At 39.8% G+C, this 138396-nt stretch overlaps 1 protein-coding gene across 2 annotated transcripts; it reads left to right on the top strand.

Moving 5' to 3' along the window:
- Positions 1–66090: 66090 nt before the first annotated feature.
- arhgap20 (Rho GTPase activating protein 20) lies at positions 66091–137906 on the top strand. Of its 2 annotated transcripts, none has more exons than XM_084724912.1 (15): positions 66091–66319; positions 103871–103956; positions 114803–114979; positions 116127–116276; positions 116977–117018; positions 117303–117387; positions 117549–117626; positions 118335–118401; positions 118912–119121; positions 124385–124575; positions 125838–126002; positions 127051–127160; positions 127687–127876; positions 133948–134062; positions 135556–137906. In XM_084724912.1, exons 1-15 carry the CDS (start codon positions 66203–66205, stop codon positions 137232–137234), a joined length of 3462 nt encoding a protein of 1153 aa, XP_084581038.1. In that variant the 5' UTR covers positions 66091–66202; the 3' UTR covers positions 137235–137906. The 2 variants fall into 2 exon arrangements, with proteins under 2 accessions (XP_084581038.1, XP_084581039.1); XM_084724913.1 differs by lacking the exon at positions 66091–66319 and adding an exon at positions 98890–99203.
- The last annotated feature ends 490 nt before the right edge of the window (positions 137907–138396 follow it).

Here is a 138396-nt window from a genome sequence, read left to right as displayed (position 1 = left end):
GGTATTCCTACATACATTGTTAAATGATTGATTAATAAAATGAGGCACTGTGTTTAAATGTGTTTGTTGTAAAACTCTGACCACCTGTAGAATAAATATAAAATATGAATAAATAAAATGTAACTTGCCAGACCCTCATTTTGCCCAACTATGATAAATTGACTTAATTATATTGAGGTTTGTACAAAGTTCAGTGTTCAATTATATATAAATTGCTTACTTCGCCTAATGATATGCACCTGTTGAAAAGAAAAATCTGCCCATTCATTCAGTGTAAATTATAGACGTCTTCGCCATCAGCTATTTCATATTTAGGCATCAAACACAAATAAAAGCACCCATCATATTATACATTATTTATTCATTTCACCAGCACCTGCTCTGAAGTTTAGTGTCACTAAGTAAAAAAATAGCTAATCATTTAATTCGAGTGTCCTGTAGTATTCTCTGTGGACACTTGGGGGCGCCAAACACTAAGGCAGACACACAAGTGATCCGTGAGATGATGGGTTTCCAAAGGCAAGGTGGAAAAGATATAACCTAGAGCTTTGTGCACATATAGTTACTTTTTATGTTCTTTTTGATAGATACTGTGTGAGACAATCTGAAAGGGGTAAATATGCATCTCTGGCATCACGTTTCGCCCCATTGAGCATCTCCACGTGTTGGAATAATCCAGTTTACCTTTCCTTTGTCTTTGGATCTTTGAGATAAGTATTAGAAGTGGTGGTGCATAAAGGACAGCTTATTCAGTTCTAGTGTGTTCGGCGTGTTTGAATGTATAAACCTATTGGCTGCAACAATATGAGATTGCATCACTGTAATCATGTTTTTAACCTGTTGTGTTTTTACTTTTTGTATGTTCTTTATTGTTTTACTCTGTTATTATCTTTAATCTCTCAAATTTATCACAATGCACATTCCGTTTGTATGTTAAATTTTGTGATACATTCTTTTGTTTCCTTTTGAACCAATGGCAAGGCTCCACAGCAGACCTAACGGCAGCATGTCGGTCCTGTCTTCCATCCGAGCGCAGCTGCCAGCAGCACCGCTGCCTGAGGACAATAGCCAGCCACCCAGCGAAGCAGTAGTAACCGGGAGTGACAGCCAATGGAGAGCAGAGAGGCGCACACATCAAATGGTAAAGGTAAATCATCAGCATGCAACACGGCCAAAACTTTAACCTTCAGTGAGCGTTCATCCAGATCCCTGGAGGGGGGGGAGAAAGTGCAGGGCATCAAGGGGGTCTTTCCATTTAGAGTTGGCAGGATGCAGCCCCAAAGAACAACTTGAAATACATGTGTTTTAACAATGCAACTCCCACCTCTGCATAAGTGTCCAAATGAATACAGCCCCCTGGTGCTGATCTGAAGTGAAAGTAGACCACCTTGGCGTCAAAACGCCTGCAGATGTAAAGTACACCTGTCTGCTAATAGGAGGCAAGAAAACACACAAGATCAGTTAACTCGTTTGCCCAAGGATGTTCAACACCTCTATCTGACGCACACTCTTTTTTGTAATTTAAGGAAATAAATACACTGTTACATACAACACAGACAGTGACTAATAACCCTCATATATAGATGTATTGTAGCTAAATTAGAATTTCTTTTTCGCCTTGTGTCACTTTTGTGTCTGTGATGTTGCCTCCCTTACCTCACATAAACAATAAACCAATGAACACCAAAAAAGAAAACGTGTGACATAGTGTGTTTTGTGGATGGTATTTGCAATAATTTAGGATTTTCTACGCAAACCTCTGAGATTATTTGACGAGACAGGCCAAAAAAAAAACATGAAATAATTTTTTAAACCAATTCTTTTCATGGTACAAACATCATGTGTAAAATAATCTAAACAATGAAAAAAATCTGTCAAATTTGTTTTAGATGAATTAATTTCCTCTAGAGACATGTTCTGTCCTCATCTGTGAACATGTTTTGTAAGAAAAGAATATTTTTCTCCATTCTGCACTCTGAATTCCAGCAGATGGAGAGAATGTGGAGGTATGTATGACTCTGGTTGAAGGAATCTGCCCATTGGTCTTCACCAGGGCAAAGATGGTCATAGACAGACTGGAAGGGGGGCAGGGTATGTATGTGTGTATGTGTGTACCAGGGTGGGGGGTAGTGGACGTGTTTACTATGGGTAATGAACCAATCAGCGGGCCGCCCAGAGGGGGATATGGGGGTGCCTATTAGGGGAATGGGGGTCGCCCCCCATCTTTCCTCTTCCCAAATGTGGGTCACTTCCCATCCTCGGGTGATTTCCCTTGTGTTTTCGTTGGAACAATAACCATCCAGCACCCCCCAAAACCCTTATCAAATCACTTAATTGTTAATGATGCTCTTAATTAAGCAGTGTTGTCTCGTTAGCTCGCTCCTGATGTCTCACACAGGCCTTGCATAACCATCCGACCGCTTCACTGTTATTATCCATCTATTTCTGGAATCCTTTATTGTGGGTCATCTCTTGTGACAGCAGATGATGTCTATAGGAAGACGTCTAGTTGTGTGTCCCTCAAAAGTCTTGTTAAAAACCCCCACCTCTCTCCTATTCCTTTGATACAAAGTGAGAGTGTGGAAGGACTGTGGTTCTTTTCAGAACTATTTGAAGAATCCTTTTTTGTTTTTGAAGAAAAGATTAGTCAGGGTTCCTTTGTACCATATTATAAACTGGTTCTCAACAGAGATTGGTTGGTTCTAGATAAAACCATTGGAATATTGAAGGGATTTTGATAGAGCCCAGTGAGTTGGTTCTTCTTAGCGCCCTTAGAGGGTGGAAAGGTTCTAGTTAGAGCCATCATGACAAAGAAGGGTTTTCTGTAGAACCTCTCAAAGGAAGTTCTGGATGAAACCTGTCACAGATGGTTATAGGTGTAACACTATGTTAGGTCCTAGGTATAAATCTCTGAAAGGTTTCCAACTAGAACCTTTTTAAAAGGTTTTACCAGGAATCAAAAAGGGTTGCAAAGAGCCCTTAATGGTTCTAGTTTGTACCTTTACTTCTAAGAGTGTATGGAGTCAAATGTCTTCTGGGAACCCTCAGAATACAATCAGATGAACTGTAAGGTACGTTAACAATACAATTTAAAAGGAATTTGTTAATCTTGATGTTACTTCAGCAAGTATCTAATATTGATTTCACAATAGAACAGAAACTGCCCTGCTTAAGGTAATGAATAACTATTTTTATATCAAATCTTTCATAGAGTCATGCTTCTTCCAGCTCAGAAAAATCTCTAAAACTAAACTATTTCTGTCCACCAAAAACCTTGAAACAGTCATTCATGCTTTTATTTAATCACAGCTACATTATTGCAACTTTCTTTTCTCAGTTTTTAATTTTTCGCAGTAAAAAAATCTCTCTCCTGGCTACAACTCATCCGAAATGCAGCCACCAGGATTTAACAGGTACCAGGAAACTGGAGCACATTACCCCCATCTTGTCATCTTTGTACTGGCTGCCTGTAAGTTTTAGAGTTGTCATTTCTGACCTTTTAGTCCCCCATGTGTTATCACAGGCCCTAAGGTTATCAAATGCTTCTCCCCTGGTGATTCCTAAATCTACTCTAAGAAACAAAGGTGATAGACTCTGAACCAGCCTTACAGAGGGGATTAAGCTAGCTAAGTCTATCTCCTAATTTAAGTCTTAATTTAACTTTTGCATTTTTATAGACTCGCCTTCCTGTGATTCTCTGCCTTACCTGTTCTACACCATTTCTTTTTATTGTTTTATCCCTTTTTTAATGTCATGTTTTATTACTGTATTTTATGTTTTATTGCTTATTCATTTATATATATTGTATTATATCATTTATTGATGGTGCCATTGTTTTCAAGGTTTTATGATTAATCCATCCAGGATTGCTGTTGTTGTTTTTATCCGGTAAAGCACCTTCTAAACCTTGTTTTGAAAGACAGTGCATACATATTTATTATTGATTTTTCTTCCCCCCAAGGAAGTGTCATAGATTTTTTTTCACTGGGGAACCCTTTATCTTCCTTCTTGAATTTAAAAAGAAACCCCACTGACCTATTAGCTTTGTGAACATGGTGTCATGACAACCTCTTCTGTCTTTTCAGGTTGGGTCCTGACTGTCTGAAGAAAAAAAATCACACAAGGAAAGGTCAGCAGACAAGTAAGGAGATGCAAGAAGACTATGGTTTGGCTTTTAGTGGTTGCCCCCTGCAGGCAAACTTGGTCACAGCTTGAAGAGAGCAGGGACGATGGCTAATGACATTCACTTTATACCTTTTCTCATCTCTTTGTTTGGTCAAAGAAAGACATACCATCACACAAAGAAGATTCATACCCCTCAAGTGAGAGACTGCTTTCAGCCCAATGAAATACAGTGTGGCAGCTGGCTGTAATGCAACTCAGTCTAATTCATTTAATTTCATACAGATTGTTTTACACATTTGAATTATATTTTGTTTCTGCTTTACATCCCTGAAGTCAACTTTTGTGTTTGATGGGCGGATATCTGCCTGAGAGTAGCTGCTATAATTAGATCCAGGTCAGCTAACACAAACACACACAGGACTGCTCTTTTTTTTACGTGGAGTGACCACATCAATACACATGATGCACAATGATGTTCATATTGGGGGTGGGGATGTTTCATATTTGTTCACAATGCTCTCAAAATGGACCCATTATATCCATGGGTTACACATTTCCAATTGACATCCTTGGATGATTTTAGCGCTGCAGGCCTTATCAACAGCAGCTTTTTAAGGTCCAACTGTAGCAAGGTTAACTCCTGTCCCAACACTTTGATTTTCTGAAGCAAAATCACAGTCATACTTGGTGATTATTGCCAAGCAGACTTTCCAGTTGGAATTCACAAGAAATTTGCTGTGGTATGTTGACGCATAATAAACACAGTATTAGAAAAATATACATTTAAGATTAAAGCAAATAACTAACTAATAAGCATGAATAGAAAATGGAGAATAGGCTATACCAATATATGTGTGTGTGTGTGTGTTTGTGTGTGTGTGTGTGTGTGTGTTAGCATTTGTTAAGTGGGTAATGTGGCTACCAATGCTGTAATATTTAGGGACAATCAAAACAAGTTTTGTGAATGTTAAGCTTCACTTGAAGCCAACTAAATAACAAGAATAGTTGGTCAGTTTTATCATGCTTTTTGTGAAAGTTTGTGAAACATTAGACTTAGAGTTACTGCACGAAATGACTTCTTTTCTCATAAATGAGGTATGGATTTACAGTAAATTAAGTAATTAACAAAAACAAACTAAAAATGGCAGTAATACTGCATACTACGCTGCAGAGCCAGGCTAAATAACTGCAAGGGAAAATCTGTCACCGCGACAGCCCTAGTGTGCAGGAGTTTCTGTTTTTCTGGTCGTGCAGTGTACAGCAAAGTGTGTGGTGTTAATCCTACAACAAACTACTATATATCCCATCTGAAAATAGGGCACCAGGCCACAGGAGCCCCAACAAGCCCTCATTAAAACAACCCAATGTCAGGGATTCTGCCTGTGAACCCTTTGTATCCTCAGTCACCCTCTTTCCCTACTACCTCACATCTTAACCTACTCATACACACCATGCTTAATCACTTGCACTCATTCACACATGCACTTGGTCATGCTTCCTTGCACCCTCAATCCTTCATCCCTTAGGTTCAAAGGCATAGTTAGAAGGTGGAGGTGGCAGTGGTGGTGCAGGACGAGGTACCAGTCATTGGGAGTAACTTGAAAAGCCTGCGTGTTTGTATGACCAACCTTGCCGCCTCCGCGACCTAATACCCGTCGAACATCACACAAGTCCACATCAAGGGGAAGAGGGTGGGAGAGAGCAGGGGATCAGACCAATCAGGCGGCTCGTTAGCCCCGCTCACTAAGCACTCTGTCGCTGAGCATTTCATGACCTGTCCATCCTAAACTCGATCAGCCCACTACCACTGCCACTCGGCCTTTTACACCAGAGGCCTGCCTTTGGTAAAGCAGGTTGTTATGAATGTTGAGTTGAGAGGAGTCGGGTCTAAAAGGGGGCGGAGACTGGGTAATTTTGGGGGTTGGCGGGGGTGAGGGTATTTTAATAGTAAGCCCAGAGCAGTCTATGTTGCAATTATCTCACTTTGCTGCACTTACAGAATGCTTGACCTGCTTCTCAGCATTGATATGGCACATTTCTCAGGGCGAGGTGGGGGTCGGCACAGAGGGTTCAGATCTACGTGGGAGTGTGTGTGTGAAAGAGAGATACTCTTGACCGTGTGGGTGAGAAAGAACATGTAGCCTACAAGTGTGATTGTGTGCGTGTGTGTGTGTTTTTTTTACCTGTCATCTGCCCTGTGGTGGCACTAAGGCCGTGAGAGCCTTGGACTTCCTGGGTGGGCGATAGGAGGGGTGAAAAGGTTGGAAAGAAGGCAAAGTTAGTGTTGGCTGATTTACCTCATCACGAGACCCAAATACAAAAAAGCCAACCTCATTCTTTTAGAAACCAGAACAAACCACACTCACACTGTAAGAATAACTACAGTATCTAAGATGCTGTATTATGTTGTTACATGAAAATACTTTATTGGAATATATATTATTATATATTTCCTCAGTCATCAGTTTGTCTTGCAGAAACAGTTGCTGGGATATAAGGTTTTGACAGCCACTTCATGACAAAAATGAAAAGGTACGCTTTCTATAATTGTTGTTATAGTACAAGAAAAACAGAAATCACGAAGAGATGAATAAAAGAACAAGTTTCAGAATTTGGGTGAACTGAACCTTTAATTATCAGGGGCTGTATAAAGTTGCATATCCTACCGTAACTGTTTGGTAACCATGGTAATTAGGGCTTGGATCTGATTTAGGAAAAATGCCCTTACAGTTACTAAATGTTCCTATTGTAACTTAAGATAGGAAATATGTGTTATATAAGCACTGTAACTTCCCAAAATCGTAGATAAACTCTCCCAACTTTAGTGTAACTGTTAAGTTGTTCTATTCCTCACTTTTCCACCTGTAGTATTGAACTCAGTAGCTCGCTAATGGTAGCTAACAGTAGTGTTCACTAACATTAACAATACATTTCCTAAAAAGAAACAAAAAATCTTTGGATTTCTCTATAGATGTCACCAAAACCTCTAACTCATCTGTCTTAAAGTTAGGTGTCCCTCGTTGTTTTTTGTGTGTGTTTCAATGTTTACATATGTTTCATTGATTTAAAAACCAACTTTGTTTCAGCCATTGTTTATCTCAATGAGACGTGAAAAGTAGTGTCGGTTGCTACGTAACACAGTAAAAATTGAATGATGTTGGATTGAGTATTTAGACCTGAGATAAGACATGATTAAAAAGATGAGATAGAATTCCTATACACTTATTTGATTTGCCTCTGTAATACCAAATTTGGAAAAATCCTATCTTAGAATCTTCTGATCTCAACTTAGGTCTTAAGATAAGAATAAGAAATTTCTGTAACATGGCTCCAGAGCAATTTAAATAAAATATGGGTCTTATAAAGATCCTCTGGTCAGCTGTACAGAGGGAATTTAGCATCAAAGTACACTGGGATATTTTTTGTCATTATGAAAATATATTTGCTGGGGCTGCTGGTCATGGCGCTGTTGGCCATTACTGAAAACTTTCCTCATTTAACCCCCTTTGAGTTTTCTAATTTTCCACATTCAATGCTGAAAAATAGATAATCTATTCCTGCAAGTGAAGTAAAACTGAGGTGGTAACTACAGCAATTAAATCTATACTCAACAAGGAAATGTCAATTTTGTCAAGTAAGTTAACAATCATATGTTAGTTGGAGATGTGGAAATATTGTTCCATGTATTCATTTTAAGTAGCTGAAACATTGATTTATTTCAAGTGACAAGAATGCCACATATCAAGAAGCACTGAGCAAGAGCTGTTGGCCTTTGCTTACTGGAATTCATAAATGGGGAGAAAACCAATGCTTTCACCATAGTTACAGAAAATGCTGGCAACAAAAAATGAGTTATGAACACTCTCACACATTATAACCTTGAATCAACCACAAATTCACCTGCCTTTCTTGGGAACTGGGGCAGAAGACGCACACCTGGGCTTGTTGGCAGGAATCAGCAGTTAATATTTCATTCCCAGTAAAGTGTTGATCTGCTACAAAGCGCTGCTTGGAAATATCAAAAGCTTGACAGGTGCACCAGAGGAGGCTGTTAAAACCACTATTTGTCTCTTTAGATCTGCTTTGCTGTGACAGAGACCCTGTTAATCATAAAACTGTTGTTTTAAATAGCCTGGGATTTACAGTAAATACTCACACGTACTGCATAATAACACACACACACACATACACACACCTGGTCCAAAGGACAGTTTTAGCCAAGACTGAGGAGACAAATGAAAGGAAAGTTGGCAACATATGTGAGCAGCAAGTCCAAAGGCTCAAGAGGGATATTGTTAGAGCTGCGCTTTGTTGGCCTCTATGTAGGCAACATGAAAAACAGTGTGGTGGAATTGTGAAGGAGCCTTCTTGGTACTGATCCTTCATTTTAATAGATTACTAACTTGACTTTCCCCAGTGACAGTAGAGGGTTTTTGATCTTTACTTTACTATAACAGATAAATATAAATATTGTTTACTGGAGACTTCCAAAACATCTCACAGTATTAATAGGAGATTTAAAGTGGAAACAGACAACTTTTCAGCCAACCCGCCAACTGTTTCCAACAGATATTATTGTTTCTGTCAAGGTTGCAAAGACAAGTGAAGACATTATCAACACCACTTAAATAAGAAAAGAAAGAAGCAAGTTTACTGAAGAGATACATTGCAGTTGTCACCATTTTATGTTCAGTTTGGGAACAGGCAAAGGCTATTGTAATGATGTGCATGGCATAAAAGTAACAGAGTTTGAATGACGTTATTGGTTTGCAAAACAAATGCAACAGGCAGAGCTGGACTGGTAATCTTGCATATGGGACATTTTCCTCAGGGAAGGACACACCTTAGGGGCCAGTTGGTAGTTATATATATCTATATCTATATATAAGTATATATTTAATTTTTTATTGCTTACTGGACTGGCCCAGTTGCTGGAAGTGCACTGTTTCAAGTGCACTGCAAAATGCCTCGTACATAATCTGCTCTTACCAGTTTCCCCCGGTGTGAATCTAGACGGTGGGATGTAAGCACATGAAAGTGTTTTGGTGAAGCAGAACAAGGTCTGAGGGAGCAAACATTTTGGACAAAATGCTAACATACCACACTGTTCCTAGAAAGTTAACTAATGAGTGCTCTGCACCGCTGAAAGTTGATTGAAGATTGACTGATGGGTGGATGTCATGATATGATATATGATTGCATCTAGTTTATGTAAACACTCATCATATTTTGTTTTACAGAAAGAAAAAATGAACAAATTTTCCATGATTTCAATATTAAAATACAAAGGAATAGATGGTTTTTTGTATGTTTTGGCATATAGTGTTAAATATGTGCACAATATGGTTGGGGTTACAATCTTATAGGGTTTAAAAAACATTTTTCATTTTAGTTTGTCTTTAAATAAAATTTCCATGTTATTAGATATGGTGTTTCTGCAAAACAAGAAAAAAAATGCCACTGCTTCTTTATACTGTCTTGGCTGGATTTCACTGTTGGTTTCAGTGACACTGAATAAAGATCAGGGGAGATCAGTTATCATGGTGCAGGTTTTCTGGGATGGGGAGTTTATTTCCAAAGAAATTATAACACACACACACACACACACACACACACACACACACACACACACACACACACACACACACACACACACACACACACACATCTGCACTTATACATGACTGGAATTCTGTTGTTGTCCGCTGTCATCTCAAACATCCTTTTGTTTGCCCGTTCTTCTCTTCTTCTCCCCTCTTCATTTTGGCAGACAGTGAGTCTCTATTATCACCCCTCCTCTTGTCTCTCTCACTACGTGTGTCACTGCAGACAGACAATGACAGCAATGCCATCAGCTGCCAAACCCACAGTCATAATTATACCCCTAACAGAACGCCAGGCCGCCCTCTTGTCAATCAGAGCCACAATAAACCATGACAGTGACCATGAAGAAACACCTGGGTGAATGTCTCGGAGGTGACGAAAGGGTAATGTGGTGGTGAAATGTGGCGCTGTGCCACGAGCACACTCACGGCCCTGTAATCTGTGGAAGCTGGAGGAAATGGCTGACAGAATGACTTCCTGAAATGCAGTTAGACATTGTAAATAATGCTGTCGTCTCTCCCAAGGCCAAACTGTGTCAGACAGCAGTCACAGTCTGGACAGTGGAAAAGTATTCAGAGAAGATAGTTTTGGATGTTAATGTTTTATAAAACAGTGATAATTATTTTAAAAGGCTTTGAATAATATAGTGGACCTATACTATGGTAGAAAAAAAGAAGCACAGTGACTATGCATAAAGTTTCTTAGTCCAAAGTTTTCCATTTTGGAACAGCAACATGGTAAATGTTCCATCCATGTTTTTCGACAGCACACCTCTTTCCTCCAAATCTCCATCTGATTATAAACCAACTATGGTTGACAACATGTTGGGACTCATGCACAAATGTTTTCTTTTTTGTTTTTTCACTTATATTTGTTCTTGCACAAAGCAATAAGAGGGAAATAGGGAAATACTATGTGGTATTCATGAAACGTACGCTGACAGACAAATCTGTTCTTACTGACCTGTGAGTGTCGATGAATTGTATTTTATCTTAAAGTGGATGGCATGCCAGGAAATTTGCAGCTAGAATATAGACACTTGCAGCTAGACAAGGCCCTTGCCAGGCAACAGATGGTGAAGCACCTACTGCAATTTTCTGTGCAAAATGGAAGTTCTCACAATACATGTGTGATTCCAGTCTTCACTTACAAACTAATTTTACAGAGGTGTACAGAGGACCAATTGAAAGCTGAACATTATGATGTCAGTGAAGCTGGCCTAAGACCTTTTGCATTTAAAACGTCATTGCTTCATTTTATCCCAATTTTGTCATAATTAGTGTGTGAATTCTTGGGTTATGACCAAAAAAGTGTTGAGGTCACTGTGACCGTGACCTTTGACCTTTGGCCACAAAAATTGAACCAGTTCATCCTTGAGTCCAAGTGGTTATTTATTTATTTATTTATTTATTTTTTTTTTTTTTTTTTACCAAGTTTGAAGAAGTTTCCTCAAAGCGTTCTTGAGATATTGCATTCACAGTTATGGAACCTGAAAATATAAAGCTCTTGGCCATGGCTGTCACCGACATGGAGCCATTAAAACACAGGAAACGCAGGTTTTTCAAGTTTTTTTTTTTAAGGATTGTGGTCCTTCAGCATACAGTCATAAATGTGCACAAAACAAACAAACAAACAAAAACAACAACAATACAAAAATAGGCTTATTGGTCCAGACGTGTCTGTTGTTTTACATTTATTGCTCCAGCTGTTAGTTCTGTCGGTCATTATAACATACACACCAAAGTAATTGGTGGAAATATGGTGACATTGTTCAAAGTTGGTCAAGAAACCTGAGCATTGAGCGGATCAGACGGGTTTTAAGCAATCCGACCTTTTAATCGGATTATCTAAAACATATTATAAGGAAAGTATGTTGCACGCATAACCAACAATGTTGCTAATAATCCTGAAATTCACAGGAAAACAGTGAGTGTACACAACTATTGCAAGTACAGTTGGTCAAAGTTAAAGATGGTCTGTACCCGATATTGTTTGCAACTGAGAATCTGGGTGATAATTTTACCATTTGTCTTTCTCTTCCACTTAAGTTTGACTAACCTGGAGGTTTAAAAGCTGCCTGACTGACTGACTTCTTTTGTTTACTCTTCTATTTTTAGCAATGATGTCATATTTCCAGATTTCAGCAATTACTTTGGTCTGCATAATGTAATTAGAACTGATGGAACTAATGGCTAGAGCAACAAAAATAATACCCAAACTATATTAAACCATATTTTTCTGCAAGTCTCACTGAGATAAAGATCTCTCTAGAGAAACCTGAGGACATGGCACAAGATCAGTCAACTAAAACAATCAAAACACAGACACACTTATTAAAATAATCACAAATATTAGACTTAATTTCAGTAGTAAGATGCTTATCCAATGTGGCTTAAAACTTGGATATATAAAGTTTCAGAAATTAAAAAACCTTTTCTATGTAACTTGCAGAGGTTAAGGGGTGTTGGCAGCAGCTGAGCATACAGGGTATGACCATTGTTATTAAGTTTTTTATTTATTCTTTAAGTCCACCTCCACTCATGTTTTAAACAATATAAAATGCTCTGCAAGAAGTAACAAATTATGTCTGATATGTTTTTTTGCAAACTTAGTTCAAATGCCTTGCTAAAATGGCTTACATATAACTCTACACCTTGTTTTCATTTAGTATTCTAGGTTTCATGAATATGCAAATTGTTCCCAACCCTCCTCTTCCTCTTCATCCACATTTCCTCCTCCTGCATTCCGGCTAACACTACTGTGGCTGTAGGAAACAGAATCAGAAAGTGTTTGATAACCCGAGTGCAAAATAATGCATGGGGGATACAGCCAGCATCAGTTCTCTGACAGAAGTACACAGACTTTTTTCTCCTTGGGTCTGGTCAGTCTCAAGGTCACAGGATATCACATCTTGTTCATTTTGTACGTTATAGATCATAATTGTTGAATCCTTGTTTTTCTTGATTCTAATAAACACACAGACACAAACATTACAGTGGCTGACTAATCCTGTCCTGTGTGCACTTTGCAGGTCTATTGAGATTTATTAGGCCTCATAATTATAATAATAATTCTTTATTCATCATTAATCAGAATGATTTTAGGCACACTTGCGCATGCTGTTCAGCAAATTAAAACCAGGAGTTGCTGGAGCACCACTTCCATGATCTGTTAGTTTTAACTAATGATTGAGGCAGTGGTAGACCAGCTATATAATATTTGGCTTATATGACGGTTAGATGACTCATTGATTTTTTTCAGGTGGGCCTTTTTTAGGTGGCTAAAATATGTTTTGCTGCTGACCCTGTCCACAGTAGTACATTGCTTTGCTTCTGTGCCTGTAGTCCTGTCTTGTCTGCTTCTCCAAACAAAGGGTGTGTCAGCTGCTATCTACTATGGAGAAGTACCTCATACAACCCTGCTATCCACTATCCCCTTAAGAGCACTTCCTTTTATTCTCCACATCCTTTTTTTGTTTGTTTCTGTCAGCCTCAGCTTCCTCTATCTTCCCTCCGTCTGCTGCACCAGACCTCCCATTAACACTCAGGTTTCTCTCTAAAGACCATCATCGCCTCTCTTTTTCTTTTCATTTCCATCTTTTTTCTTTGTCTCTGATGTCTCTTGGCTCCCAGCTGGCCCTTCTGCCCCCTCTGTCTGTCTCTCCACTCCCAGAGTGGCTCTCTGCCAGTCACATTTCATATGTTGCCATAAATGGGCCTTCATCACCCACCGGCACTGCGTAATCGCTAACATGGCTAACATTACTCCACTAGGCTCCACTAGATTCCACTAGACGTCCCCTCATGTTAATTTCAGAGTGCAGTTCTTGGGTTGCCAGCTTCAGGCTTTACACTTGCTTTCTACTTTGACACAGGCGAGGAGGCACATTGCTTTGCTGCGTGACAATAATGCAAGCTCTGACGCGCACGTGCACACATAGTCGAGCATGTGTGTACTTGTATATTTTACTCATAGGGATGGATGTCAGTATAATGAAAAGATCAACACCAGGACAGTTGACGGGGTAAACAGACACAGCTGTCTGTTTGATAAAATGCCTGTCAGGTCACTCATTCACTACAGCAGGTGGATCTAGAAAACATGGGACCTGTAAAATTAACATTTAAAGGAACACTCCACTGAATTAAATAGTTATTTAATTATTTAAACACATGCTTAATGTGCATAGAAACCTCTTAAACCCCTCCTGTTGCATTATCAGTCTCTTCACTGCCTCAACCAGAATTATACCCTATGGTTGTATGTGTCTGCCAACCAAAAATGTGTATGTTTTATGCCTTTTTTTGGATAGGACAGCTGAAGTGAGGGCAGGAAAGGGGGAAAAAAGAGTGGGGATACACGCAGCAAAGGGTGATATTTGTGTGAAAGTTTAAAAGTTAGCACATAAATTCTTGAATTATAGCCAAAAACATGTTTTGTGAATATTGACCTTGACCTTTGACCACCAAAATCATTCTTAAGGATTAACTGAAATTTGTGCTGAGTTCTTGAGATATCAGAAAAATGGGACGGACATATGTTTGTTTGTACGGATGGACAGATTGACAACCCTTGACTGTCACATGATGTCTCTTTTTCTTGTGATACATTCTTGTTCTTGTAAATGAAAGCTATTGGCATCATTCAGAGGGTGATAAAAGCCATTTCCATTCCTTGTGATAATCTGACACTAATGGTACGGCTTAATGATAAGCCAATCCATCACTTACTGTGAAAACCTCCACTGCTGCAGAATGCTTCCTGTCATGCTACATATGAACCATTGAAAGAACGTTTATAAACCTTTCCTTTCTGTGAGTCATTGTGCACAATGATGTGTCATAAAGTTCATCTTAACACCATTTGCTTAACACTTCTTGATGAAAACTGTTGAATTTGCACACAATAGGGAGCCTTGATATCAGCGTTCTGTTATTTTTGGATTAATGGAATCCAGCGTGCAGAATCAGCTGGAATTTTTGCATTGGTTAATCCATTATGAATTTTCCTTTATGTTCTTCCAGACCCTTCACTGTCTATTAGACTGAGAATAAGCATGAGCCAGTCAGATTAGGCCCACACCCTCCCTGTTTACACTGACACTAATGACTTGTCCCTCACTGCGGCCTCGCCACAGCCATCCACACATGGAACTAATTCTATCTGCGCACAATACCGAGACCGCCTGCCGGATAACTCCAACAGCATCATCCTGTAAAACAATCTGTAACTAAGGCAACAGGTGGCGTGTGAGACAATGGTAATTTAACCAGGAGCAGGAGTCGATTATAAGTGGACAATCACTGAAAAGAGTTGTGTATGGGCAAAGGAGACCTTTGGAGAAACGCAGTCACGATGACATCAGTGTCCACACGTGCACATGATCTTGAAATAGAGTCACCGTGTTTGTCCTTGCCAGCTTATCTGTAACTGCTATTATTGGGCTTTTGTTAAAAGCCTGTGTCAAAACGTGAGATGTTGCAGATATCATCTTGCACGTGCCAGGAAAAATGTTTAGAGAAAGACTGAATGAGTCTAAAGTATTAATACGTATTAAGGCTCTCTAGCAGCTGTGCCAAACATACAGCCTGCCGGCTACAACCCACCTGCCCAAGGGTCCGATCCGGCCCACTGGATAACTATGCAGTTTAAAAAATTGGAGAGCAGTCGTTAATTCCAGACCGGAACACAGTTCTAAAAATTAATAATAAAACAGTTAGTAATTGAAAGATTTTGAACATTGTACAAGCATAACTACACAGGAATGGAAATGTATAGAAAATTAAAAGAAATTCTAGATTAGATTCTATTTTGCTGATTATTTTTTCACATATTTACTCCTAATACACTTTATATTTTATATTTGACTTTATATTTAATACTCTGCTACTTTTATGCTTATGTTACTGTAATTTTGGAGTAATTTATGGCGCAAGAATCACTTTTGGAATTATTTAAGTTCTGTCTTATCTTATCTTAGATTTTGATAAGTTGTTCAAATCATAATGGAATAAAATACTATGTTGTTATTCCATCCTGTCCTCACTAGAACTACATGTGTGGTTGTTGAATGTGCAAGCAGCTTATTTCAACTAATATGTAAGTTTATTGTTAGGTAGTGACCTCTAGTGGACATAGTAAGTGCGACAGGAGAAGTTCAAGGAGTGATAATGTCTGCATATGGAGGAGGTCGATTTGAGGGGTGGTTCAAACAAACACAGGTCTTTCACCCAGGGGACTGTGGTTTGAGACCTGTATGAAGCGAAAAGTAAACATACAGTTGAGTTCTTTAAAGTTAAATGTTAATGAGTAACTTAAATGTTGTTTTGGATGTGACCTCTGTTGCATTGGTTTCATTGCGTATTATATGTAAGGTAGTTATTTTACTGCAATCACATTCTTTTCTGAAACCTTACCAAGTAGTTTTTGTGTGTAAACCAAACCAAACTGCAACCGTTTTCATCATCATACATCATGTGATTCATGTAACATAGTTAAGGTATAATAATAATACATGGCATTTTGTTAACTGACCTATTCTGCTGTGTAGGTATGAGGATATGTTGTGTTCATTTGCAAAGTGCATAAATGTTTTGTGCACATGCAGATCCACTGTGATCTCTATATTATAATGCACATGTAATGATGGTAGACTGACTGAACTGTTTTTCATAATGTACTGCTTTACACTAAAAAAGAAAGGGAAACACTGAAAGATGTTATTATTTGTAGGTTATTATGCAAAGGTTCTACTGCTCTGGTCCACTTGAGATCAAATTGGGCTTTATATAGGCCATGAATGAAAATGAGTTTGACACCCCTGCTCTATAGGCTCATTCTCCCAAATTAACGGTACAACATCATTGGCATGGCTTAGTACATTTACCCAGCAAATACAACACACACACAAAAAAGGTCTGAAAAAACACTCTTCTCGCTATCATAAAATCTCCCCAACACTCTGTTAAGGCTGTCGCTGCTTGAATCATACTGTAAATATTTGAGCAAAGAGTGTTTTTTTCCTGGTGTGTCTTTACTTTGCTTTAGTGTGTGGATGGAATGAGGAACCACATGAAAATCCTGCTTGTGTAATGTAACGCCAGATTTTTGTACTGTCTCACTAAATCTAGGTCAGCAAAGCTGCCGAATGAACAGAAAAGAGTGTAATATAAACACTTTGCCCCAATCAGTGCCTTGCGCGACCACATTCCTCGATGCCAGAACCCTCACGTTCCTTTAATCCCCTACTTCAACCTCAAGACGACAATAAAACCCCAAACTGTAATTCACCCATGCATGCCCGACATGTTTTACATGCCTCTTGAATTAAAAACAAAATGATACGTGACTTCTTCTTCCACCCTGCATTGTTCAGAAGATTTTTGTTTTGTGTGCACAGTAATGATGCAATCATGACTGGTGCATGCTGCACATACAAGAATTTTACATACAAAAGCAGCTGAGTTTGGCTTTAAGCTCTATTGATAACAAATGTCAAGCACCAGGTCTGACTGTTGATAGCGCTGGATTACAACACACTTGATCAACAGGAACACAATAGGCATTCCTGAGCTGACCCTCTTCAGCGTTTAATGCTTAACCCTGCTGTAAATAGAAAGATATAGATCAGTTTGAAAGTGGATTCCGCTAAGTCATGACACCGTGTCGAAGAAACAGTAGAGCCTTGTGATGCTAAGGCGAGTCGACGGTGTAGCAAACGCCACAGGATGTAGACCTCGAGATGAGGTGGGAAGAGATTTCTGACATGGACGACTCATCCTGGAGGGCTGGTTGGTACGGCTGCCCAGACTTTGGGGGGAGAAGATGGGGAGTTGTGGGTGGACAGATCAGTGGACCGGCACAGATTGCTTCCGGGCCTTTCTGAGTGCCAGCATCCAGACGGATGATGATTAACTGGGGATGACTGGTGCTGGCTGGAAATGAACTGAGATCAAATCAGGCCTTGTCCAAAATAGAACCTGACTACCTTTTCCCTTTCAAGTTTCTCCTTTTTCTCCCCTCCCTACCTGCCTGGGTCTTGCCCTCCTTCCAACCTTGCCACTACTCTTTTCCTGCTCCCTCCTCCTTTAAAGATCCAGTGTGTGAGATTTGGGTATGATCTATTGGCAGAAAATGGCAAAATTTTCATGTTTTCATTTGTGTATGCTGTAGTCACCTGAAAGTAATCATTGTGTTTTTGCTATATTTCAAAGAGGAGGGCAGGCATGGCTAGTTGGGCTGTTTCAGGGGAGGCTTAGTTATTTAAAGTGAAAGAATATTACATTAGTCATCAAAATAATAACCCATATAATAACCTAAACCTGTGTGTGATTTGGTTAAAGGTTAAAGGTTTTTCCTCTAGAGATCACAGGCCACCAGTATCTCAAACCAAGACAAATGCATGCCACATTTACTCAATACAGTTGGGGAAAAAAGTGTCATCTTAACATTGCTGACAAAACTTGGATCAAATTGTCAAACTAGGCAGTGTTGATCAAATGTGGATCATGCGTATATCATACATTGCCTGTTTCTCGACTAAAATGTTTACAGAAACATATTTTAGTTAAACAATTATCTGTAATACAAGCAATATTGTAACCACGTGGCTGCCATTATGGCTCCCAAAAGTCATATTAACCTCTTAAACAAGGCAGTGTTGATCAAAAATGGCTCAAGATTCTGTGACTGTTTTCCCTATTTCTCACCCTTATTGATCTGCTGTTTTTCTTACTTCTTCTTCTTCTTTCTTCTTTCTTCTACTTGCTTGAATTGCTTGCTAGATTACCTTCTTCTTCTCTCCTGCTCTTTCCTGCCCTGCTGTCTTTTGCATTTTTTGTACCACCCACATGCTCTTCTTTTTGTGTTCCTATCCACAAGCCGCTCTTTCTATCTTTCCTTGAAAGAAACAGACCCCCGTCTTCCATAAAAGCCAAACACCAAGTCACTGCTGTTGGGCATGACTTCCACTTAAAATCAAAGCTGACAATTCCCAGTGTGTCCTGTCCCACTGCCCTCACGTGGTCTGTTCTGGCTGCTGGCATCGTCCTATTCAAAAAGCCTCTGAGTGTGTGAGCCCAGCATGCGACAAAGCAAAGCAAGACAAGTTTATTTGTTTAGGACATTTCATGCAGAGGGATTGCTTTAAATAAGACAGTAAGACACTCACAGCAGAGCCAACAAATGACCTGAAACCAGTAAAACTTAATAGCATTTTAGAGTTTGTCATTTCCCAAAAAAGCGACATGTGTCTTGGGACTGGGCCTCGCTTTGTTGGAAAGGGGGTAACTGATTACTTTACAAAAAGACAACTATATAACTCACCGATTAGGGTGAAATTGGATCATCGTTTATAGGGGAAATATTTTCTAGTTTAACTTCTAATGTCCTCTGGCTGCTCAGCTTCAGTTCTCGGTGACTTAGAGTTTTCTGATGTAGAGCGTGCTGGCCTGGCCTGACTCGGTTTGACTCAGCCCATCAGCCCAGCATGGCATGGCAGTGGTTTGCATTCGAGGAGGCTGGAGGAGTCGAGTGGCTGCATAGCACTGGATAAACTGTTCATATAGGTCTCTGGAATAAACATGCTGTTTCCTTAAATTCTTCACAATAAAAGTCCCTTGTTATTTTGTTATTTAAACACTTTTATTATGATGTAGCACAAATAGGAAATGTTTTCATGGGTTAGGGGGGTGCAAATATGAAATGGTAAAATTATGCAGATACCTGAAAGTACAAACAGTGACACAGGAGAGAAATTACATTTCAAAACATAAAGATTATTTTAGAAGCTACAAAACTACTGAGAGCATAAGAAGAATCTAAGAAACTTCTTTCTCTCTGCTCTCCTGCACACAGACGAGCTCAGTGTCACGTTACTCGCTTATTTGAGGGGGAGAAAGGGGGGCCGTTATGGGTTGGCCACTGCCAGCAGGACATTACCACAGCCCACTTGGACCAGGGTTGGGCTTGCTTTGGCTCCACCACAGAGGAGGTCCATCTTGGGCACAGCGTGGTACAGCTTGGCACGCCAAACGTGCCGGTGGAAAAGGCCCACAGGAGGTTGTGTTTGGTCCTGTTCTAGTCATGTTCACTAGGAGTGACTGTTAATCCAGTCCAGGAAAGATTAGCTACAAATTGCATAGTGACAAGGAGTAATGCACATTCAGTGTTATTGGTTATAGTAAATGCCAGTCAATATTCATAACAAGTTCCTCTGAAGCTACCTATTTTTAGAGGAAACACATAAGAAGCAAATAGCACTTCAAGGAAACTTTAAGATAATATTGTTAGAATAGCCATTGTGACCATATCAGCCTGCCAACATTTGCATTTAGCTCAAAGCACCACTGAGCCTACATACAGCCTCACAGAGCCAATTACTGTTTATTTGTTATTGGTCTGGTTTTGAGGTCTGTGCAGCATAGCAGCTAAAAGCAACTTCCTCATATCAGTTCTTTAATGCAGCAATGTCGTGCGGAAAGAGGAAAGAAAAGAAAGCAAACTTCTGATTATCAAAATTGTGGTATAGAGTGAATGACAGCATGTGCCTGCCAGCAACTTCTGGTGACTGATGATGCATACCTGTCTCTGTCATGCTCCTGAGGGGGAAAACAAGGCTCGTGTTGATGCACGGGCACAGGACCAAACCTGAGACTGTTGTTGGTTACAGGGAAAAATAGATGTAGGTGCTGTGGGTAGATTTAAAGGGACAGTTCATCCAAAAATCTGAAACAGATATTTTCTTACTTGCATTGCTATTTATCACTGCTTTGGTGTGAGTTGTCAAGCTTTGGAGATATTGACTGCAGAAATGAAAAACTAGACTGCAATGTGTCTTTCTGAAAATCATGACCAGCTACTCAAGATGATCCACAGATCTTGTTGTAAGCAGTTTCATGTAATAACTACTTTTTTCTACTGTATCATCGCACAGAAGGAAGCAAACATCTACTCATAGACAAGAGGCTTGTTCTCGTGACAGCTCGGGATGTAAAAATTAATGACTGAGCTGAGCTATAAGTTGACTTATAACTGTTCAAATTTGAACTGATATCTGATTGGTAGTGATACTAGTATGGGGAATTTGGCACTGGTAGTCAGTGGTACCTTTTTTTTTGGTGCTTTATTCTTTATGGCCAGGACAATAACACATAGAAAAGGTGATTTCTTGGTGTATCCATTAGTGCACATCACTGATATAACAAGTGAAGGAAACTCATTCTGCTAGCTTTGCATAGAAACAACCTGTAGAAATGTCCTTCAGACGGGTACAAAGCATGTACTTTTTTACCTTTACTTGAGTAAAAAATTTGAAAACTTGAATCAGAGTCTTTTTTACATTAGTATATGTACTCATAAAAAGACTGTGTGTACTTTTGCCACCACTGCACAGTTTGTCTTTAATACAAGGCTGAATTTTTCTTTACTGTGAGAACATGGACCTTACATTATGATTTTGCTACCATGGCAACGTGAGCAGGGAGCATGGAAGTCATTGAGATACTGCATTAGAAAGTGAAGTATGTATGCCATATGTAATGTGACTGTTGTATCACTGTCAGTTCATACCAGTGTTGAACACAGTTTATGTTGACAGGCCACAGGTCTATTCTGTGTGATTGTGTGTGACTCAGTAATTTGGGTTTATACATTAAGGCTTTGGCAATGTTGTTTACCTTGACATTTTCAGCCTGCACCATTTTAATCTTTACTATAATGCTCCCTTTTGCCAGTACCTGGATCTTGCCAAATAGTTAGGCCACATTAATGTAACTTGTTTATAACTGTTTATTAAGAATTTAATTTTAATTTGTGCTTACCTTCTAGGAAAGTTTTGTAAAAGCACCTGCAGTTAAGTAACAAGTAGAACCCCCAAAGAAGAAGGTGGCGTAATAGATTATCTTCTCATCCTATGCACTTCCAGGCTCACTGAGACAGAATCTTATTACAAATGGGTGATGTAATAACACTGCAGTTTTGCTAAGGTAATGAGTAATTGAAGAAATTAACTTTTTGACAGTTCACTGAGGATAAATGTTGGCATCATGGGTGGACTGAGAACAAAATTCTGCCTTGGCAATTTTTATCTGGCCTGCCTCATTTTATGGATGGACATATCCACTTGAAAGGGTGTGGGGAGTTGACAACGGTTGGTACCACATCATGCACCTGTCTTGCACTATAGGTGGCCTATTGACAGTTTTGGGACACTGTAACCCTGAGTCAGATGGACTTTTTCAACACGAAGTGGGCCAAGGCCGGTAGGTTAGTTAGGTTAGGTAGTTTTTTCCTCACATTGCTGGTGCTGGCCTTGTGGCGTACGTGGGCTGGCCCATCTGGCATTTGCCAGAACTGCCAGATCTGCCAGATTGCCAGTTCGAGCCTGGATGGCATCATGGAAGGGTTGTCTTATATCTGAAGTCCATCTGGCAGTGTGAGCAGAGCAAAACAAGAATTCCAATGCAGGTGATGAATAAGACATCACATTCAAGTCTATTATAGTGTGACAGGATGTAATTTCTCTCCATGGCTAATTATGCTGTGTTTGGCTGCTTCTAATGATTTCTTATACACAACCAGAATCCCTGCTCACCACCGGACATCAGCATGGCCAAGAAACCCACACAGGTGCTGAATGTCCAGGCCCTGCTGCCATATTCTACCCCCTCCCTCCTTTTAGTAGATGCTCCAAACCTGTTATCCAAAAACAAGCATTCTCTCTATCCTCCTCCTCTTAGACTCTCTCCCTCTGTCCTCGCAGCCCTGTGACTGAATGAGTTTTGTCTGTGTTTGGATGAGCTCATTGGAAAGGGATGTGCCACAGTTCTACATTGTCTTTCATCTTCCCACCTAGACAGAGACTTGGACAACACACCCTGATGCTTTTGAACAAAACAGGTCAGATGTACGTCCATGCAGCAGAGTTCTGGTGCAGCGTTTGAAGATTTGTTGTCAGTCCACACTTAGTTTTTGATAAAGTTGAAAAATACTAGAAATACTTCATTAAGTTGACAATGTATAAAGAAAGTACAGTACAAAGCATCTTTACTACAACTGCTGCATATACTGTACAATGGCCTCCGCTTACCTTAATGTTGAAATCTTTCTTCATCCTCCACCTACTCCTTCAAACAGTCACCATAATTAAAGAAATACTGCATGGAAAGAGTATTTTGAGCATTGAATACTCATGTTTCATAACCTTGAAAAGTACCTTGGTAAAGTGGCAAAGCTAGACTGACTGATTGTCCCTAGTTGACGAAAGTCAGTTGGGTTTAGTAACTTGATTTATTCCAGTGTGTTTGGGAAGTCGCACAACTAAAGCACAATATCAGAGGCATTATGTTTTCAGGTTGTCTGTTTGTCTGTCCTATTCTTGTGAACACGATATCTCAAGAATGCTCTGAGGAAATTTCTTCATATTTGGCACAAATGTCCAGTTGGACTCAAGGATGAACTGATTAGATTTTGCTGGGCAGAGGTCAAAGCTCAAAGTCCCTGGGACCTCATCACCATTCCATTCTCATGGACAAGATATCTAACCTGTGCTAGGTTTGTTAATGTTGAAGAAATAAATTTTGAAGGGGGACCTATGAAAATGACATATAATCACATCTTTAGTTAGCTAATGTTAGAAAAATGTTAGCTAACAAGCTAGCTAGTCTATGTTGTACACCAATTTTTAGTGAGTTAGATACACTGATAGATAATTTTAGCAAAATCCTGGCTAACTAGCTATCTAAAAAAAACATTAATTAGCTAGCTAGTTAGCTAACATTTCACTAACATTACTTAACATATCTACATAACACAAGAGGATATAGTGGATCCACTGGGTACCAAGTTTGCCCAAGTGTTATTGGACCACAGAGCAAAATAGGCTGTGACTTAGAAAGGGCCAGTTCTTCTTGGAAATCTAGCAAAAGCATTTTTCAAAGGATTTAGTCTCTTGTCTGATTGTTGTAAAACCACAGGGAAGTCCCTGAGACAGTAGACGTGGAGAGATATTTACAAAGCTGCCTTGCTGTGACTTTAATGTTTTGGTCGGGCCAGTGCAGAGTTATTCCTGGTTGCCAGCACATGACAGGAGTGTATTGAGGACAACAGCCAAAAAGCTCTCCTGGCTGAGCAGTCATCACACTAAAGTCCATCTGTTACTAGAGCTGAGCCACTGCACTGCCAACTGCCTGCATTTATACACCTTAATGGTAATGTGGAGCCTAAAGCAAAGAGATTCCCAAATGATTCTTTATCAAAATGTTGGTCAGGTGGATCTTCAAAAACAATCATCCGAAAACATTAAGGTAATGTATAGAATAGTGTTAGTCCCGTTTGTAGGTAGAGTTGCACCAGTTCTGGAAATGAGACCTCTTAATCAGCCACTGTTTAACAGTTTCTCGTATTAATTAGCAGTTAAATTGAATGCTCCTCCATGAAGAGCCCTCTGCGCCCCATGGGAGTCCCAGTTTGGAAACAGTAGTCCAAGAGGTTACACAGAACGGCCCTGTGAGCACTCCAAATCCCCAGACTGGCTGGGAAAATCTATACAGAGACAGGAAGTTGGGAACAGTACTGTGGTAGCTCATGTAAATGAATTTGGAACCTGTCTGTGTGAGGTAGAAACGTAACTTCACAAAAATTTCTGCTGCTCTACTCAGAATCTGAGGCACGAGGTACTGTCAAACTATTTGGATCATAATAGTTTTTCCCCTTCCTTTTCTCACCTGCCAAGCCTTTGAAAATTTCAATTCAGCTACTTCTTGCCTCCAGGACCTTACAGTAAAACAGTTGTGGCATTTTCTCTCTCGTGTAGTTGAAATATGTAAGCCCAGGAGGCCATTTGAGGACCGCTGAGTGGATGTTCTGCTTGTCAAGGCAAATTATGAAATGTATCCTTGTAATTAACTGCAGTATTTAGGTTAAACTGTTCAATGTACACCTATAATTACCTGCAAAATTTGGGTTAAAAACATGAAATATAGCCTCACGGTTTACCATAGAAATTAGGTCAAACTAGGAAATATATCCCTGTAATTAACTTCAAATGTGACAGTTGGATGAAGGGGCATAAAAATGCTTTATTTCCCGTCCACCAGCCTCTCAGTCAAATTTGATTAAATAAACTGTTTTGCATGTGAGTGCTACAGTTAAAAGAGGCATATAAAGCTGAAAGAATGACAGACGTGTGTGTGTGTGTTTGTTATCAGCACACATTTGACATATGTAAACACACACGTTACAAGGTTAGCGAGTGTAAATGCTGTCCACATGCATTTCATCACGCAGACACACAATCACACCCTTGGGAAGACACTGCATTGACTTACACTGATTTCATGAAGACCTGCCCTCATTAGAAAATGAACATATTTCACTAAATTTTAATTTAAAATTACTTTTAACTCAATTCAAATAATAAAAGTCTAACTACCACTAAAAGAGCTACAAAATAAATATAATATAAATAAAATTTTCCTTTGAATGCATACACTCCTAACATCTGAAATAATTTGAACCTTAGGCTGTGCAAAAAAATGCAAAAGTAACATCAAATACAACAGCAGTAATGTGATTACTTGAAGGTGTGCTTTTATTTGCGATTTGCGATGTGGGCAAACTTGAACACTGACTTCTTGCATTAAAGTTAATATTATAGTTTTGTCCTCATTAGTAAACATATATTAACTGTATTATTACTAAGGCCACATATGTATGTTTCTTATATCAAAAGAGGGCTCGTGTATTGAAAGTAGTCTGTGAAATATGACGGAAAAAAAATTGCCCCTGGTTTCCCCTACATTCTCTGCAGCACAGCATGTAAACAAACACACTGCACCACATATTACGTTGCCTATTTATCATTTCTATGCACATTTTGCACTTCATGTACTGTAGTCCTTTGTGCTGTGTTCCTGCCTGATGTTTTTGTTACTGTTGCACCGGTGGAAGAACTACAGTAAATTTGATTATGTGGATGCTCAAAAACAAAATTCTACTTGACTTGATTAGACCTGACATACTGCAGCTCCCAAATGAAGTTGAATGTGCCGATGCAGTCGCGCAGGCCTGTGAAGACAAAAACCGCAAACAGCAGACATTCTGGCTCTAGGGTAAAGTATCAGGTCATGTAGATGTTGGTTACTGTGAACCGACATTTTATACAAGCCGAACAGACAGAGGGCGAGAAGAAAAAAAAAATGCAATAGAAGGAGATGAAGAGGGTGAGGAATACTCTGGAGTATAAACTACTGCAAAATGTGCGCAGGTCATTATATTTTGCAGGGTATCACAATGAAGCATAGGTCATCCTAACTGAAATAGCTGGAGGATTTTAGAATTACTTTAAGTGAAAATAACAATACATCAATCTTAATATTTTATACCATGTATCTGGTGATTTCTGAAAATACAGTTGCACCTTCTCTCTCCTCCAGGTGTCCTTCGTTGTTGTTTGTTTTGGGATGAGACTGTCCTGACCCTCATCCCCTCCAACGTTTCTTGAGGGGAAAGCCAAGGTTGTTAAATAAAGCAGCCTGACCTCAAGGGGAAACGGCGGGGGGGGGGGGGGCTTTTGTAGGGCTTCCCCTGACTAAAGATGTTCTTAGTCGACCAGTATCAGTTTAAGCTAATAGCTGACTACTCATTGCACATTTATGATATTAATTCAATTATGTTGTTTTGTTAGACAGAGTTTGCTACCTCTTAAATGCTGACTGGCAAAGAGGGCATCGATTCTGAATGACAAAAAGAAAGGAAACTGGGAAACTGTTCATTCTGTTAACACAGTATAACCTTATTGTTGAAAACAGGAATAAATGACTTTTGCTATCACATTAAAAAAAATTCTTGCAGACTTTTCAACATGATGGGTGCTTCATGCATCTTGACTTCACCTGTCTTTGTGATCTGTGATGTGACAACACAAGATTTTCGCACAGTAAGACAAAGTAAAAGTGTGCATCTTCCTCTAACTCTGTTATAAAATCAGTTTTATGGTTTGGGGTGATTTTGTGACTTGGTTTGTACAGTTCACAGCCTGCTGTGCTGTTGCATTCCTCTATGTACAACGAAGCAGCGAAAAAAAGAGAGCTGAAACTTTACCAAACACTTTTGCAATTAATTCACCTTTTGCTAAGCCCCTCCTCCAAACAGCAACTGTCCAATCATAGCTTAGCAAATGATTGAAGAGCGATACTCAGCGTTTCATTTGTCTGGACGGTAGCATTTTCTGTTGTGGTCTTTCAAAAATGTAAAACACAAGAGCAAAAGTGTGAGAAATGGATTAAACTCTGACTTTATCTGCTCTAACAAAAGCTTCAAATGTTGGTATGTCCAGTTAACCAGCTTACCTGCAGTAACCTCGCTTCAAGCCAAACTTGTGCAACTTGAAAGCTTGACAGATGTAGCAATAGTAACTACGGAGGATGAACAGAGTAAAATATCAATTCCTCCTTGAGAAGCTGGAACCAGAAAACGTTTGGCACTTTTGTTTGATGAATGAGTTAAATAATAAATCAATTATCAGTAGTATACCTAATTAACTGATTTACTCTACCCTCTTTAAGGATGATGTTATTTCAATTTAATTATTTTATTTAGTTTTTCTTATTTTTTTTTATTTTACAGTTGTCATTTCACAAACTTTAAAAATGCAACCTTTATCATCATCATTATTATTATTATTAATAAACTTTTTTTCTAAACTGCAACAGACAAGTGAGTGTGTATGCCTGTACCAACAGCATGTGTGTATGTGTGAGAGACAAAGGCGTCAGAAGAGCACGTTGCAGGGCATGTGTGTTTCTAAGGCAAAAGTATTCCATGTTTGTTTATACAAAACATGCTCCTAATTGTTCAATAATTACCAGCTTCATTATATGCATTGTTTCACTGTATAGATGGAGTATGTGTTATGCTTTGGATCTGGATGACCAGTCAGCACAACCAGCAGCCACATAACAGAGAGAACAACAGCATGCTTATGTCTGTCTCATGTATGTGTACACAGATTATTCTACATCACATCAGTGCTACAATGTATATACATGAAAGGTAAAGCTTGTTAACATGCAGTATGCAGTTTATGGGAACTGGGACAATTAATCCATTTCTCCATTCATTCTTACTGAAGCAGAACTCTACATGTTGGGTTACTGATATTACATAATATAACACATGGCATGTAGTGGACAAGGCTAAGGGGTAAAGTTGGAATGTTTAAAGGTAGCATTAGTTGGATTTGTCCAAACTGTTAATAAATGCACCAGAAAGATGCCAGGATGTCAGATACTGACATTTTGGGTTGGTAAAGTGACCTGAGCAGGGCAAAATAATGAGAGAAAATGAGGATACACAGGCAGAGGACAGATTCTCTGCAGATACAGACACCACACCCACACTTGTAGTGGATAATAAATGATGATCAAAAGGGACTGTGTTTATCTGAGTCAATGCATTATATTTTGCAAAACAAAACATTGCATATCATGCCTTTAATATCTCAACTGATACAGTGTGAGGTTTTCATAGCTGATACTACAAAACCCCCAAAAGTTGAGATGTTGAGTAAAATGTAAATGAAAATCTCTTAACCTATATTCAGTACAAACACAATATTTGGCTCAAACTGAATAACTTTATTGTGTTCTGTAAATATGCACTCATTATGAAGTTGATGCCTGCAGTGTGTCATGTTTACCTGTAGGATACATCGCCTTTCCTTTTAACAACACTCAGTAAGCATTTAGGAACTGAGGACACTAATTGTTGGTGTTTTGAAAGTGGAATTTCTTTCTCTTTCTTGCTTGTGTTAGTCAATCACAGATGAGCTCAGGCCCGAAACAGCAACGTTTCTGGATGTTGTTGACATATGGATTTAGTTTTGCATGGTAGAGCCTTAACAGCATCAAACTGACACTTACTGACAGTTTTCCAATGTGTTCCAGAGCCAATGTAGGATCATTTATAAAATCATGTGAGTTTTTAATGCAATGCATTGAGGCATTGAAGGTCGCGGGTGAAAGGTGTCTTTTTAGCCTTGTGCCTTACTGTATGTGCAGAGATATCTCTGGGTTCTCTCAATCTCTAACGATGTCAGTAATGTTCACCCTCACTCCATCTTTGCTCAAGGACAACTGAGCCATTTGAGGATGCCCCTTCAATACCCAAGCATTCCACAACTTTGGTTTACATTTTCTGCCAATATTCACCACAAGACACCAAGGATCAGGATCAACCAAAAGATATTTTCAAAAGTAGTTTTGATTTATGTGCCAAAAGTCTGAGTTAAATGCATCTGACATTAACTGTGAGTAGTGCCTGGTCAGCTGCATTTACATTTTAGCCAAAGCATTTTACAGACTGAAGTAAAACCATGAAGTCCAGTGTCTTGTCTTGACAGGAGCAGAAAACTAGCTCTATCCACTGAGCTCAAGGTAAAATTTGTTTCTGCAAAGAGACACTGGGTATAAACAACATAGCATTTTTTAAAGTAGATACCATAAACCACTTGGTGGTGAAACATGCTGTTTTGTCTTTAGGGTAAACAGACCTTTTAAATTTCAGCCCCCATCACCCTCCACACAAACTACAAGCAGACGTTTCAACACTAGTGTCCTCATCAGAGACAAAAGTGGACAAAGACATGAGACAAACAATATATAACCAAACTAGACCAGGTCTACAAATGATCATTGAATAATAGACCGTTTTCATGCCAGCTATATTGATATGAATAGTAGGGTAAACATAGGTGTTACCAATCAATATTGTTCCATTTAGTGTAGAGGAGCCTTTCCAGTGAACCAACATGCACGATAGCAGCACCCTGACACGGATTGATCTGAATGGAACAGAACCTAAATTATTATCGGAAACTGTGTTTCAGGCATTAATTGCCCATCAAACTTAACTGATGCCTGTACCTGTGCTTTTTGCACTTTTATATTTAGTTTCAAGAGAAGTCTGTGTTATTTTGTCTTCTTGTTTCTGGTGTCAGTGTCAGGTTTCACAGTTATTGTTTTCTTTATTTTTGCATCACTAGATTGCACTTTAATATCACTGTGGCTTTCAAAAACAAACTAACAACGCGAAACATGTTTGCTCAGGCACTCATTCAACAATCAGCTGGTAACAGTTAGGACTCATCACACAAAAATGAGCATCAGGAAGAGGCAATGGCTTGAAATCTTTTACCCAATTCACTTTGAATGACAGAATGATGTGAAAACAGGATTATACATTGGAAACACACAAGTTTTCTTCTTCTGTTGTTGTTAAGCTTAAACTGTTGTGGCTTAAAATGTCTGTGTTAGCTTCTTAATGCATCAGTAACAGCTCAGTCAATGATTGATTTTTCTGTGTCATTTGTTCATTTAATACTTTAAGTAATAATGACGACCTTTTCTTTGCAGAGTGATTCAAGAAATGGGTCATAATTTTTAACAGATTTCTCTTCTTTTAATTCAAACAAGTGGTTGCTGAGGTTTCCTTCTGTAGGGCATTTAGGAAATGTGAAACATCGGTGACCCAAATAGATGCCACATCCACCATCTGGTTTTAGACCCTACAAACACAAACAGAAAGAACAAGTTAATTCAACTCTTTGATACTTTTTCCATCTCTCTTTTTCAGCTCTTGGTTTGCCTTTCATTTGCTTTGAATATAATTTATAGTATCTACTCATTGTGCAGATACTACTATAATTAATAGAATTTGTCATTCAAGTGTGAACGTAAAATAATTCACATTAGTTTGTGTGGGTGTGGCTACACTGGATGAAATATAAAAAATATGTTGCAGTTTATACTCTGGTTCCATCTCTTTTTGCAACCATGATACAGCAGAAAGAGAAAAGATACACAAAACAGAGGCATTTCAACTTTACACATTGGACAACCAGTAAAACCTGAGCTGTAACCTTCCCCTTCACTCAAAGACTTTCTTCAAGCCGCCTTTCTCATGAACAGTTCTTGTAAAACAGCTAAAATTCTGTTGTTCAAGTTGCTCAGATTTTTCATCAATAGACCTTTTTCACAGCAGAATACTGACTTGTCAAAGGCGGAAAAGCACAAGTGGAATTAATCACATTTATGATGGAAATGATCCATCACATTAGTTGTTCCAGTTAACGATGGCAGTCAGTGAGCATGCACAACACCAGTGCCCTGGAATTAGCTCACCTAAATGGAATGTAGCCATCATTAGTATTATTGATTCCAACTGCTGCTTTGACTAATAAAAATCTCTGCAGTGACAAGCAGAGGCAGGACCAAGTCATTGTTTTGCTTGTTACGGTCAGAAGCCGGTGTCAGGTCTTTGCACCCAAGTCCCAAGTCAAGTTCCAAGCCCTAAATTTTGAGTTTTGAGTCCTAAACAGGTGTGAATGAACAAAATTATGTGTGGTATCATTTTTCTAGCTGGAGTTCAGCAGTGTAATGTTAGTACTTAGTGATTTTCTCTGCTATCAAGTATTCTGAGGTTAAAGTTGATGGATAAAAAACAGCATCGACACATCGACACACTCATTACATCATGACATAATGAGCTTGTAAAAGGAAAAAATGATTAATTAAATAAAAACTGGCTCCCAGGCTTCTTTGGCCACATCTCTGTTTTATTTAACATTTTTTCATCACGCCATTTCATCATGTATGCATGAAAAATGTCTTTCTGAAGACCTGTTACAGCAGTGTGTTGGACTGAGTGAAAGCTTTACGTCTCCACTTTTGGAGATAATCTTGTTTTCAGATCAGTTGAAGGACTACCTTTTCCTGAGCAGGTAGTGGGTGCGTGAGCCACTGTAAAGTCAGTTCTATTAAGCTCATCACGTCTAAATATAAATAAATACAGAAAAACAAGATAAAATAAGACAAAGTGCTACTGATTATAATGAGCGTTGGCATAACAACCAATACACATAGCAACCATGAGCCTGTGTCTCAATGGCTGCCTTGCTGTAAAGCAGCCCCTATTTTGTGTCAGTCTCATTTGCCCTGAGGATTATTTTAGAGCTGATTTGGACAGACAGCCAGCAGCACACGCCTACACCTGAAGAATTAATCCAAAAACACACTCTTACCCCCCCACACCACCCCTCCTTCATCCTGTAAAGCTTTGTAAACAGCTGTTTGTATCTTTCTGTTCATGCCTCATGCAGGTTAGTGTGATTAATCTGTTTGTGTTGCTTGAGCCCCTTCTTGACCTGACCCAACTGAAAGTTTGTCTCACATTATTAATATGGTAACTCCCTGTCTGTTTTCTACAAACTCATTATCTATGTAATCCTGCATTAGGAATTATTTAGGAGGTACTTATTCACGATTAATCAATCAATCAAGTCATTCCTGGTTTGTTCCTCACTTGTTTTGCCCTTAACTAATCATAAACTAATCATTAGCTGCTCATTAACTAATGGTTCACTAGCGGTTAGTCAAAATCTTAATGTAAAGAGTTATCCTTATTAATCAGCTCAGTATAACGAATTTGTTGAAACTTCACAGACAGGTCTGCATTCACGAGCTGTGCTGCTAGCTTGATGGACTCTGTCTGAGCGGAAAACAGCACATAGATGTGCTGAATGTTTCACAAACTACGCAATTACATGTTGTTACGCAACAAAAGCATGTTGTGGGTGAGGGTGCTGAAAATATGCGCCTGCTTGCAGTGAACAGTTCAATAACTGAAATTCACCTACATTAAAAGACTTACATATACTAATTTTTAATAACAACCGGTCATCTGCCAAAATCTGTAATGCCCAGTTTAACATAATGTTTTCTTCTTTTCTTCTTTGTCTTGATCTGATTATTTCCTACCCTTCTGTTTACCTACAAGGAATTCCACTGTTTGTCCCGATTAGCTACTCCAGATCTGAGTGATAACTTACATTTTGCGAAAAGATGGAAGTTGCCACACTTAATACCTTTTATCAAATTCCTTCAAAATCTTCTACATATATTATGAGACTACAGAGATATGACTGTAAACTCTAACTTGACTTGTTGGCAAAGACATATAACTACAAGTTATTCTAATTTTCATCCTAATTTTTTAATCATCCCTACTTTTGCACAGATTGATCCTGACCCTCAGGTTGGGTACCTGCACCTTTTCCAAATTATTTGTTCTTGCCGTTCCAGTTCACTTACTCTATGTTTCAACACATAGATGAAAAAAGGCTTTAACCTGCAGCCATCCATAGAAAATCTGTGAAATAGTCACGCAAATCGCAGGAATGTAGTTATCGTAGACCAAACAGCAGTCTCCACTGACTCTATAGCTCACCTCCACAGGTCTCGTAAATCCAAAGAATGTCTTTTGTTTGCCGTCCTCAAACCTTTTATAATAACATTACACAACATGAGAGACACATAACATGCCATTTTGTGGGAACTTTTATCCATGGTGCCTTGTAGGTCTGTGAATGGATCCATTTTTTAATATGGGTGGCCATAGTGGAAATCCAACTTAACACCGGAAAGGTTATTACAACAACTTACCCAACGATCTACACCCTGAAAATACACATTAGAGCCACTGGGCTGTACCTGAAATCCATGTTTGATCCCGGATAACTTCTCCACAGGCCTCTAAAAGTCACTTTATCAGCAAGTGATGTAATCACAAGTTTTCTGATCTTTAGTTGTGTACTAAGGGCTGCTGGCATGAGGCAGCATGTTGCATCATAGAGCTGTCAGGCATCTTTGTAAAAATAAAGTTTCAGTAGTGTCCCGAGTGAAGAAAGAATGGGACATTTTAAGGTCAAAGGCCAATCAGGAATTGTTGGCATCTGTATGTTACATTTTTGAAGTTGTAAAGGATGAGTTACATACATGACATTTACCAAGTACTTAAAAGGAGCTGCACACTTAAACATATTTGAGCTGTAGGCTAAATTATATTACTGTACTGTGATGCAAGACAAATGCCTTTGTTAATGTTGACATTTCTTAATAAATCTATAAGATCTGCATTTCATGGATTGAAAATGGCTCAAACATCACCCACTGTTTTAATTCAATGATCCTGAACCATTAAGACCAATGCTGTGAAAACGTGCTCATGTTCAAATATATTCATCATTCATTCACATACACTGGAGCCTTTCAGCCTCTCTGAGCCACTAGCAGTAGCTTGGCTAGCGACAAAACAGGTACAACACAGTAACCAGGGCCAGAAGTATTCTTCTAGAGGGTGGGGTCTATGCGCATACAGCACCACCACACACCTCTGGTGGGTCATGGGACAGACAGTATTTTTGTTCAAGTCTGCATTGTTTTTTAGGGGAAATCCTGCATAGTTTTCCTTTAGGTTTTAGTTTTACTTAACAAGATTTTACCGTGACCGGGTGCTTCTGCTCTCATCTTTCCATCTCATCTATTCTGCCTCTGCTGCCTCCTGTTTGTTGACGCACTGGTTTGAGCCTAGCATTGGCTAATTTATGGACCATTATATATCTGTTAATAGTCTTTGTCAGTTTTTTGTTGGCAAATTGGACACGTCTCACAAATATGTAAAAGTTTACTCTAATAACAAAATGTATGTATAATCTTGTGGAAGGAGGCTCAGCTAACCAATCTCCCCACAGGGCCCAGCTCCAGCCACTGAACCCCAGCCTTCAGATTTCATTTAGTGAAGGAAGGAGTAGTATCTTGATATGTCTGATCCTGGCTAAGGGCTTCTCTCAGCTGCCCCTGCCAAGCTGGACAGTTGTGTAATGGCAGGATGTACGTCTGAGTGCTGGTCAGCCAACTATGGTAGGGTTTCATAGAGGGCACGGGGGGTTTATGTAACTGGGATGTGAAAGAGGGCATGGGAGGATATTGTACCCTGCCATCTGTGTCTATCTTTGGCTGTGGATGCTGAGAGACCTGGCTCAGACAGAGGATGTAGAGTGAGATATATGGGGAACATCTGCTGGTCACCGTCCAACAAGGACAAATGAGAAAGAGACAGCAGGGTTGACTGCTACTGTTGCTGTGTTTGTTGCTGCTTCTGTGTATAGCAACTGTACACACATGCACAAACATTATGCTTGCCAATGTAATAAGGGTACAAATCATATAATTAAGTAATGCTTAACTAATGCATGACTCATTAATGATTTAAGGCATGAATAAATGCAGGATGTATCATGAATTCCTGTCGCTCTCCATTAAGAAATGATCAAGACACTATGACTATATGGGATCAGTTCACACTTAATAGATAATCACTTCTGGAATGTTAGTTCACACTTTCTTTACACATAAATCATGAAAATTTATGTAACTGTATTTCTGTTTGTGAATGTTTGCATCTGATGGTCAGTTTGCAAAGAAAGCTCCATATTTCTATGAGAACAGGTACTGTTCAGCTTTCAGAGAGTTGGAACAAATACAAACCCCAAGTCCAAAATAGTTGGGATGGTGTAAAACACAAATAAAAATGGAATGAAATGGTAAGCAAATAAACCTATTCAGTCTAAACAATTCAACCTATATTCAGGTGAATGCAGTACAAAGACAAGATCTTTAATGTTCAAACTGATAAATGTTATTGTTTTTTTGAAAATATACACTCAATCTGAATTTCATGCCTGCAACATGTTCAAAAAAGTTAGCACAAGGGCAACAATAGACTGGGAATGCTCACAAACACTCGTTTCAGCCATTCAAAAGGTTAACAGGTTGATTGGTAAACAGCTGATAGTGTCATGATTGGGTATTGAAGGGGCATCCTTGACAGGCTCACCTGTCCACAAGCAAGGATGCGGTGAGGGTCACCACTCTGCAAAAAAACTGTGGGAAAATAGTCCAACAGTTTAAGAAAACATTTCTCAAAACACAGTTGCAAAGAATTTAGGGATTTCACCACCTACAATTCACAATATTTTTAGAGATTGAGAGAATCCAAAGAAATCTCTGCACATCAGGAGCAGGGCCGAAAACAAACACTGAATATCTGTGACCTTCGATCCCTCAGGTAGCACTGCATTAAAAGCCAGATAATTGGAAAAGGATATTACTGAATGTGCTCAGGAACACTTTGAAAAAACGTTGTCTGGCAACAAAGTTTTCCGCTGTATCTGCAAATGCAAGTTAAAAGTCTACCATGCAAAGCTAAAGCCATTTATCAACTGGAAATGCTTCAGACTTCTCTGGGGCCTGAGCTCATCTCAGATGGACTGGCAGAGAGTGGAAAGTGGAAAAGTGCACTGTGTCCTGACGAGTCTACATTTCAGATTGTTTCCAGAAATCAGCATGATGACATGGTGTCCTCTGTTCTAACGAGGAGAAGAACTATTCAGCTTGTTACTAGTGCAAAGTTCAAAAGCCAGCATCTGTGGGTGTGTTAGTTCCCATGGCATCACATCTTTGAAGCCACCATTAATGCTGGAGAGTATATACAGGTTTTGAAGCAACAAATGCCCCCATCCAGATGATGTTTTCTTGTCCTTGTACTATTGTACTATTCAGTTGATTATAGTTCAAAAACACTTGCAAATCATTGCATTCTTTTTTATTTACATTTTACACAGCATCACAACTTTTTTGGAATTGGGATTGTACATAGTTCTGACATAAAGATTTATGTAACTGACATCCAGCTATTTTGCTCAATTAACGTATGAATGAATGAAGTGACTGTGAAAAAAAAATCCTTAAAGTGTAGCTAATCACACAAAGTCTCAGTGATTTGATTATTTATTAATGGTAAGCAACAGGAATTCATGATACATCCCACATTAATTCATGCATTAAATGATCATCAGTCAGGCATTAGTGAAGCATTACTGAAGTACTTGATTTGTAACCTTATTATAAAGTGTTACTGATGGGATGGGATGTGGCTGATCAGATTTGATGTTCACTGTGATGGAATACACAAGTCTCAAGTGCTAACCAGTCGTGGAAAGTGTACTGCAAATCTGTATACAAGTAGAAGTACTGTTACCCGAGCATGACGTGGGTTTAATTTTCATTCATTTACTGTGGTATCATGACCAAAGTACTCACTTCCAAAACATGATGTCACATAGATGACTTAAATCTTGAGTGTTGGCACATTTCACACAATCAATTTACAGTTTGAAGGGACTCTCATGTGTGAAAGCAACTCACAGATGATTGAAGAAATTAACCCGAATACAGACTTAACTATATGAATCAAGTATGAAAATGCCCCTAAACTTTAAAAAACAAAAAAAAAACAAAAAAAAAAAAAACATTATTAGAAGAAAGGGAACAGAAGCTCCTGCTGTTCGCGATTCATTTCTTTTGGCTGCGTCCTCTGTTGATCATTCATACACATGCACAGACTCACACACAGGTCTATAAAAGCACAGGGAGGAATGCTTAGACGTCACAGCCCAGCTAATGTTATGTTATATTTGTTAAGTACATAGGCAGAAGGAACATCGTTGGCACTGTGGAAAATTCTTGTTGTTAAGGATCGGAGTTCAGGACAAGTTTCTCCCATTAATCACTACAGACACACAAACATTATAACACAGGCACTACCAGAGCAGCAAACAGTGTGTTTATGCAGCAAATACAGTGTTTATGTTAATAATGAGACAGAACATAGAGTTCCTCTTTCTCTATGAGAGAAACACAAAGCGAAAGAGAAAAGGTAGAGCTGAGAGGGAGTGCAGCATATTAAAAGGATCCCAGGTGGAAAGTGCTGCTAAATGCTGTCAAATTACAGATACAAGGTTTGTATTTAAAGAAACATAAACCTGGTATCTTATTCACCTGGTTTCGTGTTTAAGAACAACCTGTTATGTGTCAAATATGGTTGCTCAGTCAGTGGCCCAACACTCCTGTAGGTAGCCCTGTAACGTAATTTCTGGAGGCTCCTCTGTGGCATTACGTTTTAAAATGTTGTCAAAGTCAGGTGATAAAGTATTAAGAGTGTTAAAGTCTGTACGAGGATGGATGGGTCAAACACACACACGACTTTCACCCAGGAGATCAGGGTTTGTGTCTTGTGTGAAAGTCACTACTGAGTTTTAAGTTTTTAACTTTTAACTTATTACATTATTCTGCAATTTTTGTTGCACAACATATCGTAATGTAATGTGACACAATGCAACGTAATGCAATGCAATGCCATGTAACCTAACATACATGAATTTAGGGATGTAATGTATTTTTCGTAGCCAGTAGAGCTGACTGAGTGTTAACACAACACTCCACCAGTCATAGTTGACTTTTCACGGAGGTTTGACGACAGGGAATACATTATAAAAGGAGTTTGCTTACTGGGTTTGGCTCCTGGCATCCTGAAGCTTGGTCAGCTAACTTAGCCACTTGGCTAACTGAGCTAACAGCAGCTAGCAGTTAGCTCTTTAGCAACAAGTAAAGCTATCAGGATGCTCAGGTAAGCATCAGAAAACTGGGTAAATAACCTCAGTACTGCATTCCCAGTTGGTCCTGGAGGCTGGGTTAGGTCCTTCTTTGGCTGTGTTCACTGGGAGATTTCTCAGCCCAGTTTGGTTGCCTGCTTATGGCAGCTCAGTTAGCCATGAACTCTGATCCACAGTTTCTACTGAGCAGCCAGAGGACATCAGAGGGAAAACCAGAAAGTATTTCCTCCATAAAACATGCTCCAGTTTTAATCTAAATCAGTGAATAAAGTTGTGTTTATGTACAGTACATTAATCACTGAGGTGCAGCCCATCATGTGCTCCATGTAGCTAATATTTGTTGCTGAAGCAGTAAATTAATACTTGTCAGCAGGTCTGTACACATGATATTTTGGGGAAACATATTTTGAGGTGGTGAACGTCTTGAAAGACCAACAGATGTATCATACAGTTAGTTCTGCTAAAAGTTGAAGATTGATTGACAAGTGATGTTACTGGTCAAAATTGGTTAGTTCTAGCTTACATTAACCTGACAGGCAGGATGGTTTGTTATACAGAACCATCTGGTAAGTCATCCTTAGAAACTGTTTGCTACTGTTTGTTTGAGACTAGTCATTCTCGCCTCTTGCCTGAAACGATGCCCGTAGCTGCTCGTAGTCCCTCCTGGGACGCTGACTGGCTGCACCACTTTTGATTTGGACACCAGCCGCCACACAAGGTAAGGCTCCAAGATTTTGATCTAAAAATATTTAGAAAATTTGTTTTTCATTTTTTTTTTCCATATTGTGAAATATGGGCACAGGCAATTTTCCATTTCATCTGGACCTTCAGTGCATGTAAACATGCTGAATGTGTTGCTTTTGAGTGGCATGTTTATGAATGCTCTTCCATCTCTTCCATCTGCTGTTAACTAATGCTGAGTGAGTATGCTGTAAGCACAGCCTGGCAGCACAGTTGAACTTGGAGAGAAGCCTCGCCTAAAGCCTCCCCCTTAGACCCCTTCAATAATGAAATCCTCTTTTGTTGGGTCTGAATGATGTGGCTGTCGACCACATCTCCGTGGCTCCAACACAACAGTGATTCACACTAAATGAGTCACACTGTCACTGCCTAAGTCATCTTACAGTGTTCACTCACCCTGTGGTCCCTTCTCTGTCAATTAAACAGTTCACTGTGGCAGAAAGCTTAGGAGTGAGATGACATTCTGCTGTGGTACAAAAATTATACATTAAGACATTATTTCCCAGAAGTAAAATTTTTATGTCATCCTTTAGTTTTTCTAAAATATTGAAGATCTGATCTGTTCAAGAGTTTTAACTTATGTCAGCTTAGGTTTAAGAGTTGTCTTGTTTGAGAGTTTGTAACTGTGTGATATTCATGACAATGGATGTCTTGTTTTCAAATGGTGTGCACTGGACCCTCTAGGGCTGATAGGTCTTATTAAATTGTTTATTTTTCAGTCCCCATTTGAACCCATAATGTTACTCAGGAGATAGCTGTTCCTTCGTCAAAAAGTACCTTCACTGGACCAATCTTTGGGGTATTTTTATGCTCTTTTAACCAATCAGAGATCTCTCTCTAGAATTACCACATGTGAGCTTTCCTGGAGAAGTCTGGGATTGTGGTTATGTTGATTAGTGGCTTAGGGATGTATGCAGCTATATATATACTTCGGAAACACACCCAAAATACAGGCCATTCTGGAAAAGCGGCGGGGCGGGGGTGGAGAGAGAGAAAGAGATAGAAAAGCAGAGAGAGAGAGAGAGAGAGAGAGAGAGAGAGGGGGGGGGGGATAAAGTCCCCAACATACCACAGATGTTTCTGCAAACCATTCGATCCACAGGGAACTGAAAGAAAAAGTGACTTCATATTGTGCTTGAATGATTCCGTATGTGATTTGTTCATCTACAGCCAAAGAACAGAACAGCCTCAGACAGTGGACATATTTTGTCCTCTAAGAGTGCTGGTGTTAACTTTTCTGAAACAAGTTTGAGCACAGGATGCAGCCCATGAAGATACTGTCTTTAGAGGACTGAAGACCGGTAGGTTGAACCTGCCAACTGCTTCCAAAACGAGATGGTTTACAGAGCAAAGTGGCACCATGGACTGACTCGTCCATGCAGTGAGGCCCGCTCAGACAGAAACACTCCACTCCGCCCCCACCTGGAGAACAGATGTATTCTCCTCACAAATTTAGTCGCCCCTGCGTGCAGGATGAGTCATCAACAGTTTCAAATAGTTTTACAGGTAAAGACAAACTATGAAATACCAGTAAATGACTATGTGTCATTGATAGGGCAGACACTGTCATATAGGTGATGTATATTGCAACACACGTGATAAAAACACTTACACATCAGTTTTGACTTCATGGGAACTTTAATTTACCCAGAATTCATGTCAAATTAATCCCACCTAGACAGTCAAAACCTAGACAGACAGCCGACTTAGTTTCATCTAAGCCAGATTCAAAGCCTGTTTGGTAAAAACAGCCTTCTCCAACAGATGAACTTTCTCTCAAGGCATTAAGAGCTGTCTGACTAAGACATGACTTTAGACCTAACTTGGAATTGATGCAAAATACAAATACAAATACTGTCCTTGATTGACTGACAATTTGATAAATTGCAAAATGTTCTCAATTTAACATTTGAAAGCAATGTTCTTGACTGAGTGCTCTCAGTATTGTTGTGTTGTATAACAGTGTTGTTGTTTTAAATTGATTTATGCTTTTCAAATGTGCATCTAGTGAAAAAGTTTTACACATTCAGTGAATTAATCAGTCACTTAAACTGGCAACAGTTAACACAGCATGACATGTGTTGAAATGTGGATACAGTACACAAGCTTCAAAATGAATCAGACCTGACAATGCACAGATAAGATGATGGCGTATTTCCCAGAAATAATGACAAAACACTACATTGGAAATGTCTTCTCCTCTGTGTTGACAGCAAGGTGTAAAGCAACACCAGGTGTAAGACAGAGCGACGGACAGAGTGAGAAACGTTTCTCAAAGATGACGATGAACTGCGTTAGTCATTTTTGTTGTGGGATCAAATTCCCAAGGGGATAATTTCCAAGCATATCTGAAATGTGTTAGTCATCTTAGTTGTAATTTTGTTATTATTTTCTCAGAGCTGAATACTTCAACAGAAACCACCCTGAAATAGAAACCATATGGGTGTATTTTTCCATCAGTATTTGTGAGGATCAAGAACTCTCTTGGTAGACAGAGTGAGGAAAAAAAAAGAGTAAGACTGAACTGGCATGGTGTTAATGGCTCTTGGTTTATATAAGGTAAAGGATCACACATAAACAGAGAAGATGAAAATACTGGTAACTGTGTGCAATTTGTGTACAATATATTGTACTGTCTTAAGGAATAGGTTGATAGTAGAATCACAGAAAAAAGCTAATTTTGAGATTGTCGTATTTTTTTCTGCATAACAAAGTATGTTATTGGCATTTTATGGGTTGCCCTACAAAATAAGTTCCTGCAGCGTGCTATTGGTTCAGTGAAAGTATGGTTATATTACTTTTTTATATGAGGCCATGATTGTGTGTCACTGCATAAGATGAGTCCCTTTTTTCCCTTAACATACTACTATACTACTAAAGCAAGACATTCTGAAAATCAGTGTCCATCACTTATAATCGTCTACAGTGTACTGATTTCCCTGCTAGCTTACCAGCTAATTTCCAAAATCACAGCATGAAGTCTCATGGATTTACAAATGAACTGTTTATTTTATTTCAAAATATCTGCATATACTACTGATACTACTACTGCAAAACTGTGAGGCAAGTTTGCATACACCAACATTTTGTTAGAAGGATTGCTTATCAATTAACTGTACAAAAGAATGGGTCTATTGATGACTCTTGTATCTATCATCTTTTCCATCCCTTTATTCATTCATCATGTAGAACCCTCCCTGCCATTTGGCTGATTTTCATCTGCTCTATTTCACTGTTAGGATCCGCTCCTGCCCCCCACAGTCCTCCTGTATTTCACATCTGTGACTTCATGGCTGTGGTGTTCTTGGAGCTCAGCTGGGCTGGAACTGGCCACACTGTGCTGGCTTGGCTGAATCAGAGTTTGGACAGAGAAATACTGCAGAGCTCTCCCGTCATTTGGGCGTTTATTTTATGTAATTTTGAACTGATTTCTGATTTTTTGGTGCTGGTTTTTGCAACCTAACTCTGAGGCTGAGATACAGTCTAGCATCACACACAAGGTAAAATCGGCGTGGTGAGACTGGAATTGATATTTGTATCAATGTTTACCTGCAGTGGGTTAAGAAAGAGGTCAAACACAAAGCAGCTGGGTGGCATGTTTCTCCAGTGAGTCACTTGGCCTCTGGATTCCTGAAAAACCCTCATAAATGTCACATTAACCTGACGTCTCTCTTGTAAAGTACAGTGCCTACACACCTTTACAGTCCAGTATAATTCAGGTCATTGACATAATCCCAGTTAGTTCCTCTTCACTGAATTATAATGAGATTTTGTGGTATTTCCTGTTTGTTTACTTCTCTGTTGCCACACAAGAACAAAAACATACTTTTGCCTGTTATTATACTTCCTTTTTGCCAGAGATAATGTTTGTCCTTATTGTGGTGTTGGGTTGTTCAGTGGGAAGAACAGAGTCTTGAGATAAAATCTGCACAACTTGCCCTGCTATTACAACAGACAGCATTTTTTACTCAATCCCCGTCACCATAACAGCACAGCCAAGTGCACTGCTGATTCATTGACTTAGAAGAAGGCCTAATCTAAATATGCCTACCTTTGAAACCAAACAGCAAACAGCTGTTGCTGTGCATGGTTTGCGTAGCTTGTTTTTCATTTTTAATCAAATGAAAAAAGTAATTTATGTATCATGTTTCATTACTAGTACGCCTAATAACCTAATTAAACTTTCATTGTGGGAAGTAATAATTTTCTCTTGTCATAATACAACTAAAATACTAAAATATACTGAAACCCCATTTGTCTGGCAGCCCATTATTCTGAAAAGAAATGACCATTGTTACAAAGGCCGACTCCTCAAAATACCAGCCTGATATAACTCACGTAACGTATTTAAATTATGCCACGTAAATAATGTAACTTAACTCAACATACATGCATATTTTACCCCAAACTACGATCTTTTCCATCCCAACCAAATATTTTTGGTACCTAAACCTGACCATTTATCCCATGGACCACTGCATCACCACTGTGCATCCAGTCAGAGACGTTTGTTGCATGTCATTTCTCACGTCTATCTCTCCTCATTTTATCTCTCCACTGTTAGCTGTCTCATAAATGCCTGGTACGTCCGAAGAATAATTAAAGCAAACATCTGCTGTACATCTCACAGCTGCAGTTTCTGCTACGAGATTTACAAAGTCTATAAAGCATCTACTGAGGCTGGCCAAACATGTGTCAGACCTGTCAGACAACTTTGGAAAGTGTGTAGATGATTTGAAACTCACAAAGCTTGTTAAGTGTATGGTGGGTAAGTATAAGCATGATTTATGTCTCATCCAAAATGTTTGGAAAAAATGCACCCTTTCTGTTTCAGTTTTCCAAAATATTTCCAAATAAAATTTTGTGAAATTTACAAAATAGCAAGAGGATCAATCACCTAACTAAATATTTGTTTCATTCAACCCAAATTTTAAGGTTCTGCTGTTTGGATGAAAGGTTTGCACTACACTGCAAGCATACCAGTGTACTTCGCAAGGTCAGCTGGAAGCGCAGCAGAGTGAGCATGACTGATACGGGAGCATTTTTGTTTTGGGGGTTTCTTTGAAGTGGCCGGGTAGTGAATTTGGGCTCAGTTTTGTGCCAGTCCCCGAGGGATTTCAGCTGTGTGCCCAGTGGGATTGTCTGTGATTCTGCTGCTGCCAGCAAGCGAGCGAGCTCTGCCCTTCATTCCTCCAAACTCCATCCAGATCTGAGACTTCTGCTTTTCATTGCCTGTGTGTGAGGTTTGCCCTCTGGACACTGCAGTAAAGCAATATTGCCCTAAACTGGAGCGTGTGGGTCAGTGTGTGTGTGTGCAATTTTTGTTTCAGGCGGTTGTTTGAAGCATTGCATTATAGCATATGTGTATGTACAAGTAAACGTTTACATATGTGTATGTGGGTTTGTAAACCTGGTCTGCAGGGATCAAACAGCTCCACACATCACATCCTTACATGAAATCAACATAAAAACTGTATGTTGAGATAAATATTGTTACTTTGCCATGAAAACTATTTTTTAATGTTTTTATCTGTGTTATAACCATAGCCGGTACACTTGAGACTTAAATGTGCTTCAGTTGTAACGGTGGACAGTGACTACTTTCAGTTTAATTCCTCACGACTTGTTTTCTGTTTTGAAAAATTTTAAATGGTCATAGGTCATTTGCCTGAAAATATTACTTTAGTAAGTAAATAAATCCCTGAAAAACAAGAGTGAAAAGTGAAAAATGTTATAATTGTGGTAGCTCTCCCCCTACAAATTATGTTTTATAATGTGACAATGCTGTGGTTGAATTCTGGGTAGATTTAGGGACAGAAAACACTTGAATAGTGTTGGGGACAGATCATGGTTTGGGAGATCTTTCATGGGTCTGGGGCTCTCCTCCAGACATGACCCAGCAGTGCCAGCAACCAAAAATGACACAATACAGTTACCGCAGTATAGGCAGGAGAAGTGAGCTGTAGAAACTACAGGTCAGAAAAGGAATAAATAACACAGACACACACATACGTATGTGCTGTCAGCATAATGACAGATTAACAGGTGATGTGTTTATGACCCTATTTGGTTTAGGATGACTCTTTCTCTTCCCTCAATAAAATAGATTAAGTATTCTGGCAACAGCTGCATTGTCTTCGTCACTTGTGTGAAGAGTTATTAGACAGCTCTCCCACTGAGTTCTCCACAGGAATGCAGCTTGTTTATCAGTTTTTACACCATGTTTTATGATCACCAAAGCTAATAATGTCAGGAATGTGGGACTAATGTAAATGTTGTAGTTACAGTATTGATCCCTGAGGAGACATTTGCAGCTTCCCCAGAGGATTCAGAGGTCAGCTGCAGAGCAGCAAGCCGTGGCCGGCAGGAATTAGAAGTTTTTGCACAAGGCACTTGAGCAGGGTGGAACATGTCTTTCTAGAACCTGGAAGCCAGCTGTTGATCCAGACATCATGTTGACTTTATTCTTTTCTGATGAAATCTGCAAGAAAACTTCTACGTCCAGCTCTGACTTTGCAATCATCACTTTCAGGTATTCATTACTGCTGCAGCATTTCTTTATGAATGCTTTTTGAGGAAAATGTTGGCTGGAGTTACATTTGTTTTACAAGCTGATTAAAAACTATAACAAATGCTGTTTTGGCTGGGCCTCATGAGGATTCTGTGAAGTTTGAGAAACATTTCATCAGTGAAAGTTTTTATTATAACACCAACATCAATAATCGTGCCTAATTAGTTTCATCTCAGTGTGTCTGAGTCATGGAATTCCAGCACAGAGCTCAGTATAAATTAATTACAGAGTACAGTCCCAGTATTATACATCATCGAGGCAACTGTTGATTTTGTATATGATGTCTGTTTCTGGATGCAATGCATCACTGAATACACCTTAGAGCTCTCTGCTTCACTTCTCCTCTCAAGTGGAAAAGTTCACATGTTTTGGGATGGTCTTCCAAAAACTATTAGCTCTGACTTGTCAAATTTCATCCTGGAGCGAGCGTGGGCCTCCCTCCTCACGTGCTGCAAATTCACCTGTTTTGACTGAGATTAATCAGTCACTTAAGACAGATAAGATCTCAGGGAAGTATCACTTTATCCTGCCTCTTGGGTGAAATATTCTCTGTAGCCATATTTCACTAGGTGTGATGTACGCTGTGGGCTGTCAGCAAGATTTAAGAGCGGCAGCAGGCAGCTTAAATGAAATTGCTTTCAATTTGTGAGTACAGAGTAACCTCCATATCAGTGTCAGTCTTTGCCCATGTTTTTGATTTTGGCAGTGGTTCAAAAAAGTTAAGTTATTATCCACTGTTGAAAAGTCATTTAAAGGTGTTTGCATGGCAGTTTTCTTTAATGCCTGTATGAAATATGAACACAGTTTTTTATTTACTGTTTCAAACCCCCTGCCTGATAGGAAGGTGGATGTTGTTTGACACAGAGGGCTGCATGATCGAGTTGATATTTGGCCTACGGTGAACACCCTTTTTGGATTAGATTTACAGAAACATTTGATGTTTTGTGTATCTAAATCCAACCTTAAGTGCAACACACATTGATTTGATGCACATCTATTGACATACATACACGGACACACACGCACGCACACGCACGCACACACACACACACACACACACACACACACACACACACACACAGTACACGTCATTCAGAGAAAAAATGCAGTCACTGTGCAGCAGCAAGGATGTGGTGATTTGGGGAGTAAGTGTGATAAAATTGCTACTTTTCTGGATTTGACATGGTTGATCCTGGGGATTAGGACAGTGGCAGATCCTAACATAAACATATTAGTTATGGTCAACTTTTCAACATCTCTGCTGAAAACAATGGACTCAGAGGAGTGCAGTGGTGGAAAGATTACTGAACATCCGTAAAACTACAGTAAGAATACTGGTGTTAAAAATGCTTAAGTAAAACTACAAAGTATTCTTCTCAAAAACTACTCAGAGTATTAGTTACTTTTAACCGATTGTTAATGCACTATCAATAACAGACACTGAATCGAAAAAATCTTCAGTCTAAATGAAACTGAAGTGAGAGGTGTAATTTTGTTTATATGATATCGATATGATGCATCAAAGAAGTGTCGAAATCTCAAAAAAAAAAAAAAAGGTGAATTTTGTTGTCTCTCATTAAAGGTTAGCGTTAGCTGCAAAGAACTAATGTACTGTACTTCATCCACAGGACCTGAGAGGCCTCCAAAAGGGTCAGGAACTAACCAGGGAGAAGAGATACCAAACACCGGGCCCTATTATACTGAGATGCATGAGGCACTGGTTACATTTTCTGTAACCGCTTAGTCCGTAAGGGTCGCAGGCTGCTGGAGCCTATCCCAACTGACATTGGGCGAGAGGCGGGGTACACCCTGGACAAGTCGCCAGTTCATCGCAGGGCTGACACAGACAGACAACCACTCACACTCACATTCACACCTACGGGCAATTTAGAGTCACCAATTAACCTAGCATGCATGTCTTTGGACTGTGGGAGGAAGCCGGAGAACCCGGAGAGAACCCACGCAGACACGGGGAGAACATGCAAACTCCGCACAGAAAGGCCCTGCCCCTGCCGGGAAGCTGGGGGATCGAACTCAGGACCTTCTTGCTGTGAGGCGGCAGTGCTAACTACTGCACCACCATGCCACCTGTAGAGAAGGTATGATTCAATTTTGTTACATTCTGTAATTATTAATTTAAGGACTATGCTGGCAATGCTGCTTTAGATTTTTTGCTTTTGCTTTATTTTTATTTAAAAGTAACAATGTACAGTTTCAGTTGTGGAATCTGTATTTTGTATATTTATGGAATTTAAAGTTTTGTCCAGCAAACTTTCAGTTATTTACAAAAATAATCGTGTTTCATGTTTCATAGATTATTTGTGTTGTTGGGTTTATTTATTTATTTATTTATCAGGGGCCATGCCAAAAAAAAAAACATTATTGAAAATTAGAATAACAAGGCACAGATGCATTGTAGGATTTCTAGCTAAGGCTAATTCGCATTCTACTTAATCACCTCTAGTGTCTCATAATGGGCTACATTACTTGGAGAAATGGATGTGACAGTTTCCCCCTCTTTGTACCTTCATTGCACATTGAGCATCTGATCAGTGATGGAGCATTCACTTAAGGTAGGATGAAAGAAAAGAGTGCATTGTTATCTATCCAGAGAACTTCATTGCCTTTAAATGGGAAATTCTTGTGCCACTTCTGCATCTTGCAACATAAAAACTACACAAGCACGCGCGCACACACACACACACACACACAGTCTTTCAAGTGCAGCCTTTGAGCAGCTTGAGTGGAACGAAGAGAAGAGAGAAGTAGAAAAGAGAGGGTAAGGAGGGAGAAGAGGAGGATAGTTACTGACAGTCAGAGTTCCAGCAGACTTGAGTCATCAACTTCACGCCTCCCTGCAACTGGCTGGCAACACACACACACACACACACACACACACACACACACACACACACACACACACACACACACACACACATATGCATCACCACAAATATGTACACACAGAAACCTGCACTTTGTCTGTTCAGGGCGAACTCAGATCCAGGTGTGGGAGTGTGAGGTCAGTACATACATCAGATTCCATCTCCTCTAAACTGAGCCTTTAATCAGCAGCTTCACCCTCACTGACTGAGGTCGACACTTTCATTCATTATTAATCGCAAAGAACATGTTCACGTGTACATGTTAGGAATGCATACACTGGATTGGTATCAGGGCTGAACTTATTAATCAGGCTGGGTATCAGCCAGATATGAATGATCCACCTTAAATACTGTTTCTTATCTTGATCACTGTTGATGTAAAACTGAAACAACAAAAGTGACATATTTATATGACAATGATGCACATCAAAATGACTAAAAAGAATTTTAGAATTACTTTCCAGTCATTTCCAGCACCAGGGTGGGAGTGCAAAGGCAAAATATAGAAAATGGCATTTAACGTTACACTCTCAGAAATAATGGTGCTAATTAGAACTATACAGGGTTCTTCGGCTTTTTACCATTTGGTTCCTGGTAGAATCTTTTACATATTCTTTCAGAGAGTTCTATCCAGAGTCCAACATAAAGGGTTATACCTAGAACCATCTGTGAAAGTTTTCACCCAGAATCCCCTCTGAGAGGTTATAAGAGAGAACCCTTGTACCATCTAGAAGCTTCCTCTGTGGGTGCTAACAAGAACCCATCGCAGGGTTTGTACTGAGAACTTTTTTTATATTCCAAGGGTTTCATCTAGAACCCATCCACGGGGTTCTACCAAGAACTCTTTTTTTATTCCAAAGGTTTTATCTAGAAATCATCCGGGAGGTTCTACTGAGAACCTTTTTATGTTATGTACAAAGAACACTTGATGAAAGAGTTCTTTAAGGATTTCAACAATCCTTGAAGATCTTGTTCTTGCCAGACAGGATAAAAAAGGGTTCTTAATGGAACCCCTAGTCTTAAAAAGAACTTGACTATGTTCTTCTGATGCTGGGTAGAACCATCTTCCACATTTTTCTCTCTCCTTTCTCTCTTTTGTGAATCAGGACTTCATCTGTAGCTGCAGTGATCTGGTGTCTTTTTGCTTCACATAGGTTTAATAAAGCCATTCACCCAGAATGGGACAAAGCAGAAATGGAGTGAGAGACATTTTCTGACCCATTTGCTTTGACACTTTACTGGACACAGCTCAATGATAAACCCGCTGTTTATTAATGGCCGATGTGGGTGGATTACTGCTGCGCTGCCAAAAACAACTGCTACTCCTCCCAGCTGCTAAACAGAGCCTTGCTGTGAAATTATATTTTGTTATCTTTTGCATTCTTTGTTTTTTCATTGTTTGTTTTTCATTCAGTATTGCCTCTTGCCTTCAGCTTAGAGTTAAGGTCAGTGTAAAAGAATACTTTTCTAGAAATGGCTGAGAATAACTGGTGATACTGTTTCATCACTATCTTGTTTGTTTACTGTCTATAAACAATCAGAAAATAATGAGAAACTCCTGTTACAGTTTTCAGTCCAATCTGACATACATAAAACATCCTGCAAAAAGTAGAGTGCAGATTATTTGAAGTGGAGTTGTATGAGATTAACACCTTCCCTGGACTGTAAACATCATATCAGCAACATGCTTGCATGACAACCTCACATATTGAATCTGTCTTATCCATGCATTTCAAACCATCATCAGCAAATGAGCAACCAAACTTTCTGTGCAGTCTGCAGTTTTCCTTCAGTATGTTTGAATATCCCTGATTTGTTTTCCATCAACATGATGCATATGACTGGAATAAGCACAGACATGACAAGGCAGGTGATGGTGATCAGAGCAGAGTTCGGTAGTGAAGTTGTCTAGTGGCAGTAAATGCACAGTTTGGCCAAAAATAAACACTGCAGAAAAAAAAGACCCCATGTCTTGCTTTTCAGCTGCTGGGAACAGTGAAGGGAGAGTCTGTGGGATTACAGTGTTGCAAAAAAGGTTACAAAATATGGATAAAATATTTTTTCAGTACATTTTTAATGGGCATCAAACTTAGATTTCTGTGAATATTGTAAAAAAAATGACCTAAAGTCTAAATAAATGCTTAAGCTTGCATGGAGCCAGCACTGACAGCTGCATGGGTTAAATGAGAGTATTTTGTGTTACTTGAGATGTCCAAGTGAAAAATGTGTCCACCTTGCTTGAAATCGAGACAGGGGGTTAGTTTTTGTCACTTTATTTGAATTGTTAATTTAATTAAAGTAAAAAATTGCAAATTCATTTTCAGTTGGCTGATGTAACAATCAGCATTTTACAGCACTTTTCAAACACAATTACAGATGCATTCATGCCTTTTATTTCTCTTGTTTTACCTCAACAGTGAAAAGGCTTGGAAGTGGTTTTGTTCCTGTCTCTTTGACCTCTAGACTAAAAGTTTGCCAAAGTTTGTCAGATGTTTGACATTTTGATTGTAAATCGAGACCAGCCAGCCGCTGTTCCCCTTCTCTGGCTGATCTTCAGTGGTGTTGCACCCTGAGCATTTAGCTGTTAGCTCAGAGTGTTATTAAACACAATATTTAGCCTGTCTGCAGTGCAGAAAAAATGGGCCTCATTAGCACTCTGGGCTAACTGTCCTAACCGGGATCGCTAATACTCCACTGGCAGGGAACCAGAGAGCCAGCTAATGCTCACACAGTCGGAGGCAGAGTAAAGTTGCAGGGTGATGATGGCCGTAGTAAATTAAATTAATGAGACTCTCGATCATCTGTCAGCTCTGCAGCTCCTGGCATCCAAAAGCTATGAATCTGCTGCTCTTAGAATTAGGTCAGGAATACTGTGTAACACAACACTGTATATACTGATAATAAAACAACGTCTTGTTTAAAATCATGCCCATAAAATCCATCATGGCTCTATTTTTTAATGGAAACTGCATAAAATGAGAGATATGAAGTTAGAGGTTAGTGGATTATGTCTTGATGTATTTATATGAAAGATGAACTTTTTATGACCGCTGCTGTAAAGAATCTGGAGGTTTTCCAACAAGAGGTGTAACTACAAGGCAGTCTGTTCAAAAGTAGAGCACCAAAAGGTGAGAGGAGAGAGAAAATGAGAAGAGACAAAGAACCCAAGACAAAGAGGTTACCCTAAATCACAAAATGATTATTGAAATTGATTGTCTTTACTAATTATTAAAAAAAAAATAGTTATATTGCTCCTTTACATTACTTATCATTAATCAGTCTAGCTATGTAAAAAGTGAACTAACAACCTAAAAGCTGTATTTAATAAGTACAAAGGGAAAGCCAGAGTTTCAATAGGCTATGCTCTTTATTCTGGTCGCAACACTGCAACATATCTGCAAACTCTACCAAAACATTTACAACTATGTAGTTGCAGCTATCAAATGCAGAAAAATATCTACAGCCTGTAGTATCAATCCCTGTCCCAAGTTTGTTAGTTAATATGTATTTGAAAATTATTTGAACAGGAAGAATTTCAAACAAAGATGACTTATGAGCTTTTTTATGTTTATTTAGTTTAGCTGATAAATATCAATAATGTTTGTTTATTAACTGGCCCCTGGCCTCCAGTCAAAAGTGCAGAAGTGGTCCCTAGTCCCTGGGTTGAATATCCCTGTTAGTACCCTGCACTGTTGACACTCTGCAGCTGTCGAAAACAAATCCAGATGATATTTCCCATTGATTATAATCAGCTGTCACAGGCTTGTTGTAAACAATGGAACAACAGTCACGTTTTCTGAGTCCCTTTTTGAGTCACAGCATGGAAAGACTGATTACTGACAATTTCTCTTTCATTTCCTCTGACCTCCATGACCAAGAGCAGTAAAACTTTCAGCATGAGAAGAATTGTGCACTTTTCCCCAAAATGACAAGTAAATGGTATGGCATAAATCAAGTATTAGAGTCCTGAGTTGTCTTTTCAGCATTTATCCCACATCTGTCTTGTATCATCCTCACTAGAAAATAAGCATATGAGAGAAATCAATACAAAAAAGCTCAACTCAACAACTCCTATAAACATCATATAAACCAACTATTCTCTGTGACATTTCTTTAATATTTTGACAGCTGAAGGAGGAAGATGATGCTGGTAGAATTCAGAGTAATTGTTCAAGTTCAAGTCTCACCTCACGATGAATCTCTAGAATTTGATTTTTATTTTTGACAGATAAGAGAGAAAGTTTTGCATCCAGCTTCAGAAGTTTGTTTCTCACACAAAAATAGCAAATTATGTTTAGAGGTCTAATGTGCAGTAAGATTTAAACTTAAGTTGGCAACCACAGTGTCAGTACCTGCAAGCAGGGGGTGAGGTATTCAGACCTTGTACTCAAGTAAAAGTACCAATAGTGGACTGTAAAAATGCACCATTTCAAGTAAAAATCCTGGATTAGAGTAGGTCTACTTGAGTAAATGTTACATTACAGGTTACATTACTGCTTGCAGAATAATAGCACACATAGGATAAGGTGTTTTGACTGTATCCATCCATTGTGCAGCTTCATGTGTCCTTGTTTGACAGAGATCCATATTTGTTATTCCATCTCTGACCATTTGCTCTCATTTAAAGCTCCCCTGAGACGGAATAAATTCAGCTCCTTATATCCACAATAAATATCCTGGGGTTAGAAGCAGGATGGGGGTGAGATGTAGGTCTTTGGGACAGTGTGAATGTGTGGGGTTTTTATGTGTGTTCTTTAATGCATGGAAATTTGTGATGGCAGGTATGACAGAGCCACTATTTTTGGAGAGAAAAAGGAAACCTGGTAACCTAAGGGTCCACTTCCTTTGTTTCTTTGTCTCTAGAGTAGGAAGATGTGAATGTTAGATTAGTCTCAGCTTCTAAGATAATACTGTGTACAGCCTCCTATGAGCCCAACCAAACTTTGCTCACCTCCAAGAACAACATCGACTTTCCAGTTTTCAGAAATGTGATCACGTGCGGATAAGACATGTATGACATTTCTGAAATACACTCTAGATCAGTCATCTGCTTCGATTATCACTGTGTCAACACTGTCACGGGTGGCGTGCCAGTAATGTGGATGAACAAGACATTAACACAGTGAGGGCTGTGGGGTTTAGCTTTCCTGCGCAGCTCAATCCTTCTGTCTGGAAATGTTTAGGGGCTGTATTCCCACATTCGGAACACAATACTGTAAATAAATTCTAGCAAACAGTACCATAAAAACACTATCTGCATGTTTTCTCTCATGTGAACCCTAAATTTCACAATTCCACAGGGACACGGATGGCAGCTGGTGGAATAAATTTACTTTGAAGGATCTCAAGTTGTGCACTAAACACTGAGTCATTTTTCATGTTTACACTTATCTAGTGATAAATGCAAGTTTAATAGTGTGAGCATTACTGTCACAGGAGGGTCACGCCTACTGAAGAGAAGTAACTTTGTTTACATAAGACAAGAACACAAAATGTTTTCAGCCATGCAGCCTTCATCAGGGCCACAACTATGCAGTGCACGTCTCTCTAAAACAAAAAAAAAAAAACTTTTATTGCGATAAATTCACGTATATTGAATATATACGCGTATTATTGCTTTTTTTTCAGTGCACGTCTCAAACAGCAAAAACATAGTTGATAACCTAAAAGGTTACTAGCATTTCACCTAGAAAGGTAATCAAATAAACTTATGAAACTTATGATGCACATATATATGAAATATACCAACAACTTATACTCATACTTAATACTCTTATATGTAATACTCATCATATATATTTTCTTCAAAATATAAAAAGATAGTTTCAGCACTCAAACAATGTATGCTGGGAAGTCTACTGATATGATAATCTTATTTGTTTAGAAACTGAATTTAATGAGTTGATTGAACTCTGTTTAGAAAATAAATACCACAAATTTTAAGTTTAATTAATTTGAATAAATAAAACTTCTATGTACATGTTAAGTTAATGAGACAAGCTCCACCAAATTCCTTTTGGATTTTTTTTTACAGTGTAGATGCTCTACATAGTATATATTAACCATTTACAAAGTTTTATAAACATCAGTTGTAACATCACAATAACCATCAAGGTAATTCATAACATAATAATACATAATTTATAGGCAACACATTGTCACTCATAACTTGGAACATAATTAATTATCATTTCATTGTTTGTAAACAGTGAAATCACTATTAAAGTAAGTTTAATTAATTATGACTTTACCATTTATTATCGATGGCTGTTCACCATCAAATCACCATCAGAGTGCTGCATAATATTCTAAGACAGGGCAGATGATTTTTACATTTTTAGACCAGATACAGATAAAGACAGAGATGAGATGAGTTCATCTGTTCTGCACATCAGCTGTAAAGCCACCATTAAAACCTTTGTCTGAAAATAGAACTCGAGCCAGTCGGGTATTAAGTGCCTTCTATTACCTGTGTTCTGAACTGTGTCCATTAGCCCACTCATGAAGACGCCTGTCAGGTCGTCTGGATAAAAAATCTCCTCCCTCAGCTGTAGCATGCGTCACTAACCACAGCCTTGGCTGCAGAGTTGCTGTGGTTTTTTTGAAGCATGCTGTGCCTCAGGGAGACAGATTATCTAGTATTTATTGAGATATTTATGATGATGGTGACTGGCATGAAAAACATATTCTTAAAACATATCACCTGTGTGTTGGCTGATGTCCTGCTGTACTCCGTTGTACTTTTTGTTTTGCTAATTATATCATTAGTCATTAATTATTTGATTTTTTTTAAAGTTGTTAGATATTATAACCTTTGTGTTTGTGGACCATAATTGTATTGAACTGTTGAATTATTTTGAACAGTGAGTAAAACATAAAAGTGTAAGTGATAAAAAAAATGAAACAAAAATTAAAGAAGGGCAAACAGATTACTAAACATAATTAATATATAATATTACTCCAAATAACAACAACAAAATGACTAAAAAGTCAAAACAAATTACTATCAGACATGGCAAGAATGATATACAGTAAAAACACAAAACAAGAAAAAAGTCTGCAACAAAGGATTTGCAGCAACAATAAAACCAACAAAACCTAGAAAAGCCTGAGCGTGTTTGATGGCAGAAGGATGTGGGTTTCAAGGTGGGTAACTTGCCTTGCAAAGGACAAAAATCCTTTTCACATTTCTATTTTAATGTAAAATAAATATATATATAACACTGACAAACATGCTTCATTTAATGAGTTGATTGAACTCAGTAAATTAATTAATTCAACTCATAATTTCAGGTCAAAAGACAAGTTTTAATCTGAAGTTGTTGTTGATAAATCTATCCAATTTCCAAAATCGGGTGCTCCTGAAAAATTGCTGCAGGATCTATGCCAAGATACAAATTTTCAACCTAACAACATACAGAAAGAGAGAAAGAGATTAATATCATTGTCATCAAAAGAAAGACAAAGACTTGAGATATGGCAGAGGTGTGAATGAGAATGAAAGCAGTCTGCAGTGCAGCTGCTGGAAAAAAAACACAGTTTCTTCTAAACTCTGTCACGTGTGGTTCTTTCACCTAAACCTTAGATATGATCAAAGTTAGGCCCTTAGGGGACATACTGTACATCCCTCTGACTGACAGCAAACTCGACTGGATGGATGACCTCTACAACTCCCTCCCCTTTACTGTCACACCCACACAACACACTCATCAGCCCAATCACAGCTCAGATTGATTGATTCTTGCTTGTCTGACCATCTCTATCCTCCGGTCTGAAATCTTAGGGTCAGTCAGGAGTTCATCTCAAAAGACGCTTTCACATTGATTTGGTAAATAAGTGATGAGCCTGCATTCTTGTGGCTATGTCAATCTGTTTCCAGGACCCGTAGCATGATGACAATGTCAGTCCACCGTCTTCTTCATCTGTGCAGAATTGTTGTATATATCACAGTCTGAAGAAGAATGACATTGCACTGATATCTGGCAGAAAACATAAGCAAAATTGCCCTCTTGGTTGCCCCCAAAGTAGAAAAAACTTGCACCCTCCATAGCTCCCTTACAGTTGATGTGACTGACTTCATGTGACTTATTTGTCCAGTAAAAGCGTAGCCACCCTTCACGTTGGCAGAGCCTTTATCCTTCTGGTGTTTGCATGTTGTGCTCTTGCTTTTTTCTCACGTTGCCTCTATACGCGGGTCTGCAGGTCTGGTGCACGACGAGGTCAGCCAACCAAATCCACACCAAACAATGAAAAATATTTTGCTATCTCTTCTTTTGCTGCCAGCCAGCAGAAGGAGCTGCCAGGAATGCGGAAACTGAAGCCAGGAAGGGTGCACTGACATTTTATTACTTAAGACAACACACTTTTTATTTTGTTTGGCTGTCGACAACCACTGACCGCTCCATTTGCCAACCGTGAGGTGGCCACAGATAACACTTGAAAGATCTTTGAAAGGTATAAAGTATGTTTAAGGAAATTAGTGCTATCAGAGGTGTGACCAAGTCATTGTTCTGCAAGTCACAAGTTAGTCTCAAGTTTTTTTTCGCTCAAGTCCCAAGTCAAGTTCCAGGGAAAAAAGATAAGTAAGATAGATAAGTCAAGTTCCAAGTCCTAAAATTTGGAAATTTGAGTTTTGAGTAACATTAGCTGAGCATTAGATGTTAATATTAGCCTTGGCTTATGTTAAGTACATACAACTTGAAGCTGGAAGTAGTTGCCTCTCTGTGTTTTTTATAATGCATGTATTGCATACTGCAATTTATTTTTGTTGATCACCTCACAGCTTTTCTGCACAAATGAAATTATTTTTGGTATCATTTTCAGTAACCCTAACGGCAGTTCTTTATTGCTCTCTCCTGCAACTTGACTGGAGGCGGTCTGATTCCTTCAAACAAAGTAGATCTGGATAATCAGGAAATTAAAGAAAATCAATTGATTCATGAAACAAATAACACTTTTTAATCCAATATTGGGGAAATGTATCAAGTGCTGTCAAGTCAAGTCAAAGTCAAGTCATGAGTCATTGGTATTAAAGTCCAAGTCGAGTCTGAAGTCATCAAATTTGTGACATAAATCTGACTTGAGTCCAAGTCGTGTGACTTGAGTCCACACGTCTGGCTATCAGTGTTGTTGTAATTCACAATTATCCGTCAACAGAGGTCAACAAACGTTACATACTGCTGAAAAGTGCATTATTCCATGTTCTTTTCAGTATATGAGAACCTATAATAACACTGTGCTTCCAATACTGAGTGTTGATATAAAATAACTCTATACTACTTTCCTGTTTCTCCATTGCTCAGTAGGAGCTGTGTTTGTGGCAAATAAAAGCTGTTTTTCAATGAGATCTGGCTTAATCCACCAAACAGAAACCAGGAACTACAGCAGCCAGACATACAGTATAGCTGCAGTATGTGCAAACAAGGCTACATGTTAACTATGCAAACTCTGACTCCCTCCAAACAAGCCCTCTTTCTCTCAATGTGTTTACTCTTATGCAACACAGGTTTGAGACAAATTTTACTTAATAAGCCTTGCAGCTGATTTAAGGGACCATTTTACTACATATGCCATATAATCACCTGTCAGGTGGTCGAAAAGCATCGGAACTCCCCCAATACACACAAACACAACTTTCTGACGTTGGATGATGGGAAGGCTGTGTTCAGCCATTTCTGTAACTTTCTGAAACCGTCAATTTAACTTTCACACCTCCTTCATACCATGATTGGTCAGCAGTGTAGAGGTGAGGAAGGCGCTGGGATTAAATTTATCTCTCCAACTCTCTTTTATCATTTGCTATACAAATATTCTGTGGCACTTTGAAGAGAGAAAATGTGTACCAGACAATATCACATCTTCCCCCCTCAGGCTGGCTTTTTACCTCATCTTTCAATGCATAATTGATAAATTTGAACATGTTATTTGAACCTTTTTTCTAGTACAACCCTCAGTTCACCTTCAGTTCTGTGATAACAAACTCAGGTAAATGCAGCCTCTTGACAGGAATAATAACCATCAGACTGTAGTATTATGTGTTTAGGTTACTGAACAGCTCTGGTTCTGTTAATTTGCCTTGAGTTGTTGTAGATGGATATAAAAAACCTTAAACAGAAGCATTAAGTGTGTAACAAGGCTGAATAAATTACAAATCTCTTCACCTCCTCTCTTTTGACAGTGGATGTGCTGTGGGCTGCAGCAACATGAAAAGCTCCCTCTGACTCATGCACACACAATTGATTACATCTCATCCGTCTGCATCCCTCTCTGTGTTGCTGTCCACCCTCATCTGTTGTATGAGCTGTGTGACTCACCTTTAACCTTTTGTCTTCTTAGTCAACACTCCCTCCTCTGACAGTGACACATTTATTACAGCACTGCCCTAATCTCTCCACAATCTACGTGCTTCCCAGCACAAAACAATTATCATCAGCTCTTCCTCTCACCCACAGATCCTGCTGCGCCATTTGTCCCTGACTAAATAATTGTGATTATGTTTGAGGATGTCAAGAGTAAAATTAGGCTGCAAAGGAGAGAGGACTGACAGCTTAAGATGGCCCCACACTACAGGATAATTGGGCAGATTTAGGGTCCAGGTTTGAGGCTGGTCCGACCAGATTATCTGTACAAATGATCCTGTAGTGTGAGGTATTTACAGACAGAATCTTAACGTTACTGACTGTACTGGATTTTCCCTGATTTTGAATGGTACTGAAAATCCAGATGATTATGTCAGTATGGGAGTGAAAGAGAAGTGTTGCCAAGCAATGGTAAACGTTTTAGCCCGTCGCTAATGTTAACTCATTTACTAATAATTAATATCTCACCTCAAGTTCTCACTCAAGAAAATCCATGACATCCTGACCATGTCTCCCCTTTTTCTCACCCAGCCTTGTTTAACTTCCGCTTTTGTTTTTTCTCACTGCAAAGCATTAACATTACTAAGGTTGTTCCACTACGTGGATCTCATCTCATCATTTTCTTCATGAAATTATGTGAGAACTTTCTCCCTCTGGTACAGTAAGCTTGATAATATCCTGTGGTATGTTGGGTGCCATTACTTTCGAATCTTGTGTTGTGTGAGTGAGTGAGATTAGAGAGAGGAGAATCTATGAAGTTTATCCTGATTTGTGTGGAGCAACCATGTTTTAAAATCTGTTAGGATTTTAAAACTGTGGGGCCAGCTTTAGTTGACCGGTGTGTAAGATTTAGTGGCATCTAACAAAGAATTTGCTGGCATGAACAGCCAGTATTTGGTTTGTCCATACTGTGTTACTGAGGAAACATGGTGGACTATATGGATATAAGCTGTTCATTCTAAGGTAATGAAAAACACAAATGAAAACATATTTGTGAATCTTAAATTCCATTGTTTCTGTATTCTGCCAACAGAGCCACACCTTTACACATGAGACAGCAGCATAACTTCTCTAATTATTTAATTCTGTTCCGTCTGTAGTTTCCTCTGTTCTGTCACGTTTTTAACTACAGTTTTTAGTTTTGTTCTTTAATGTCCAACATATTTGCTGCAGTGACATTAATCCACGCATGGCAACTGAACTGAAAGCAGCCTCTCTAATCATTAGAAAATCTTTAAAGAAAACACTCAGACATCAATACAACACACAAAGAAATCTGGAAAACTTGCACTGTTTGACATCATTTAAAAAGTCAATAGGCTACAGGGACCAGTAAAGGTGTGGGTCTCTACAGCAGAGAAAATAATATGTTCACTTGGGTGGTGGGTGGATGATTTATGCAGACATGTGGACTTGGATGAACTCAGAGCCTATCCACGCATCACAACGAGCTAGAACAAAAAACAAATTGCAGAACACAGCAACACAGCAATACAGAGTTACTTGGATTATTAACTGTAATATAATTAATGATTTGAAAATTATAATTCCTCATACTAATTATTAATATGAAAAATAATTTTACAGTAGTTAGTTACTAAGCAGTATGTTGATACTTTCTTCCCTAAATCGAATAAACATAACCACAACATATTTGCCGTTTAACCTGTAAATCTGCTGTCTGAGACATTAATCAGGAAATTCCTTTTTACATTTGGAGTGAGATCACATGTTTTTAAGTCATCTTTGGTGTAAATGACCCAGATGTACATTAATGTCAACTATTCCAATAGAGAAAAACATTAACACTCATATTTATTCTTTTGATCTGACTTATCAATAAATCTCTCGGGAGTGCCTGTCTCCATTTATCTGTGGGTGGGCTGCAGTCACTTCAGGTTATAGAATGGGTCAAAAACCACATATTTCCACTGCATATCATTTGAAATAATTCTGAAGTGTGGTAAAATGTAATGTGAGGTCAGTGGACAAAAACCATTCCTCCGCAGAGGAAGAGATTTATGATTTACAGTTCTCATTAGAGTGAACATAAAACATCCAGTCTTGGTGAGGGAGACAGGGGTGAAAGAATGAAGATTCAACCCGACATTCATACAAACCAGACAGAGAGTGTGCAGATGAAGAAGGTGAGAGGACGTGAAGAGGAGTAGGAGCGAGGGAGATGGAGAGGGTGTGAGGAGAGGACAGGAGACGGAGCAAGAGAAGGGATCGCGGTCCCGGGGCTTCATGCCAGATGTCCAATCGCTCATTCAAATCCTTGGCAGACCCCAGAGCTCACTAACTAACTTAAGGTGGTGAAGACATCAGCTGTCAGTCAGCGCTGTCTTCCTCACACACTTAGGGTTTATCATCTGGAGATCTTTTCCTTTTACGGGCATAACATTCTGTTTGGTAACGGGTTGGGTAAAATGGGCCAAGGTGGTGATTTGTCCAAATTTAATAAGAAGAGATGGTGATGGGAAGGGATGAATTTCTCACATTTTTTCTGGGTGTTTATGCTTGGAATTATTTGTAGTAACAGAGGAAGATCACTTTCATCATTCAGCATCAACCTACTCCATCTGATGAGAACTGAGTATATTCTGCTACTCCAGATTAATTTAAGTGTTTAAGTTGCCCAACTCTAACCATACCTTAACCAATTTATTTGTCATGACTAAGATCTTTCCATAACTTTGATCTTGACCCAGTTTTTTCTACCAGACTGGACACATGTTTAGAGGTATAAGGATACGATTTTGTGGCATCTAGCATTGAGTTTGTAGATTGCAAATCCCTCATCTCACCCTCCTCTTCTAAGCTTGTAGGAGATCTGGAGCCAGTGTTTGGTTTGTCCATTATGGGCTACTGTACAAACATGGACATTCAACATGGCGGCGTCTGCAAATAAATCTCCGTAAATCTTACACACTGGACCTTTAATATGGGAGTCTATGGGGACTGACTCAAGTGGTCATTTTAGCAAACTGCATTTTTTGTCACATTTGCATTGGCTTCATTTTTCAGCCCCAGAGGCTGACGCTTGTTATCACCTGGGGGGGGGCAGCAAACATGGGTTCAGCAGCCAATCTATAGAGCTGCATCCAAACAAACTGTTTGTTGTTTGGCATCATCACATTGTTTTAATCATGAGGACTAAAGAAGACTACTCAGTGATATCTGTTTGAACTGTTACACTGAACTCATGATTGAATGTTGTTTTCTGCATTATGTGAAATATGTGCATGTACCATCCTCCACATCACACTCAGTACATGAATCCCCTGTGTTAGGGTATGCAATTTGAATTCTGTGGGCTGAAAATAACGTAATAACTAACATCTACTGATAATCAAGTAAGACTAAAAACAAGATAAGGTATATAAAATAAGATCAATGAATCTTATGTATTTGTTAAGCTGAGAGCAGCTCATCCCAGATTTATTTATCACTGATTTCAGCTTTGTGATATGACTTAAAATAACAGATTTAAATATAATATATTAACTGTAATAAATCATAAAATGATCATGGTATATCATCAGAAATTGAGGAAACATACCAAGCTGAAACACTTGCTTCTCTCCCACACTACAGCTGCTACAGCTGTGGTGTCCTCCTCTGAAAAGTCTCACTTAAAATTAATGCTGAATGTTCACAGAATGAGTGTCTATTTATGAGCCGTAATAAATGTATATTATATAGGATTGCAACCTATTTAATGTGCAGTCTCTAGCTCTAACTTGCTATTTGGACTGCAGTGCTCATTTTTGGATGTGCGACTGTTAAATGTTTCTCTTTTAAAGAAGATATTTAGTGCAGTGAACCTATCTCAGATGCTGTGTCTTCAGATGGCTTAAATGAAGACATTGCTGACTACCAAGCAGACACTAATTAGACATCTTGTATCACTCTGCCTACTTTAAACTCTTTGTCTGCTTGTCTTTGTCATCTGGCTGCTTGGTATTATAAAAGCTTGAGTGAGCCATGATCCAATTAGTCAAATCCAGACCCAGACCAAAGGTTGGCCAGTCACTCAATTTCTTGGGCTTATGCAAGATTGTCTCCTTTGTATGGAGTCAGACAGCGCGGCAGTTGGTTGCTTTGACTGTGTAAACCAGCCACAGAACCTGAATGGACATTTTCATCACAAGGACAAGCAAAATTGTATTTCCATAACAGCTCCAGGCCTTCAAATGCATCATGGGTATAAATATGTATGATCCTGAAGCATGTGTCCCACTCATGCCTTGTGGGTACACAGTGTACATGTTCATGTATCTGATGTGTTCATCCGGGATTAATTTCATCAGCCTAATTTTCCAGGCATCTCGTTAAATCTGAAGATTATTTTCATTGCATTTTTTGCAGTTCATGGAACAACGTACAGTATATGGATATTTACATTTTACAATAAATGTTTCTTCAAGTTTTACAGACATGTCATTCTTACAACATGACGGCACCAAGACTGTAATCCTTACATATACATACACATTGCTTCCATAAACTGCTGAAACTGGAGCACGAGGCAAACCTAAACACACAGAGGGAGAGAGTCCAGAGAAGGTATTAGGCTCAAGTTTGAGAAAGAGTCCAAACAAGACATCACATGCTGTTATATTATCTTATCTTATCTTAATGCCTGATTCCTGCAGTTTGAAACTCGTCATGGCGAGTGGGATGATTTGGGGGGAGTGGGAAGGGGCACAGGGTCAGCACAGGATTAATGGTATTGCAATATTTTTTCGAATATAGAAATCTACTCTCATACCGAAGTCCTGGTGGGAAATTTCTTTCACGTGTGAAATAATTAACGTCTCGCAACCTGTGGGCCCATCATTCATCAAGAAAATTTGCCTGAAAATAGAGAATTAAAAAGCCTGCCTCGTGTGTCAGAGGTCATTATTCTGTCTGTGTGTTAATGTCTGCACATCATCTTTAGGAAGATGTGAGCCAAACAGTGGTTGAGACTGTCTGATGTTTTTTGTGAAACATTAGATTTCCTGAGAAAATGGTTTTGAAGTGAGATCACACAAAAGTTGTAATTTGCAGTAAATTCTGTGGCTCTTGCAATGAATGACCACAGCACAGTGTAACACAAAACAGCTGGCCGACCAGTCCCTGTCGTTGTTCTTAGTATTGAACCTCATTTCATTTTTAGGTAGCACAGTGCTTACACCTCTTACAGATATTTAAATTTATCACAACATGTTAATGAATGTCACAATTGTAAAAAAAACAACAACAATTAGCTGCTCTCTGTGGCTGTATTTAAATGTTAACATCAGAATGCTAATAACCTCACAATGATAATGTTTACATGTTTGGTTATTCACCTAAACACTGCTGCTGTAAATATGGACAGCTGTATATATGTACAACAGCAAGTGCAACCACACAAGACTTAGCAAGCCAGTAAATATTATTATACTTACCCACCACGGGCCTGAAAGCCCCCTCCTCCTCCTGCAGTGCAGTTCCTGTGCTGTAAACACCAGCATTCCCTCGGTGTTCTGAGCTCCCAATCTGGTCCAAGCAGAGTCAGCTAGCTGCACGGCTAACTGAGCTAACTAGCTACTAGATACTGGCAAGCAGTTCAAAAGCTGACTAAAAGCCAGTTTGACATTCACTCTTTGCTGGTGGTCCATTGCTCGGTCACTCACTCATTTTCTCTTCTTAGCTATCTCAGTCGACATCCTCTTTGTTCTCTCTGCCTTCTGAGCCTGGTTTTATTGCCGCTGTAGTTCTGGTACAAGATGTGAAAGCTGCGCATACAGTAGCGTAATTTAATCATTTAAATTTACTGAATAGAGAAGAGAACATGACCTCTATTAGTCCATAAAAAACATTTCAAAAATTTAGCATTGTATTGAGTAGATGTGGGCCACATCATGTGGGCAATCGTGCATGACACTGCACCCTGAGTGTGTGCGTGATATTCTTTTACACATGCACTAAATTGCTTCTTTTTCTGGTAAAGCATGATAAGTAAGGGGAGTCCCTCACAAAGAGTGCCCCAGGGGCCCATGACCACCTTAATCCACCACTGTTGGTGGTGTGTGACTTGGTACCATGAAGTGTGATACATTTGTCACAAGCTTGCCATTAAAGTTGCAAAGTACAAGAACAGGTGTGCGGAGCACAGAGCAGGAATAATACAATATATCATATAATATAATATTCTATTTAATTTTGCAGTTATTTGGTTATGAACCAGTGGACTTCTGTAGTGCCATACTTTAAACACAGTGGTAACCGGACAGAGATACAGGAACAGAGGAAAGAGAAGATGATGGAAAATGGTGGATACAAATAAAAACACCCTCTCCCTGTTCAAATGTGTGTGTGTGTGTGTGTGTGTGTGTGTGTGTGTGTGTGTGTGTGTGTGTGTGTGTGTGTGTGTGTTCGTGTATCTGTGTGTGTGCCCTCCACACAGGGCTACATGGCTCCTCAACACAATGCTGTCTATTCTCACATCAGCACAGTGCATTTGAACACCAAAGGCTACAGGGGCAGCGTTGGGTGGGGGAAAACAACACCAGTACGTCATCTGTCTGCGGGAGGAGTACTGGGTGACACTGACACACACAGCAGTGTTTATTTTACCACTGATCTCAGTTTGTCTGGCACGTTGGCTGATTTGGCTTCTCTGTTTCTCTGTCTCTCTTGCATTCTCTCGTTGATATACTTTTCCTTTAATTCCAGTTTAACATCTCATAAACTACAAAGCGCCCCACCCTCTCTTCCCCATTGTTCTGTGTAGTCATGAAGAGGCTTATGATGCTCTGCTGTTGCTGCCCCCACCCCACACCCACCCCCCTTGATGACCCCTTAACCTTGCAGCAGAAGAGTTGGAGGTGGTGAAAATAAACTCTACTTGGGGTAATAAAGAAAATTCTGAGGGAAAAAAAATCAAGCAGAGAAATGTCCCTGAGAATTGCACATCTCCCTTATTCTTTACATCACCTATCACAGATGAACACATCGATCATCCCCCCGCCGCGACAGTTAGGGGGACGCTGTCAGTCCTCCCTTCATCCATTTCCCCACACCTCCTCCTTCTCCTTTTGGCCTCAGCCCCTCCCCCTGTTTTCCCCCCTTCCACCTGACTAGCCAATGGGACCAGACGGCTCGTCTGGGCATGGAGTGACTGGGGGAGTGGGAGGGGGTGGGGATGACCGACTGGACAGGACCAAACACCTTGCCAGCCAGACAGGCAAGAGCAGGAAGGCTGAGAGTACACAAGTTTAACAAAATCAGCTTTTTATTGCTTGTTAAGGGACAGTTTGACCCTTGATGAATGAATTTTCTCTGCCTGTTGCTTCCTCTCAATGGATCTATGTAGCTGCAGGTGTGGAGGACGGGGTTTTTGAACCTGGGACCTGAGAGGAAAACCAGAAGAAAAAGAAAAAGAAGGATATACATAAGACGAAAGGAAAGAAGATACTAAAATTAAGGAGGGAGGAGGGCAGAAACATAGAGCATCAGACTGAGCTCCTGTCAACTGAGCTGTGCACAAACATCTGACTAACAGACGGACACACATACACACCCACAAACCTGCAAGATGCCAGCAGGAGGACAGAGGTTTTCAGACATGGAGATGTTAGTGGAGATGGAGGACAGGCGAGTGAACACTGCCAGGAACAGGGCTGGGAGCTGTGTGGAGTTTCACAGTGTCAAAGTAAGTTTTCTTTTGCTTGTTGGCTTTTGATCAAGGTGAAATTGGGCTTAGGGGACGGATAATGGCATTTCCTCCTTGTAATCAAATTTCCAGAATTTTGTAGAATTGTGTTGATGTCAGACTTGGTAATTTTTCATGGGAAATCAGAGAATATTGGGAAATTTCACTGATCACTTAACAGGAATACACCAGAATGTGTTTTCCCACTTGTTGCACACACTTGTTGCATTTCTGAAATTAAATACTATCTATTTCTGACTGAGTCACAGAAAATTAATAAGGAAGTTGCAGAAAAAAGTATTTAATTTCACATCTGATCCTACTGTGGCAATTCCTAATGATGTGATGGTTTGCAGCATTATTTTGAACAACTCAATTTTGCGCATTTTGCTTCACTTTGATTCTGCTTCAAACCATCCTACTTTTTCTGGTTACTTAATTTCATAATTCAATGACCTCTTGTTGTGCATGTAAAAACTGTAACCATATTAGCTGAAGAGAATCCAAGCTTAAAGATCCACTTATTACACGTACCTGCCAGAGCTTTCCAGAGAGACTATTCTCACAAGACAAGAACAGCATTGTTTGTTAAAAAGCCTAATATGCTGCAGGGACCTCCAGCAGCAGCATGAGCTATTACTGAATTACTGTTTTTCAGGAACAAATGTGTGTTTAAGTACAGTGCTGTGATGTTACTGCTATCAGCGCCACAAAACCCTCAAGGGATGGACCGACAAAACACACAACCATGTGTTGAAGTCTCTATTTCTACACATGTACATGTATTGACCTTTTGTTAATTAAAAAAGGTCCAACCTTAATATATCAAAAAATCTTTAGCCATGCTAGTGGCAAGGCTCTAGAAAAAGCAAAAATGGCATAATTATTTATTACACAGCTACTTACTTAAAATCAATAAACACCAAATATTTATTTAAAAATTATTCTAGTGATTAAAAAAATCTGATTTTATTACTCCATCTCTCGTCGTCTATGATCAGAAGTGCATTTATAGCAACAGTCAGTTATTCATAGGAACGATCTGCTCTTCAGAAATAACAGACCTTAAAATGCCGTTATTAACCAATCAGAATTGAGTGTTTAACAAAGCCAGGTAATAATTCACAATAACTGCTCATAAAAACACAAAGGCAGCAAGTGATCCAGTGATTTATTATTCCTTACATGATTCCACTGAAAATGGATATACAATAACACTGACTCATTACCCAGCTTTAATTATACATACTGGGTGAGCAGATAAAGTTTAAACCCCAATCCCAAAAAAGCAAAAGGACATTGCTTAAAACATGAATAAAAATGAGAATGGAATGATTTGCCAGTCCTTTTCAACCTATATTCAATTGAGTTCAGTGCAAAGACAAGATATTTAACGTTCAAGCTGATAAAGTTTATTGTCTTTTTGTGAATATCTGCTAATTCTGAATTTGATACCTGTGACATGTTTCAAAAAAGTTGGGACAGGTGCAGCAAAAGACAGGGAAAGTTTGGAGTGCTCAAAAAACACCTGTTTGGAACATTCAACATGTAAACAGGTTAAAGTGGTAACAGGTGACAGTATCATGACCGGGTATTAAAGGGGCATTCTCGAAAGGCTTATTCGTTCATAAGCATGGATGACTGAATGTTTTTCAGCACAAAACTGCGGGAATTTAGGGATTCCACCATCTACAATTCAAAATATCATCGAAAGCTTTAGAAAATCCAGAGAAAGCCTGTGAACTCTGACACCCTCAAACAGCACTGTGTAAAAAACTGCATTAAAAACCCACATAATTGTATAAAGGATACAACATGGCCTCAGGAACACTTTGGAAAACCGTTGTTGCTGCATCTACAAATGCTAGTTAAAACTCTACCATGCAAAGCAAAAGCCATACATCAACAACGTCCAGAAACACTGCAGACTTCTGTGGGTCCGAACTCATCTGAGATGGACTGATGCAAGGTTTAAATATTTGCTGTGGTCTTACAAGTCCAGATTTCAAAATGTTTTTTCCGAAATTATGGATGTCGGCTGAAGAGGAAAAGGTCCGTCCAGTTTTGTCACCAGTGCTAACTTCAAAAGCCAGTGTCTGTGATGGTATGGGTTGTGTTAGAGCCCATGGCATCATGGGTAACTGTCACTTCTCAGAACTATATCTGAAAGGTAGGTAGAGGTTTTTTTTTTAGCAATATATGATGCCATTCAGACAACATCTTTTTCAGGGACATCAGCCAATGCCATGACACATTCTGCACATGTTACAACAACGTGGCTTCATAGTAAAAGAGTTCAGGTACTAGACTGGCCTTGCTGCAGTCTAGACCTGTCTCTGATTGAAAATGTGTGGTGCATTATGAAGCGAAAATACGACATGGAGACCCTGAATTGTGGATCCCTCAAAGTCGTATATCAAGCAAGAATGGGAAAGAATTTCACTTTCAAATCTTCAACAACTAGTGTCCTCAGTTCCCAAATGTTTACTGAGTGTTGTTAAAAGAAAAGATGATGTGTCACAGTGGTAAACATGTTCCTGTCCCAACTTTTTTGAAACATGTTACAGGCATCAAATTCAGAATTAGTGTATTTTTACAAAAAGCTAAGTTTATCAGTTTGAACATTATTACTTCACTTCAAAGGTTACAGTATGGTTTAAAAGAGGAAGGCCAATATCACAGTATTCTGTGGGTCACAAGTTGAAAAACAGTGCATAATGTGTGCTTAAGCTTTGTTTCATAACCTTGGACTCTGTGTGTTTTTATGCTGATACAAATCTTCACAATACAATAAAGTACACATAATGTCGGTGGTATTTAGTGGGATAAGTTCAGCCATTATTACAACCACTTCTCTGTGCCTCCATTAAAGCCAGCAGACCAAAAGAGATTTGTATGTGATTGGAAAGAGCTGAGCTGTTCGAGGAGGGTCTGAGCCGTGTTGCCAGACACTCAAACCGCCTCAGCAGTGGACACGGCTGAACCCGGTGTTTTCTTCCCAGCTCTGCTCTGCGTTAATGACCACAACAGTCTCGCAACAGACTGTGCTTTTCACAGAAAGAAAGCATCACATGTGTTGAGTGACAGTTTGTTTTAATACTGCATGATTTATCTGTGTATTAGGATAAATCCATCTTCTTCTGTTTTGAAGGAAGGTAATTCAGATTCAGCGTCAATGCAGTTAAACCTGAACTGAATTAAAGAGTTTGATCGTTGTTGACTGAGTTCAAGATTTCTTGGTAATGCAATGACACCATAGTCCCTGAACACCATATAAGCCCTGCAAACCAACTCACAAAAGATATGGCCCCCTAAGCCCCTCAATCTACCCAATCTACAAACATAACTTCACCAAGTCTCTCAGTCCAAATCAGCCCGTCAGCTACTACTTAGTTCAGTTCCAACAACCAAGCACTGAAAAAAAAAGTAGCATATTGAGGGGAATGAGGTGATTCTCAATGACTTTTTAATCATTCGGATTTGGCTTGGTGGTTAACATATTTCTGTGGTCTAATAATGTCGAACACATTTATTATTGCTTTACACAGTTTTGAACACACCATGCTACTGTGATGAACACTGATGTGCTGGGTTTATGGTACAAGGCTTTCTTACTTTGTGTTTGGTTATGTTGTGCTCAGGGGCTTGCCATTAAATGGCAGAGGGTACTGCACAAACACTGTTTTGGACACAAATAGAGGAGCTGTCTCTGTATGTGAAGCTGTTGACAGTCTCCTAAAAGGGGGTCAGCAGAAAACTGAGCAGGTCTACTTGCTATAATTTGTTCCCATTATGCAGAATATTTGATAGCTGACTGAAAATATTGTTGGTGAAGCCCTTCATTGCAGCCATCTGATACAAGCATTAAGAGTGAACAACGAACTATCAAAATAAAGTGATACTCGATATAGTTTGAAGCACGTTTTTGGCAAGCGTGGAGGAGACACTGAATTGACTTCAGCTGCTTACGAAGAGGCCTGTTTATGATCAGTTCTGGCAGTGGTTAAACGACAATGTTATTTCTCTAAGGCCTGCAAGGCATTCGTCCAACTTTATTGCATTTGTCAATCTGAATCCCTTTAGAAAAAAACACTGGCCAACAAAATGTTTCTGTTTTATTATTGCATTTAAATGTTATTTATGACTGTGCCTTATAAATCATAAACATGGAATACCTCCGAGATGGATGGCTTGAATGCTTTCTAAAGGATTTACACTGATGTAAATATTTAGCAACTTACATAAACCCCTATAGTTATCTGACTGCATGAGGTCATATGGCCTGCATTATTTGACTTTCTCCCAACTGGATGCACAATATGTCAGCCACTGAACTATTAGATACATGGTCTTTACCTGACCTACTTTTCATTTTTTTTGTCATACAGTATATAGACTATGAATATGAGAAGGGTCATGTACACAGTGTTTTGACAGGGGCATGAAATGTTACCCTGTGAAAAGCGAAGTCTACGTCTTTTCATTTGATTTGTGCAGGTACTTCTGTCAGTCTCTGGCCTTGCTATGTGCGCACATATTATAAGATTTAGATTGATGGGATTACAGAGGTGTAAGTGTGAGTCAGAGTGTACAGTACAGTAGGAAGTCAGGTGGCATCACGTGCGGTGGCTCACAGACTGGACAGACTCAGAGGAATGCTGTTTTTGTGGAGAGAGACCGCCGGCTCTTTGTTCATCAACCTGGCTGAGGGGCTGCTGCTGTATAGTATAGCCTCCTGAAGCTACAACACCAGTGTTACTGAAAATATTGTACAATATGGATTTGGTCTTTCAGATATAAATTTAAGTACTTACTAATTAATTTTACAGAGTTTCTTAGTAAATTTTTAGGTGACTTAGGTAACCTCTCTTAAAACATGAAGGTCCATCATCGTCCTTGAGCTAAAAAGGACATTGCTGTCAAGGGGTATGTATGCAACCAAGTTATACTGTTTGAATAAAGGTTTAACAAATAGATGAATAAGCTGTAGTAGCAGCAGTGGCATGACCTGGACATATCAGTTGGGGTGTGAGTTTATTTTTAAACAGTGATTTATTCCTTTCTAAAATTAGTGGAAGTCCCTACTGTAAACACCTCGCGCCTGACACAAAAGCACATTTCTTATCTTAAAGCCATTTCATGGGATCTTCAGGGGAGCATGATATGTTAGTATCAATCCACAGCAAACTGTGTTGTTATCAAAACAAACAACCCCCCACCCCCACCTACCAAAATCACATGCACACTGTGAACTAACTTATAAAATCTTTATGGCAACTAATTTGTTGAGTGCATTATTTAAAATAAAAGCACAACCTGGAGTAAATGATCCTTTTCCCACTTCGATGTTTTCCAGTGAAAAACTATATGGTGTCTTATTTTGGGGCAATTTGGTCAATAAATGGAAACTTGTTGGAATGATCTTCGTGAACACTGGAATGAAAACTGTGCTCAGTTCCCACAGGCAGGAAGTAGAACGAGCTGAAACCAGGAGTATTATTAAGTATAAAAACAATGCTTTAGTGTTTGAAATGAAAAACAGTGACCAGAGCAGTCATCTCAGGGCTCTGTTCACATAGAGCAGGTCTAGGCTGCACTCTTAATAATATTGTTACATTACAGAAACACAATTATATCCAACAAGAACAAGCGTTTTTTTTTTATTATCTGCATTCATTTGCAGATATGTGTTGATGGAGATTAGGTAGCTGCTGACTAAAATACAATGACAGGCATACAGAAAGTCTTTGCCCAGATATCTTTTATCTGTTATGTGGATATCTGCTGGCTATCCTGGAATCCCTGTTGCCCCCAGGAGCTAAACTGCCATCAGATGATAGGCAATGGTTTGATTACTCAGGATCATGTATAGTATAGGTGCTACCAAGTCAATTAAATGCTTTAAGTTCTTATGAAGTGCTTACTGGGCACATGTTTCATGTAAAACAGGCAGCCAAGGAGGGATTTGTCGCAGACACTGATTGGCTTTTACAGCAGGCAATAGTGCTGAATGTGTGTTACACCCCTCCCGCCATGCAGCCAAGTCAGTACATGAATGTAAGGCTAGGAGAGAGAGCAGGTCCTTTTAGGTGACTCTTCACAGACCGGGAGCTCCTGGTGATCACAGCCAGACTGGGACCAAAACAGCCTCAGAGACCAACGGAGGCCAGTTTGATGACAGGGAATAGGCTGCAATACCGAGGTGGTTTTCTTGCTTGGTTTGGCTCCCAGCACTGAGGCTAACTGAGCTGAAGTAAGTTAACTTTATGCTAACTGCTGTTAACTTTTTTAGCTCTGGAGTGTTGGGAGCCAAACCCAGCAAGAACATCACCTCAGTGCGACCTCTGTGATTTTAACACTGTGTTGAAATGATTCACACAATTTCTGCATCATATGCGTGATTTGTAGGAGTTAAAACTTGCACACACAAACACACGATCCTCCCCGAGTTACATTTTCCAAATTACTCTACCTTCAAAACATCAACATATTTGAGCAGATAGAGGGGGGAAACCATGGAGAAGGTTGTGTGACTCAGAGGTCAGCGTGTGTGTGTGGAGAATGACGGTCTGTTTGTATTCATCACAGCCCAGCGATACTATGAGCCTCGGGTCTGATGCTATATCAGCCATCAACATGTGCACACACACGCATACACACACATACAGAGATTGAAGTTCAGGAGCAATGAAGCTCAGTGTATTATTAAAGTTATCTCGTGACTCTTCCAGGTATATCATTACTGCCCCGAAGTCAAAACAAATCAGACCATACTGATGCACTGTATATGTATTTAGACATGTATGGTGCCTGTGTATATATTCAGCCCTGTGTGTGTGTGTGAGGGTTCAGGGGGTTAACAATCATGCTATATGAAGGTATGCGATCATTCTCACGTGACTGATTTAATGCATGTACAGTGTGTGAGTGTGTATGTGTGTGAGGTGAAAGATTCCCCTGGGGATTGGGTGCTTTATCTTCGCACTGCGTCCTTGTTTGAAGGGGAGTCACACCAAAGTCTTCTAGAGTCCTCACAAAGTGAAAAACACATCTTAGAGAATTGTGACCTTTTGATTGTTCAGTGCAAATGTTTGGCACGCTCGCTGGGAATAGGTGGAGGGGGCTGGGAATGTGTTTGATCTCAGGTCTTCTTTTTTTTTTTACCTTTAATGCTGCAGTGTGTTTACCAGAACTGTACACTGAGACTTGGACTCAAGTCAGTCTGAAGTCACAAAAATGAGCACTTAACACTTGACTTGCACTTGACTGCTATAAGACTTGATCTACTGAAGGCTTGACTCCCTTAAGACCTAAGACTTATTTTGACTCTATAAATAATGAATAAAACAGCATTATGTAGGCCTATTACCAAACTCAATGAGTTCTGTAAAATGATGTGTCATTTTAATGGTCAGCATTCAGAGACCTCTAATTTGCTTGACTTGACATGGATCTGCTCTTAAGGACTTGAGACTTGACTTAACTTGTTTTGGACTTTTCTTAATTTAAATTCTCTTGATGTCCTTGAAGACCGGAGACTTGACTTTACTCTTGTTTTGACAAAACTTGAAACTTGACTTGGACTTGTCTTGCCTGGCTTTAGATTTGACTTGAGACAAGCTTTGGCAAAACTTGAGACTTGCTCTTGGGCTTCTCTCAGTATACATAGACTTTGCCAAAACTAAAGACTCTTCTTGAACTTGTCCTTGAAGACTTGAGACTTGACTTGTTTTGACAAGTCTTTAGACTTAGAAATGGCATTAAAGAAGAAATATGTAATATATTTCTGTGTTTATAATATATACCAGCTACAGCCAGTATGTTCTCTTTTGAAATTTCCAGTCCTGTCCGGAACGTCTGTTTGTGTTTTCCCATTTCACCTTTGTTAGAGTTAAATTGCAGAATGATTGCCGGATGAGAAAGAGTCTGTTTATGAGTTGTAAGAAATCTTTTAGGAGTAGATGTTTCTAATAGTTAAATATATTATATATAGTATGCCAGGCAGTAAAACAGGAAGTCAGAGACTCCAACTCCAGAGTGTGTATTTTTGTAATAGTGGGCTTTTGTTTTCGGAATAACAGGTGTTTTTGTCACCATAATGCAGTTTTGACCAACAAAATAATAGCAATAAGCTAGGGTGGAGACACACTGCACGAAATAAATCAGAGGCTGGCATGCAATGCATCCTGGTACATGTAGGTGCTGCCGGCATGGCTCTATGACCGGGAGAACTCAGCTGTCTTGGTCAATATAGCACCGCAGTACATACTATATTAACCAAGAGAGCTGAATCTGTTGCTTCAGTTGACTACATTTACCATCAACACATCAACATCAACATATATAAAGAGGTGAATTTTCCCTAAATGACTTGAGATTTGATTAGACCTTTCCCAAGTTATTTCAGACTTGCTCTGCCAAGACTTCTCTTGAACTTCTCCTTGAAGACTTGAGACTTGGCTTGAGAGTTGTTTTAACAAGATTTGAGACTTGACTTGAGAGTTGTTTTAACAAGATTTGAGACTTGACTTGAGAGTTGTTTTAACAAGACTTGAGACTTGACTTGAGGTTGCCACTGAAAACCTAAGACATCACTTGAGACCTGTTTGAACTTAACTTAGACTTGCACTCTCTGTGACTTATGCAAATTTCCCTAATTATAGAGGGACCTATCAGTTTTAGAATATATAGGATCCAATTCAGATTGAAGGACTCAACTGTTCTTCTCTGGAATTTGTCTTATCCTTCCTCATGGGTGGCCATTACAGCTCCGAATGGCCTCCTCACATGTCATCATCAGAGCTTTGCTTCTCAAAAGAGGGCAAGCGCAAAGGATTCAGTGTCAGGGTGCATTATGTCTTCTGAGCTTCAGTCAGTGGTCGTGACACGGCAGGTTGTGAAGTCTGGGACGTCAGGGTGGCGGCAGGAGGTATTAGACCAGCTGTAAGAGGAGGGATTATGTCCCACTGACCCTGTGTTCCCAGGTTAGAGAGCAAGAAGAGGAGGAGGAGGAGGTGAAGGGAAATGGGGTTCAGTATAAAGAGACAGAAAGAGAGGAGAGGAGGAGGAGGAGAAAGGAGTTGGTAGTAAGGGAGAGTAAAGGATACAAGCAGAAAAGGGGATAAAGTTTTGATGAGATGGCACCTGGCAGGTCTTGGCCGCCCCTACGATAACTTTTACAACTACAATGAGAGAGTTAGCTCCCTCTGCTGCTGCGTCTATGAATACATTGGGAGCAGCTTGACCAAAGTAGACAGACTGCACCCTTTCATACAGGAAAGTGACCCCTTACCACAAGATCACAAGACAACAGATGTCTATCACTTACTCTAATGTGAAATATTAAAGTGTGAAGTTTGTAACATATAAATACAAAGAACTTGGACACTTAAGGCTATATTATGAATTGGCCACCTGCCAAATTCATACTCTAAACACAATGTGGGCAGCATATCAACACAAAGTTGGGGTGTCCATTCCTATAAAGGAAATTCACAATCTCTCTCAAACATCTTTATTTCTTTCCACAAATAGCTAACTTAGCAAGCACATTAAGACCGTCAAAAATAAAGTTAGCTACCTTTACAAGCTATTGCTGAAGTTAGCATAACATTGTTTACTTACCAGACTAGAAAAAATGTTGAGAGTCTAGCATCAAACTTCATCCGTTTACTTGCCAAGAGCTGTAGCAAGCGGAGGAAAGCTACATTAATCTTAACTCTCCTGCTCCTCTTCTTCTTCACATTCTGTTGATAATTTTACTTAATATGAGAATTTTTAAACTTACATTCTTACATATACATTATAGCTCCTTTAAAAGTACTGAGCAAAAGAGGCGGTTCTGGATGCAGCTCACAATCCAGGCTACTTTTAATATCAATACGGGAATTCAAGTGCACCTCCTCCTTACAATTGTGTTTTCTAATGATGCTGTATGTGGTAATTGTTTGATACTTCCTACCAGCTTCTGCTTACTAGTGTGACTCTGCTTGACTGAGTGTGACTTTGTGTGGTCACTACATGAGGTGCATAACTTAAGTACCCAAAATCCTAACTATAACTGCAGGATACTGTATCTTTTCTTTGATACAGAAAAAAAAAAAAAAACTTTTTCTGCATCAGTGAGTCAGTGTGTCTGTTTCAGATACCAACTGTCATGTTTAAAGATATTCACTTCGGAATATAATGCATTTGGTGTGGAGATTTTTTTTACTAATCTACCAGAACATAACACATTCTTTTTTTGGGCGGGGAAAAGAAGCAGCCAATTAGGTCATTTGACAGTTTAGACAAAACCTCTCTGTTTAGAGTCTGTAGAATGTTTCATGTGACCATCTGCCCCGCACTCTCCACATTCAAACAACTGTAAAAATTTCAGAGATGCTAAGGACAGGGTAGTGACTCTGGAGTGTGTACGTGTGGCCAAACAATATGTCACTGACTGAGTTTCTATAGCAACACCACCAAACACCACTGCTGTCCTATCAGCAGCTGATCTTCTGACAGAGAACCGTGGAGCTCGGTAGTGGATGAGCTCGTCCAGATTGCTTCCAGAGCGTTAAAAGGAGATGGAGGACTAGATCGGGCTTTTGCTTTGTTGTTGCAGCGTGAGGTGAATTTGTGCTCATGTGTGTAGAAGTAATGTACAATTCTAAACCATTCGTGAAGTAAATTGGTCATTAGGCTGGGTTAATATTATAGGCATCTGACGGTGACCTAATGTATGGCAGCATGCATGGGACTACGTTCATCCATGCTGTTTGAAGTCCACACACACATACAGTATGAACACAGTGTGTGAAATGTGATAGCACTGCTGGTTGTAGAGGAAATTAAACAATAATACACCAACAGAGTTTCTGCAAATTTTTCTCCATGGGAAGCAGGAAAGAGTCTACCACAGAGACAGAGATGGAAACAAAGTACAGGAGGGAGATGTGCGCGGTGACAGAAAAACAGACAGAAAAAACAAGAGAAAAAGATCTCTGACACATTGGAGAGAGTGATTCATCAGTAAGCCTTTACGTGATCTGGCCTAGGAAATCTTGGGGATGGATTACTACAGAGAAAAAGAGGAGGAAAAAAGAAGGGGAATGGTGGATGATAAATTTTACTGCGCGCAGGAAAATGTGGCGGGATGCAGCAGGAAAAATATTTTTTATAGCAGAAGGAAAGGGTTTAGGTCAGATGCTCTCAGACAACACAGCAGCAAGGTTTTGGAAACTAAACATTTTGGTGCTGCTACATCAGAGTGCACAGTCTGTGATGTTTGCATGTTTGCCTTATAAACATTCAATTTTTGATTTTGGTTTGTAACGTTTTCAAACCAATGGGTCTCATGCAAGAACCACTCATCTGAAGAGATTTGTTCATAAGTAGTTTGTATGAGTGACACAGGAGAACTTGCCAGTTGTTCATATTTTTAATTTTATGAGTAGTCCAGACCTGTTGTAGGAGTCATGTGCTATTTGCCTGCTGTTATGTAAACCAATGATTTTCTATAATGGATTGTATATTTCATTACTTTGAAGCTACACAGAGTTTGTTCGTCATCAGTTGGTTAGTTAAACAATTCTCTGTCCACATGTGGAGATGTAATTAATGGCTGCACCGACTGCCACTGCCTCTGCATTAGCCTCTTTCTCAAGATATACATTATAACATCTTCCTCCATCACCATGTTTGTTGTTGTCAGTAATTTTTGACACCTCTTCTTCTTTGGGGTAACTTAACCACTTAACTTAAAGGGTACATGACAGTATATGGTTATATTGTTTGAAATGGGCACATCTTTTTTTGTATGTAAAGGTGGTATAAATGAGCTTTTATGGCACATTTTTCTTGTCCTCTTGAGCCCCTCCTCCCATTGTAGTCATCCATTGTCTTGCTGTGGCCAGACATTTTTTAAAAGCTTGAACTTTTTTTGTGGCTCTTTGAAATCAGAACTTCAGTCTCTGAAGTTCTTTGTTTTATACTTTGATGCCATTTTCATGAATGAACACTTCGTGACATATGGGGCAGGATATGTAGCCATATAGTCATTGACTGCAATAATGTGCACTCAGATACGCTCAGGTGGCATTCATCATATTTACACGGATCATTTACACAGTTCTGAAGTCATGTGAGGCAACCTCACAGGAAAAAGTATGAGAAAGTTAAGATAATATGAAACTGATCTTGCATCAGGCTTGGTGAGCTGAAAGAACGTGGGCTATGGTGGCATGGGTAAGACAGCTGCAGCTGATGTGTATTCTGTATCAGAAAAATCTTGAAGACCCATTATGTGAAGCTGTTTTTTTTCTTATTAAATCAATACTACTTTTGTAATGATTGCCTGGCCAGTCTATTGAAATCTTTGGCTTTCAGATCTCACTTTCCAGCCCAGAAAGCAAATGATAAGTGTATTATTGTTCCACTACTTAGAAAGGTGATATATTACCTCTGTCACTAGATGTTTTTGTTGGATTGTTGTTCTAATTAGCTTGAGACTGTTTCCGTCATTCACCTTTAAATGTCAAAGGGTTCATTATAAGACAAAACTCTGCAAATACATTTTATCATGGGTGCACAATTGCTCAATAGCCTAAAGCATGAACACATTACAGTGTGATGATGAATACTGCATGCTTTCTGATATCACACAGCTTCCTGTTTCCAAACAGTTTCATGTTGGTTTGATGAAACCAACTGGCTGTCGCCAAGCTTTTTGGTGCCAGTTCATGTTTTGATCAGATTTTCTCCGTTCGCATCGGCATGTCACTGTCATGACAACTCTGTGGGTACAGAGATAACAGTGGCCACTGGTAAGTGCTGTGACAGATAAGCATCTGAGATAAATCTTGTGGTTCATTGTTCTGCTGACAGGAAAGCATTAGAGAACAGCCGCACAGAGATGCACAGCAATGCCTCTGCAGAAAGGCAGAGAGGGACGATGACTAGATGAATGTTTTCCACCTTTTGTTTTACCAGGGGAAGGTGTGTGGACTGTATCTGCTCTTTTTCACTCTCATCTACATTCATCCAGCTGAACCCCTCCACACCACCTCACAGCCTCCCAGTGCAACCAGCATTGTTGCACGATGTATCAGCAGTCAGGGCAGATTTTAAACCAGATTATAGACTGTCACCCAACCTAACCAAACCAAACCAATTAGCACTGCCTACTAAACTCATAAAAATGCCCCTCTGTCTGCCCACTTTGTTCACACTCCTTTCTCAGAATATGTGGTGTGAGTTTCTCTTTCTCTGCTTCGTTTCTGTTGAAGCTGCTCTCTCTGAAAGCAAGCTAAATTGTATGGTATGGTATAAACTGTAATGTGAAACTGAAATACTGATGAAAGAGATGTTTAGGTTATTTGAAGTGGGGTTGTATAATTAACTTATTGATAGGGTATTACCCGTAGATTTCCGATCAGCATGTCTCTAGTTTCCAGAAGCAGAGAGGAGTACTACTCCTGTGGACAAAATCAGCAGCAAAACATATTTTTGCCATCTTAAAAAGGTCTACCTAAAAAAAAAAAATCACTGCTTTACCTTGTCATCAGACAAGTCGTACAGGTAACTGCCATTATATGAACTATATATCACTCTCTCCATATCAACTGGATTCCATGTGTGAAATCAGTATTTTACCTCGCAGACCATGGGCTTGCTGGTTTACCACTGCCTCGATCTAGTTAGTTTGTGTTATTGTGTGACTTTGATGAATCAGAATTAACTTAATTTAAAATACCAAAGCCACACAATAACAACAGCAACAAAAAAGATTGTGGCAGTAGTAGACTAGCAGTTACCTTGTTCTGCAAGGTAAAATTACAGATTTCACAAATAAAAGAGTCTGGTGGAGCAAGAGAGAGCCATATTTGGCTTGTTTAATAGCAGTTTGCTGTTGGAAAAAGCTGTTTGATGGCAAGGTAAAGCAGTGAAAATATTCTTAAACTCACACTTACACTTAAACTGATACCAGTTTTTTAGGTGGACATTTTTTTAGGTGGCTAATGTGTGTTTTGCTGCCGACCCTGTCCACAGCAATGAATGATGGTAAACTTCTCAAACTGGAGGCGTGTTGACCACCATCTACTGTAGGATATACGCTGTATATTGATATGTACCTCATACAAACCCACTAAGTATGCATTTGAACATGCATGCGAGGTTGAAATGAACAAAACACAAAATGTCTGTAGGCATAAAATTAAAGGGGCGCTATTTATTTGACTCAAGTCTAGTTATCTAGTAATCTCAACAGCAAAACCTGTTCTGCTGTTTTTCCCATATATAGCATATGCCCCATGCTGGTTGCTTAAAATTGTAAAAGTTTGCAAAATAATACAGTATTGAATAAATCCCAGATGCATCATATATGGCAAATAACACATTGCTGCTTTTATCCAATTTGGAGGAATTAGACAAAAGTGAAGTTTATCTTGCAGAGCACTTTACAGCAGATAAGTTTTACAGACGGGGAAACAGAGTGAGAGAACAAAGTGTTTCTCTATATGTTGATTAAGAGATAAGAAAGGCTGCTTGATGAGCAAGAGGCAGGGACAGAAATAGTCAGAGAGACAGAAAGAGCAAATGAAAACAGAGAGAGCGACAAGCGGCTCAGTTCATCAGAGCTATTTTTAGTCTAGGGCTCGCTGTACGATGCCACTGTTTCTCCTCCACAGTAGCTGGAGCTCTGCTATGGCAACACAGGCTTTAATGACTTATGTGAGTGCTTACATATGCCTCTGAGGGTCTGTGTGTGTGTCTGTAAGAGTTTGTGTGGGTACCTTTGCCCCTTTATGGAGCGCTGCCAAGAAATAAACAGAACTATCCATTAGTCTCCTCTGTATGACCATCTTCAAAGAATCATGCACATGTCTCTTTCACTCAGAGATACACACACACATACATTGTTTGCGCGACACACACTTTCAGTCACTATTTTCTGTTAAATTTGTTCATTAAAATGAACCCAAGTTTATTGTCAAAGGGAGGAGTTTTTATGACTTCCTGACAGCAAATAGGGTCAGCTCTGTTGACAGGAGAGGAAGGCCCACTTGGATTTGGAAACCAGAGAAAAGGGGATTGAGCTCTCCCCAAAATCACTTATTTTTAACAGTAAATAAAAAGCTATACTACAGACCATCTTACAAAGGGATCACACCAGCTGTGACGCCTGTCAACATGCTGACGCATAACATAAAAATGAAAATGTTCTTCTGCGAAATGTTTTGGTGGAGCTGGACTTTGTAAGATTCGGGCATGACAGTTTCTGGTTTGCCCGTTGGCCAGACTGAGTTGAGCCATTTTGTCCATTTCATTTTCCTCATGAACATTTGTCAAGAACAGTCTTATTATCTATCCTAGCTTAGTGTGGCTCTTATCCCAGCTCTCCGTCACTCCTCCTGAGATGGCTGGCGACAATGCATCCAACTGATCTGGCTGGGTGGTCGTAAGACGCGGCATGCATTGTTGATTGTCTCAGGGTCTACTGTTCTTTAATCCAAACCTCTAGTTGATGCATGTTTCAGCAATAAAGCTGAAAAAAAAAATAAAAGATTAAAACAAAAATGTTGCGGAATTTGGAGGAGCTTGTGGCCGCAGCATCTACATGTGCTGAAGTAGTGGCACATTATTCATGATGATATTCAGATATTCATAATGCATCATCATGGCAACAGCGTTTGATAAAAACTCAAAAGCTTCACTGTTTAATATCATCAAGGATTTTGCTGACCACACATGAAACGGATCCAGTCAGGAGCAATTTGAGTATAGAACCTGTAACGTCTTGTTCCAGTATGTGACACTGTGAATATGATCCATACAACCCTACTTCTGGCACCCTTGCTCAGACCACATACATCTTTTGAGCTCTGATTTCATTTTGATCTCAACTACACACCAAGTTCATCTTGCATGAATGTGACACTATCACATTAATAAAACCTTTCTGCCAACATACAGATGTAAAGGACTCAAAACTTCTTCTGTTGTAGTTCTTGCTACAGTTGGTGTCTCCAGGACCACAATTTGCCGTGGCGACACACACACACACACACACACACACACACACACACACACACACACACACACACACACACACACACACACACACACACACACACAGACTCCTCACAAGGTGAAAACAATATCAGCCATGCCGTGGCAGCTGGTCCCAAGCTTTTCCACATAATTAAAAACAAGGCCAACTCATATAAAGGCCAATTTGTTAAGTATTACAAAATGAACTTAAAGTAAATAACTTCCTCATAATAAATGTCATATTCTTTCGCTTTATGACTGACTGAAATAGCACAGTGATGCGTTTCACTGCTTGGAAGCTCTTTCCTGGGAAAAATTCCTCTGGTGCAAAGGAAGTGACGCATTTTACATCTCAAGTTTTTTTTCTTCAAACAGTCAAAAGCAGAGGAACTGTGGGTCGTTAGTACAAGTAGTGATAGATATCATGGTTGAACAGAATAAGAAAATAGTACCACCCACAGAACTCAAGATATGTCGCAAATACATTCTGCTTACTAATTCAGGTTTTGAGTATGTAGTGTAGGCCTTCCCTGGACTTATTTCAGGGATTTGTCACCCTTTTTTCTTTGGTTTAGTGAGACTATTTAATTAATTAATGTGATGAATTCATGTCATAATATTTTTGAATAACAATAAGGTTTATACAGCCACTCCACCAGCACTAAAACTAAGAGCCAGACAATTGGACCAAGCCAGCCTCAGAGAATTGTTTGACTCTTGTATGTTTTTGCCTCATTGTGAAAACAAGCAACTGACTTATCCTAAAGGGTACTAGAGACACACAGCAAGTTTTTGTCAGTCTCTTCAAGAGGGGTCTCAGGCAATGCATGCTGGGAAGTCTGCTGATATGCAGATCATGTTTTTCTTTAGAAACTTAATAAATAAGTTGATTGAACTCTGTGCAGTACCTTCATTCAACTCATCATTTCAAGTCAAAATATTTCAGGTTAGAAGACCCTGTGTTTAAAAGTCCTCAACATAAATACTATAAATTTTAAGTTGAATTAACTTGAATAAATAAAACCTGAATATTTACATTAAATTAATGAGAATGAATGAAATTCCTGTATGATTATTTACAGTGTGGCTGGAGATAACAGTTCTGAAGGGAGTAAGATATTTAACTGGACATGCTACGTTTGCAGCTTAAGCTCTAGCAGAAAAAGAAGTTTAATTCATTACTCACATGCTCACTGTTGAATGTTATGTTATTGATGAACTACACAAAAGACACTACCCTCAAAACTCACTAGACACCTAGTATTAGTAGTACTCAGTTCTAAGAGCTTCATGCACACCATTTCAACATGTAGAGAAATGCAAAGTTCGACAGGCCTGTCGCGCTTAGTTATGGTTGCTAATCTATGATTGGACAGTTGGTGTTTAGAGGAGGGGTTCAGCGAAATGGTCAGTTATTACATTTAAGAGAATCTGCCTCATGCTGCCACTTCTTTGAGCCTACTTACCAGTTATTTGGATGGTTTGAGGTCAGGAAGCTTTATTTAGGGTGATTTGTTGAAACATTTCGGCTGTTCTCTTGTCCGTGCTCCACCTGTTGAACGCTTTAATCTTACTCAATAAACAGAAACATAGCAGAAAAATCTCTACTGTCTCGAATTTAAGATGGTAAAAAACATTTTTAGAGTGAGGATTGTGCATCAGTGATGAGGAGGACGTCGTATGATGCAAACCCCCCCACACACACAGTCAAACATGCACACAGATGTTGGCACAGCAGGATGGTAGTGAGACATGGCGGCCGGCCAAACGTCCTGTTATCTACAGTTGGCTGTGGGCCGCTGCTGCACGTTTCTCAGCCGCTTTGTTTTGACAGGACACATGACTGAATGTGCAGCGAAAAACGATTACAGCACTCAGAGCTCCACAGAGGTTCTACAGTGCATTTAAAAATAGAAACAGGCGTTCCCTGGAAGCGGAGAGCCGAGTGTGTGTTTCTGTGACACATTTTTGCGATTGTGAGTGTGTGTAAGTTAGCATGTGATTATTGGGTTTGTGTGAGTGTGTGCAGCCATGTGTTCACGATTTGTGTGTGTGGAATCTTCAATTAAAGCGGGTTAATTGTGGCTAGAAAATGGAAAAAGTTCAACATTGCAATTCTGCTCCAGATCCTGGTTTATTCCTGGCTTTGTATAGCCAGGACGTGCCATCTAGTCTCATTAACACACACACACACACACACACACACACACACATGCACAAACACACATGCATCCTTGCCTTCTAATAAAATCCAGACCATGCCTTCTCCGTTCTTGCCGGGTTAGTGAAGCCACAGTGGAACAGGATCTCGTCAAATTACAACTTTAGGGAGCCGCTCCCTCGACAACGATTCAGCTTTTCTCTTCCCTTCCATGCAAGCTGCCGTACAACCTCCACCCCCATTCATTGTCAGTGATACAAACTATTTGCCAATATGGAATTCACACGTGTTATTTCATAATGAAAACAATCAAACTGCTCATAAACTCTGATAAAATATGCCCTGTGAAGATTTATCACTTACTGTGTTCTACCTGCTCTACTGGTGGAAAGTAACTAAGTATATTTACTAAAGTATTGCACTTGAATTTTGAAGTACTTGTACTAGTGTGATTGTATTTTATAATATTTCTGGTTTACTATATTTAACGGGAAAATATTAAAGTTTTTACTCCACTACTTCATTTTATAGCCATAGTTTATAGTTTTTTTGTTACCATGAGATCAGTCTGGAATATATTTACAATGAACAACTTCAATGTCTCAAGACTAAATAAATATAAAACTGATATACAGGAATGAAAGTATACAAGGTGCAACGCATTAACAAAAAACAAACAAACAAAAAAGGAAAGAAATGCTCATTAAAACTACTGTTTGCTCATTAAAAACTTTTTCAGATGTTTTTTGAACAAAGATAATGTAGAAATTGATTGTAGAGATGTAGGTAAATTATTCCAAAGAGATGGTTCTCTGTATTACAATGTGTATTGGTTCAGGGAAGTCCGACAATATGGAAGATGGAAGAGCGTCTTGTATAATGAGAATGAATGTCTGATGAAAACTGAATACTTATCCATAGTCAGTGTGTTTCCTACAGTAGAGGGCAGTGTTTTAAGGAGTTAGCTGGGAATCACCAAAGTCACACAATATCACAAACTAACAAAGTGATCGAAGCAGCAGTGAACCAGCAACTCCTGTGTTCTGCAAGACAAAATTATTGTTTTTGTCAAAGGAGTCTGGGGGTTTGGAGAAAGCAATATTTGGCCGATTTAATGGCAGTTTCCTGTCAGAAAGGGCAGTCTGATGTCAAGCTAAAGTGGTGAAAGTACTCTAAAAGTACTCACAGACATTCAACAATTTAGCCAAGATAGCCTAATATGCATTTTTACACAACTTAAAACTACACCGAAAGCACAAAAAGGTCTATCAAAAGGTATTTATCAGTTTCTGACTGTTCCCAACACTGTATCCCTGAACTATCTCTTTAACCAAATCACACACATTTAGACTATTCTAGGTGATCTCCTTTTGATAACTTCTGTAATCTTTTTTTTTTTTTTTTCTGCCAATAACTGCACTTTCCCTGAAACTGTCTAGAAGCCCCGTGGGGAGGCCTGCCTCCCGCCCTGACAACCACGGGTTTAAGTAAATGATCTATACTAATACTTCCGTCACCACTGAGTGTCTGTTATATATTATGTCTGCTGTTGACTGCTGACCTTTGACCTCATGATTATTGGCTGTTTGTGATGTTCGTCATCCGGGAGAGGAAGTTCATTTTGCTGTTATGATTTCAGAGTCACAAAATGAAATTACCCAATAAATATAAAACTTAAAATCTAATTCTCCTCTGATTTTATTTTTCATCACGGCTGTTGGCTGAGTCCAGCGTCCACTAATGATGCTGACCTTTGGTGGAATGCAGGCTTTGACCTCTTGACCTCTAACCTCTGTCGGGCTGATAGGAGACGACTGGTAGTGATAGTAGCACAGTTTAGTGCCCTGCCGCCGCTGAGTGTGAGCGCTGACTGATCTGCTCACACAGCACACACACACAATCACCATGCACATACACACAGAAACGCTGGCAGACAGACTTTACAATCAGACACACACTCTCTCCTGTGCACTCAGACACGCACACACACACACACACACACCTACACCATGAATGATAAAAGGTTTAGGCTGCTGACTGAAGTGTACATAAACACACTCATCCCCTCTTCTAAACGACCCTGATTAGCTTTCCTTTCTCCGCTGCCTGTCTGACTCCTGCAGACGGAAAGAGCAAGTGCTATCATGAATCCCCACGTGAGAATCCCTCTGTCTTTGTCTTTGTCTCTGTCTCTTTGTCTCTATTTCAGTCAGTATGTTTCTGTGGTCTTTTAAAGGTGATGCTCATAGACACGATCCACTCTTTCATACAAAAAAAAGCCCAGTTGTCAACACATCATTGTCACATCTAGGGTTGGGAGGGAAACTTTAAAAATGTATTCTGGTACATTTACTAATTACCTAAAAATGCAATTAGTAACCTAATCCAAGTATATCAATATTTAAAGCAATGTAACTTTCTGTAACTTTTTGATTACCTCGGTGCCAAATATGGTGAAATTATTTAGCCTAATATATATATATATATATATATATATATATATATATGTATATTTGTATATGTGATTACGAATACACATGTAGATAAATAGCAGTAATTATGCACTTTTAAATACACTTTGTTAAGTTTGTTTTTTACACTTCACCCTCAAACTTATGCTCAAAAGTAAACTATCATAAAGTTATAATGGTTTGGCTCACCAGCATCACCTACAGTCCCAAAATATTTTTCATTACTAGAAGAAGTAGTTTTGACAGGTTGGCTAGCTAACTGGATTTCTGTGTATCCATTTGTAATAGGGTTGCAAATTATATGTATTTTTCTTAACCAGTAGTTAAAAATGCTAACAAATGATTAATCAATTAATAATCAATAATTAATAAGATAAAAAACAAGTTTTTCCCCATTTTTTCTCATTCATTTTTTCATTCATTCATCCCTAATTGGTAACAGTTGGTGTTGGTGTTTATTTGAATTAGATGATGAGTCTATCGATAATGACAACACTTTCACAGCTGAAAGGCAGAACCTGCCTTCACCAGTGAAAGCATTTTTTCACTAGAGGACAAGATAATGAACTGGCAACTGTACATGACAGTATATTGTTCTTTATTTTTAAATCAGTTATGAAATTGAAATCCTTGTCTGATGCATTTTCCATTTCTTCCCTTTTTTTTTGGAAAATAGACAAGGCAAGTTTATTTGTAGGCCTAGTTTGTAATTTAGATGTGAAAGTGGTTCAAGTTTGGGTGAATTTTAGATAACGAGGAAGCTGGTTCAGCCTGTGTGCAGGATAGTAACTAAATGCAATCTGTTTGGTTCTGACTCAAGGTTCTACTGGCTGACTAGAACACTGAGATCTAATGGACCTGCTAGTTTTATATTGTTCAAGCTTGTCCGGTGCCGGTTATCATGAACAGCTACAGTGACCTAAACAGGCAAAGGAAAAACTGCTACCTATGTTTTTTTTGTGCATCCACAGCCTGGCTCGTATAAGAATGTGAGACTGACAAGTGATCTCTCTGATCGAAGCAGAAATACATACATTGAATATAAGTTAATAGCAGTTGATTGCAAGCTATGTGTCATGAACATTCAAATGAGACTAGAGAAGACCACTATGATACTGAAGGAAATGATGTTTTCTAACCAGTCTAATTCTTCCCTCCACCTTGTCGAGCTGTCAGATGTGTTGCTGCAGCTCTGATGAGGTCAGGAGTTTAAAGCCCCCTCAGAGGGCCGAGCTGATAGACCGGATATGAGCATATCACAAATGCTTTTGTCTTGTTAGTGACATTATTGGTTGTTAGCAGGGGGGCAGTTTGATTGATTAGATAAGTGAGTCTCAATGAACGAAAGTATTTTTAATATTTGCGCCAGTAACAGTTCCTCAAATTTCTATGAGTTATAAGACCATTAAAGTGGTGATTTACAAGTCAAAGTTTGGGCTTTTATCCTACAGCAATACTAACCAGTAAGGAGTTTGACTTGAAACTCAAAACATTAATGTAGACAGTTGCCTTGAAATCACAAGTTTTCTCAAATTTTATTTTTCACAGTGATAGATTTTTTTTATCCAGACAGCTCCATTCATATTATTGTCAAGCAGAACTGCAAAAAGTTGCTCTGTGTTTCACTGACAAGCCATCATCATTCAAAGAGAAACATCAGGCCACCTACAAAAATGTATGAACGAGCTCCTGCACGCTGCCTCTACCTCATCTGCACGAAGGTCAAACTGTTTGAGAGCAATCCTCACTCCGAGCTGTGACTGACATTTCATGGCCTTCGTGATGGCATTCTACTTGGAAATCGAATTATTTAAATCCGCTGGCATCATCTCTCATCTTTTTAGCCGTAAATTGTTCATTTTACTTTCCATAACTAAATCTTGTTCCGTGTTTGGTAAAATGTGACCACGTTTACTTTAAGGAGTGTTGCTCAGATCTACCTCTGTATGGCCCTGTCAGATTTACTGCCCAAAGGTTTTTTTTTTTTCCAACAAAAGTTTATCCTGAACATACATAGAATAAGCTTTTGGACACTGACATGATTTTTTTTCTGCTGCTTTGGCTGAAGAAGCCTCAAAACATGAGCCAAAGAAGTTAGAAATGTCAGAGATGTATGCAAACGCTTCCTGACAGAAGGATGATCCACTGTGATTACATCAACAATTCTCCACACACACAGTTACACTGTGTATCAGTGAATGCAAACATTTTGTCAGTCAAAGAATTCAGGGAGATCATCAGCCAGCATAAGATCTTTATGAACCTCATGAACCCTGGAGCTTGTTTGTGATAGCTGCACTTTGCAAACAGCTTATCAAAACCGTTGCTGAACTTTCTGTTGACTGAAACAACAATCACATTTCTTGATTTCTGCCATGCTGGATTTGTTTGCATTGTTTGTGGGAGAATATAGCTACGGCATGCTGTCGAAGGGTTTTGCAAACATTTATGGGGGTCGAACGTGACTGATTCCTTACATCCTGCAGGAGTGTGAGCCTGTAGATCCACTGAAGGCTCCAGAAAAGTGTGAAAAGGTGTCATTTAAAAAACAGGCACCTTAAAAAACTGTCCTTTGTTTGTCATCTTCTGTGATGTGGAAGACATGAAAAAAGATACAGTGCAGAAAGTGAGTGCTCGCACATAGAAAACAAAATATATATATACATATATATTCATAAAACTGAGACTTGAGTCCTGATTTTAAATACTGTTAAATTCATTCCAGGGCTGTACAGACAGTAAATGTGCAAGAGTTCACAGAGTCTAAAAATTTCAGTCCATGTTGGACTTTCCCCAGTGTAAAACGAAGCATGCAGGATGAGTCAATCCATTTAAAGGTTACTCTACAGGTGCATCTAATCAATGATCTAATACTTGATTGAACACACATAAAGACAACTGCCAGCAGGTCGAGTCATTACTCCACGCATCAGAGCAATATAATTCTGTACCATGAACACATTCTCATACACATACTTATATATATGTACATACAAATATTAGAGATAGAGTCACACAAAATAAGTTAAACTTAATTCTTCATTTAAGCCACTAGAGCGAAGCAAGAACTTTGATCCACATTTACAGCACAACCATTAGGAATCATTATGTCAGAAGGACATTTATGCAGCAATTCTAATTTGGCGAGCCCTAGATCATTGACTAAGTGCACCTGTAGAGTAATTTAAAGGTCCAGAGGGGAATTTATAAGCAGACTATGGCAGAAATGCAATATAATATTCATAGGCCTCTTTAACCAAGACAGTACTTCTTGTATAGTCACAGAGCGTTGACACTGGACATAGAATGAGCATTGCAGCATTGTCCAGCATGCACACAAATTTTCAGGGCTGGTTTGAAGAAGGAAATTTACACTAAGGGACAGTTTCATCACATTACTCACAATGTTTGTTTCAAACTGCTGGGAGCACCAGGTAGATGGGGTTTACTGCGGCATTACAGGTAGTGTCACATGAGATCTCACTCATATGCATACCTAGAATAGCTTGCTGTAGACTCCGCCCCCTCTAAGTTCAACCCAACGCAAAGAAAGGACACAAATTTGCGGCCACTCCCCTTCATGCATGTATGCGTGACCGAGCCCTTTAGGTAGGCAGGCAGGTAGGTAAGTTTCTTTATTGTCCCCTCAGGGAAATTTGTTGTGCAGCAACAGTTTACATAAAAAACCTGAAAACACGATACAAAGGGGCCACATCATCAATAACAAAAAACACATACTAGTTCAAGGGTTGGAAATTTCATATCAAGTACAAAAATCCATGAATGCTTTGGTGTAAGTGTGTAAAATGTGCCACAATAGTGTAGGACTGTAGACAAGGTGCCAGCTGCTATTGAGCATATCAATAGCACGTGGAATAAAAGAGGCATTTACTCACCCTCAAGACATATGGAACAGGAAAACGTGTTTTCAAACATTTAGCGGTGTGAATATGGTGTGTAAGGACACACAGGGAGTGTGATACATCTGTCTTCTTTTAAAATATGTGAAAATCTGTTTCATTTTCCAGACATTTAACAGATCATCACACTAATGCTAACAAATGTTACTGGAACCCTTCACCATATCATAAACATTACATATCACAGTAATAGCCCATTTGCTGTTTGATTGGTTGATATGAATGTGATTGCTCACTCAGGACCCCTGCTGCTCTCACATGACAACTTTGTTTGGTTGAACCTGCTGTTGACACCAACACGACCCCTCCACTGAAACCAAACAGTCCCGTCAGCCCTGAGGAAATCACTCAGCCTGTCCCACTGCATCCTTCAAATGACTTCTGTCATGTTCTGTCCAAGCACACACACACACACACGCACAGACACATGCACACACACACACAGACACATGCACACACACAGCCACATGAATCTCACACACACACGCTTAAATGTTTTGATTAAGAGACCTCATTTGGAGCCTCAAAAGCAAGATGAGTCAAAATTTCAATCCAAAAATGTTACAAAGTGCTTCATACATAAATAAATTGTATCATAAATAATATAACAATATAAAACAATACAACATATAAAAAAATAGACAAGAAATGTATAAATATTTAGAATAAAATTTAACGAGAAAAACACTATATCTTCTGGAATCTGTGTTGGGATGTGTGTGTGTGTGTGTATTGTAATGTGATATACACAAAAAAACTGAGGCCACATGCAACAGTGGCTCACAGTCAGGATAATGTCACAACAACAACAATGATGAAGCACAAACACGCACATTGCTGTGTGTCAACAGCATCCTTCACTCTGTAGAGAGACTATGCTAATCAGATTAGCAGGGTTAGAGGGTCTGCAAGGTGGAGGAGGGGTGTGTGTGTTGTGTGTGTGCGTGTGTGTGTGTGTGTGTGTGTGTGTGTGTGTGCCCAACAACAAGAGAGCAGATGTAACGGCCAACAGCAAGGCTCAGACCGTCTGTTTCTCCGATTTCTGTCACACCATCTCTCTCTCAGACTGACTGAATGATTGCCTGTCTGTCTGTCTCTCTGTCTGTCTGTCTGCCTGTGTCTCACTGTTCGTCTGTCTCAGATGAGTGGAATTTAGGACAACACAGAGGTGTCAGAGAATGTTGGCCGAGTGGCAACCTAAATGTTCACCTTAGCAAAGTACAACATGACACATTTTCTCCATTTACCTCTTGTGATATCTCACCATAGACATAGTTTTGGTTTTATCTGCCAAGGATTTGAGGGACTTTTCACACCTACCTTGTTTGATCCAGACTTTCATCTGAACCAAAATCATAGGTGTGAAATCTCCCCCAGACAGCTGAACCTTGGTCTGACCAAAACAGGTGGTCTCAGTCCAGATCAAACCGAACCATGGTTCTGTTCTAGTGCGCAAATATTTTTTGGGATAGTTCAGTCTTTTGGACAAATTACAGGAAGTCATCAGAAGAAGAAAAAAGAAAAACAGCACAGCAAAACAGAATAAGCTATGGTAGCACATGAGGAGAGGAAGAGACCACATAATTCACATTTGGTCCACTGATTTTATTTTTCAGCTGGAAAAAAGTCCCAGAATTTACATCACTTATCAATTACTGTCCAAGAGAATAAAGATGAAGGAAATGAATTGAACAAACGAGACACTGACGTCAGACACATGCCCGTCTACAAACCAATCACTTGCAAGTATAGGGTGACGCAGCTCACGTAGGTGATGATGACAGGACATAGTGGTGCCATGTATAGCTCTTTAGCGCTCTTGCATATTTGCAGCGAAACAAAACAGTAACCCTTGGCTCAGATGTTCAGGTGAGAAAAGGCCCTGAGATTTCAGCCACGGCCCTAATGCAATGGAGATGAAAAGAATTTCATGTATTGTGCCTCCAACATTGAAAAATCTTTTCCGTTGAACCAATAATCCCAGTGAAAACTGTCCACAGTGAAGTTTGAGTTTGTGGACACATAACATTCAAGTAAATAACAGTAGTCAGCATAATTAGATACCACTAGGAGGCTAGTAATGTGTTTTTTGGTTTTTCTTTTTTTGCTGTTGTTGTTTTTGGAAGCTGTTTCAGTTCAGGACAGTCCTTTAGCTTTTCTGTTTTTTCCTACAGCAATGCTACTTAAACTGAGCAAAAAGATTGAATGCATTTTCGTTCAGAATTGAATTAAAGCCACAGTCTTTTTCTAACCTCTACCAGCTGTTTCTGGACTAGTGCAGTTAAATTTAGTAACATGTGGGATGCAGGATACAAACCTCCTGACTCTGGTGTCAGAAAATGCCTCATCTTAGCCTTCCATCACCTAACCCCTTCCTACTACTTCTCTACAACATATAGAAAAATGACATTTCCTGGATTTTTTGAAAAGCAATTTTGGAAGCAAGCAGTTATGCTTCCTTGAAAATATTTTTGATCACATAAATTAGTAGAAGTTTTTTTTTTTTGGTAGGAAATACAGTTGCATGTTGCAAATGCTCATTTTTTAAAAAACACCTCTGAAGTAAAGACAGTAAGTCAGATAAATTGCTGGAAACCTGAAATAGCTTTGTTTAAACTTTCTGTCATGCTGTCAGGTTATGATAGGATGATAGATTACATAAACTGTCCAATAAATTAGATGTTTTTATTTCATAAGACTGTAATTAACAAGCAAGGTTGTAATTTTAGTCGTTAGTAACAGAATCAAGCAAATGGAATTCTCCCAATCTGTCTCAAAACACAGAAAATGAACAGAGAGTTAGTATACTTCTTACAACTTTCAGGATTTTATCTGGTTTAAAGTCCTCTTGATGTGATTAAAACCCGGTCACTTAAAAGAAGCCCTGAAAACATCACACCACTCGAGCCAGGTCTGGTGGAGGCAGTGGCCTGCTAACCCACAATTTCCATCTCCAACACAATGTTGTTTAGATGTCTTCCCTCTCTCTCCTCCACCTGAGTCACTCCCTCTCACCGCAGGCTTTGTCTCAGTCTAGCTGACCCAGGCTGCCTCCGTCTGTCTCGTCCACACGTCTCCATGGCCTGATCCGCCTCAGCTTCTCTGCGCCACAATGTTTAGACAAACTGAAAGAGGCAGAGACACGCTGACTGTGGAGGAGAGTGATGCTGAGATCTCCGCCTTCTCGTTCTGTGTAACTGAGCCTGATGTTTGTGCTACAGGCTCTAAAGGCTGGATCCGTAAATCCCCGAGCAGTAAACAGATGATGTGAAGATGAAATGGTGGAAATTAGAACATCTTCATTTTCACATGTTTTGAAAGGGATCCTCATTAATGCAACATTATACTCTAAATGTTAGCAATTCAAAGTGCTTGACATGTTGCACATCAAGCACTTTGAATGTCTTTTATGTTGAACAGTGCAATACAAATAAACTGGCACTGCCTAAACAGTAAAAGCTTTGTATAATATTTTTTGTTTTATTTGCCTATAAATGTTTGTTTACCATTCCATTACCCCTACATAAAAGGTTAATGAAACATGGGATATGGTTGTTCAAGACTGTCTTCATCAAAAAACACTGGTCTACAGTATTTATACTGTATTACAGTATTCATACGCTTTACTAAATAAACATTTTCTTGACAAGCAACATTTTGTGGCTGTGTAAATGATGGCTGTTGTCTCTGAGAGGCAAAGACGAAGTACCAAGACACACACCAAAACGTTTTCAGGGAAAATGTTGTGGGTACAAAGCCTCTGGCTTTGCCATGGTTCAAATTCAGTCTCCAACCAACAGTCGATGGTGATTGGAGACCTTAACCATTAAAACAGCAGATCAGTAAACAATCATATGGCCATATGGCCATTGATTTTTTCAGTGGCAAGATAACACCGCTTCCTAACTGGAAGTGATGAGAATAAGTGAGCAAGTGAACATCAGATTGTTTCAGTGATCAGGCTCAGTGACTTGTCACATGTTTGAGAAAACATTCACCCTGGTTCTACCCACTTGCTTCTTTGGTCACAATCACTGCTGACAGCCGTGATATTTCCTTTCATCAAAGCGGTCAGCGGTGACGAAAAGAGAGTAATTTACGAGACTGTGAAACGACACACCCTACATGATCTCCAGCATTCTGTTTGTAAGGATATACTCAAAAAGGAAGTGGTGTGGAAGAAAAAAAAAATGACCTGTTGGTGGTTAAAAGTACACACATTTTCCCCCAGTTATATCATTGAGTTACAGGTATAATTTCTGAAAACATTCTTCCAAAGCTGAAGCTTTTTTTTTTTTCAGATTAGGCATTCTGCCTTAGTTTGAATATACAAGCAAATACATGAGCAGAAAGGTTCAAAAGTTACACAATGTACATTAGCAGAGTTTTTAAAGCACTGTAATGCTGTACATTGCTTTTTAAAAACACTGGGAGTGACCAGAAACTGCAATCTTACATGGCAATATGGTTAGGAAATACCCCAGAAATTATTTCCCACCCACGTGTCATTTTTTCCAGAATTTGTAGAGCCATACCTCAAACATTCGTTGCCCAGAAACCTCTGGATTACGCTGTTCAGGGGGAAAAAAAAAAGGAAACAGTGCGTCTTTATTTTTGGCAGGCAACGTGGAAGTCTGGCTTCTTAAAGTAGCAGCAGCGGTGGTGGTGGCGGCAGTGGTGGAGGCGTCCATCCTGGGGTGGTGGATGCTCTTCTGGGTTACAGCAACTCCCTGACTGCCTGAAGAATCTCTGTCATATGTTATACATCCCTCCCTCCCCCAATCTATCCATCCATCCATTTATCCACAAGAGCTTCTCAAACTGCTCATCATGTTCTTGCAGCCTTTCCTCAAACTCCCTGCACATGAGTATGTATGTTTGCTTTAGGAGAGGGGGGGGAAGCGTAGAGGACTCTTTAAATAGATATTCAGCTATGTATAGTGTGCATGAAGGTGCATTCGTGCATGTGTTTACAGAGCAAAGTGCGGCTTTAACACCCCGACCCTTTGCAGACAAGAATAGAGGCCTCATGTACAGCTCCTGTTGGGGCTCTGGACTCTCTCCAGCTCATTTTCTCTCTCTGGAATCGACTGTTTGCCATCCAAGTCGATACTCTCCGCGGCTTCAGGTTTTCAATAGCCTGACTCTCCAGCCGTGACGGAGACATTCCCTTTCAGACACACTTCAAAGGAAATGTCAGATGATATTCACGAGGACACATATTGATTCTCTGTCTTTCATTTGAGCGGAGAATCATTAGGGTAGATAAGGCATGAGGGGGAATGTCTGGCTACTGTCTGACAGCGAGATGTGTGACCCGTTTTGGGGGGGGTTTGCGCTGAATAAAATGGGTTTTCAACTTATCGCTGAGAGATGTGTTGCTTTTCCTATGGATACCAAAAGGAATACACACTTTTAATTGTTTTGACCCAGCGTCTTACAGTGACAGAGTGGAACAATAAGGAGGCAGAAACAAAACAGTGCAGTGCAGTGGCAGTCTCAGTCAGCCAGTGGTGTTTCCAACCACATTTCTGACACACCCTCAATTTAGTCTCGCTTTTTGGTTCGGGTCCCTCCAGACAGGATAGTCTTGACAGAACAGCAGGAAACAAAAGCAGTCATTTAACCCCTAAAACTAGGGAACACCAAGTGCAGTTTAAGTTCAAGAACAAATAGGACTTGGCCACACCGGCCCTTGATGAAAGGATGCTTTGGACACAGAGAGAAGGGATGCAGTTGTCTGTGCATGAAGCCGTTCTCCAGACAGAAGCCAACAATACGCCCCAGCTGTTGTTCCATGCAGCTTGTGACATGATCAAAGGGGATGTCCAAGCACTATCAATGTTCTTATCATCTTATGCATGCTGCTTTTCAGGGGACGGATAAGATTGTTGCATACCTTTGAGGAGACAATAGCTGACAATAGGCTGCCGTTGGATATAATGCTGTCAGGTAGACACTTTTTAAAGGAATAGTCTGGAATATTTGAAGTGGGGTTGAATGAGGTACTAATCCAGTATATTTACTTACAGTAGATGGAGGTTGACATGCCTCCAGTTTGGAGAAGCAGCAGGAGTTCTAGTGTAGGAAGCTGTTGTGGGCAGGGTCAGCCACAACAGGTATTTAAGCACACAATAACACATAATAACAAAAACAAACTAAAGATCGAGGCAGTGGCAACTCCTGTTCTCTGCAAGATAAAGTCATGTTTTCCAAGTCTGGTTGGTTTTGAGTGAGCAATATTTTGCTTATATAATGACTGTTATTCTTTGGAAAAAGCTGTCTGATGGCAAAGAAAAGTGGCGAAAATATTCTAAATATAGCATAAACTTAACCTGAAAATATTTTTAGATGGCATGGTTTTGCTGCTCACCCTGTCCTGTCCTGTGCTTCTGTGCTGGTACTTCCCTCTGCTTCTCTAAACTTTGGGCAGGCTGACCACCATCTACTGTAAAACACTGACTAAGTACCTCACAGAAACCTACTGCAAAGACACTGAATGAACCCTTTAAGATTTTTATGGTTGTCCACTTACCGGTATCGCTATAATATTTAAATCCTAACTGTGAAACCATGGGACACAGATTTAAATCCAAATGCTGAAACTCTGTTTACATGGTCAACAAATCAGTTTAACTTCAGCTTTAAGTGGAGGCGTGGGCTCCTCTTGCCTTCAGACTTTTCAAAGTAAACACCCCCACCCACTCTGCAAGTTATCCTACAGTGAGGTATACTGTAGCTGTAGCTATAAGGCAAAATGTGTCATGCGTCATGGTTGTTTAAAAAAAAATACTGTGGACATTCCTCCTCATCAGTCATGTTATTCTTGGCCCTGGGAGCACATTCTTACACCTGGCCTGGACCCTCTGCAAACTGCCTTCCTGTCGTACAAGAACAGTCACCTTCTATATGGCACTGACTGCCAGACAAGAAAAATATATGATGGGTCCTTCAAATAAAAACACACACTTGTAGGTACACAGACAAGCTCAAGGGTTAAACCAAAGCATGCTTTCAGGTACATAAAGTGAGTCAAGACATGCAGATTAGGCCAGCATACGACCAGAAGTTAGTTCTGTCTTCAAAATAAAAGAGGCAAAAGATTGATGAAGTGACCAGCGTGTACAGGTATGAAACAGATTCCCATGAAGACAGATCACAAAAGGGAAGGATCATGTGTACGTCAAACGTGAAGCAACACACACAAACCTGATAAAAGACCAGAAAATGACAAACTGTGTGTTTGGAAATGCAGAAAGGAACTTAATCTAACAAAATTTTTACTAAAAGTAACAATCATTACACTCTGTAATGCAAAAGCTAGATTTATTTTAATTGTCCTCATAATTTGTATTGATGTACGTCTTAAAACTCAAATATAAAGGAATAATTCATATTCAAGAGTTTTTAGCTCCACTTTCCAGCATCTGCCTAGAAGTTAACCTTATGAATAGCCACAGTTTCCACTGGAACAAGCAGACTCTGAGTTATGAATACTCAACATTAAGTGTAAATTAAGAATTTCAGGTTTTGTAAGTGTCTCCCAATATGTAGATTTCCATATCTATTATATTGTTGTAAAGCCACCAGGTTGCTTGTAATGTTCTAAGAAAAATAACACAATGTTTTGTAAAAATTACACTTTTTAAATTGATAGGTTTGGACAAGGTTTGTACACTTAGAAAAACTCAGTTACATTATTCTATGTATCTTAAAGAAAACAGACTATACTATACAAGGACACTTTATTAAAAATGTCGCATACATGTTTTCATACATAAAAAAAACAAGTGTCTACAACAGTCTAACAGTATTTCCCTTAATGCTCTATTTTGATCTTGCTTCTTCACATCACACAAGAAACTCTAACGTAAACACGGTTTTACTTTGAAAAGCAACGGCGGAAGTCGCGTGTTTCGTCACCGCTAATTTCACAACATCAGAGTGAGTTGAGGCGGAGCCGAGGCGCAGCGCTCAGATCAAACAGCGCTCAGACCCGGAGACACTCAGAGACAGACAGAGAAGAGACAGACTCAGCTCAGCGCAGTACGCGAGTTTCACCTACTCTTCCTCCGGATCGACTCCTCTCCATCATGGATACTCCTCGGGCTCGTGCCCTGCTTTCCGCCGGATAAACTTTGGACTGACTCTCGTATCATGGGAATATATTGTGTGTGCGCTCGGAACCGTGGATCTATACTGTCTTGATGGAAACCATGTCACCGCAGCAGGGGACCATGGGACAGAACAGGTCCGACTCTCTGACGGGAGAGAGCAAGGCGCTGCCCGACAAAAAGGTACCAGACACGCGTCTCTGTTGCGGGAAGGATGGTTGTGGACAAGTTCTGCGTTTTTACGCACCGAGCTGCCCTTAAAGGATGAAGTAATTTATTCCAGTTAGCCTACTTTGGGTATTTTACTTTACGGCACCAGTATCACAGTACTGTAACATCCATGTAAGAACTCTCAGGTTGTTGTGTCTATTTGCAAGAGAGAGTTTAAAGATCGACTATTTTATCATTTTTGTAATTGGGTTCTTTAATTCTTCTTCTTAATATTCTTGCAAACCTGCAGTTGTTTGACGTGCATCAAGTCAGGTCAGTTTTGGACTGGACAATGATGAAGCTCATTGTGGAGTGAGATGTGTCATTCTGCCGTGGTTGTATTTAAAGTAACAAGCTTTTTTTTTAGTTTTAGGTTTGTTTTTGTCAGACCTTCATTATATGGGATTCCGAACTGATTTATTTGATGAATTTCGCTCTTTGAAAACTCGTTCATGGATTCATGGCGCACAAACGTTTTGCACGTAGAGTACAATTTCCAAGTATTTTTAAAAAAAAAGAAGTAGCCTTTAAATATTTTTGTAATAATGTGACTGAATTTTTACTTGAATCGACTTTTACTACTCTTTTGTGTTATCCTAAATTAAGAGTATCTGACTGAATTCAGAAGTCGAAAAGGAACCAAATAAGAGAGCAGGATAATATACTGATAATGATTATTTGTTAATCAGACAGACAGGAGTCACCACGCAAACACAGAGGAATGATTCCTCCGCTGCGGAGCCACCAATCTTTGTTTTTTTCTTAACTCCTCATTACTTTGAGCAATAAAACACACAAAAGACATCGTGCTAAATTTAATTCACAATCTCTGACTTTCCCGTAAACGCAGTCCGCGTTGTTACAGATATTTATTGTAGTTTTATCACCTGAGGTTTGGTCTTTTACACTGATTTGATGGACAGATGAGGTGAAATTCCTGCAGCTGGTCAGTTAAGTTTTAGTAAACAGCGCCCCCATCCAGCGCGTGTTTAAAAAGTGTAACTGCATCTTTCAACGGGCAGGATGTGAGCAGTGAAGGGGCTTTTTCTGTATAAAAAAAAAAAAAAAAAGCAGGCTTAGCAGAGCATAAGTGCTCATTTTTTTAAATTTTTAATAGCAAAAGTAATGTAACCAACCCAGATCTATTCACTCTATAAACTTGGCAGAATATGAATTAAAATCAGTGCATGATGCTTTGCAGTTACTGTACAACAAAGTTCTGACTTTAAAACAAAAAAAGTTGACATAACTCATAATTTCAGGGCCACTGTCTTCACCAAAGTTTGAATTTAAAGTCAAACTCAAACTCAAAGTTTTGAAGTAAACTAAACCATTTTGCTGACCTATAATCTTTTGCTGAGAATTTATTTTTCTTCTTAAGTGAAACTTCCATCTTTGAGTTTCAGAAACAAAAAAAAAAAATGTTTAAAACTTGTTTACAGTGACTCCAATTTGTTGATTTATTTGCTTAAAAATAAATGGTTGCAATTAACAATATTATTAATAATTTTTTAAAGGGTGTGACTTGAAACTTTTTTTTTACAGTGTGTTATGGTGTTATCCTCTGTTATCACTTTTTGGCAACAGACTGCAGTTACTTTTGCTTTTGTAGTGTTTTTCTAAGTATGTCATCACCTCGCAGCCCTGGGCTTGTTGCTTCTGAAACTTTGCCTCATGATTCTACAAATGTTGTTGCTGTAGCCATTTTTTTTTTTCTGAGCAGTTGCTGCTCTTTGGCCTGGTTTGTGAGGTTTTGTGCTGTGTTCAGTTTTGGTAAGTGAGCAGTGAGCTGTCAGACAGAAGAGAAACTGGAGCTTTACACTGTAAAAAATGATGCAGTAATTTAGTGGAATCAGCTAATCTTTAATCATTAACTTAACATAAATATACAGTTCTCATGTATTCAAGTCAGTTAAGCTTAATTGTTGCAGTATTTATTTTTTAGAAAAATTCAGAATTTAAAAACATGACTTATATCTTTTGACTTGAAATGATGAGGTGACTGAATGCACTGTGCAGAGTTCAGTCATCTAATTGAATTAAGTCTCTAGACAGTCTGCATAAATGTCTCTAAATGCTTCCCTTCTCTACAGAGCTGTTTTTGTTAAGATGTTCGTGTCAGAATGTTGAGAGTTCATCTTGAACTGTACTTGACATGCATGACAGGTTAACATGTATGCGCTGTATATGGATTATAGTGTTTATACTGCAGAGTTAACTGAAATGATGAACACTGGTGGGATTTTTTTAAAGTTAGTGCCTACAGTCTGTGCTTCTAATTTAGTTTTTGCAGAGAGTTAGTATTCTTTGAGACATCAGGGCCTTGTTTTCTTTTAATTTCAGCCTCATTGTTGCTTCATCGTGCCATGGGAAGTGTTTTCATTTCAGTGTGTCAGGTGTCCTGTCAATCACTTCACACCTGCAGGAAGAACAAACGAGTCACCTTATGAATGTTACTGTCACAGCTGGATTCCACAGAAAGTGTGAACTAGTCAGAGCTATTATAGTTTTGTATTTTCCATTAGTTTTTATTTAAATTTTTCAATTTAGTTTAGCTTCAGTTTCAGTTTCAGAGTAGGTTTGCTGGTGTCAGTTTAGTTTTTATTGCTTAAAATTGTTTAGTTTTAGTTTAGTTTTTACTAGTTTCAGTATTAGTTTTAGGTTTTGTTAATATGATATGGGGGAATTTGTCAGGGGAAAGATGTTGGAAACTATGTATGTATGTATGTATGTAGTATGTTTTATAGTAAAGTGTTTTATGAAGGCAGTTGACTCACGGTCATGTAAACTTTCCACTCTCAGTAAACATGTGCACCGGTGCCTCCTCACGCTTGTTGTGATGACAAATTTGGCCAAATTGACAAAGACCGAAAATAAAGACATTCCCTGTGTACTTTTGCTTCACTGTAGTTAGTTTTGTAAGTACAAAATATCATCTGTTAGTGTAGTTTTATTTTATTTCAGTTGAATAAAATGTTTTCTCACATCCAGTTTTAGTTTAGTTTTATTTAACTATAATAACCTTGGTACTAATGTGTCTGAAAAGCAAAAGTGCATTACATATGGAATTTGTATGGAAAATTGTTGACACTGCAGACTCAGCTGGGTCAGGTTTTTACACAAAACTCATGGAAATCCTATTTTAATCTAAATCAAAATATTTTCCACAAACCATAAACCCAATTAAACTGACCCGAAATGTTATGGAATAGCTGTCAAGGCAATTTCATAGTTATGTGATATATCTAAAAAAAAATGTATGGCAGTATTGCAACAAAGAAAATGTGTTTTTCATCTTTGTGTTTTGTTTTACTTTGGTCTTTCTGTCAGCCTGTGAAGTATGAATTTTAAATCTATAATACGTAACATTTTCCCATTAAAATACTAGACATATGTTATACATTTTCAAAGTTGTGAACTTACATTATCCCAAATGTTTCCAACAATGTTTAATTCAAGAGAAATACGTAGTTTATTCAAGGTAACGGTCCATTTCCTACTAGCTGCTAGTTGCTATTCTTCTGGGGAAACGTGGGATATAAATAGGGGTACGTAGGAATAAAGGGAGAAAAAAGTTTTATCTCATTTCATTAGTAGCTGACTTTCTTCCTCATTTCTGACATATCTGACGTATCCCTTGTTTTCCCAGAAGTTATAACAACCAGCAATTCTAGCAAGAGCTAGCAGGAAACATGCTGTTACCTTAATTAAATTACTTTCTCAGCATTTGAGCGATGTTGGAAACATCTGGAATAATGTAAGTACACACCTCAACAAAATATATATACTGTATGTCTAGCGTTTTTTCTAGCGACATTTTAACATGGAAATGTTACATATTACAGCTCTAATGTAAGAGAAATGTAAAGTAGATGCATCTGTCTTTTCTCCAGGCACTCAGTCTAGTGTCCCATGATGCTCATCCTATTACATTTTATGCTGCACTGTGGTAACTGTGGCCTGTGTGACTAACATGGATGTAATTCTTGCCTCAGCAGTTCTTGAGAAGAGGAATGTTACCGATAAGTCACTGCAAAATGAGTTTAGGAAGCAAACTCCTATTTAATTCCACTACTTTTAACGTTATTTTCAAAACCTTTTCCAGACTGAAAGGGTGTATATATGTTCGGGGCAGCACTTTCAGGGCTCACATGGATTCAATATGTTGTAAATGAATTAGATTTAATTGAAATAGCTGCGGTGGCCATAAGGATGCCTGTCATACTTCTGTGAGGAAGCTTACAATTTATCATGTAACAGTGAGAATATATGAGGTATGAGAGATCATAAAGATTTAAGCTCCAGCATTCCTTTGTCACTTATTTTTCTGTCAGTCACCATCTTTAACTATTTAGCTTACTTCCTCTTCGTCTTTTCCCTCTTTTGACTGCTGTCACTTCTCCTTTTTCTTTTAGTCACACATACACACAGTAGAGTTTTGTCTGTTTCCCTGTCTGCTTGTATTTCCTGCAGTGTTCACAGCCAGCAGCTTTGCAACCATTTTGTCGTCCCCTAAATTAAAGTTACAAGCTGTTCGTGATGGGATGCAAACCAAAAAGAATGGTGCAAACCTCCACCTTCAGTCACTGCCCGCATTGACCCCTCTCCTCTCTCCTCTCTCTCTCTCTCTGACTGTGCAGAAGATGAAGACCTTGGCCCAGAGACGACAGTCGGCTCCCTCGCTGGTCATCAGCAAAGCACTTACCAGATCCAGAAGCACATCCAGGTATGAGCAAACACACATGCGCAAGCTGCGGCTGCTGTGGTGCTGACAGCATTGTTGGCCTGTAGCTCTTAAATGGAGCAGTGATTTCTCTCAGTAGACGGTGTAACAGATGTAGCTGCAGCACAGAACACCACTGGAGGAAAGCTTAACCTTGCTGTACACGATTTACTGCATGGTTTCCGAGCAAATGCAGTTGTATAATTTGCTAATTGCAGTTTCTTTCTAGTTTTGTATGAACTTTTTGGACCTCTCACTAACAAGGCACACTTTGTTAAGGGTTTATACCTTGTGACTAATGGATTTATTAATGTTATTGAGTCATTTCTATTGCTGTATAGATTTTGGTGGTGTATGACACTTTCATTATTGATTTATCTTTCACTATTAATCATTCAGTCTATAAAATGTAAAAACAATGAAAATGAAAAGTGCTCATCATGATTCCCATACCGCAAAGTGACCTCTTCAAATTGCTTCTTTTGTCCAACCAGCAGTCCAAAACCCAAAGACTCTTCATTTCCTATCATGCATGACAAAAGAAAGCTGCAAATTCTCACATTCGATAAGCTGGAACTAAAAAATGTTTGACATTTTTGCTTGAAAAATCACTGAAAGGAACAATCAATTATCAGTTGGCTGCCCTGTTATACTTTACACAGCTGTGAGTGCACGAGGGTCTGCTGGAGATCTTGTGAAGTAAATTTCATCATCAGAGGGTGCAGGTTCTGTGTGTAACATACCCCCAATTAATTGTGACCTCTGGGACTTGTCCATGTGACTGTTACAGACCCGCATGTGTCTGTAGCTGCTTTGTGGAAAACATCGTCCAAGAGAGTAGCCTCGTACCGCTGAAAGTTGCATAAACAGAACTATAAAGTGTGCGTGGTTTCCACAGCTGTCCGTGCACACTTCCGTTTGGGATTGGAATCCGGCTTTAGAAGCACTTAACCTTTGGACGAATATGAAGTTACAAAAAGTGCATTAATTTTTGCAAATGCAGAAGATTCTTTAAAGAAGCTTACCAACATGAATAACATCTGCAGATGACTAATATTTGCAAACTTTCAGTAATGCCTTGTTACGGATGGTTGATGCATGATTTGACTCACAAACCTTTGATTTTTTCCACTGAATTAGCTCAACCGTTCAGCCCCAGACATGTGGACCCAGGTATTAAAGGGCGTGATAGCATAGAGATTAGAGGGAAAAAAGTGAAGCTGGTTAAATTGGTTAAAATCACCCAACTGACAGAAGGAAAGTGAGCAGAAGTGGAAGACTGTGCCTCCTCTGGGCAGCTCTGAGTGATATGCTCTCCCTAGACAAATACAGATTATTACAGACTTTACAAAACTAAAAGGTTGGCCTCCCTGACTCATTCATGGCTCACATAGGGTTTAAATGCTCGTGTTTCCCAGAGCTATCAGACTTTTCATCACCCTCGTATCACACGAATCCCTTCCTCTCCCTTTAACGGGGTCGGAAACAAGCCATTACAAACCCCTTGGGGAGGGTATTTATTTACTAGAATCTTTGTCCCATATATCCTTGCCAGTGCCAGCTCTTTTTGGGATTTTGGATTAAAAAAAAAATATTGAGGAAATTTCTTGGATCTCTGTCTTTGAAGAAAATCGACTCATTACAGAGAAATAAACAGCTTGAAGTGAAGTTCTTGTTTGAAAGGATCATGACCTCTTGAGGAATGTTGCAGACTCCTGTACTGTATTGATGCAGGCTGAAAAACCTCGAAATGCTCCTCAAAGCTCCTTTACAGGCTTTAAAAAACAGGTTTTTGTGCCATCATGATTTCTCAAATGAGCAGATGCCCGGGGATGTAACTTTGCTGTGGAACAACTGTCTGACATGTTTATGATGTGTGTGTGAGCTGGTGGCAGTTTTTAGTGCCTGCAGAGGGAGATCAAGCCAGGCTGCAGCACACTGAAGTGAGATACTGGACCATTTAGACCAGTGCTGAGGGGAACACTCCACACTGTTAAATGGGTCAGTGCTCTCGGGGGCTGTGTGTGAGTGTGTGTGTGTGTGTGTGTGTGTGTGTGTGCTGAAGAAAGCGAGAAAGACAACTCACATATTCAGGACATGATAGGCAAACTATTGGGTGAAAGTCACTTCCGACCACCGCGTGTGTGTGTGGAGGTCTCAGGAGTTATGGAGCCGGGACTTGACACTCTCAGCTGTCACCCTTAACCTTTGACCTCTCGTCAGGCGGTGCAGGGGCCAGTGGGGGTCAACACCTCCCAAGTCAGTGAGTGTGTGAGGTGTTCATTAATGTTTCGATGTGGATGTGTGCGTGCAGGGGGTCTCAGCGGGGAGGGATGGTAAATTGAAGTGGTCAGGTGACTCACAGCAGGCAAAGGTGAAAGGTCATGGTGGAGATTACTGTGAATTTCCTTCAACAAGTATTGCCATTTATTCAAATATGTTTAAGAAACAAATGAAGTTATTGGTTTTTTTTTGTGTTATGAATTTATACTTCTTTTCAGACAATCTCCAGACTTTAGTAACTCTTGTATAAAAACTCCAACACCCTTAAGTCCTGTTAATACAGTTTTAATGGATATATCAGTTCTGCCAACAATACTTGGCGGTGGCTAACTTACTCTTGCATCACCTCTGTTTTCTTTAACCACATAAATCACTGGCTCAGTCCTTATTACAAAGGAAATTGTAATAAGGACTGTAGTAAGTAGTGTATCAATGACTACCAAAGGACAGTTAAAATTCTGAGTACAATCTAAAAGCACAAATCACAAACGGCTTGTGTGCATTTCTAGCTCCCTTTGCTCAGTCAGGAGAAATTTCCGTTTCAGTCCAATTTCAGTCCTTTTCACCCTCGATCTCTTTGAGGGAAAACTTCAGGCTAAAGATGAGATTCTCACGAGAATGGCACTGACTTGCAGAACCACTGGTTGTTGCAGTTGTGACAGCCACAAAGCCACACTGGTTCTTTCATCTTGACCAGATGAAACTGTGTGAACAAAGTAGCTCTCTGTACTGTGACTACCTTCTTCATTTTAATGTTGAACTACTGTAGGAGCATCAGCTGTATGTGTGAAAAAAAATAATATGAACTCTGGCTATTTTTTTCAAGAGGGAGTTTCAGATAATTCACAGATTATACCTTTTCCCTTTCCCTGATCTTTGAGATGCCTCCTTCTTTTGCTCCCCCTGGCCTGTCATTCCCATCAGGCCAGGAGGCGCTGAAATACTCTCTGGTCTTCAGCTCAGCCACTTACATCACCCCCACACACACATACGCACACGCACACCTCATCCAGAAGCATAATCTCATCCTTCAGCCTCCAGGCCTACTGCACAGTGTTCAAACTGGAGTATACGTCCCCTCCCCCTCGGGCAATGAAATCTATACTGCAGGAGGAAAATGACTGTACCATAAAGCATAAAAACATGTGATTGGCTGACACCCCTGACCTCACACTCTCACTCACTATACACCACAGGGTCACCACAAAATGACACATAGACAGGTCCAAAAGAGACTTGAATCTAAAGACACATGGATGGAGACAGATGCACACACACTACAACAGTCCCTCTGTCCTTTCCTCTTGCACCCTTGTAGACAGACACGTTTGTATTAATATAGATGACAGGATTTTACTTTGTTGACTCCAGTTCTAATCTCAACCGGAAATCCGAGCTGTAGCCTGCATTAAGCTTTTAGAAAAACAGAGAAAATCTCCCCAGTTTGGGTGATTTTTGTTTGATTTTTCTGATTGTTTGAGGACATTTTCTCTTCAAAATGACATAAACCCACTGACATGTAATCCAAAAGACATTTCCTGGCTTTAATAATGAACTCTGCTAAAGATATCATGGCTGACGGCCCCTGGTCACTTCTCTTTCATCAACTGAAAAAAGGGAAGCGTTTCAGTACCCTGACCTCATCCTGTGTGTGTGTGTGTGTGTGTGTGTGTGTGTGTGTGTGTGTGTGTGTGTGTGTGTGTGTGTGTTTCCTCTGGCTACATACTGTAGAGAGCATTGTGTGTCAGCCAGAGATGACATTATAGTTTGCCTATGGAAATGATCTGGTGCAGCCAGAGTCAGTGCAGGGTTGATGTGTGTCAGGAGGAAACAGGAAAGAAACAGACGGTGAAAAAGATGTGAAGCCGTCTGGTCTGGCCACCCAGACCTGTTTGATTCCACAGAGCTACAATACAATACTAGTATTAAAAACAATTCTCAATACCTCTTTTAATATCACAGCAAAAAGAGAAAAAGTCCTAGGCACACAAAATAAGATATTTTTTCATTCAGTTAAAAAAGATTAACAATCTGTGCACAGTTCTGGTACAGAAAAAGTCATGGAACACTTTTGTTTTAACTATTTTTATCAGTTGTGATACTTTTATTACTATGAAATATTAGCATCACATTGTTCTTAAACATGTGGTATTGAAAAAGGTACTTACTCGAGAGTTTTGACAACTTTAGTTGCTCATGCTTACTATCCATGCACACATGCTTGCTTGGTTGGTGGGTGCAGTTCGGTAGACATAAAATAGTTCCTACATGAAACTGTTCACAATAAGGCCTGTGGATTATCTTGAACTTTTGAGAGAGGGCAGACATCTGTTCAGCGGATATCTCCAAAACTCACACTCACACCAAAACTCCATCTCTCTCTCTCTCTCACACACACACACACACACACACACACACACACACACACACACACACACACACACACACACACACACTCACACACTCAGCCACCAATCCCTGCTTGTCTAGACAGCCTTTATCTGTGAGAAAGAGGTCAAACTACTGGTGGTGCCATCCTCCTTCTGCAGGAGCACACACACGCACAAGTTCAATGAGTGATACACAAACAGACCAGCACACATGCACACACCCTCTCACTTTCTTTTCCTTACACACACACATGCACACACACACACACACACTTTTACACACACATATCTTGAGTGAAGCACTGACATCACATCTCTGACTTTCACAGTTCACATGTGTGCGAGGAACAAAGCAGTGAACTGAAGATTTCTTCTGTTTATTCAGCTCTTCTTGACTCGCCTTGGATTGATGCAATAAAAACCTGTTAAAATGTGTTGGTGGCCCTGGAATCAGATTTGCAACCAGAGAAATACCAGCTGCAGATGAACTGATGATACAGATTATACAGAAACACACAAAAACACACACGATGTCCTTGTCCTTGTTGGGGTTATTAATAAAGCTGAGCAGATGGACAGAGTTATATAAGTGGATGTCATTGCTGCCCCGAGGAAGTCAGTCTGTTCGGTCTGGAAAGACCATCTGACAGCTGAGGTGACGTATTAAGCTATTTGGTGCATTGAGAAAAAAACAGATGAAGCTGAAACTGAATGAGAGATGAAAACCTAGTTGGATGTATGATGGCAGGAGAGATAAAATGGGCTGAAAGAGGAAAGTGGGATGATGGACATGTCAGCAAAGGAAAAAAGAGAAAGTTGCAGCTGTTTGTCCAGCTGTTGTCCTCAGGGTGTATACTTACAGGTGTGTGTGTGTGTGTGTGTGTGTGTGTATGTGTGTATGTGTGTATGTGTGTGTGTGTGTGTGTGTGTGTGTGTGTGTGTGTGTGTGTGTGTGTGTGCAATGTGACCATGGTTGTGTCCATGACTAACACTTCAGCCTCCACACAATCCTTAAATCATCAAGGACTCAGTGAATCAGATGTGTGCGTATGTAACCAGGAATAATGCAACAACAACAGGCCTGTCAGTCCACATGATGCAGCTCACCGCTGACTGTGCTGAGTCCAGCTTTGCTCCATTTCTTTCTGTTGCTAAAGTTTCATTTGGACAAATAACATCAATTCAGTAGTATCTCAGTTAGAGATGACTGAACACTTCATGTTTTTAATTAACACTGGTCTTATTTTTGTCACTTCATCATTTCCAAAACCTATGCCCCGATTCTATATATCCATGGGCGTGTTTTATAATTCTATTGTCTGTAGCTCTGCAACTGTGTAGTTCTTAGTCTTAGTTCTTGTCTGTATTGTCTATATTGAGGCCTTGTGTGTCACAGTTAGAGAGATATGTGTGATTTTGGGTTATATAAATCAAACAGACTTGCCAAAGCCCTACTTTGTGATTTATGCTGGTAAGACATATTAAACTTGAAATTCAAATTTTGCCCCTCGTTGCTTCATTATTCATTCTGGGACATTAGTATGCTGTGTTGTGTGGTTCATTGTACACTGGCCCCTTATTGTGTTCCAAAAAGTCAACAGTCCTCCCCACAGAGCCGTGCCTTAACAAAGGTGTCCATGTATGCGCGGCCAGGCTGAGCGCTCAATTTATCAACATCACATGATGTACAATGGAGCCATTAGCTGCTCATCCATCAGATTCAAAGGGCGGCCGGCTCAGCTGTCAATCTCACATTCAGGAGGGAGGGATGTGTTGTGAATACGGAAGATGTTGTCTTTTTTAGGGCAGTGAGATGTGAAAGGGGCTTTACAGCAAGGTTTGTCTGTTGGTATCTGTGTGTGTGTGTGTGTGTGTGTGTGTGTGTGTGTGTGTGTGTGTGTGTGTGTGTGTGTGTGTTTGTGTGTATGTGTGTGGGCTCTTCTGACAGGAGCATTTCCCGGATCTGCATGGACAATAAGAACAGAGGAGGATGTGTTGATAAACTCAGTGGGAATTTTTGGGACTTTTGCTCTGTAATCTTCAATCTACAAATCATCCCATCTCCTGCAGTTGCATATGACATAATGTTAAAGGGATAGTTCAGATTGTTTGATGCAGGGGTGTATGTGGGATTTATCAGTGTATTACCTACACTAAATGACAGTCAGCACACCCCCCAGTTTGGAGAAGCAGACAGGAGTAGCAGTACAGAAGCTAAGCAATAAACAAACAGCAACAACAAAACACTATATTTACACCCCTTTAATTTATTGACAGCCTTTTCTGATGGGAAACTGTCATTGTAGAGGCCAAATATCACTCTCTCCAAACTAACCAAACTCTATAGATGAAATCAGTAATTTTATTCCGCAAAACTCGGGAGTTGCTTTTCTACTGCTGCCTTGATCTGTTAATTTGTTAATGTTGTTGTGTGACTTTGATGAATCCAAACTATGTTTTTAAAACACCAAAGTCACACAATAACAGAAATAAAATAACAGATCAAAACAGTGGCAGACCAGCACCTCTTAGCCTCTGCACTAACTGTGGACATGCCGTCCACCGCCTACTGTAGCTAGCCGTACAACGCCACTTCATACACCCCCCCACTTCAAATAATTTGAACTGTCCCTTTTAAAAGAGCAGTTGCTGCCATGTTGAAAGATCCAGTAAGGACGCTGAGCTCTGATGCTCGGTGAGTCATATGTTAAGGACAGAGGAGATTCATTTTGAATGTTATGATCCTATTTGGATACATTTGACAAAAGGAAAAGAGAAAATTGTAGAGGTTTGTCACAGAATGACACATTGTTGAAGGAGCTGACACCATTTACATGCAGCTGTTATCACCCTGAAAATGAAAGAAAGTAAAGCCTAATTCACAGCAGTGGAAGGGCGCATGTTTGCATAACAGTCCACCACATGGAAAATATTTGGTTTTCTCCAGGAACAATAGCTGATTGTTTTGCAACTGCTGATTTTGTAATTGTTACAGTAACATGGTGTAACATGTAAATATCATTGACCAAAAAATGTGTATTCCTCTTACTCCATCCTGTACCCATTTTTACTAGTTAGACAGTTTCAGTGAGTTTTCCTCTGCTGGTCTTGAAGGGCGACGTGTCCCACAGAGCATTAACACCTAATTGGCTGCATTCATCGCTTTTAATTGAATTCACTCAGCCCGCTTTAGATTTATTTTTGGATGACACACAAAGACAGATAAAAAGGGAAGCACTCCAGTGTAGTCGTCTGTTCTTCGTTAATTAATTGCGTAACCAATCACTTACGCAATCTAGCTGGAAGGGAGAGACTTCAAGCCTCTCTGTCCACCCAGAAAGACTTGGACCACTGCTGGATGGCTTTGTTACCAACAGAAATGTGTGTGTTTGTGTGTGTCCTCGTGGGCATGTGCATGTGTAAGAAAAGGAATGAAAGCAAAAACTATGTCAAGAAGTGGGTGTGAACATGCGTGAGAGAGCAGCCAGTGTGTGTGCATGTTTGTGTACATGAAAGAGACACACAAAGGCAGCGACAGAGATAGAAAATGTGTCTGTGTGTATAAGTGGTGATTTAGGTCCTTTATCTGGTGGTGAAGAGTAAACAGGAAAGGATGGAGCCCTCAAACTATTTCCTTTTCCTCCAAAATTTCCCCTCTTGTTTTCATCTGTCCATCAGCGGCACAGATTGACAGCAGGGAAACAGATACAAGAGAGACAAATTTGAATTTAATTCTGTCACTAGCAAGAAAGCAATAACTTTCTTTATAGGAATTTTTAAGACAGTAAGTGCTTTGAAGAAAAGGCAAAAGAAAAAGGGGAAATAAAAACGACAGTATATAAAAACAAGACTTTTGGATCAACGGTTTCAGTGTTTACCTCACATGAGCTAATAGAAATTCCATAAATGGCAGGAGCTCCTGTATTTACATCTCAACTTTTTGTGCCAGGTTAAGTTAAAGGAGAAATCTGTAATATCTTTACTGTAATAAATCATAAAATTAAAATTAAAATTAAACATGTTAAGTTGAAATACTGGCTTGTCTGATGCTACAGCCGCAGTATTGTCTCTTGAAATTTCTATTCTGGCCCCAAACTTTTGTTTTCACATTAAAACAAGGTCAAATTAATGCTGAGTGAGTTAGTGTCTGTTTATGAGATGTATGAAATCGCTAATAAACTTTTAAATGACATAGATGTTTATGTTAAATTCGGCAAAATGTTAATGGAGTCTGACAGGCGGTAGAGAAGAGCAGTGTGCTTTCAGGATAATGGGATTAGCTTTACATCAACAGACAATTGACAGGTATAAAGAGCTGATCAAATTACAATTTTGTGCTCGTCTCGTGCTCCTGCAATATTCCAGCAGCCTGCCTGAGCTTCCTCAGACTCCTAAAAATAGGAGTTCAACCTCTTTAATATACTGTCTATGACTCCAGCTCAATATTTGGACTACAGTACTCAGTTTTGGGTGTGCAATGGTTACATATTGCTCCTTTAACAGAGCCATCTTTGTGCAGCTCCCAATCATGCAAATAATAATACATGATTTATAGCCACATAATTTCACTGCAGGTTCAAAAGTCTAATATTTATTTAGCTGACAATGCTTGATTATGTGTGTGGTTGCGGCTGTGGGGAATCAGTGAAGGAAATGCAAGAAATAATTAGGTAAATATTCCCCTTTTGGACTTTCATTAGGCTACAAAAGCTGTTTGGGCATTCAGGTCTTTTCACAGGCTTTTCCAAATTTGTTTTACCACAACATGAGCCTCATGTTTTTTAGTTACATGCTTCCTGTTGCGTTGTTATTCCACACTCTGGAGAGATCTGGAAAATTGAGCAGTGCTGATACGTCACAATAAACACACTGGGATAAATACAGCTAAATACAAAGTGTTCAGGGTTATTTAGAAAAAGAAGATGAATTGTTGCATGTTATTGTTCATGTTTGGTCCGCTTTATGTTCATATTGACTTTTCACAAACAAACCAAGAGGGGTAAACATGAAGTTATACAGACTGCCAGGTAACTTGTTGATTTTTACAGTGTTTGTGAATTGCCATTCTACATCACCAGAGCACATGTGAGATCATCATCTAATTGCAGAGATTGACAGAAGTGTATGCAGTAGATTTAGGTTCTTTGTCGTTGATTAGAAGAATTAATAGTAATATTTAACAGGCAATCGACTGCATGTTATGAATAATGACTAATAGGTAGAGACAGGATGACAGGATGGCATCTTGTACAGTAATGGCTTGGGGCTTATTACTGTGGGATTGCTTTTGTACACTTTTTAATTAACCTAATGAACTGACAAAATCACAGAGAAGGATACACGCACGGCACTTTGAACAGCTTTTGACCTTTTAATTACGGAAAATACCCATGCCAAAGTGCATATGCATTACTAAATTATTACATAAATATATACATGGCTGATACAGATCAATTATACAATGACCTCCTAAACAGATTTTGTGATCAGCAGATGGATTTATTGTTAGTTTAGCTTTTGTAATCATGCTAGAATCACATATCTGCTATCATAAAATCCTGAGGTTGGTTTGTTTGCTTTCATGCCACAAAGAAACCACACCAGAGTCCACTTGGAGCTGGACAGAGTTACATCTTTTCAAGCAGTCTTGGTCTAGATGGACAGTTTTCACCCCGGCCGAAAAGAATCACACTAACCAAGCAAACACACTTGGGTCTGTTTTAACTGAAACAAACAGATGAACACAACGTTAGACTCAGCTTCCAAGTTTGGATCCGCAACCACTAAATCAGTAGATTATTCAGTGTTGACTATGGCCTAGTGGCTTGTTGCATTTTCAGAGAATTGGACATTCACTTTAAGAAGCTGCATCAGTCCATAAGCTTAGACTCAGCTCCCTGCTTAATGGCAATCTTGCACTAGTTGTTTAGGGTGTTGAGCAGATTGTGCAGATTATAAGGACCCTTGAGGCAAATCTGTCATGTGTGATATTGTGTTATACAGATAAAATTGATTTGACCTCAATTTGAGCCCAACCACACCCAGTGCTGGGGTTAAAAACCCGCTATTCACAAACATGCTTCCAAACACATGCAGATCACAAATTTTTCCTTTGGGGGATCAACTGTTTTCATTTTTTGTCTCTGTTGTGTGTTTGTCTCGGTTTTGTCCCGCAGGGAAAGCTGCCTGACGCCAGTCAGCCCAGAGACATGTCCCCTTGTCCAGGCCTTCCTGGCTGAGTGTCCAGGCCGTCTGTTCCTGGGTCACGCCCAAACACAGCTGAAGACAGGCCTGCAGACCCAGGAGAGACACCTCTTCCTCTTCAACGACACACTGCTTGTTACCAAGGCCAAGTAAGTTTCCCTCTGTGTGTTTTGTGAAATGACAGAGGGAATGAAGGAGTGTATGTTTATGTGGTCGTGTGAGTGAGAGGGAGATGGAAAATGGAGACAGGGAGACGTAAACAGGAAAAAAAGAGAGTGAAACAAATTTAAGAAACAACGAAGAAGCAACATTTCATCTGTTCCTTGTTGTTTCTTTAAAGGTGATCGCAAAAAAAAAACAGTTTATACAGGATGGAGTTACATCCTTCTGCTATTTTTCTCTTAATTCTCCTTCCTTTACTCCCTTCTTTCACTTCTTCCTCCCTCATTTTCTCCCCAGTATATAATTATTTCCCAGTCAATTAAATCCATATGAAGCCTGGCTCAGATCAAAGCCACACTGGCCTGCCTTGGGCATACAGTAAGGGACTCCCCACCCACAATCTGCAACACACACATATTCAAAAATAGAATCTTAAAGAGCACATCTATGTTTTTTGAAGTCCACAAACACACATACATGCATTTAGGAGCACATATGAACATACACATATAGAGACGAAAACTGCCTTCTGCTCTGTGTACTTATACACTTACTGTACGCACACACACCTCAATGCAGACACAGCAGGACCTCTGTGGTCATGTGCCAGTGGGCGGAGCTGACCCTTCCAGCACTATACACTATAATTGGCTATTACACTGTGGCTGAACACAGGGTGAGTTAAAGGAATGTGTGTTGGTATGTGTGTGTTTGAGAGAGAGATGGAGAAGAAGTTAATTGATGTGTGTGTGTGTGTGTGTGTGTGTGTGTGTGTGTGCCTTTATATCTGTTTATAGCAGGGAGTGTGTGTGTGTGTGTGTGTGTGTGTGTGTGTGTGTGTGTGTGTGTGTGTGTGTGTGTGCGTGCCACATGTGTGCATTTGGAGTTTTTGCCTCAAGTCACAGATGTAGCGGTGGATAAATACACTTCTAATGAGCATGACGGTCTTAAAATTCTTAAAATATCGACATCTTTTTATAATTCTAATCTATATAAAGCATTTGTCAAAGGACTGTCACGTGTTAGATGTTTGTGGAAAAATGTTCTATGAAGAAAATGAAAAGTTTTTATTGTAACAGAAGAGTTAGTTTGAGCCCTAGTCTAGTTTAATGCAGCACACTGTGTCTTCTGCAGGTCTCCCACTCATTTCAAGGTGAAGGCCCAAGTCCGAGTGTGTGAGATGTGGATGGCCAGCTGCATAGAGGAGGTGTGTGAGGGAAGCACCAACCCAGAGAAGAGCTTCGTCATAGGCTGGCCCACCTGCAACTGTGTAGCCACCTTCAGGTACACACACCTTCACACACACATACACACACACGCGCACACCCAACCACGGCACAACATGAGCAGGTTGTTCACATTTGAGAAGAGGCATGCCTCAGAAGCAAACCGTAGTTTTATTTCTCAAGATCTTCTTAATTTGATCAAACAGAAGCAATACAATATCATTTAATTTCCTCTTATATAACTTAATTCAATACATCTGCTTGCATTGCATGATGGGTTTTCATGCCAAGTACACTAAACATATTTCCAAAATGTCTCTGAGACATTCCAGTGTGCTTCAGAAAGAGAACAATATGTTCTGAGGCGCTAATTCACAGTATAGAGGGGAACTAAAAACCGAACACGCAACCACAGAATCCTTAAACCCTTAATCGCGAAGGCAGTTCCTGGTCATAAAGCTGCACAATCCATCCACAGTAAAGCTGGGGCAGAAAAACCACAGATGCACAGCAGGCACAAACACGCAACACACATAAATACTGTCATATATTCTGTGCTGTATATTTGCACCCTTTTCAACGGCATACACTTATTCGTCACACTCACTCATTACATGTTCCATTTCAAGGAATCCAGTCATAGCTTAGGGTGAAGTCTGTGGTTTTTTGCCAGTGAGTGTTACGTAACAAAGAAAAACAGTTTCTTTTAAAATGATTTCCTCTGATCATGTTTTAACACTCCCTGTACTCCCCTTCAGCTCCGAGGAGCACAAGGACAAGTGGCTAGCACTCATCAAAAGGTAAATGTCTGTTTGTACCCCCTGTCTGCAATGGTGTGTATTTTTCAGAGTATGAGGCAGGAAAGATTTGATTTATATGAAAGTGATTAAATAGAAGCTGACTTAACATGAATGAGAGTAATTACAGAGTGAATAAACAAGAATTTACCGTCTGGATCAAAGTTATGAGATTAATTTCTAAGATCTCTCACAGTGCTGGATTGGCCATATGACAGTAACTTAAACTAAAATGCTATTTTTATTTGAATGCTGACCTCTTTCATGTGTTTTTCGCCAACACGCAGTCGGATAATTGAGGGAAAAGAGAAGGACGACCCCAAGACTATCCCTCTGAAGATATTTGCAAAGGATATTGGAAATTGTGCATATGTAAGATTCTCATCTTTCCTCTGGCTTTTTATCGCTTCTGTCAGCACAATTTTTTTTGATCGCCTAGTCTGTCTTTAAGTGGATAATAAATCACATTTCTAGCGGTGGTACCATTTATGTAACAAACAAACAACTAGATATTTCCATAATGTTTCCACCAGGCCAAGACACTTGCGGTCAGCAACACAGACAGCACCACTGATGTCATCCGCATGGCCCTACTGCAGTTTGGCATATCAGTGAGTAACCAAAGACCACTGCTGATACTCAGCTCTATACCCACTGACTGTACTATAATGTGATGATAGAAAGAGTTTCAGGCAGTGATACTGAAAGCATCGTCTGCTGTAACATATGTGATAACATTTGTATAAAAAAGATGCATTTAAGTTAGCCTTGCAAAACTCATATAACTTCTATGAACACATTTTAAATAAGTTTGGAGAACAGTTACAGTGATATAGTTGGTGTTAACAAAGAACTACAGGCTATTTCAGCTTGGATTTTTAGTGTGAAAAGTGCTGAAAACCTTTCCTATTGTTAGTTTCAAGTTCAACTAACTGAATGTAATTTGTACTGTTATGAGAGAAAAGTTACCTTAACAATAAATTACTTGTATTCAAACAGTTTAAGCATGAAAAATTTGCATTAATAAACTTATAGATTTCTGCAAACAGTTTCCTCAGACAGTTTGAGTTTAACTAACTCATGATGGAAGTTTTGCACAATTTTCTTTTTCAGAAATGCCATAATCTCTTAGCATTTTTGAAATTCACATTTAAAACAGTAAATTTGTAGAATGGTGCAAAAGCAGCATATGTTAAGGTTTTTATACCAGGCATTCATGAAGGTACCTTGACAGGTAAAAGCAGGCAAGACATGGAAAAGTGGCAGAATTCAAATGTAAAATAATTTGATTTAATCCAATTCTCTTCTTCTCTTTCTAGGGTTGCGTTAAAGACCACCGGTTGTGGGTGAGCTCCAGTAAGGATGACCTTCCATACCCTCTCATTGGTGAGCCCACCTGTCAAAGACAAAAGCTTTCCCTTTTTCCCATTGAAGGCACACTTACAGTAACAAAGGTCTTTCAATTCCAGTGTTGTAGGTTAAGACTCTAGTCACACTGAGGGGTCTCAAAGTGTTTAAAAATCTGTGTGTATGCTTACAGTTACATCTTACATAAATTCATTAATGTTCAACAACATTAAACAAAAAAAACAGGCAGTATTAATACAGAGAATACTCACAGCAGTACACCAAAAACCCAACATCTGGGAGTGTCTCAGAGCAGTTAATCTTTTGTGAAACTGGTGTTTCCGTAACATTTTCTTACCATAATATTTTGTTCTGTAGTTCACACTGAATTCCTATAACATCCCAACTCAATACTGCTGATTCATCACTACACAGCATAAGTTTTGATCTCATTTTATCAGATTTTTGCTTTGGCTCCGCACCACATGCACACACTGCACATAGAGAGACCCATGACCTCTAACCTCCGACCCTTGACCCCTCCTTCAGGTCATGAGTTTCCATTCAGCATTAAGATGAGCCACATTCGAGATAGTGGAAGCAGTGGTGGAGGACTGGGAGGAGGAGCAGGAAGGGATCCAGCGAGTCCCACAGACTGTCCAGGGGTGCTTCTGCTGGACCAGTGTCTCCCCCCAGACACCCAGTGTCAGTTTATCCTCAAACCCAACAGGGTCGCCCAAGGACTGCCGCCGCTTATAGGTAAGCTTATAGGTCTTTTCATTCTTCTAACATAACCTAACATTTAGCTTCAGTTTAGCATATGTCAGACTCAAGGGTCAAGTTAGTAATAATAATAGTAGACTTTCAAAATAAAGCTGACTAACATTTCATATATTATGGATGTGACATGCAGGAAAGAGCAAAGTCAAATGATATTGTTGTCATGGTAACAACAGGCTCTTACAGAACTGATCGCTGCACAATACATGCAGGATAGATTTAGGTCTGACTTGCTCTGACAACATGTACATGTGGAGCCAGGTGCGTTATGGGAAATGCCTGGCTGTCACCTGAACAAAGTTTCAACCACAAACACCACATTTTATAGAAAAATAATGCTAGATTGTAGGCTATTCAAAGGATCATGGAACAGTGGGAGTCTTCTGCTTCTGCGATCAGGAACGCTTCAGCCAAGCTATCCAAACATGGTCTACTAGTGCTACTAGTAGCCTATAGATGGATCTAACAGAATGTAAATATTTCTGTGACTTGCTGTGTATTCTTCAAAAGCTGCTGGACACTGTCTAACTTGACTGCAGTTTTTTTGTCAACACCCACTGCTGCTGCCACCTGCCTGGCGCAGTTCGTCTCGAACAATCCTGTATCTATAAGCATGTGGTTAACTTTGTGAAGCAGTTTCAGTTTGGTTAGGTTTAGGAAAACATCATGTTTGGATAAAAATAAATGCATTAGTTATGTAAGTTATGTTATGTAACTTACATCAAGTAAGTTGCATAAGTTAAAAAGAAGTCAATGTTAACTTTTGGTGTCACACGGGACATGAACAGCTCTCATCGGTAAAGGTCCTGTGTTTATTTGACCCACCCGTCCACCCCAACCTCCTCCATGCCTGACTTTGACTGCACGCCAAAAAATTATGTTTCGATGGGCGCCTCCAGAATTGATGCTAGAGGGGTATCTACAGTGTCATAGTTTGAAGTGTGGGGCCACTGACCAAGCTGCCATATTTGATGCTTTGGGAGTGAGATCAGGCTGCAAAAATCTCAGTGTTAAAAACAGTAAAGGAGGGTGGTATTTTTTTCTGAAATCAAGAAATATACTTTTGAAAAAGAGGCATATAACCATTTTCAAGAGAGACATCTATGCACGGAGAAAGAGCAGTGAAAAAGAGTTGTGCTTTGACAAAGAGCTGTAAAAAATATGACTTTTTTCCCATCAGCGTGCCACTTGAGGTTTTCAAGTAGATGGTTGGTCAGTGTGAAGAATCCATCCATTAATCTAATTCTCTCTGTAACCACAGGAAGAAATACGAGGAAACAGAAGTATTAATGCAGAACAGAAAGTCCTGCCTCGGAATTTGTTTGACTTACATAAACCATTTCATTTTTGTTTGTGCTCATTCTTGACGCTCACACATGCAGTTGTGTTGTTAGTTCTGAAGATGAATCTCTAGGTGAACAAGAATGAGTCACCAAGAACGGTGGGAAAGGAGACTTTAGCGGACGACAGGTTGCAGCAGAGGTTAGAAGAGACACAGTGTCAAAATAAGAAAAACATCAGACAGACAAAGAGGAAGAAACCCCAGAAGGGATGGATGTGTGTGAGAATAGGAAGATGGAAAGTGAAAAGAGATGACACAGCTATTGAGTAAGACTGAAGGTCAGCATAGGTGAAGGAAAAAGAAACAACAGACTGTAACAGATAGAGAAAGAAAAATGTGCAGAGGGAGAGACCAAAAAGAGGACCACAAAAGCGAGAGGGACAGAAAAATGAGGAGGAGGAGAAAGAAAAACAGGAGGACGGTGGACAGGAACAAGGACGAGTAATGATACAGAAACCAGGATGGAAAAAGGAGGGGATGAGGTTTAGAGGAAAACAAGTTGAGGAGAAAAGTGTGTGTTTTCCAGTCAAGGAGGCTTCAGTTTGCCAACCACAAGCTTTGCCTCGGATTCCTTCACCTCAAGCATAACAGCGTCTTACATAATCGATCCTTACCAGCCCTGCTGCCAAAGAAGCCTAATCGCTCACACCCAACGCAAAAACTAATGAATGTGTGTGTTTATTGAACTGCAGCCACGGCAAACACCCCTTTCAGACATTCAGTCTCAAACAAACCTACAGGCAATTCTGTCTCAGACGATATAAACTAATTGCTACGTGCCCATTCCAACATCTGCATGTTCTCCAGAGATCGATTTATTGCTTAGATAACATCACTGTTTATCACAAACCAAAAATGACATGATTTCGTGGCAGACTGTGGAAGCGGTGGAAAGAGTAAATGGCCCCATGACTGATGCCTATCTTTCAAATGTGCATTCGAGGAACATTCAAAGGGACCCAAGGCACCAATAAAAACAACAACAACAGCCCCAGCTGAAACTGGGCTAATGTTCATGGATGTTGTCATGATCTTCTACTTGAAAGGGACAGCTTACACAAGGTATGTCTCCATAGTCAGTGTATTACCTGCAGTAGATCGGTCGACACGGCCCCAGTTTGGAGAAGCAGCAGGAGTACCGGTGTATGAAGCTAAGCAGTGTACTGATGTGGACAGGGTCAGCAGAAAAATGTGTTTTAGCCATTTAACAAGAGGCCCACATAAAAAATCAATATCAGTTTAAGTGTACCTTATGTTTAGTAGTATATTTTCACTGCTTTACCTTGCCTTCAGACAGACCTCTTGGACAGGAAACCACTGATATAAGCCAAATATCACTCTGTCCAAAGCAACCTTTGCAAAAACAGTAACTTTACCTCTCAGAACACAAGAGTTGCTGGCTTACTTCTGCCTCGATTGGTTAGCAGAGACCTATCGCTAGGCGACATGGACAAATTTAACATTTCACATTATTTTTGATCAAATACCTCGATGTTGATATGGCAACTTTCACAATTTGGTGCTTTCAAAGAATATTAACGCAATGATGATAAATAATTGTCAGTGATGTGGATATAGTGACTAAGTGGGTAAAGGCAAATGATGGAACAACTAGAACCATCTGGTAAGTTCAGAAAATCACATCCTTAACTGTAATTCAGCCTTTAAAACCAGGAAAACACTAATGCCATATCAATAATATAACAACATCCAAAATCTAAGATGATCTCTTTTCTATTAATCAATATAATATTGATATATTGTCCAGCCATACTGATCAGACAAAATAAGTCTTGCCTCGTCTTGTGTTTTATTGCTTGTGAAGAGAAATACTGCATGGAGCACCTGTTTTGTAACACGCTAGCAGCAGATTATTAGGATGACAGACATCGCCCACCCAGTCGACAAGTCGTCTGTCTCTGTTTCCTCATTCCTGCTCTCTAAAGCTGTTCCCTGACTAGAAAGCAGTAATGATGTAATGCCTGCTTCACAGCGAGGTCATGTTTTCATGATGATGGTGAGGCCTGCTGAGGAGTGTCGGAGCAGTAATTCTGTTACTCTTGAACTTTGTTCAAGAGTGTATTTGGGCAGGATGTCATGACAGATTGTTAAATAATAATGAATTCTATGTGAGGTATGCCACATATTTTAGCCTTTTGGGCTGCTGGGACCTCCACCCACTGAAAAAATGTCTCGTTCGTGAGTCCCACCCTTGCATACAAATCACAATCCCTTGATAACATAAATCATTTCATGATTGTTGGCGAATCAGAGTTGTTACAGTTACATTTCACTACAGTGGCCCTTGACAAGGTTTACTGCAATGTTTGCAGCTTTTGCAAATGTTCAGATGAGCACTTTAGAGTAGTTACAGTCCAGACTAGTGCTTCAGTTAATGATTGTTTTGTTATCAGTTCTTCTATTGAATATTTTTCTGATACTTTCTTATGGTTAATATGTATTGATTAATCATTCATGCTGGTTAAACATTCCCGGAGCCCAAGCTGACATTGTCACATTAGTCTTTTGTCCAACTGATATAAACAGAGAAAATTAACAAATCATCACATTATACTTAAACCAGCAAATGCTTGTCATTTTGCTTAATGAACATCATTTTCAGCACTACTTCATAATAGGTATAACTATAACCCTGCAGTAGTGTCTTTAAAGTTGGTTGCTTCCCACGTCCAGTGAAGGCAACACAGGTTTGAATCACGTTTCATTAACATGCACTTCAGTGCACCCACAGTATGAGGTTTTATAACTGCAGGAACACACTGAGCTGTTATGTCATAGAGGACATGCAGACGACGGACCTGCAGACAGACATTTGAACATGTGTGTTTAAATGTCTGTCTGTGTCCACACAGGTAGACACTGTGACATGGCACCACTGAGCAAACTCTCAACAAGGAACGCACAGTCACAAGCCTTAAGAGACACACAGAGCCCCATACATGCATGAATGCTTTCACACACAAAAGCACACATATGGACAAAAACAGACACCCACACACACACACATAGAGCGAGAGAGAAACCTCAAATAAAATGGTGCTCTTGAGTATGAGAGGATGTCTGTGTTTCTCTCAAACACTGAATCAGTGGTTCTTTCTTCTGTTTTTCTGTCTCTGTCTTATTGGTGTCTTTCTCTTTAACAATATCCCTCTGTGTCTCTTTTTCTATCTCACCTACTCATGTGAAAAGTCCCACATCTGGAACTTACAGACTGTGTTGCACCAACAAACATTAATTTTATCTCAGATTTAAAATGAACTAAATCCAGATGTTAAATTAAGCAGAGCTCATGCAATTAAAAGCTAATCTCAGTTTAGTAAATTCAAGTTTTTTGATGTAAACTGAAATTAGTTTAATCAGTATGAAGATGCTTCCTTATCCAAATTAAAATAACAAAACAGATTAAAAAGCAGACCACAGCACTGTAAAGAAAAAAGAGACTACATGGCAGGAACTGACAGACTTTTAACAGATCAACTGGAGTGAAAGAGATAACTCTATTTTGTTGAGTTTGTCCTCTAACTTTCTCAAGGAACTTGACTATTTTGCTTAATCCATCTCAAAAAGCCATTTTAAAGATCCTTTAACTTTAAAGATCCTTTAAACTTACACCTCCTGAGGTATGAGTTTAAAGGTTTAAAGAGAGGTTTAAATTTAATGTGTTTAATGTTAGGCTAGTTTTAATGTGTGGCAGTTAAACCATGATTCAACTGGCAAACAATTCATAACCAGGACACAAAAATCTCGCAAACAAAACTCTTATATATTGTTAAGTTTTGCAGTTGCATTCAAGGGACTTCCACATGAGTTACTCAAGCAGCAGCAGTTTGGTTCTCTCTGAAACCACAGCTCACCTCTTCCTCTTCCTTCTGCCCACAGAACCTGGTCAGCAGAAGTCTTTCAAGAGAAAGAGGTCTCTGATCAACTGGCCTTTCTGGAAAGGCTCCAACCCACAGCTGGATGGTCTGCCCCTGTCCCCGACCTCGCTCTCCCCCACTCAGGGACGGCTGTTCGGACGACCCCTGAGCTCCATCTGCTCTTCAGACCACGGCCTGCCCAAGCCTGTCATGGTGAGCCGAGTGCAGGTCGCATAGGCCAGCAGGAGGGGTCAGGACCTCGTCTGGAAGCGTCACAGGATGATTTGGGGTTTACAGTGTATTTGGGGAAAGGGAGATCCAATGGTATGTAGGGGTAGATTCAGATAAATAGTTGAATTTGTACTGTATTCTAAATTAAAGAAATAATGGACATGCTGGAATTGGGAGAGAAGTGAAACCCCAATCTGTTGAATAAGCAATCTAAATTGTTAACTCAACAAAAAGGTTTCTTCTTTGTTTTGTGCTCTGAGGCACAACATTGCTGGCCATTTGACCGCCTTAAGCATAACTGCTTCAAAGTGGCAAAATACCATTTTTAGAACTGGTCAAAATAATACATTAATGCTACATGCAAAAAAAACTGCATGACCTTTGCCCCAAAGTGGGCACGTCTGTAAAGAGGAGACTCTTGGTTAATCATAAAAAATATTTTAATTCAGAAATTTAGTCCCCTTCCCAAAGCGCTAGCATAACATGGTTGGTACCATGATGGTTGCTTTAGATCTACCTCTGAAACAGAGTCTGCTACAGCCATTAAAAGATAGAAATGTCAACCTAGGACAAGGGCGTCCGCACAGAGTTTACGCTATTAATTCAGTAGCTGTGAGAGGCCAAACTGGATCTACATCAAGCCCTCGATGGGTTCAAAAGAAATGAAATAAACCAAAGTTTGATTTTTCTATATTGCTAGTTAAAATTTCTGTTAATTTTTTCTAGATTTGTTTTAACCAAACTATTGAACCTTCCTAAATCCTCCTGTTTTTTGCACTGTGCTAAAATAACAGTCCTAACCCAGCTAGCTAATCTATATCAATCATTAGTTAGTTAGTTAGTTAGTTAGTTACCACTTTTCAAACATTAACTAACTTAAAGTGTGATTATAGAGGCCAATATGTTACTTCTACAGAAATCAAATTCTGATTCCAGTAAAATAGAGAATCAAAAACAGTTCAGGGACTGAGAAAGCTGCAGTTAATTCATTTAATCTCTGTGTCTTTGATTTCCATTGGTTTAAAACGTCACTGGACATCTGGTAGGATTTCTGAGCAATTAAGTCCGTCTGTGTCAAACATTAAATGCTTTCTGCTATTATGAGCTAAAATAACATGCAGAGTGGCTCGCTGCAGCTTTCAAGTTCCTCTGTTCCACTCAGAAAGAAGATAGAAAGACACACAAAAGAAGAAAACATGGAGAGATTTGATGGTGGTAACCTTCCATCTACTTGTTCCCTTTAGGACATGTTGGTGTTCTTGTACCTGGAGGGGCCGTACACCAGAGGCGTCTTCAGGAGGTCAGCTGGGGCCAAAGCCTGCCGGGAGCTTCGGGACAGACTGGACAGTGGGACCGATGACCCGGAGATCACACACCAGTCTGTGTTCGTCATTGCTGCTGTCCTCAAGGTAACACACACACACACACACTCAGCCACAGCTCACCCCCGTCTCAGTGGTTTGAAACCAGACAACAGAAAGCAGCATCGACTGATGTGCATCCAAAGTCACAAAGTCCAGACAGGATAATCTGTCTATGCACAGTCAGGCAGGCTGCCAGACACACACACACACAAGGTGCTCATTGTTCAGCATCCAGGCCAAACAGCCAGCACAGTGTCGGGCGACCAGGGAGCATCTGAGGTGGTTTGAGCTTTTGTGCACAGCTGATTCACCTCCTGTGTTTTACCTGTTTTCTGCACAATGAACACAGAATGAGCTTCACCTGAGACAAAAACAGTGTTGATGTTAATCAATTAATACACTGATAGAAAATTAGTTGATGCTAATTGTAATAATATCTAAAGTGCTATTTCTCAAATGAAAATACAGTGATGTGGCTGCAGTCATTAAATGGTGAATATTAGTAGAATAGATCTAGATATATATTCTAATTGATCCTTTGTAAGTCCCGCCCCTTTTCTCTCTGCTCCGAAACAGCTGAGCAAGCTTGGTAACTGGTGGAACCTCCCTCCCTCCCTCTCCTCCCCTGTTTCTTGTTCTTTGCTTCTATATGATATGCTTGTCTATGTTATTATTTTAATATCTATGTAAATATATTAGAAGTTTTGTTGAAGGTTGTTTGGATTAACATGTTTCATGAATTAAGGCTGAAATAAACCAAAAGTGAGACAGTGTGCAGGAGTTTTTCATTTTATTAGAACAAAAATACAAAACATTTGGTGGATACAACTTCTCAATAACAAAATGTGCCACTTTGTGAGCAATTAATTCGCATTACTTCTTATATTGTGAATCTGACATTATTTTTTGCATTTTATAGACTAAATAATTAACTTGAATCTTGTTTATTGAGCTCAAAAGCCTCTTTTTTAAAGAGAGACCAGAGCACAAATAACATTTACAATCATTAGCTGTAGCCCTCATTGTAAGGCGTGTTTGAGCTTGACTGATTCAAAAATCAATCTTAATCAATAAATATAATTTTTGCATGCAGGACTTCCTGCGGAACATCCCAGGCAGTGTGCTGAGTGTGGATCTGTACGACCAGTGGATGGATGTGATGGAAGGGGAAGGGGGAGAGGAGAGGCTGCAGGCTGTCCAGAGGTAGGAAATATATCATCATACATCACATTTAATGCTAAAACCCTACTGCTAATTTTAAAGTAATAATATACAAAATGTTACTGTCTCTTTCCCCCGAGCACACACACAAGTCAAACAGACGTTCATTACCCAGACGGGTGACAAATTAAAGGAAAGACCTGAATAAATGAATGTTCTAGGGACTTGTGGGGGCACAACACCTCACTGTGACAGTATGTTAGTTTTTCCTTTAATTTCGCACTGTTTATGTCTAGAGAGAGAATGAGGAGAGAGGACATTGCTTCAGCTCTAAAAGCAACAAACTAAAATAATTTTGCTCAGAAAAGTAAAGACACATGAAAGCAACAAAGAAAACGTTTGTGGAGAAAATCCTGTGGAGGCTGAGATCAACAAACATGACAACACACACGCACACACACTGTGAGAACAAGCACCAGGGACCAAGTGTTTCGTTATTGTTGTAGTTATTTACCTTCCCTCTGTCTGTCCTTCTTTTCTTCCATCTCTCAATCTTTTACTCTTGCAGGTTGCTCCACCTCCTGCCCACTGAGAACCTGCTTCTGCTGCGACATGTGATCGCAGTGCTGCACTGTATCCAAGGCAACGCCCACGACAACCAGATGAACGCCTTCAACCTGTCCGTCTGCATCGCTCCCAGCATGCTTTGGGCTCCAGCACCAAGTACACCCGAGATGGAGGGGGAGGGCACCAAAAAGGTGAGGAGGAAAACACACACACACAAACACACCATACGGAGCATTTTGGCTAATAGTTTGAAACAAACACTACAATTCCCCCATATTTTATCTCTGAATTATATCTTTAACCAAATCACACACGTTTTCAAGGCTGGTCTAAGTGATCTCCTTTTCATAAGTATAAAAATATATATTTTATAAGTGCACTGAGCCTCCACTGAAACTGCCCCCCTCCCCTTTTTTCTCAATTAATCAATTCACACATTTGTGAAATGTTAAAGAAAAGTGAAAAAAAAACTAATTTAAAAAACTTGTGAGCTCATATCTTCAATGTGCTTGTTTCGTCTTCCCAACAGTCGAAATATCTGAAGAAATTCACTTGACTTTATTTATCATATAATGCTGCCAGGCAGCCAGGGGAGAGTAAAAGACGTGGCTCTTGGGTAAAAAAGTCCCACCCATTACCCCTTATAAAATCACAAATTGCTGTTTGTTTGTTTTTTTTATATAGATTTAAGAAACAAGATAAAATGTGAAAATCAGTGACTCTTAGGGGTGCAGGTAGACATATTTGGGTACATTTGGACAGAGCCAGGTTAGCTGTTTGCTCATTTCCAATCTTTACACAAAGCTAAGCTAAACTAAGCTAAACTAAGCTAAGCTAAGCTAAGCTAAGCTAAACTAAGCTAAGCTAAGCTAAGTCAAACAACTGTTGGCTCCAGCTTTGCATTGAACACACCGACACAAGACTGATATCAATCTTGTCATCTAACTACTTAAGAAAGCGAACAGTGTATTTCTCAAAATGTCAAACTGAACAACAGTCTCAATATGCTGAGCTGCTACGAGTGTATGTGTGTGTGTGTGCTAGAGGGGCTTGCTGAGACAGTGTGCAAACTGAGGAATTTAACATTTCAGTGGAATAACAGAAGCAAACTGCCTCAGCGTGAGTGTGTATGTGCTACTGTGGTGTATGAAACACATGTGACCAGACAGACAGATGAGTGAAGAAATCTGGATTCTACTGACACAAACACACTGTGTGCACATTCATGTTCACATGCACATACAACCTCTGTCAGACTAAGAGCCGTTTGTCAGCAGACTGAAGGTTTCCCTGCGGATGTGAGCGTTGACCTTCGAGCAGGACCTGACCCACTAACACACAGCTGTAACACACACACACACACACACACACGCTCGGTCACGTTCGCATGTCATCACTGACGATCACTCATGAGCTGAAATCACAACATTTTTACACTGTGCTGAGCTTGAAATCCCCGAGTGTAGAGCAAGACTTGACAGGATAGAGGAAAGCCTTGCTTCAAAACACACACAAGAAAGAAAGAAAGGAAACTCTTTAAATCAGACTTAGAAAATGGATCATCAGAATGTCTTTTTCACTTGCCTTTCAGGACATCTGTAGTTCTTCACATAGACAACATAAAAGTAATCACAAATATATGGAAATAATGAATATACCGAAGAGTAACTGGTCTTTTAGTGATATTTCTTATTTTTCCAGATGCAAAATTGAATATATATTTTTATAACTCAACAGTGGAGCAAATGGTTCAGTCTTTCTCTCTTGTGTCTTGGCCAGTGAGGTTAACCTGAAATGACTTGGTTCCTCAGCGGTGGCTCCAGCCAGAGCCCACAGAGGAAGCCCCCTCGCCCATCATGTAGTACACAATGCTTTTTGATTTGTGGCCTATTTGGAAAGTCGCAGCAATTGAGTTACACACAATCTCTGTGGGTGGCTGGTTTGCTTATCTTTTCAAATGTGTGTGTCTGTATGTGTGTGTATGAGGTGAGGCGGTTGAGGTTCGCTGAGAAAACATTCAAAGAATTTCCTACAGAATCCAGAAGCCGAGTGTGTACTTTAGTGGAAAATTGTGTCGCTGAAACACCCCTCTTTCTCTCCACACACACACACACACACACACACACATACTTGTCAGCACAAATACATTCAACACCCGCAAATACCTAAATATCTCTTTCACAAATTCTCCCGAGATAACACTTTCCCTCTCGCACACTGCTTGTTTGTGTGTGCAGCCTGAGCACAGGCGGCATTTTTCTGGGAAAAAAAATAAAAAAAATAACAAAGTGAGATTTCGACATTTCCCTCCTTGCGGTCGGAGCCGGGGGCCAATTTAAACTGACGTGGGCCCCTGGTCGTGTAATGGCTAGTTTCCAACCTCGTCTGGAGACACGTGAGCGCTGAGTTTTGGCCAATTCGGTTTAGCCTCTGTGTCGCTGCCTCTTTCATGCAGCATATAATTTAAATGTTTTTGGCTGAACGTAGCCGTTTAGGAGCTTCTGAGGTAAATACAGCTTTAGTTTGTGTATTACTTAAGATGGAGACTGAGAGACAAATCATTCAAAAGAATGTTGTTTTTCTCTGGAGCTTGGTTTTTGAAATGTGGACCAAACTTTTACTTTAATTCTGTAGCTTTTCCACATTACTGTAACAGACAGTATCAAATAGAGGAACAAGCAGCTCGATAGACGTTTCTTTGCAAACTGATGACTGATGACCTCATAAATACTGAGAAATGACCCACTAACACACAGCTGTGGCACATCTCTATGCACACACACACACACACACACACACACATACCCTTGCACATGTGCAGATAATATACACTCTATGTCTCCTGCTGTGGTATAGTAAACTGTGGCAGTCATTGTAGAGAGTTTACTGCCAACCTGCACTCATGCTGCAGGTTTCTTCCTGTTTTTGTGACTGTTGAGAGAGTTAAAGATAACATCTCATTGAGTTAAAGAAGAAGCAGCAGTTCTGAATGGGCTGTTGATGGAGGAGTGAAAGTCTCCTGGATGCCCACAGGGTCTCTCTAACAGAGCTCCGTATCACGTAGCAGCTCTCTCAGAGTGACAGCGAGGAATGCTGAATGACTGATTGAAGGAGGGCAGGAAGGCTAAATGAAAAGAAAAGAGAGGGAAGTAGAAAACTAAAGAGAGGAAAGGAGGGGGAAGAATGAACGTGGTGAAAGCTATAGAAAGGAAAAGGAAGAAGTAAAAAAGATATATAATTGCATTGTGCAATCATCGTGTTATCTTTTCTTTAATCAATTCATCCATTAGACGTGTCAATAAGATAAATCAGGCTTGTTGACATTCTGGAGCATAAGGAATTTTTGAGTTTAGAAAAAAACTGCGTCCAGCACAGAGCAGGAATTTCACAGCAGCCACATCAACTATGGCCACCATGCCCCCTCAATTTGGCCTCATACCTCTCAAAAAATGATCTGCCCTGAGGCCACAGTGGCTTTCATGATCTGCTCACTCTGCCCCAGCTGAGTTTGACATTTCCTACTCTGCCTCTTTACTGTCAAATATATTTAAGACACCAGTGGTGGGTCAGATTTCGAGCCTGGTATGAACCGCTGTCCTGTTTTTGCGATGCAGTCATACGCACAGCAGAATGTCTGTCGGTGACATTCTGTTTTTCAGGAATGAAACAGTGGAATTTCATTGTGCTCTGACAGCAGACAGATGTCAGAGTATCAACAATATGTAGAGATAATGATATCTAACCTGTAATTAGAAACAGGTTTATTCTCTTGGAAGTGATTGGGGTGTTTTTCCCTGCGGCAAATCACTGACATACTTCTGTGTGTTTTTACAAATGGTATATGAGGTTGCAGAGCGAAAATGTTGTGGTAAGATGTGGAGATAGCACGACTCAGCAGTGTGGTTAATCTACCTGCAGGCTTCAGTAGTGTCAGGCCATGTAGAAGGATCACTGACAGATGAGATATTTGTACATTCATATTTGCTTGTTGCATAAGTGTATGCTAAATGTCACTGCTGGTTATGGGTAGCAGAGTTATTACCCATAATCCTTGTAAAATGTGGTCTCAGGCCTTTCATACAGCAGTCATTAGCACATGTGGTATCTGAGGAGAGGAAGAGAGATACAACCAGAAGGTTAATGTTGCATTTTATCTCTGGCAACAATTGTGGAGGATTAACTGTCCCTGAATAAAACTATTGTCAAACTTATTAAGTTATATAACTCCAAAAATAAACCTTTCATCTCATCATCTGTCAGGGAGAAGGTGAACAGTTCATTTATTTACTGGTGTTTGGAGAACACCATGAAATCCTCTGTAAGAGATCGTGCTGTACCCTTTCATCACTCTGCATTTTGACAGTCAGCATCATCTGTGAAAGCTACGACTAAGTGGAACGCCCTACCAGACAACATTAAAAGTTACAGTAACATCAGAAGCTTTTAAGTCAAATTGAAAATCTGCTTAAAGCTACTCAGCTCAGTAACCACTGACTCAGCATTTCACATTGTTTGTACTCCAAAATCCCTGCTTTTGCTTTGTCAAAATGTAATGCTGTGTCATCTTTGTCTATTCTGTCACAATGCACACGTTTCTGTAGTTCCACACAAATAAAAAAAAAATGAATCATCAGTAGTAGTTTCAGTACACAGCAAGAAACTTTCATATTGTTATCCAAACTTTGGTCCAAGCAATGAAATATATATCCTTTATTAACTGTAACCAGGTAAAAGCCTCATTCAGATTAAAATCTCTAGCTGGTGACCTAGTCAGGACGGCAGCATTAAACACTGTTGCAGCAATTGGCACAAACGATACCAAAACACAAACATATGAAAAAATACAGTCATCAGTATCCTGAAAAAGAATAACACTCTGTTGAAAATTATTTAAACAGCTTACCTCAGCAGAAAAGGATTGAATGGTCTTACCACCCATCACACTCTATAGTTTTTATAATAATAATAATAATGATAATAATAAGCAGAAATTACAGAAATTAAACAGTGTAGGCTGGTTGTGCACTGTTTAGCCAGACAGACTCTTCTTCTAAACACTGAGTCATGTAACGCATATGGACAGCATACAGACATGGAACAGACAACATCTGGTACAACAAACAAACAAACAGGGAGGCCCTGAAGTGTGTGTTTTCCATCGTGTCACAGAGGCAGAGCCACGACAGGAAAAGCAACTCATTTATAAACACAACATGAAGATTTCAGAGGAATTTTTCCACAAGTTGTTAGGGAGGATATGACTCCAAGTGTTTTTGAGTGGTCCCGGCATTAGCCGACTATTTGTGTCATAGGACGTCATATGTGTTTAGTGAATTTTGTCTGCTTAGTTTAAAAGGCGGCGGTTTCAGCCAAGAACTGTGATTTGTTTTAGGAAAGGCTCCAACTGGACTGATAATTCCCAAAAAGCGCAGACGCTGTCGGCATGCTTCAAAAGTTCAACTGGTCTTTGTGTCGACTCTCTAAGAAAACAGTTCATATTTAAAATTTGCAAAATGCACAGTTCCCCCTGTGGCATTTTACCTGTGATTTTGGGTATTTGATCCTAAATATGATGAGAAATATAATAATATGCATTATTTTAAAGCACAAAACTACTGTCAAAAACTCCTACACTGTATCCATCTGTCTTTGTCAATCAACAAGCATTTGAGCAAATGATAATCAAAGCCAACACATGATGTCATATATTATTATCAGGACATTATGCAGGACTGGGAAGATGGAATGCAAATACTCCCGTTGCTAGAAGGTCGATATCAGTGCAAACAAACACAAACTTTTCTCAGGATGATAAAATGGAACACACACCAAAATACAGCTTTGGACAGCTGTTAGGAACTGATAACATACAGTTATTTAGGTCAGGATTTCTTAAAATGAAGGCAGGCACTACAGTACAACTTTTGGTGTGTGTGTGTGTGTGTGTGTGTGTGTGTGTGTGTGTGTGTGTGTGTGTGTGTGTGTGTGTGTATGCATGCCTACGTGTTCCACTTAGCAAAGTTGTGAGTTTACTCAACATGCTGTGTCGACAAAGACACTTGGAAACTTCTTGCTGAATTACAGCTGAACTTTGGCTGATTCCCTGAAGAACTGCCTCAGCAGATGAAAGTCTGCGTAAACACCAAGAGAATTACATTTTCATCCAACTGTATAACAATGAAAATGAATGGTCTGCAGCTGCAGTGAGGCAGGGAAAAGTCAAAGTGTTCGTGCTCTAAGCAGGTGGTGCTTCTCCCTGCAGGTGTGTGAGCTGGTTCGCTTCCTCATAGAGAACTGCTGCAGTGTCCTGGGAGAAGACGTCACCTCGCTGTTCAGAAGCTTCAGCCAGAAGAGCAGCAGCAGTGACCATGGATCAGGTGAGAACTGAGAGTCAGCAGAGGAAAGGATATGAATAGATGATGAATAATAGAACTGTTGAAAATGAATATTTAGAATATTTTCAACGCTTTACTTTGCCATCCGACAGCCTCTTCACATGGGAAAAGTTCAGCTCTATACGCCCAGAGTCTCTCCAAACCAACCAAAATCCATAGGCAAAATCAGTCAGTTTACCTCTCAGAGCACAGAAGTTACTGGTTTACTGCTGCTTTGATATATTGGTTTGTTTGTGTTATTGTGTGAATTCAGTAAATTCAAAATGTCCTTTTGATGCACCAAAGTCAAACAATAATGCAAACACACTCGCAGATTGAGGCAGTGATAGACCAGCAGCTCTTGTGTTCTGTTAAATTAAAATTATGATTTCACCCATGGAGTTTGGTGGGTTTGGAGAGCGATTGCATTTATTAGGAAAGCTTGTATAATGACGGTTTCTTGTCAGAAAGGGTTGTCTAACAGCAAAGTAAAGTGGTGAAAACATTCTAAATACAAAGTCAGAAATGAAGCAGAACTTTGGACAACAGACAAAAACAACATCGAGGATTGGACATAGTTCTTAATGAGGGTCATGATCAAGGTCAAAGTCTTAATCAAAATGTCCATGTGGCTAAACAATAGTTCTTTAACTTCTTGTTTTCTGAAAATGATTGTTAACTCACAATGCTCTAGTGTGTTACACCTCAAAATATCGTAACACATGTATGTGTGTGTGTAATTAAATAGCCAAGGCTCTTTCAGGTTCGTTGATTAGGGTCAGAAGACCGACCTGCAGTAATTTCCATGATTGCCGGGGTCACAGGGGCTGATTAATGGATTGAATCTCCTCATTCATAAATACCACAAATTTTCTTCCTGGTACTATAAATATCCACCAAAGGTCAAAGAGCACACAGCAGTCCCCTGTTCTCCTCGTCTCCAGCAGTGAACTGTCTCTCTGTTCATTTAGTTCAGGGGTCAAGATTCTTTTCACGCTGCCAGATAACTAAGAATTTGTTCTAGACAGCATTAATATATTTAGTTTCAGGTTCTCCTCACTTTTGCATTAAAGTGAATAAAATAATAAACTTACGGGACGTCAGTTGGCCAGTTGGATAGAAGTCCCTTTAATGTGGACCAGGACACTAAGACTACACACTGCTAAAAAATGTGGTCACATGTGGCCCCGACAAATGCGTGCTCAATATGACTTTGCTGCATTCACACCTGTACTGATCTGTCCACTTGTGATCGGAACACCCAACACTCATGTTAATTCCAGGTCTGAACAGTCTCGTAGTATATTTTGTTTGCTAAATTATTGTGATTTTATTGTGTATTAAATTCTTTTTATCTGAATTTGATGATTCCACAGTTAACCACTTGTTTTGTCCATGTCTCATGATAATATTCTTTTTCTTCATTTTCTTTTATTGCTTCATCTTCCTCCTCCTCTTATCCTCCCTTTCTTTCCTTTCCATCTTCCTCTTCCCAGATGTGTCGTCCTTCCAGATGAACGACTCGTCCTATGACAGTCTGGAGAACGAGCTGAACGATGACCCCGAGTCTCCCTACCAGGAGCAACTGCCCCTTCGTGACAAAGACAAGCCGGACAGCCGCAGTCGCGATTCTGTCATCACCCTCAGCGACTGCGACCCTGATCCCGATCCTGAGACTGACCTCTTACTGCAGCTCCCCCCGCTGGCCAGACCCAGGAGGTTCAGTCCCGTAGTCCGACAGCCTCGTGCCCGCCAAGCCAACGGTGCGTCGCAGGGTCCCAGGAGGCTGAGAAGGAGTTCAGAACCCGCCCTGGCAAGCACAACGCCCTCAGGCGCAGTGACTGTTCACGCCAATAACCACCACTTACCAGTAAGGAAAGCAAGCTATGATGCTGCCATGGAGGGGGAGGGGGCAGAGGATGAGGTCTTTTTGGAGCAGGGGCTGAGTGGGCTGCAGCTGAAGGAGGAAGAGGAGGATGGATGTGAGAAGGGAGGAGCCAAAGTCCAGAACGGTGGACGGCGGAAGATGAAGCATGCCCCTCCGCCTCCGTTGCGACTGGATGCCAGCTGTTCCAGTCTGTCGTCTCCAGCGACCTCACCCACAGGCTCCTCCCTCAGCTCTTTAGACTCCGCCTTCTCACAGTACTCTACTGACTATGCCACCAATGGGGCACTTCCATTGGCTGAGCCTGCTCCTCTCTCCCCTCTCTTTCCTGGACGTTCACCTAGGGGCTCCCCTCCTCAGAGAGAAGCCCCGCCTCACTGGCCACAGCCCACCCAACCTGCTCGGACCAGCCAAACCCCCTCCCATCCTCATGGCCTCCACCCTAACACGTGGCTCAAGAAGGAGCGCCGCCTGTCACTAAGACAGCCTGATAATGGACACACAGAGGAGGACTTGCCTGTGGTAAACGGGAAAACCCACCCGACCAGTAACGGCTACTCCACCGGTGCCCAGGAGGCTGCGATGACAGACCGAAACTGCCGACGGAGGTCCAGCAGTCCTCCGTCCTACCAGCAGGCTCTGCTGCAGCTGCAGCGTAGCCGCTCTCCATTCTACAGGGGGACAGAGAAACCTCTGACGGTCAGAGAGCTGAGACAGCTCCATGACCAAACCTGTACCTACAGACCCCCATTCCCAGCCTCCCCTAACACCCCCAAGCCACACACAGGAAGTGAGGTTACACAAAGGCTGGCGAGAAATGACTGTGTGCAGCCCCCGCAGGGGGTTTTTTACGGACAGAGCTCCACCACTCTGGTCCTCCAGAGGCAAAAGTCCAACTCTCTAACTCCAGCCATGGAGGAACACAAAGGGAGGAGCACCCTTCACCTCCCCCGCCGAGCATCTGAACCTGCCTCTAACCCCGCCTCCAATCTCACGCTGGACAGACCTCGCACTTCAAAAGGTCAGTCCCAAGATGGCGGCCTGAGAGTGTCAGAGGTGGACCCCAACCACACAGAGCCACGCTTTTGCCTTTCTCCCTCTGCCACCCGGGCTGTAAGGGACTACTTTTCCTCCCAGGGTCAGGAGGATGCAGACGCCTGCCTGAGGAGGAGTCAGGAGGTGGCCCTGGCTATTGTGCAGGGGAAGAGGGAGTGGCAGAGCAGGCGGTGCAGTGACCCACGAGTGGATGAATTTGACCAGCTTTTTTTTGCAGAAGAGTCGTACGTGTAAATAAAAACTTTGTACAGACAAACTGTGTATGAGAGACTAGTTTTTATCTGACATGGTCACATGTGTACAACTGTCTTCAGTGTTGATGTGATGATATTCCTCATGTGCCCCTTTTTCCTTCTGGCACCCAATGCTGCCCAGTACCAAAATGTGTTGGAGTTTACTGTAATGGTACAGCCAAGGTTTAAGATTTTAAAGGTACAGATATGCCTCCTCCTTCAAACCTCATCAAGATGAAGTTGTTAGTTATAATTCCCAATATTTTGCAAAAAAAAAAGTTTAAAAGCACTTTCATGTATTTGACAGTGACGTTGCTTTACAGCACTGCAGTTGAGGGTCCCCAAAATATTATTTATGAAGCAGTGATGCCTGATTCTGTGAAACCATCACAGAGAAGATGGAGTTTAATTGGACATCTGGATCTGTGAGCAGTCTGTTGTCAAAAGAGGTCAGCGTTATAGCTTTTGTGCCAAAATCTGGTTCTTCTGAAAAACTTTTTTTTTTTTTTCTGGGAGCGCGTCCTTGTTTTGCCTTTGGAATGTGTTGTTGCTTTTCCAGCACTTGAAGAAAAAAAATGAAGGAAAAGGAGTTTTTTCATAAATGAAAAAGAAAGAGCAAAGAAGCCTTTTTTTCGTTCTGTTGGAGCTTGAAAAATGAAAGGATTCTTTTAATCAAGTCAGCAGAAAATCCACAAAGACATGCGAAATTAAGGCAAGGCCACACTTTTGTTGTGGGTTTTTAGCTGCAAAACATTTACAAAGAATTTGTCTAAATCTGCATGAAAATTAAGTATTTACTGTAGATTATCACAGTTTTCTTTGGGACATCAAAGTCACATTTTTTAGGGGATACAAATGTTGGCACAATAAAAGTTAACGCTGCTATCTGCAGCAGTAATGACAGCAATATGGTCACAACGACTGCTATGTGTTCATGCAAATACTATGAACATGCTTTTAGCTTTATCTACAACACCTGTGATGTTTGCTGGAGTTCCTGAGGAGGAGGAGCATTTTAGTGCAGATGCCCCCGCTGTACATACTTATTCCTTAAGAAAACAGAACATCTTAAACCTTTTTACCCATTGCATCTGTAAAATGAAACACTTTTCCCCATAGACTGAAATGTTTCTCTGTCTGCATCAGTGAATCGATATATTTAT

Source organism: Lutjanus erythropterus, chromosome 8, assembly GCF_056507025.1.
Source record: "Lutjanus erythropterus isolate fLutEry1 chromosome 8, fLutEry1.hap2, whole genome shotgun sequence".
NCBI classification, from domain to species: Eukaryota; Metazoa; Chordata; class Actinopteri; order Lutjaniformes; family Lutjanidae; genus Lutjanus; species Lutjanus erythropterus.
Note: the sequence above shows the minus strand (reverse complement) of the source record. Positions and strands in the feature narration are given on the sequence as shown.

What these genes read in the sequence shown, in the direction of transcription:
- arhgap20 (XM_084724912.1), top strand. Translation starts at nt 66,203, where the DNA reads ATGCCAGCAGGAGGACAGAGGTTTTCAGACATGGAGATGTTAGTGGAG. An exon ending in ATATTGGAAATTGTGCATAT is followed by an intron (nt 117,388 to 117,548) that starts GTAAGATTCTCA and finishes TGTTTCCACCAG; the next exon opens with GCCAAGACACTTGCGGTCAG. An exon ending in AGGCTGCAGGCTGTCCAGAG is followed by an intron (nt 127,161 to 127,686) that starts GTAGGAAATATA and finishes TTACTCTTGCAG; the next exon opens with GTTGCTCCACCTCCTGCCCA.